Raw genomic sequence first — 143845 nt, forward strand, 5'->3', positions numbered from 1 at the left:
AATACGAAAACGTTAATACAAGAAAAGAAAAGGTACAGCTATCGTATAAAAACAGAAAAAAAAATTTCAAAACTAACGAGATGCAACCGAACAAGGCTAAGCAAAAGGCAAGATAAACAATCCGTCTTCTGGAAGTATGCAGAACGTCTACGTTCGTCTTCGGGGCGAACAACTGGGGTTACACAAAACTAGAACATCGCCATCAGCTGAGCCGTACGGTCGTACGTTGTGTCGGAAACCGATCGATTCAAAACGAAATTGCGCACACAAACAATCGACAGCATGAATGAAACATATTTGTGGTAAGCTAGAACCGCTTCAAAAGAGGCTTCAACTTTTGCTTGAACTCTCGAGAACGTTACTGTGGTTCGCGAGCACGTGTTTCTCCAGATGGTGGGTGGATGCGACCCCCTGGTCGTATCCGGAGCGCATTCGTCGGGAGCGAAAAAGAAGTAATTTAAAAATTCACACAACACCACAAAAACTCCCTCGATGTGGAGAGATTGCGTTTAACGGTCGTACGTCGCGGTGTACCTTTTTTCCCTCCCTCCGTCTGGCGTAAGGCGAGCTCGCGAAGTTCAACTGCTTGTTTTCGCCGGAACATGTGCTTCATTAACAATTCTAATGTCGGTTTGCCGGTAGCGGCCGCACCATGGGCTTGGAACGAACTGCAAACGTCATCGCGAAACCGAGGATGATGTCTAGCGCCATGGCGTCGAGCATTCCCGGCGTACGGGTGTATGTGTACGTATATGTCTCTATTTCATGTACGTGTGTGTGTGTGTGTGTGTGTGTGTGTGGGTAAATATGCGGCCACCATGGACAGGGTCACTGGGTGGAGCGGCACATCCGATATCAGACAATCGGAGGCAATTGCTTCGGCGGTGGCATTAAAATGCATCTCAGTTGAATTCATTAAGGACAATTGAATTTGATGGCTTCCGATTCCTACTGCGACGCGTAGAAGATGGCTGTGGCCGCAACCGAATGGTGCGGGAGTTACAGAGAGAACCCCGTCGTAGCCATAATGTTGTCCGGTGCGACTACGGATTTTTCTACTCCCCATTTCTTCGCCCCTAGAGAAGATGTTTTATGGTACGATTTTATTATCCGTACGCTAAGGCGAGCGACGGTACGGCGCAGGAAGGGGGGCGAATTAAAGCACCACTGACCAATTTGTACGCTTCCAGAAGTTGGTCATGATGGGTGGAAAATCAAATCACGCTCATGAAAGGCTAAACTCGAAGGCTAGCCGCGGTTTTTCACGCCGCCGGAGCAGGGAGTGAGCCACATTGTTTGCTTTGATTTTAATTCATTGCCTGCCCGAACGCCGGGTGGCTTCCTATTGCGGTAGGAGGAATATTTTTGGAAGCAAGTTGTTTGGCAATTCTATCGGTTTGCTCGGATTTTATGTAACCCGTATGAAGTTCACATACGCTTTTGTTTTATTTTGCATCGTACGAAACGTTGCTGTGTGCGGCTGTTGAATTGCAGAATTTAGTTGAATATATTGCCCCAATTTTTCGGCAGTTACGCTTTCCGATGGTGAGTAAGGCTTGATTGAAAATAAAGTTTTAAAATGTATCAACGGCTTTATTTAGCAAACATTTTCTTTAAGTTGGCTGGAAAAATATAGACAGTATCGATATAAAATGATTTCACATATTTCATTTTTATGGCATTTAAATTCCCTCCGACTGATGATCGAGCTAATGCTGACCAACATAAACATAAGGTGAACGACACCGGCTCCACGCTCTCGTTATCGTACCTTATCGAAACATACGACCATAATGAAGCCGAAGATTATCTGCTTCACGCAGCGTAGACGCGACATATTGTAAACATGTGTTCCATTCCGTGCGACATTTATATTGCATGTGTTTTTCGATCATACCAGCAAAACCTGCATCGAAAAAAGGAGAAGAACAAGTCACCCAAACACCTTTCCAAAGCGTGTAAAACATACTCCAGTTGGAGAAGAGATCGTTCTTCCGACAACGGGTTGCAATATGGACTGGACATTCTTCAGATTCTCGTGGTACGATCGATAATGGGAGCTGTTGAACAATGTCATAAAATCGGTATGTTTTGGCAGGATTACGGCTTCATCCTGGCTGTTCTTCTTTCTTATTCTTTTAATATATTTAAATTCTTACTAGCGAGAAGCTTTTCGGGAGCAATTAAAATGGTGTCAAATTTATAACGAGCTGATTACCATAAACACAAAACTATAGTTTTATTAGCATCGATACAGAGCTGGTCTGGTTTGTTGAATCGGAATCTCAGCTCAGGGACGCTTCCAGCTGGCAAATATCGAATCTAGCGAACCGAATGTTCTTTTGCTGACGAATGTTTTATTTTAAAACACTCCTTCTACTTTTCCCTTCTGGGGACGATTCGATCGAACCACTTTGGTTCGATAATTCACACCGGGTGACAACGTGACATCGGTTGAAAGTGTGCGTTAATCCCAATGGTGAGATACAATTTTGACCGATCTGGGAAGCGGATGAAGCGGCAGAGCATCTACACCAGACATGGAGATTCGGATCGTAAATCATCGCTCGTTTTAAACATGAACTCATGGAAACATCGGGAGTCCGCTGGTAAAACACAACCGCCAGCGCACGAGCTGTGTCCACTTTGTCGATTCTGGGGACGAGGATCGAGCGAGCGATTCGACAAACGGTTTGAAACAGTGTCAACATCTTCCGAAAGCCCGGGGATTCGATCGAATCTTTACCTTTTTTTGTGTATTGTACTTTATATTTTCCTGTTTGTTATCGCGCTGCTCTATTTGACAGCTTACGGAAGGCTACAAATTGTACAATCGATAAGCGAACCCTCGGACGCAGCGTCTCACACACTCAAACGCCGCCACCGGGTAAGGGATGGCTTCCGATGGGCAGCAATGTAGAGGCTGATGGCGGCAGATTGTCTGCAATAGAGAACCCGATCCGGACAACAGCCTCCCGAGGGCTCCCGACGGTTTGGGTTTCGTCCGAGGACGTGTCATCAGTTTTGTTTACACAATTTGTCTTTTGTAACGATCGCAGTGGGATGGCTGACCCAGTGCGGGCGGATCTTTTTTACTTTGCATTGGCCAAAGGAAGAAGAAGTGACGAGAAAGTGGATGATGTTGGTAAGAAATCATAAATAATCATGGACGCTTGTTCGATAACAGACTTGGATCAGTTGGAATATATTTATTAATTTTTAATTTTATCTGAAGGTATAAGGAAATATTTCTATATTTTAGGAAATGAAGTAACATTCGAACAATAGTCATCAAAAGACATAAATGAATGTTTACAATATATACAAAATGGAATCCTTTTTAACTCGTTTTATAACATTCTCCTTATAGCAAAGAATAGTTTGTTTGCTTGAGTTATTCTTCCAAAAACAAATCCTGCAAGTCGAGCAAGAACTATTGAGTTCCATGCTTCTAGCCATAAGATTTAATTCCTTCGATTGAAGATTGAATAAAAACTCTTGCTAACGGCACACCGAACAGACGAAGTCCTTGCGCAAACACGGAAGAAAGCTGGCAAAAGAAAACTCCTCTAGCCTAACGAACAACGAAAAAAAAGGTCAGTGGCCGGCGGACATGATTGGAGGGCAAAATTATGAGCACACGACCACAAGAAAGCAGCTTAAATGGCAGCTGAGCGAACAGTTGCGATCGTCACGGAGGTATTGGCACACGGCTGGCGCTATTGTGTCCTAGCGAACGCTTGCTTACGACATCGGAAATCAGGATCGAGGACTCGAGGGTTTTCGTTACGCCAAGAAAAGCATCAGCAGCAGGAAGGCTGACGGAAGGATCAGCGCATCGGTCGGAGGATCGTGGGCGCAAAAGTGTGACAAATGTCGGCGCAACGGCGAAGGTTCGTTGCCTCATTGGCAGCCAGGTAGTGAAATCTTTTGTTGCAACCGGGCCTCGTGCACGCTGTCGAGAGTAAAGAAGGCGTCGGTGAAATCTTCCAAGGTGTAGACTGGGACAGCTACAGTGCACAATTAAATACTGAATTGAAAGTACTTTTTTTGAAAACGTTCTTTTCAAAACCGGCAATGAATTTTTGGGTCTCAAAATAAATACTGACACATGTGTGGAATTGGTTTGCGTGGCTGCATCCTCCGCACGTGCCTTGTCAATGTTTGGGTAGGCTTGATCTAATTTCATTTGAAGGATCGTTTTTTTTTTAAGTTCTGGCTACACAACGAGAATCAAAACTGTAAACAAATAAAGCAGACTTTGTGGAGCGTTTTATGATACATAAAATTATAGCAAACATTATTTCCACATACTCTTAACTTGATTTAAAAAACCGCGTGTTTAGTAAATATTATAATCAAATTTAATGAAAAAAATTGTACCAAAAAGAGTACTAAAAAAGATTGGCAGTCAATCTGTTAAACTGTAGCATCGACCATCCGAATTATTTTCAGCAAATTTGAGCTTTAGTTCATTCGTTTGATACGTAAATCCACAATTATCACGCAAGTTATATTGCTCACTTGCAATCAGGACATTGCGAAAAACTCAGCTGCGCCTTCTGCACTCACTAATGCGTGACGAGAAACCCACAAGAAATTTTCTACTTAACGCGCCGAGCAAAAAGGAAGAATAAAAACCAATCGATTCTAAAAGTTCAAACGGTCTGCCTTGGGATTTTCAATTAGATTCGAAATAATACTTCGAAAAAAGATAAGGTATCCTTCCTACTAGCATTGCTTGAGAAGGCTTACCATCTCTTCTCGTTCCCGATCAGGTAAGTTTACTTTGAGAAAAAGAAGACGCGAATAACAAGATGAACCAACAACGCAATGTTGTCCTTAAGACCCAGAAAGGTAAGAAAAAAACATTTAAAGGGAATCGGTACACTACGCGCGATCCCTAAAAGGTGAAATAAGGGAAACGTGTGTAGAAATAAAATCTCTCTCGCTTCCCCGTGCATCGTCACCATGCAATCGTTGATGCATCAAATGCATTCGTGCTGCAAGCAAAAAAAAAGGAAGAAAATACGACGATCTAAGAAAGGTCATGCAACGCAACGGAACGCATACGGCGAAACAGTCGAGAGACGCAAATCAACGATTAAAAGAGAGAATGAGACAAAAACGGAACACATTATCCAAAATCGTTCACCTCTCCGTTCGGCTTGACCCGGCGAGGAACAGCTGATCGGTGATCGTCGACGTCTTGAGGTCGTTCGCCAGTCTTGCACCGCTTTTCTTGCACCTTGATGAAACGTATTTCCCGCTTCTGAAGTTTCGAAGCTGAAGAAATGTGTTGTTTTGTTTTTTTTTTTGCGACGGGCACAGACTGAACGTCAGCAATGGTTTTGGAAGTTCTCGCCCGATCTAAGCAGACGCTGCGGAAGGCTTCGCAAACGTCAATCCACGGGATTAGGAAATATTAATGCCACCGAAAGCGTACGTATTTAATGCTAACCGGGCCTGCCGGGGACTGCTGCCGCCGCCGCCGCTTATCGTAAGCCAGTCGCCGAAGAAGTATGTCTGCGCAAGACAAACAAACAAAAAGCAAAAAGCAAAAAACGAAAGAAAAGCAAAAACAAATGGAGGAAAGTGAAACAACACCAAGAAATATAAGCAAAACAGAGTGAAGCAAAAGGGGAGGGACGGGAAATACTCCCAATCACATAATCTCGCCTGATCGAGAACCGTATTTGCATATTTTTCATCCCTCCCCGCTTGGGCTTCGACTGTCACAAGGGGGCAAAATGTCGCGCAAGGTGGGAGGGAGGCGTGGGGGCCGGGAGATTTTATGTTCGCGAAATGTGCGCCCCACGGAAACGGGCACCCGCGGCGGGGTCGGCGATTCGGTGGATTGATTGATGGTGCGGAGTCTTTGGCGGCGTGCGGGAACTCGCATATTGAGACGTTAAGCATCATGGCTTTCGGTTCGGTTCGGTTTCTTCCGAATGGCGGGAAGGTTGGTTCATGGGCTGGACGATCCTCAATCTTCATCAGCAATCGACTGTGTGATCGCGTGCGAATGTGTGTGTGTGTGTGTTTCATCGGGATTGATCTTCGTCGATCGCTGGCGAATAAAGTTGTCATGTGTCACCCGGCGGTTCGGTGAGCTCGCCAAAACAACTCCGATCGGTCGTGATTTGCCTCCGAGGAGTGGTTGCAAATTCTGGTGACTTTTCGCCCGAAGGTTGTTGAGGAAAGATTGACACTGAATCGGGCACAGTTTGCAGATGGAGAATGTGGCCAAATTTGGCTTCGTAAAGCAATTGGTGTTCATTGCGGTAATAAAGTTATCGCGAAGGACGAGAACAATTTCTATTTCCATTGCAGTAAATTACCACATCAAGAACGATATGAGCATTCATTTGAGCACGTGGACTTCCATAACTTTAAAAGACTGCACACAGGATTGAATGGAACTTTGCCAAAAGCGGTGTTTATTTTGATAGAAAAACATAAATTCATCTCAAGCCGTACACTTTTCTTACGGCCTTTTGTCGCACGGAGATGTCAAGCCAGCCTTTGAAGAAGCTATTGTCGCCGGTTTACGAGCCTCTGGTCGATCGCCGTTAATTTGAAATTCCATTCCATTCCACCCACGACTCAATTCCAAACCAGATACGAGCTCATCGCACCTGACGGTGAACATAGACGCGGATTCCACCGCGATGTATTTGTTGGGTATTATACAGCTTTTTATTTCTATTTTTCCTCTTCACAAAACCTCAAATGGCGAACACGCGAGACACACTGGCGATGGTGCTCGCTCGGTCGCAATTATGAGCTGAAAGCCGGCGAGCTACGAAAGCCGCAACCTACTGGTATTCGTCCACTTTGGGTGGTTTGACGTAGGCGTCTTCGGTGTCATCGTCGGGACATCGTATCATCTTCGGAAAGGCATCTTTTTCTCACTCTACTCATTCATTCATCCACCCGAAGGCTCCCACCGATGGTTGGAGACATTTGGATTCGCCGCAAGCGCATATTTTTGGCGTTAATTGAGTGTATAAATATTGGAGAGCCAGAGCCTTTTCGAAGCCAAGACCGTTTGAAGATGCCAGCTGGTCTAGCGTTGCCGCCGGGCGGAGGCGTTTTTTCACCCTTCGCCCCGCTTTCCACCCGGCTGGCCGGCCAGTTCCGGGAAAGCTGCTCCTCACCGGCGGGGGTTCCGGGGCACGAAATATTAACCATAATCGATCGCGGGGGTTCCCTCGATCAAGGCGGTTGTTGAAGTGTTTAACATTTATATTTAAATTTGAAAAATTTGACTTTCGGTGTGATCTTGGTCTGGTGGTAGAAAAATGATTTATGAAGCTCATAAAAGTTGGAAATTATGATTCAAACTCGCCGATCAATGGAATAAAAAAGCGATAAAATATGTGTAATATATTCCGATCGGGTGGAGGAGGATGCGAATCGTGTGAACATTTGCGACATTAACAACAATCGACAACATTTGATAAAAATTGATTGGAATTAATAACATCCATGCAACGCACCTGAATAATTGGAAACACTGAAATTGTTTGATTGTTTCATTTAAACATTCATAGAACAATCTTTTTCTATTCAAGCACTGGATGTAAAATATTGTTTCTAACAGCCATGTCGGTTTGTAATATTATGATCATGTTTGTGGCAACAATTAACTACATTGTCTTCAATTTGCAAAAGAAATTTCACTTGCTAATTAGTCTCGAATGTGTGACCATGCTTTCAAATAAGAGTGAAAACTTTTCTTCGTTGTGCAAGTACGTACGATGTGTTGCATTACAAACACCCGTTTTGTGCCGCATGGCGTGAACCCATCCTCTCATCCGCGTTACGACAAAGCCCCAAGAAAGAAGGCAAAGGGTGTGAATTAGTGTACAATGTAAGAAATAAACGACAAATCATTACTCACCCACACGCCACGGAAGATCCCGCGCCGGTCCGCGTGGGCACGAGGCACTTCAGGAATTCGCGCCTACACTCGAGCACATTCTTCGCGCCCATCCCGAGGCCCGACCGCGAGATCTCGACCGTGGACTGCCGGGTGGACTTTCTTTGTCCCACCGTGTCTGCTATCGGCTTCGCGTCTCGCTCGTTCTCGCGCGGGCTGCCAAATAAACATTGGGAAGGCGTTAATTTATTCACCGTCTCCGGATGACAGTTTCGCAGCGCAGGTATTCGGCGAAGGAGTTTGTTTGCGCGTTGCACAACGCGCAGCGCAGGAATCCACATTTTGGACCACCAACGCAGGACGTCTGCGCGCTGAAGACGTTCGTTATCCGTGAAGGACCCGGTCGTGGGCGCTAAGTTTATTGAATCAATAGAACCTTGTGCCTCTCCCGGAACGGGACGCTTGTTCGCGATAATCGAAAGCGTCGTAATAAATTGTTCTTCGCAATCACCGTTTGGTGTTATGAACAATAAGCATGATTGGATTATCTTTGTGAGTAATTTAGTGAAATTATGAGAATTTTTATCTATTTTTTGCTTATTCAGATTATTTATGTTTAAATTCTTATGTCTTTTCTTTATCTACAGAGAAGATTTAAACTTAAACTTAATTTTCAAAAGTGATTTTCTTTACTCTGCTTTATATATAGTTTCAATACGATTCTATCGCCTTCAAAGTGTTTTAAAGATATCTGAAGCATGCTATAAGAATGTGAATCGAAAAAAGCATCTACCAAAAAGCGTTAAAATCAATCTCGATGATTCCCACATCTGCCCACTTTCCCAGGCGTTCGCGAAGAGTCGCGTATAAAACGGGCGAATGCGAGGGGGAAGACATGCAACGAACGGAAGGAACTGTATGCCAGTCTCGGAGGGTCTCACCCGCTGTGCACCAGGAAGAGTCCCCCGACGAAAACAAACGCCCGTAGTCGGTAGTCGATGCCTTGCAGCGCAAGCTTACAAGAAACCGGCGTCATCGGAAGCGAGAAGGGAACGTTTTTGCGATCGGGCAGAGCCTTTCCGGACAGTTTGGGAAAAACTTTCCCACAAGGTGTGCTTCGCAATTCGGTCGTAATCACGACGACGGTTTCCCCGGGGGAAGGGATCGGGCGGATTTGCCACCCCTGGGCGGGTTTTACCTGCGCTTGGTCGTGGCGTTAGCGGGAGGTGGGGTGGCGCACATAGCGTTACACACAAGGACTCTTCTGACGGAAGGGGGAAACTCGGGCGTCGAAGCCCGTGTCTTTTCTTCGTGGAGGGTGAGGGAAAGAAAAGTCCTTCGCAGCCAAGGAAACGGAAAGTCCTACAACGCGCCTGCGCCGAAGGGATCTTCCTTGCGTGCGTGCGTGCGTGAGTGCGCAGCCGCGCTTGAAGGGGGAAAATTGAAAGAAAATCCTCTACCCTCTCGGACCCCTGCCGGAGGTTTGGGAAGTGGAAGTCGTCGAGGAAGACGAATCGCTGCAGACGTTAAGGCTGCGCGAATAAAGGACGACGTAATTAATATTTACAGAGGATCCGGTCCGGGCGAAGGGAAGGAAGGTAAGTGGGCCCCGGAGGGAAAAATGAGTTTCATTTTGCGGAGGGACGACCGCGGCCCACCCTTCGGCCCACTTTTTTCCCCAAGGTGAAGGAAGTTGGCTAGCTTGCTTCCTTTCGGCTGAACGTTGAATGTTTGCGTGTCTTTCGCGCTTTGGACTTCGAGAAGTTGAAAATAAAATTCCACCACTACCTGGAGCGGCTCTTGTCTCCTCGGAGGGAGGAAGACGTTGCTATGCGATGCTAGACTTTCCCGCACCATGTCACCATATTCCTTCGTTGGTTGATAAATCGTAATTGCTTCACGGAAAACTTGATTTCCTTGGATAATGCTCACCAAAAGCCCAACCGATCGTGAAAGGATAATGAAGGAGCGTATTCCCGAATGGTGCATCCCGCCGCATCTGCACACTCGGTGCAGCTGTGTGCTGCAGCCGACCAGGCGTTGGTGATTTTTCATCTCGATGCATCGAGGGTGCAACAAATGCATATGTGTATGCACGAACATCGAAGAGGGGGAGAGATTTATGCAAAGCTATTAAAATTATGCGTCCGTTAGAATCAAGTACAATCAAGGCAGTTCCGAGTGGCATAATGGCAGAAATTACATGTTGAGTGCAATTAACACATTTCGGCCGTGGGTTTTCCGGACGACAATGGAGTTGACGTCGACGGTTGGTGTAAAATATTTTACGTGATTTATGGTTTAAACAGAAGGATCACAGAATAATGCTATTACAAAGTTTGTCGATTAAAGCACGAAAATCGTACCAATCTTTCTTATGTCAGTCAATGCATTAAAATCTGTAGATTTGAAATTTAAACTGTGCCGAGTACGTGTTAAAACAACTTGTTGTAGTGCGAATACAAAAGATATTCCTCGCTGTGCGGCGCATAAAACCATTCCTTCAGCTACGACGCATGATTTCGTGTTCACAAAAATACGAAGCGTATTTTCCAGAGCGATGTGCAAGAACTTTTTTAATCGAAACTCCCCTCGTGCCTCGTGTAACGGTATGTGTCACCACAGCGAGGGGTGCAGCGCATGTTGTGTTTGTCCCTGACCGACACACCTCGTGGAGGCAACATTTATGCTCACGAAGGAACTCACGCACGAGGCGACGTGTTGCAGGGATCAATTTATTGGGGTGGATTGTAGGTTACCGAATGGCGTATCAGAGTGTTTATATGGATTTCCATGTGTGTTTGTGTGTTTGTGTCTGTGATTGTGTTTATTGAATCTCCACTAAGGTGGTAGCTTTGAAGGAAAGCAGTAAAATACCCCTTCGACTTGGGCGGAATCGTGAGAATTTCTAGTTCGCCTGTTCCGGCGGATGAAAAACCGAAACGCCTCAAGCGTCTGAGTCTTGGATTTCTCGACGGGGTTGTGTTTGTGGCGCTACGGAAGAGGGTTGCATTTGTGCAAGGGGATGAAACGGTCGCTAACGGTTGAAGTGGTGTATTGGCGTTGGAGGAATCTTTCGTTCTTGAGTGTTGGGCATTCTCCACATATAGAAAAGTAACTTCAAAGTGAATCAAAAACGTAGCTTAAGATTGAAATATTAACTTCATTTAATCAACCCTTTAGCCAAACATAATCTTGCTAATATGATTCAAATTTTATTGAGCTTTTTTATGTATTAAAACTCTTTTGAACTAATCTTTTAACTTCAGAACGTAGTTTCAAGAAAGTTCTGCAAAAATTGGACTCTGAGTTCAACGAAATCCTTTTTATCTTTTATTGAATAACGAAATCCCCACGTGAGCTAATCCTGTACGTTCCGACGAACTGTGATATGAACACTCCCCCGTACCAAATCTCTGTCACCAGCTGGAGCGGGCTGACCTAAAAAAACGTAGAACCACCGACTAGACAAGTAAATACCAAATCCAAGTCAACGCCAATGCGTTTAAGAAAGCTGAACGCAGAAGGATTTACTTTCGCTTCGCTTCTAGGCGATGCCGCCGTGTTGTTTACTCTGGTGTATCTCGGCCACATGTTGCTGCCTCAAGGCATGCTCACGAAGGGGGTGTTGACAGTCGCTGGGACGAGGATTAAAGGTTTATGCACCCACCCGGTAGGAAAATCCTACCGGTGGATTAGCGAAGCGACAGTGCAAACAGTGTTGAGGGCGGCGAAAGTAAAAGAAACGTTCGCCCGGCCGATCGTGCGGGAGGCGCTGTTTGTCTACTTGCCGATATGCTGTCAATGGAAGGAATAGATAGAGAACGATTTACAAATCTAGTGATTGATGTCTTCAAAAAACGTGAAATAGGTTCGAAGCAGAATTGGAGTTGAAAAACCTCTCTTCAAATTCTTGAAATAAAAAATAAGAAAGCATCCCAATTATTTTCACTTTTTACATCATCTTATAAAAAGAATATTGCGTCAGGCTAATCTGGTCAATCAAACGTGTTTTGAAGAAGAGAAAAGAGCAACATTTTCTACAAAAAAACATTGTATCAAATTCCTTCCGGAAAAGGAAATAAAAACTGTTGCTATTCCTTAGGGCCGTTCCGTTTCCGATTTTAATACTTCGGCCAACGAAAGCATAAAAAAAACCTTAGGCATCTTACGATGTCTTTGATTCGTCGCGCCTTTCCGGAAGATAAATGCCACCGGTTGAGAAAAAAAGGGTTGACAGTAGATTTCCGCGCCTAGCGGAAAGGAAGTGGTGAAATTATCATAATAAAGCACACCTCTGAAAATTATGCGTACGCCAGGAATGCGTCGTAAAGGAAACAGGATGATGAGTCGCGCCTTTCAACTGTTCATTTCTTGTGTAATTTTGTGTATTTGCTATCGGTTGCCCTATAATTACCTTTTTCCTCGTGAAACACATCGAAAGATCTTTATGTTTTTTTAGGGATATTTGCTTAAAAATGTTTGTTGTTAAACCCAGCATGTTTGTCTCTAACCAGCCAATTATTAGTTGTCATCTATTGCTGTATCTTCCCAATGAAATTTTGGTTGGTTTGAGTCGTATAAAAATAAAAAGCTGTAAAGCTCTTAATAAAATCAAAAGAAAACTTATTCAAGTATTCAAGTATTGGTTGTTGCTTACCATCACCACTTGTGAGCTCTTTATGTTCAAATTTATGCTTGATATAATTTTTCATCACTTACTTAATCGCAATCTATAAGATAAAAAAAGATAACTACGGGTCAAAAATTGATTCACAAAAGATAAAAATAGAGACACAAATTGATATGACATGTCAAAAAGTGTCAAATCAATTATGGGCGCATGTCGTAATGCATGTAATGTTATGCGACACGCTTACGATAGTCAGATGGTATATACTGCTAAAGTAAATGATCACTCAACAACCTTCATCGGACAGTACAGATTCTGATCACGCGACTTGGTGTCAAATGGGCATTATTAACATCATTATCATAATCCCAGCGGTGCTACTCGCTTACCCACCGGGTTGTAGTACCTTACGATGATCGTTAATTGCTCCCTGTCCAAACGTGCGAGGTACTTCTTTCCTCAGCGAAGCTAAACGAAGCACACCCACAAATCATCCCCAAGTCACACACTGTTCCGAGTGCTTCCGATAGCAAAATGGCCCGATAGTTGGTCCACAAACACCACCAAAGCGTGGCCCGTCGAAGGTATCGTCCGAGTGGTTGCCAACACTCTCAATTAATGCTCGATCGACGCCCTGGTTCCCGGTCGCATATCGTGGATTGGGTCGGTGCGGGTCATAAATCATACGCGACCGACGAAGGGAAAAAGAAGCAAATGGGAGCTAGCCTTGCGCCGATCCTTGGCTGATGGCGTCATGCGGGGGAAGCGTTGGAGAAAGACCAATGCAAGGCTTCTGTACACCCCAAACCACTCACCTCCCCCTGTATGCCCTTTACTAAAAGGGGTGAGTTTCCATTCCCGTTGGGAAGCCCCGATTGGCCACACCCACATACGACAAATAAATATGCTCGGACTCTATTTATCTTATCTGTTTATAATTTCGCAATTTGCCACAAACGAGCGCAATAACACCGGGCGAAAAATGGAAGAAACCCAAATCGACACGGAAGATACGCCGGTGCGACCGAACTCGCTTCGGGAAGAAACCGAACCCAAGATATCGCCCCTGATACGGGAAAGGATGAGAAGAAAAAAGTATGGCAAAACGCTCCCGGGAGGGCGCCTGCAGTCACGGTGAAATTCGCGAATGTGTCCAGTCCAGTGTTTGCCCGAGACCGGCAAGCATGTCACTCGCAAACGGGAGGCGCAAGCGGCGAGTTTGTGAATTGCAGTGAGCATAAAACGTTGAGTTGCGGAAAAGGGAAAAAATGCTACGAATCCGCAATAGAACCGACGCTGACGCTGACGGTGGAAACCCTTCGTGGCGCAATAGGTTGCGTGGATGCGCCTCGCGATCGTGTTGTGATTATTATTTATTGAATCGTTACTCTATCTTTACAGGCGCGGCCACGCAAGAAACGTACTCCTGCGTCGCGCTCAACTACGTTCGAGAAAGAATAAGACGCGATACCGATCGTACGGACGTACTCATGGAAATACCACGCCGTCATGTGACGTTCTCACCTGCGCCGTCGTCGTCGTTCCTTTCCTTCGCGAGACGATCTTGCCTTCCCCAAGTTCCCCCCGTCTCCCTTACCCAGCCTATTTTTCTTCAACCAAAGCTCAGTGCCCATCAAGAAGTCAACCTCTCAAATTGAAGATTAAGATTAGACGCTGGATATTAATGTTCGTTGACGCGGCCACTGATTGCTCCGATCCGATGATGACTTTGTCGGCAGCTTTTCTCCTTTTCATCCTCCATCCGCGCGAGCCCCCCTCGGCAGCAGGTGGCAGGTAGGAGGCGGAAATTGCGGGAGGGAAATCTTGAAAAATGATTCCATTTCAACGGTTCACCCGTTGGCTCGCCGTTTCGGCTTCGGTCTCTTTCGCTCGCTACTTGTTCACCAGGAGTGTCATTGGTTTCGATTCTCCCCCAGCGAGTCTTTAGATTCCCCTTTCCAACCCCCTCCCCCACCCCTCCCGTGCGGTGACGGAAAGGAAAGCGGGAGACGCGTACATATTTGTTTCCACCAGAGCGGAGACCCGCGGCGGATCCTCTCGGATCTCGGCAAACCGATGGGAACAAATTAAAATCATCGATATCTTGACAGAATCGAACTATTCAATAATGGGTTGGCGATTGCGTTTGACTTGATTTGGTTTGTTTTTGACTTTGACTGAGGCTCAGCATCGGGTGTGTTTGTGTGTGCGTGTTTTTTTTTCTTTTTATTGCCCTCATCTTGCTCTTGTTTCTAACCCCTGGTTTCCCGGTGAGCCGAGCGCCATGATTGAGGGTGTTTTTCGGATTGGAATTTTTAGAGCAAGTGATAAAAAGGGAGCTTTTGTTAATTGAATTTCGTTTACAACTGATCTTGGCTCTGCTGATAAAGAATGTTAGGGTTTAGGACGTGCTGGGTTGGGGACCTTACATATTCTTAGCTATTTCAATTTTATGGTTCTGTTTAAAGGAATTTTTCTATTAATTTTTTATTTAAAATTTTTTGTGATTATTTTTCAAACTCAATTAACTCGTTTTGTCTATTGCTTGACACTTTTGCTTGTTTTATGTACGTTTATATCTTCATCAAATCGCTTACACGTTTGTCGCTTTCAATTGAGCAATTAGTATTCATCCACATCGTCAATTTGATTGCTATAGTTAACTCGACGCTGTTCACGGTTTATCACCCAAATCCATCCTCCCACGATTAATGATCATCGTAAACCCGCGCACCGTCTGCTTGCCTGAAACGAGCCTCGCGCTGTGACTACAAATTGCAGCCCCGATTGTAATTGGACCCCGTGGCACATCTATCATGTTTGCGCTAAAACTGCCGCCACCATAAAAAGGCTTCCCCGACGCCGACGCGATCATGATGAAGATGTCAACGGCGGCCCCGACCGCACACACTATTTGCCCGCGCATTTATTGCTCCCTTAGCGTCGTCCAGCGAACAAATAATCTAAGTCAACCCCCAACATTCGTGGTCGTATCGTGAAGCGAAGGAAAAACAACCCCACCTTCAACGTCCCAAAGCTTGGGCGAAGATGCTCAACACTGACCAATTCTTTTTTTTTTGTGTGTGGTATCTTTACGTCTTCTTTCCGAAGAAGTGCTTCCAACGGAATGCGCACCGGAGCGTGAAAACGGTCGGTTCCGATGCTGGGCGCGCGTGGGCAGAAAGTCGTGGTTCGGATCTGTTCGCGTGTTGCTCGCGTAAATGGTGTAAACAAGCCGCGCCACCCCGATGGTGATGGTGCGGGGGTTCATGGGGAGGATCATGGCGAGCACGTGGCTAGTTCTCACCATTGTACTGAGCGAGTGGCTACGTAAATGTGGAGCGCTGGTGTCTTAAGATGTTCACACCGAAAGCGAGATATACAATCTTGTCTCGAGACCGTTTAGATTATGGCGACGATCGCGTCTTTGACGATCTCGTGATGATCTTAAAATGTATTCAATAATATTTCGTGCGAAGTTGACTGCATTCGGTGCAGTTTTCCATGCGCTTTTAAGTTTTCTCCGAACGAATTGTTTTCTTGGAACAATCTCCATCGAGAAATGGCATCGAATTGTGGGTTCTTCTGATGTCTTTTCAGTCCACCTGGAATTTTTTCGAAGTTCAACAAAATCGCTGTTTTCGGTGTTGCTCCAGGAGAAAACTGTCTGCAAAACGTTAGATAATTTCCTATCATTTCACTAAGCGATATCATTCAAACCAGTTGTCCGTTTTACTCGGCCTCAGGTCCGCGAGACATTGGAAGGAAGTTAGAATATGGCGGACAAAAAAAAACTCCGATGTTCCGTAACTGGTTTGAAGGCAGAAAGATGAAGGTTTAGTTTGGTTTGAATTTGGTTTGGCCAAAAATTTGGTTGCGCCAGGGTGCGGCCAAGCAGTTTGCTCCCTCGGAGCGCACCCCCGGAACCTATCATTACTATAAACGATTCCAATCCGAAAACTACACTTAATTGCATAGCCGGAGCCGCGGTCCACAATTTGAAATCTGCAGAACCGTTCTCTTCTGAGGTTTGGAGTGAAGTTTAAAAAAAAGGCTCCAGTTAGGCTGCAGCGGTACCGATGACGACAGGGTGATGTCTTTCCGTCCCGGGATTCGGATGAGGTGTGGGATGAATCCAGTGCCTATCCGTGTGCCTTCTCTAGTGCTCTGGCTTATGTTTCCTCTTCGATCCAAATCGTCTTACGCGCTTCCAACGTTCTGCATTTCTTCGTGATCGACCATCGACTTTCGAATGTGAGCTGCTAAATATACATAATTCCAAAATGATATCAAATTACACGATATCTCAAATCGGTGTGGCATCACCGCGTGCTGAGCTTTTTCTCAGGAAGTTTGCGTTCGGGGGAGGGCGCTTACCTGCCCAGTCCCAAAAAGTTTCTGCTCGTCCATCGTTGTACTAAAACCCGAACGGGCGGAAGTAAACCTCGGGCGGGATGGGACCGATTTGAAAGCGGGGCAGCAAGGGAAAAGAAGCCACCGATTAGCGGCGGGGCAATTTGGGAGTCTCCGAAAAAAAAAAAACGTAACAGATCCATCCATCATCGTCCGGGCAAATAGCGGACGCGGCGCTTCCATATGCTCGTAACCGCTCGTTTTCGATGACGGCTTCGAGAGCGGTATTCTTTCTCCCCCGGTGTGATAGCGAGTGGGTTGTCTAGTGCTGGAGGGCACGGAAGATGTTTTATGTTGCGGGCAACCTCCGCGCTTTTTCGTTTCGTCGTATTCCGCGGAGCAACTGTGCAGTTTTAATCACACTCCTCGGGCTCAGGATTCCTCGAAAATGGAGGTTTATAGCAACGGGAGAGGGCTTTGTCAAATGATCATCTGTAGAATCGTTTCGCATGATAAACGATGTCAAATTGGAACCACAAAGCACACCCAGAAGCTCGATACAATAATAATTTGCTTCCTTTGAACAGTCGCCTGGAACAATGGATATTTTTGCAACACACAAGGGCATAAAAATGAACTTTGTAAAAACTATCTAAAATATCTAAAACGAAAATCCAAAATCTAAAACCTAAAATGAAACATTAAATAAAACATTCGTTACATCATTAGTATCATCAATTTGAGGTTTTAAATTTCAATCCTTTATTAATCAAAATTTCAACTATCTAAAATGATGTAACAAAAACGGCAAACCTGATGAAATAAACTAAAATGAAATATTAAATATTTAATTCGTTAATTCAATAGCAACATCAACTCCACAAACCAATTTGATGTTTTAAATTTCAATCCTTATTGCCCGGTCCCTCTCGCAATGAAATCACGAAAAAACATTCCGAAACGGATGTCCACAAATACACAACTAAATCTTTTCGTGCACAAAAAGTGCGAAAATCTCGAGAAAGCATGACGAACGCCGAAGACAACGGAACTTCAAAACCCTCACGCACATCGAAAGCAAAAAAGGAGAAAGACTTAAAAACCACCAAAAACCTCATTTGCGGTTCAGATGCGTCGGCTCGAATTCCGAAACTGTATCCACCCCTCCGGGTGGTGGGAGGCACCCAATTGGCCCGCTGGATGATGATGCCGGGGGAGTAGAAGAAGCGGTGGGGCTGGCGATGGGAAATTAAACGTTTCCAATCCAAAAACGCTCATTAGAAATTAGAATAATTGCAGTCAGATTCGAATGATAGTGAAATGAAAATCTGGCCCGGGTTCGGGGTTGGTTTTTTGGGTTTTGTTTCTGTTTTGGGTCTCGATCGACGTCGGGGGACGGAGGATAAACGGTGGTTAGCACTTGGGTTTGTTGCGGGAGACATACAAAAAAAACCTCATCCAAACACACACAGACAAACAATTTAGATGACTGCCATTTGGAAAACGGTGAGTATTTTTTTCTGTCTGTGCTTCGTTTTCAGTTTCGCGAGGAATCGAGACACGACCGACAAAGAAATAACTTCACATTCGAATGCAGTTATGTTGCCTCCGTCCCGTGATGGTGGTGGGTGTTTTTCCTCGGGCGACCGAATAATTCTAGGATTTGACCGCGACTCGACGGAAGGCCGGAGGAATCCGACGCCAAATGGCATTCCGGGTTTGGCGAATTCGGATCGAAAAGCGCTTCGCTTAAGGACCCTCTATAATCTCGGTCGCTTTCGGACATAAATCAATCCGATGGTGTTTATCAATTCATTTTGCTAATGTAAACGTGATGGAATAAATGCTGGTCGTTGAAATTCACCAATCGAAATGATTCCGGAAAATCACTCCAAAAGGGCAGACATATTATTACGAATGAAAGAATTCAAACAATGCCAAGTTCCATTTCATTTGAAGCTGTTTTTATGTCTATGTCGTTTTTCTGTGCATTCAAATAACACAATATATGTTTCCTAAACGCTTTGCTTCGGGTTCTGAGTTCAACATTTTGAAAATAGCTTCTTGAAATTGCGATACATTTTTGCGGCTTCGTGTTTAGTATTATTCATTCATACAAAATATGTATGTCTCTAAAGGAGCGCTGTCGTCTTGTAAATATTGAAAACGATCAATTGATTCAACAAACCCGTGCAACTGTACGGCTTATCTGCGATGAAATCGGTCATACCACTTCTTGTGTAATAACAACGTAGCGCACTTCGCATTGGTCAGCGAAAAATATTTACGTTTTCATTTTCATCCCCCAAGGGGCGGCCAGTTTCGTTCGCGTGAGTAACCCAAGCGCATCGGGCGCGGGCATCAATTTGCGCACCAGTAGGTGTATCTGCCTGCCACGGTTTGATAGTAAACAGTATCAGTTCGAAAAACTTGCCAACCTCCAGCAAATCGGGGGCTTCGTTTAAAGTTTCCTAGGCTTTTTTTCCGCGCATTTGTACCAAGCGCCATCGTCTCGCGGCAGCTTCCGTTCCGGGAAAGGGTTGATCGGGAGCAAAAACAAGTCACTCGAGGGAGTAAACTAACATTCCTCCCCCCCCTCGGCTCACCCCACGCAATTTCCTTGCAGTGGCGGTAATTTACGGCGTGGAAAAACAACAAACTCATCGGGGGTTGGTTTTACGTCAGCCGGGCGAGCATTCTCGCAAATTACTCTTACTGGAAGGCGTGATGAGTGGGATCGGAGGAGGCCGGAGGGAGGCAACAACAACACACCCTCACCCGATTTGCGGCACGTTTCGAACGGGGCGGTACGGGTGCACATCGGCAACAACAACAAGGAGCCACAACCTCATCAATGATTGCGCCGTACCGTATGGCGTTTATTCCGCGTGCGTCTTCCTCGAGCGGGAGGGGCTTTTTAATCAAGTAGCTCGGGTACGTAAAGGGAGGAGGACGGATCCTGGTGGATGGCACATGTGGTCATGTGCTCATGGCGACCTTATCGCCATCGCTCCCGGTGGACGCCCGTCGAATCCCGGAGCACCCGCACCGATTGACGTCAGTCCGCGGGACCCTTACGACGATCGGGCTTGACCCCGGTCGCTTGACCCCCGGGGCGCTCGGATCGGCGCTAGCGGCGGGCTGGTGGCGGGATAATGGCGCGAAATTCGCCTTCCGCACCGTCCAACATTTTTCCATCCGGTCCATCCGCCTTCGCCGGCGGGGTGGCGTTTAACATTGTACGATCTGTCGATCGTTCCGTCGCCGGTGGCAATAGATGAAGCAGCGTCAAAAGAAGAAGAAGAAGCAGCCGTCGTGGCCACCACGGCAACAGAAAAAAAAAAACAAACAAAAAAAGGACCACGAAACAAAGTCGGACTCGCCACTCCGGCGATAACGCGTGACGGCGCGACGATAAGGACCGACCGATCGAATGGCGGTGGGTGACCGCGTGAGGCCGAAAGCATCAATACAAAGCGTAAAGCGAACGATCGGCCGGAAAAATGTACACCCGCTCTCCGGGGCATGTCCTGTGGCAAGCCTTGGGGGGTTGATAAGGTATGTGCGCATCGCTTATCGCCGCTTAGTCGCCTGATGCGTCGATGGCGTCGCTTAGGAGGGGGAGGGCCGTCGATCATGGGGAAGCTACGAGAATACTCCGACAGATGTACATCTTTAATTAGGAATTAAATTAAAAAACGAATCTTTTACTTCTGGATCTGGTGCCGAATACATGATCTGTTTCAAAACCACAGTAATCTTTCTCTATTGAGTATTCACGCTATCGCTTTAATTAAAATAGACATCTATGTGTTTTTATTATCAAATGAAAGGTTTGATTATCATTTACTGTAATTTCGAATGTAAAATACAATCTTATTATAGCATCACTTCAACATGTTTCCCTTGATTTGTTAACAATGAGACAATTCTTCTTTTTAGATAATTTGTTTATCTAGTCACTTACCAAATTTATGGGAGTTAAAATAGATACTTATAATCATTATCGTGAAAGGTGTGAAAGCAGCACCATCTCTTTGGTAAAAGCAACAAAACATTCCTATTCGTTTAAATTATAGCATATAAAATATTCAGTTCCAACGAGCAAAATAGCACAAGCTTTCTATGTTTTGATTGTTTTATCCATAGATTCAGATTCCAGAGTTTTATGTCTACTAAAATGAAATATGTAAACCCAAAAAAACTGAGTGTAGTTGTTAACTTACACAACGATGTAAAGTAATTTGAAATAAAGTAGTTTACATTTTTGGCTGTTCTCATTTCGGCCACTGTTCGATTGTAAACATTATAAAAAAAAGGTTAAAAGCCCGGTATGAAAAGATGATTTCGACTGATGGAAAAACATATAAAAATAACATTTAAATAGTAACCTAAAATATATAAAAGTAAATACGAAATTTAAAAATTTAGAACATACTCTTAAAATAATTACAAAATATTGACAGTCACAAGTAGCTAAAAAGTACTTCAAAAATTTTAAAAAGCACACCCTCATTAACACGGCTTGCTTAACTGTGCCGCATACGTCGGCGGTACTTCCCCTGGAAGAAACTAATCGGTTGGCTAGTCGCTGATAAGCTGCTTAAAGAAGTGAATGCACCGCCATGAAAAAGGAAGGAAAAAGAATACTTCTCTTCTGTGTTTAAGCTGAGATGATCCCGGGTCGACTCGGGCTCCCGACAGCGTTTCCATTCAAGAAAGCCAATCTCGATCGAAAGGAAGACATCGCGCCGAAGGCCACGCCGGCAGAGGTTATCGAGACGATAGTGCGGGTGGATTCGTCGTGGGTTTGCTGCGGGATTCAAAGGCTGACACCGGATCATGATGCGCCGGGACGGACGAACAGGCGGTGCTGATAAGCACTAGACAAACCGCTGTGAAAATTAATGGTGTGACCTTTTTTCATGCACCCGAACAGCAATCGAAGGATCACAATGTTGCGGCGTTTTGTTCCGTTTCACTGATGTTACGGATGGTTATGTTTGAGGATTGAGCAGTTCCATGTCGGTATTCATAGCATTTGAAAGACACACCAACGAAAGGGATGTCAGGATAACCGTAAAATAATCGATAACTACTTATTTGCAAACAAAACCATCCATAAACAACACGGATCGTCGAATACGAACTTTTCTAACAGGTGTTTTTTGAAAAGGAGCACTAAAACAGGAACCTGATCGACGCTAAGCATCCCATAAATTAAAGATCACCATTTTTCGCCCCAAACAAAGTGGGGTCGCTCATTTGCAAAACACAACAACACAACAAGCACGTCACACGCACACGCGGCAGATTGGTTGCCCATGGGCCAGTTTCGCGCCCACCGTTTACAGTTAGATTCCAAGGAATTCAAAAATTTCGCCGTCACCGCAAACAACACAAGCCACAAATAAACGAGTTGATCCTCACGCTACCGGTCCGGGGTCCGATTAAATCCATCAGCATGGAGGAGCATGGGTCCGAAAGGATCGAGAGACATCGGCACACATAGGAAAACCCCCTCGTAGCTGCGTTCCTTCTGGAGAAGCAGAAAAACGGTAAATTCGTCCGGCCGAACGAGACGACCGCCCATTTGCGGAATCAAATCATTTCGGTAAATGTGCTTCCTAGTTTCTCCCGCTCTGGGCGACGGGGAGGCGAATCAGGTGGCCCGGCTGCTGATGGACTCCTTGGAAGTTATTTAAAAAATTGGCGATCACTTGACGCAAAGGTAGGCGAGACGTTCGGGGGCGCAGAAGTGTCCGGAAGGTAGGTGGCACGGCAAAAGATAATACTCCAATGTTCGCAATCTTAATCCCAAACTCTAGGCGATGATCTGGCTCGAGACTTGGATTGGCCGCCCATTTTACTATTGGCACCTCGAGCGAAACCAAGGCTTGACGATCATCAACAGTTTCCTCCTGTCGATCCTGTCTGCGACCCTTACCCCGCGCCGAGCGTACTCCTTCGTGCAAACATATTTATTCATGAATCAAAACAGTTATATTAATTCGGCGCTTAAGTCCAAATAATTGGACTGACCATTCATTTCGCTCCAGTTGGGCAGCATCATTTATCAAACAAATAGGCAAGAAAAGAGATGGAAAGGAAAACACACTATCGACCGAGGGAGGCAAAGGAACCACACGCACACTCACCGCCACGTACCGTCAGAAGCAACCTGTCAAAAATAAAAGAAAAGGCACGCCATAGGGGCATTCCCGAAGGGGTGCACGAAAAACCGCAAAACTACATTAGCATTGTAGCTGGCAAATGATCATCAAGTTGATCGGGCGTCGAACAGTCCGTCGAAGCGGCGAGCTCCCGGAATGTCCGGCCTGTGTCTAAGGAGCGTAGGGGGGAGAAATCTCCCTCCTAGAGCGCCAGACTGAGGACTCCCGGTGGTTTGGGGGAGAGATAGAGACCCAACCCTTTTCCAGCCGGCTTCCGTGGAAATTATCTCCCTAATAATCTTCATCAAATCCGTTCTACACGTAAGCCAGACACAGTTACCTTCGCTGTGACGTTAAATGGTTCGGCTGGTGTTTCCATTTTGTTTTCTTTCTCTCTCTCTTGAGCTAAAACACGCCAACGAAGACGGTAAGATGGGCCAACCATCCCGACCCGACCAAAAGCAACCCACAGTTATCAGGGTTCATAGGCTAATTTGTTGCCCCATTCATTGCGACGGAGAAAAGGGAAATTAAAGCGCCTCGGTCTACTTCAGCCCGTCGAATTACGCCACCACTCTGCACCCACTTCACTTTCCAGGTTCGTGTCTTGCGCGTCGGAAAAAGTTTGAAGAAAAAAACACCTCCAAAATGCTGGCGACAGACGACGATGTACCGCAATGTACCGCGAAGGGCACGCGTGGATCTCGACGGGTTTTGCACGGTACGAAACCCGAAATTAAGACGCTTCGAGCAGAACTTGATCTTGCCGGAGGGGGAGGCGTTGCGGGCGCACCGCATGGAAACAGTTTTGAACTTTCTTTCGGCGTCGTTCGCGCAAACGACTCGTGTCATTAGCAAGCTTGTAAAGCGACCCGAAACGAATGCATCTCGCAAAGTATGTTTTTAAATGTTGTTGTCATCAATGAATGACATTGACAATTCTGTCATATTAAAATTAACACAGTTTTAAACAGTTACAATTTTGCAGTATGAAATTCTTAACTGGCTTCAATATTATTTGTTCATTTAATTATTTTTTTACAAGGGACGGCCTGGCGGTATTGGCTTCAACATTATCAACAAAATGAAAATGTATCTAAACTGGATAAATCGCTTTCGTTAGAACAAATTAAAAAATGTTCCATACCAATTAACAAGCATGAGATGTTCATTTGATCGATTCGAAGGATTGATTGATACATAAAATTGAAATGTCTTTATTTATCAAATCAGAGGGTCATATATGTTAACTTAATTTCCCACACTTCTACCCGGCATAGAATAAAACTTTATCGATTGTTCCATCACCGGGTTGGAGATGGTAAAATAAGAAAAACCGGAGGACTCCAATTATATGGCATTCATCCCCCGAAGCCCCGCTTCCATAATTGTCCCAAGGCGCAAGTGCTTGATCATACCCGGATCGCTGATGGTTGATGGCAGGTCTTCAGACACCTGCTTGCGAGCTGATCCGTCGCTTCTGCTGCCCCGTTGAGCAAGTGGAGGAAAAGTGCCACTGGCAAAGTGCGCGCTCCCCAGTGCGGACGAGTGTGGGATGATATTAAAACAACATCAACAATGACTGGAACGATCGGGTTCCGAATTTATGGCGTCACTACTACGGGCGTAACGGGCGTAATGGAAGGATGCGGACGATGATGAGGAGGTTTGAACGCCGTGTGGAACGTATGGAACGGAAATCGTAAAAACAAACCCCCTGCCAATCGCACCGGAGCGGGTGGAACCGAGAAGGTGCGAGAGAAAATTAGATCAAAATCCCGATTAACCGGCGGAGGGAACATGAAAAATAGACACGATTTTCGTGTGTTTAACATGCGCTCCAATTCCTTCGAACCTCGCTTCGACTGAGGAAAATTCAATGATGAGCGTGCGCTCGTTAAAACGTATGTTCTGTCTCCCCTTCGGGGGTGAAGTTGTTCGCGGGTGCGTCTTTTTTGTTGGTTTTGTGGGAACAAGGCGCAGGTGTAACGGCGAGCGACGTGGCGCCTTCGCCTTCTCAATCAACCACGATCGATACCACGTTTTATGTGCGCTCGCGATTGATTCTTCGCATGCTGCGTCGATTCTGGCACCTCCCGAGTGACAATTCCATGGGAAATTACGGGAAGGCATTCCAAGGCAATTAATTATCCCGCGGTGCGTAAAGCCAAATTCCAAAACCCTTTTGACTAGCTTTTACGACTAGCGTCTTTTTTCGGAAAAAGACGTTCACTCCTCTCAGTTTAACGATAGTAAAATACAGAAACTCATTTAAATCTGAGCAGGCATTGAACCCAGCATTCCCCGATGGCATCCTGTGATTGTTTCACACATTATCCAACGAGCCGGGATCCTGGACATAGTCGCGTCCCCGAGCGTTAATCAGTGAGCAATTCAATTTGATGAGCTTCATTCAATTAAAGATACGGCATAATTCTCACCCCGCATCGGACGTGGGGAGGAATACATTTAATGGTCGGTTCTTAATTAACGGCCCACAATCACACTCACCGGACCGGATGTTTCTATGACAGCGTGCTGGGAAATGGGTGAGCACTTTGCAAAAACGAAAGACTTCAACCAAATAAAGCGACGAACCCCAATGAAGTGATTTATTATCTCAGAGGCTATGTTTCGGGGTTTAGTTTCTTTGTGTAATTTGTATGCACACCGTTTATCGTTTTTTAAAAGGTTATGTGTTTTATTGGAAAATAAAATCTGAGAAAAATCCTACCCCTCTAGATTTATTCGCGCTATGAAATAATGTTGAGTTCATAAACTAACTATCTCATTTATAATTCCTACACCGTGTGTCGTTCGGTTTCATTTCGATAAATTTAAACCTCCTCTAAACTGTCCTCCCATCACCTCCGATCGGGCTAACGAGGGTGCCATTAAATCTAAACTTCTTACTATGCAAATATGTTTGCCCATCCATTCCGGACCGAAGTGGCCAAAGGAAAAGATTTGTTCGTCATTACGCCCACAAGCCGGGTCGGCTATAATCCGGTACGGCCTCCTTGCGACCCTTTCCCTGGGGTGAAGATGGTGAAGGTGGCCGCGTTGGGAAAGTTAATTATTTGAACCAACAAACCAATCACGGCAAATAGAGCTACTTGACTTTCAATTACGCTCGCTCGGCAGGTTTAACGTGAATCGGTGACTGCTCCTCCTACACGCGCACCGTCTTTCGGATGGTCCAGCAGTCTTGGCGTGGGAGTTTAAAGGGGAGTTCGGTGTGTGCGCGCGCGTTAGGATTGCCTTTCTTCACTCCTTCTCCTCCTACCAGTGGAATAACAACAAAGTACACCACCCATACGCATATAAGGAAGCTGCAGCCCGCCGTCCCGGGAAGCCAATGCTTTGGGCCAATATTTGACTATTTAAATGTTTTCCACCTTTTTTTTCTTTTGGGGGTCAGTCGGGGGCGAGGAAGTGATTTTCGAGCCCGGGGTTTTGTCGGACCTCCGTTCATTCTATTTGACAAGATCAATGATGGAGCTACTGAGTGCGATGCATGAGGGATGGGCACCTTTGTTGTCCGGCAATCATTGGCCGCACAGTAGTACTTGTTTGAAAACAGTTTTGTTTTGCCTGCCGTCAACCGATTTTCCTACGAAAGGAGAAGATGCAAGCGCTGAATGTTTTTGTTCGCCGTGGAAAAAACAAACACCGCCAGCGACGGCTACTGTGTGTGTGTCTGTTTTTTTATGCATTCTCCCTGCTGGAGGATGGGTTTTGGAGGGGATTTTCTGGATAAACAAATTACTTTCAAATGCACCGAAAATTGTGAAGAAGAATTGGTATTTGTAGTTAAGTGAGGGAGTTTGCATAATGTTATTTAAATGTAATGGAAAATGTTGGAGCAAGAAAAAGTTAGAAATTATAATTATATGAATTTTTGAGGTTTAATGTAATTTTCAGTAATCGTTCTCAAGATCTTTTAAAGGATTTTTGAAAACAAAATATACTAACCTTAATGAAGGGTGAAAATAATTTTTTGAAACATTACCCGAATAGTTCTGAAATACTTTAATTAGTACATTTTCTAAGCCGGTAACAAACCTTCTCTCATGGTGGATAGATCAATCAATGAGTGAATGAATGGCTCACTGACCGCTTGGCATGCGCTTGCACTCCGTCAACAACACACCCTCATCCGTATTTCACTAGCGCAAATGACACTCCGACTTACGTTATGGGTAATGATTTTCCGAAATCCCCGAAGACCTACTTCTCATCGGCAGTTTTCGTTGGCAAACAGGCAGCGGTGCAGCTAATCAAACAAGCTTCCCCGTTTCGGGATGAAAGACGATAGGAATGGGCTTCCATTGCCGTTGTCGGTGTGGGATTTCCATTTTCCACACTCAAACACTGACGTTGCATCGTGCATCTTTTTAGTTTTGCTTCGAGGTTTCACGGGTTGACGTCGGGTTTCGTGTGGACGATGATAGATTCCTTCCCGTCCGCTGGGAGAGATTAATTAAAATCCCCAAAACCTTTGCCACCTTCTATCCGGTGGAGAACCGATGGCACCTTCACATAGAACGCGGGTGTGGCCGGAAGACGACTGTCCGACGAAAAATCTCTCTAAACGCAGTTTGGTGTTGGCATTGTTTTACCCCTTCTGGTGGCAGGTCGCCTTGCTTTTGACCGATTCGTTTCTTCCCCGAGGCTACGGATGCTGGCTTAAATGGCCCTACTCACAGCTGAAACACAGCATCCCCCCAGGGCAAAACGCTGTCCAGGTTTCGTTCTGTTTTGTTTTGCCCCACAAAAACCATCCCCAAGCCCAACACGGCACGGAACGGTAATGTAGTAGGGAAAACTTATTAAAACCGTCCAGCACCACGAATCAGCACTCAAACGAAGGAAAGGTTGGCTCTTTTTTTTAGGTGTGCAATTTTCGGCAGGATTGATGCGTTTGTGTTGTGCTGCTCTGACCTGCACCGTCCAGTTCTACCCGTTTTTCCCCCCTAAACTTTCGCGTCTGTTTGGAACGTGCAGTGAAAGAAAATGTTTTTACGATCGGCTCCCGTCGAGGACTCGAACCGAAGAATCGGAGTAGACCGAAGATCACGACTGAAGTTTGAAGTTTAATTTTCATTCCTTCCCTCCCCCAAGCGAACGTTGCTCCAACTTGGGTAAAGGAAGGTCCCGATTGCGTGCCACCAGCATGTTTGGACCGGCCGATGGATACAGTAATGGTGGAAAATTATCCACGTTCTTCCGAAGCTGGGCTCTCTCTTTTCCTTTCTTCCTTCTGCGTGCAGGTTGAATACCTTTTTTCGGATGCTACACGCGTGTAGAACTTCATTCACCCTTTTTACCCTAATATCCCGTGCTGGAAGATTCATTCATTCCGATGCAGTTAGGTTGGAGTTGCTTTGGTGGAGTTTTTCTTTTCGCTTTTCGGGAGACGATGTGGCCGCGTGCAGTACGACATTGGGTTTTCATTAATGAATCTGGCCCAGGCCGCTGCAAGAGGTGGGAGACCGTAATGGAACGGATAACTATCCAACCCCCTCATTTAGGGCATAAACGGAATCTGCTCTGGTGTAGCCACAGGGAAACGAAATGGAACACGGTCGATCGCCTGAGGAGGTGCGTTTGTTTTTTTCGCTACCATAAAGACGCCGAAAGGTAGAGTTCGCCCGGGAAAGGAAGAACTAATTGTGTTATATCTTCCTACACCATCCACGATCCTTGGATGTGGTGGAAAAAAAATTAAAACGTTTAAATCATAAACCAACCGATACAAACGCACACACCAAAATACACTCCCGAAAATAGCACTTCCTTCGCTTCGACCGAAGTGCGCCTTATCGCAGCTAATCGAACGATCCAATCGAGTGCAGATTTGTGTTTCCCACGGTTTCCACCACGGTCGCGGGTATGATCGATCTAATCGGAGACCTCCGATTCCTAAATTCCCCTTCCTGCACCTCCATCCTTCTCAGAAAAGGAGTAAAGCACAACCGGAATACAATCCTTCCGTTTGTTCCGTAACCTCGCAAGATTGGGGGAGAACCATCTCCAGCGGGACACTTGCGTGGTCGTCACGATAAAGTCGCGCGAGTTGCGACGAACCGCTTGAGGCACAAGGTGGATGCGTATGCGGCCGTGGCGGCCATGGAACATCGGTGTCGATGCGTTATCGGAAGGGGGCAGCGGGAAGGGACTGGGCGGGACTAAGTCAGTAAGAATCGTGTCTCCGGAGCGCACCTTTCTCGGTGGTGTTTGGCGATAAGGAGTGAAATGTTCTCACCGTCAGCGCGGACCCGCGAGTTTGTTTGTTGGCTTTTTCAATCTTATTTTTATGCCTCCTCAAAATATGCTGTGTTATTCATGACTATTTAGTAAATATTATTGTCCTTAACTATTCCTCGAAAATGACTTGACATTTTCTAAAAGGGATGTTGTTTGATTCATTTACGAAACATATCAATTAATATCAAATAGGTAAACCAAAGCATGTTTTAGTTAAACGATTTAATCTTTTTTTTAATTGATTTAAAAAAATTATCTTTCCTTATTCTAGATGATGTTTTATAGCTTCAGGATTTTTCAAATGGATAATGATGATGAGAATGGGTGCCCAAAGATGCTTTTTTTCAATTTTTAAAAACCAAAAATACGCTTTTAAAGGCAATTAAAAAAAAAAACATATTAATGTATCATTCCGTTTTCAAATCATCAAACATTTTTATCTTCCGCGGGATGATGCTCTTTTTCAACTGTTAGTCATCTTTTGATAAACTTCACTTGGTAATTGATCAAACGTGAAACATTTTGTAAAAATCTCCATCAACCCTTTCGACTTTCATTTCCCACGATTTACACCCTCTCTCATCGATTGCTAGGCGCCTGGCTGAGGTGTTGGTGTTTGCTTCCTTAGAATTCCTCCAGTTTCCCGTAGCCCTCGGGCCGATTCGCGAATCAATACAGAAGCTAACTGATACCATCGAGCCGAAGGCCGATCGATAAGCGAAGAAGTTTACCTTTCTCAGGATCGCGCATCAACCGCTTAATTTCCTTTCGCCTCCAAAAAGGAGGGGGCGGCTGGCGAGATGATGCCGCTCGGGGGATTTTTTCTCACTCCTTTCGCATTCCCGTGAGAAAATTTATGTAACCCCCGCGGGATCCGGCGGCGTAAGAAGCATTCCTTACCCATACGGGTGTCCTTTCGCTTCGTTCCCTGTCGATGACGTGTGTGTTGATAAAAGCGTACTGATAAGACCGACGCCCATCTCCCCGTTTGCTGGAGGTGTGTCGAGGAGTGGAGGAAGCGCCGGCGAGTGTCAAGACCGGGGGGAAAACAGCTCGGAGGGAAGGTAATGGTTGCGCGATCTTGGCCATCGATATCTAAGACCGCTATTGTGTTTCGTGGCAATAGGCAGTGAGATGCGTTCGTGCCACCCACTCCCACCACCCGACCATGCACATCCACGCACACATACTCACACACACATACATAATTTCCCCCGTCTCCCGACACTTGGCTGACGGATGATTGATTTGCTGCCCATTTTATTTTTTCAATTCGAGCGAAGAAGAAAACACATTCCCGTCCTGCAGGAGGAACTTCTCTCGAGCAACCACCGCTTCTTCTTCAGTCTGTTCTTAACGGAACGAGGGTGAAGAACGGCTGACGGGCGCACTCTACTACGATGCCTTTACGTCGGACAAATATTTGCAATCGAACGTATCGTTATCGTTTGGGGCGGCTCGGTTCGGGATCGAATCGTTTCGTTCCGTGCGTCGCCGTGTTATCATCTCTACGGTTCTACCGGTTCCGTTTTGTTGACGGTTCCACATTATGCGCGCAGGAGGGTCCGCGAGCTGGCACCACAAGTGTTGAAATTTGTATTTCCTTCGGTCCATTCCGTTGACCTCCGGACACAAACCGAAAGGAACCGAAGAAAAAAACACATTCTCCCAAGAGATAAATAAACTCCTCGAGTGTGAAGTCCGCGTGCGGTGGGAAATGTCAACCCACCAGCACCACCCTCCCAATTAGTGTGGGATTATCGATTGCATCGGTGAAGGCATTCTCCTGTGGTTTTTTTTTCTTTTCTGTTTGTCAGTCTCGCAGCCCAAAAATATGATGACCAGCAGTGGGTGAGGCAGTAGCACGATCGTTTCCGTTCCATTTCCAGTGCGTTAACCAATAAAAAAATGTTTCTTTATTACCTTCGCTTTCAGGCTTCTTCTGATTGCTTATAGCGGAAAGTGGGAAAAAAAGCAAAAGTGCAATTTAAAAATAATTAAATCATGAAGTGAAGATATGGAGTGAGATCATAATCCACGCTTTCTTCAACTTTGATTGAATAATTTATCTGGTTATTTTACTTATATAAATCATATTTAATCTTAAAGTAAAAGGCGAACATTTCTCAAGAAGACGCTTTAAAGAATGAGCTGACAAATTGATACCAAGAGAAGGGACGATCTTGTTATCCATATAAACCATACAAAGCAATGCGAAAGATCAGTATAAACCATACAAAGAAAGCGATTTGCATAAAAACTGATGGTGTATCAATTAGCTCGCTTAATAAGTTTTGCCTATATACTCAGAAATATTTGCATAAACTACATTGTCAGAGACGAATGTCGCTCGCAAAGTCTGGACGAACCGTTCCAGCAGAGGAGAAGGCTAATGGCTGCACAAGTAAAACTTTCTCGATTGTGAATCACTGGGGAAGAAACAGTCATCAAATTAAAATTAAAATGAAGTTTTGAGTCTACGAAGCATTTGATTATTTGAATGTTCTTTTGATATTTGTGACAATCTAAAAGATGGAAGAAAATTAAATCAGAAAAATTGTACTCATATTATTTGAATGGACCAAATAAAAGAAAAATCCCAATTATGTTTTGTTTTAGGTCTATTTATTGCCTCACCTTACATTATTGTAAACAAATCATTTGGAATTGATCAATAAACAAACTGCAAATCATGCCAACCGTTATCGTTGTCTTTAAACTATTGTTAACAACTCATACTGATAAACATGAATATTCAAGCGTAAAAAAAAAACCCATCGTCCCAGGCTACGTTTTGTCTCATCTTGCAAAATCGCAAAATAAAACTGTTAACTGAGATAATGGAAGCTGAAACCTGCGCGGTCCGGTAGTAACACGTGCTAAAGTGAACAAATTATTGCCGATTTCCAAACATCCGACCGCTTTTCAAAACACATCGCTGCTTTGATGTCGTTGTTGCTGATGGTCGTGTTTGTTGATGGGTTGTTTTAATTTTTAGGTTAGTTTTTTCTTCCTGCCCTTTCGTGCTCCATATGACCACCGGATCGCTGCCGTTATGGTAATGGCTTCAAAACGGAACCGCCAGCCACGTTATCGGCGGTTAGATGTTTTCCGATGCAAACTTTCACCCACAAAAAAGGGGGGTGAAAAATAAAGCCACCTGCCAGGAAGCTGCGGTGATCGGGTCAATACCGAGTATCGACACGATCGAGCACATTTGCATAGAGCATTCCCGACGACAAAATGGACCACCGGTCGGCGAAAACAAAATAAAACAAACCATTCCAAACCCCGGGAAGAAACCACCCGCGTGATATGTGTGGGAAAAGGTTTCTCGCGCTCGCCGCCGAATACATGAAAATGGATTTTTTTCCCTCAACGAAAGTCCAAGCGTGACGTGCGGGAATGCAAATATTGACCGATGCGCGCATCGGGAAAAAATGCTGCCTAGAAAGCTTGGTCCGTTCGTTCAAAAGGCGATGGAAAAGAATATCTTTCGATGTAGAAAAGTGGACGAAGGGGTGGAAAACACGAAATGAAACAGGGAAGTGGTATTATAAAGAGACAAATTTACTATCTTCCTCCCGAGGTTTTGCCTTTTGCCTGCGATGGTCCAGCCAGGTCAGGTGTCCCAAAGCACCTGTTGTTGTACGTTTCGCGTTCAGGTTCGGAACCGTTTTATCTCGTGTTGGAACATTTTCACCCTCTTGCTCTCTTTTTCTATCTCCTTGCCACCCCCAAGTGGATTGGATATCAACGCGCCGAACACAAATGAGGCACGCAAGCGGTTTTTGGATCGGAACGGGAGAAAAATCCGCCATCGAAGAAAATAAAACGCATCGGAACGAACAAGATCAATAAAGTTAGAGATTACTCTAATTCCCCCCGTCCCGGCTCACCAATTCAGGGCCGATTTTTCCGGCGACCCTCGATCCCACCGTCGACACTCTGTGGTCACGTTCGCGTTTAGATAACGTAATAGAATCATCGGAAAACCGGGCGTGAAATAAATTTCGGATTAAATTCCACCCGTGACGAATTTATGATTTCATTTGCCTGCGCCGGTTCGATCGGAGGATGATTTTCTCCACCAGGATCGGAACCATCGGAGCTGCCCACAACGTTTGACTCGTTTTAGTTTCTTTTCCCCGTCCCCGTGCCCGAAAAGCTGGAGACACGAGGCACGCGTTTGACGGCCCGGGCCGCCCCAAAACTATCGGATGTATGGGTTGTTCTCCGATAGCGTCCAAAGCCGGCGACTTAACAACTTTATTAGGTGTCTATCAGTGTTTTTGTGTGTTTTATTTATTTTTTTCCAACATCCCCGGTCATGCTTTATCGGCCGAGTTTATTTTAAACCAAATTGACAGCGGGGACGGAAAAGAAATTATGTCTCTATTTCTCTATCGCATGGCGTACGGAGGCTTCCTCCCTCGGGCTCGACGCAGGTGAAATGTTTGCGTTGGCGGGCAATCCATCGATCGATTCGTGTGCATCGAAATGCGCCGAAAGGTGGGGTAACTGAACTCACCGGCGAAGGAGCGAGATAAGAGCTGGTCCACCGGTCTGTCGGATCTGCCCACCTATCCTGTGGGATACGGAAAATCCGGGGCAACTCCGGATCCACTTTACTTGTCGGCCAGGTACGTACCCACTGGGCGCTCGTCGATGGACCAGTTATGCAACTTAGCATAAATTATTGCACGGATCAACAGACACTCGCGGGACCTAATGGGATTGCGCCGGGCACTGAACACTCTAAAGGTACGAACTATCGTGGAGGAGTTGATGTTTGGTCGCGATCTCCTAAGCGATCGGGTGTCCAAAGTGTGGTCCACTTGGGGATCGGAACTGTCAACGGGCTGAAGTAGAGGCACACTTAGCCCTGATCGGTTTCGAGTGCAGGTAGCAGTACCCACGTGGGTAAATGATGTCTGAGATCACCTGCTTGATGGCCGAAATGGTGAGAGTTTTGACGCCCTCGAACTTTTCGGAGCAAGTTTAAAATTCCCACTCACCGTTGGAGAATTAAAAAATAACCAATAGACACCATGCAGGGGAATAAACCTAACCCATAAAGAGGCTTTGATTAGTTTCTTTGGAATATTCTGCAACCATAATTATGTAACTACCAGAAAATTTCTTGGTATCATTTCCTTCATCAGGTATCATATTAGCATCATGTTTTCGACGAATTTAAAATGTTTTTATTCAAAGTAGAGCACTTTTGATTGTGCACATTTCTCCTGACTCTCAGACCAATTGTGGATTCTTTTCCAAAAATTCAACTATCAATACTATCTAAAAAGATTTGTCAGTTCCAACAACAGGCCATTTTGGATGGATAAATTGCTGTTCTTTAAATGCACATCTATCTTTAAAAATGCAATAAATCTGATGAAACCAAGTAAAGACAATACAGCGGGGGTTATAATGATTGATTGTGCATATGGTAATAGTTTGAGCTAGGGTTTGATTTATAAGTCCTCGATGCTTGTAATTTATTATTGAATTTTATTTGGCCTCAAAATGGCAGACAAAAACAAATAAAAGATAGAAAAAAATAAACAAAAAATGCATTGCTAGGGTTTTGTTGAATTTAGACGTCATATATTGCATTTTGGATTGTATTATAGTCATCGCTATTTGTAGGTGGAAATGTATTAAATGAGTAAGTTTGAGTTATATCTAGATAGGATAAATAAAATGCTGTTGTAGTTCAATGTTCAAAAAAAAAAATAACTAGTAATAAAGACTAATTTAGTATTCTAAAGGATTACTTACATCTGATATTTGTGCAGATTTAGCTATTTTCCACACAGTCTTCGAATGATTGTGAGACTTTGTAGAATTGCATAGACAATTTTGATGATTTTCCATGAATTTTTATTGAGTCCCATCCACGACGGAAGTTATTATCATGACAACTTAGTATTCACCCAGCATCACTATTGATGAAGACATCTTCCCAAAACAAGTCATCAACGTTCTACACATGCCTTGCCGAATCTAAAACGACCGCTATCGCACCGACATTATCTTCGAAACCACCTCATCAACACCGATCGCGATCCAATCTTTACCAGATTTTATCTGCGCTTTCGTATCAAGGCGACGTTGGCGACGACCACCGGCTAACCCGCGTGATCCTTGCCGAGGGAGTGTATGTAGGTGTGGGCGCCATAAAACAGTGTTGTTTATGAAAAAAGAAAACGAAGACGGTGCTCGCCTAATCCACGCCGGCGGTTAGTTGGTGCCCTCTTCTTGGGAACAAAACTTCCTCAACTGCTTCGGATCAGATTGATCTGTCCTCGGCTCGAAACGCGAAGCGGACACATCGACGGCGATCGTAAAACTTTCCGTGCCCACAAAACGTCAACCGGCCAGATAAAAGACATTACTTTGTGTGTTATGATAATTTAATTTAATTTTCCCCATGTGGTTGTTGGTGCTTTCATTTCACTGACAATCAGTTCCCCAGCGGACTGCGACGGCTTGTAGGTGGCAATTTGGGTTTATCGAATTTCATGTCGTGATTTTTCTTTAACGCTAGCGATTTCGAGCCTGCCAATCCTGGTAAGGGGGCTCAGTTATGTGGTCGGAGGATTACAAGTGAGGGGTAATTAGGGCATTGGATTGTGGGCGACCGGGATCGGGTTTCATTGGCTGCATCTCCAGAACATTGATTTTTATGCGATTTTCGATTAAGCAATTTTTATATTCGCTCGATTTTCATGTAATACTTTTGTTCAATAATATTGTCATTAGTTTTTGAATTTTTATTTTAGGACAGATTCATCGATTGCCTATAAAATTATTTAATTCTGATATGTTTCTTAAATTACTTGCTTAATTATAGATTTGATCATCAACTTTTAGATTTAACAGCTCCACAAAAAAAATCCCTACGATGGGATTCCTTTATAGTTTTCAGAAAAATGAGTTATTTTGTTGTGTTTTGTTGATAATTTTCAGACTTGTCTAATAAACTTTTTTTGATATTCTAGAGTGCACTCACTACTATTTTATTTTGGGCTTAAGTGTAGTTTGAAGAGCTACAGTTGGTTTAGCTCTTTTAAAAAATATCCGAAATAATAAAATATACTTTAGAAACCGACTATCATCAAAACCCCTACAAAGTAATAAACAGCAACTACAAGTTTATTTAACATGTCATGACATTTATTACGCGATTCACTTCAAACGAATAAAACATACTTGATCAAAATCACTCCAGAAAAGGATTTCAAAGTGCTTAACATAATCTGTTTGCCAAATATTCCCACGGTTCAGGCCACAGCTTTTTGTTTACTGCTTCTATTCTAGGACTACTTGTTAAACAAGTGTTAATTAATTTGGACCACAGCGGACACCACCAACAAGCATGACAGCTAGCGAACACCACCGTCCTCCAACCACCCTCGGCCGCTGGGCAGATCCCCAATTCAAGCTCGAACCTCAAACGACAAACCAGCGGTGGCATGTGGTTGGATTGTCAGCCCCGAAATGCCACACACGGACCCGGGCAGGTACTTATCGCTCATGTTCACACCGTCGGACGCCATAGTTCCGCCAACGCGAATTTCGACAAATTCACCAACCGTTACGAGCATCTCGAGCTCGTCATCTCGTCGACTCGCTGGTCATGTTCGTCGTTTAGTTTACGGCTTCGCATGATCCTCCCACGCGCCGGAATAATCCTCGCGTGGTTTTGTCTCGTGGGTCCGGCCACTCGGTGGACCTCTTCTGGACGGTCTTCTGGTCCACTTTGGGTGTCAGTGTCAATCAAATAAAATCATAATCCCCACACGCGGCCGGCATCTGAATCGATCGACGAATAAAATGTCGATACCCGATATATTGTCATACGGTGGGAATTTCGGTGAATTAGCATCTCTTCACCCGCCCTGCGTGCCCCAAGCGTTGCTCGGGAAGTCGCTGAGGAGTCCAAATGCAGTATTGTTTTTCCTCCCGCCCGATATGGGCAGATTGAAAACTAGTATTTTTCGTGGGCGGTCAGGGTGCGTGCCACGTTGGATTCGCGTGAGGATTTAGTGTCAGTTTCGTGTTTGGAGCAGACACGGACTCCAACATAAGATTGCACGATTGATGGTCGCGTTTGGCAGGGCAGATGATCCAAGATGATCAGATGAAATCGTCAGGCAGTCTGCGGAATCCGAGTGTCCGAGAGCGGAGAAAAAACCATCTAGAGACCTACCACCAACCCATATTACTGTGCTGTTTCCTCCCAATTCGGCTGACCTGTTTCTGAAGCGTGGCACGGTGGTTCATGAGCATACAAATTGACTCATAAAATTAAAACGTATCGATCGGGCGCGGCGTGTGTGGTTCCTGCCCCGCGTGGGGTGCCCTGTGTGGAGCCCATGGTGGAAAAAAGTTCGGCACAACTTCTCCAGACTAGACCGAGCCCGACTTCTGCCCGCTGCTGCCGGACTTTGATCGAATTCACTGTTTTCACCACATGATCCTTGTTCGGATAACCTCTCGCGGAGGTCCATCGTCAGCTCGCGGTGGTATATTTTATTTTACTTTTATCTTCTACCCCGTCGGGTGTGTGTGTGTGTTTTTGTGAAGAAAATTATAGCAGATAAATTTTGCATTTAATGAGCTGCTTACATTCGGGTAAATTAACTTAATTTTATTTCATATTTATTCCCGTACGGCCCCCGGAAGGAATTGATGCTGCGATTGTTTATTTGTGTTGATTTGCGCTTGTATGATGGGTAATTTTTGTTTTTTGTTGCTCGATCACATATGCACATTTGCAATTGCGGTTCATTACAGGGGGCATCGATTGGCAGGCGTAATTTGGCTGCAGGATGCAAACTGTTCAATATTGCTGGTACGGTGAGTAGAGTGAATCATTACTGTGGGGAGTCACTCGTGAACTCACCCAAATATTCAATTTAAATGCAACTATACGTTCCTACTTGTTCCATAAAACTTCGGTGACTTAGCATTGATGAAAGAGTAGTAACTATTTTTGGGAATAAATATTTCACTCCAGAAACCCCAATAAACCTTGAACCAATTCAGAGCTGTGCCCCCTTTAACTGGTATTAACAAACTACCTAGTTTTATTTAAGATTTTTCATTTTTTTATTGTTTTCGATACTTCCATCTTCGGAGCCACCGAAATTTACCGGTTAGATAACTTTTCAAATTACCGTTTCGACCCGTGTTTTCCAAAGTCGAATTACCGGTTCGAGAAAATCATGCTTTTGCGCCAAAATGTATGCAATCGTTGTCTTGTATACAATATGGTTCAATATTCCAAAATATCCAAAACCGTTTAAATGCAAAAAGAAAACAACGTCAAATGGCGAAAAAATATCCAGTATTTAGACATAAAACTGAGTACAGCAACAATTTCGTACGTTGATTAAGATGCCCCATAATGGGCTAGTTTATTGAAACTTTAAAACTGTAGTATTTACTGTGTTGAAATCGAATCACTCAAGGTGAATTCGCTAAAACTACGTGTCTTATGATTAATCAATCTTACTTGTAATCCTGGGTAGTAAGCGGTCTAAGCCGGTCGTTTCGTTGCAATCTATTATTTTCACTACATGTTGTGTCGTTAAAACTGGTTGAATAAAATACATTTGTTCATCTGTTCAATTGGAAGACAACTTTCCGTAAGTATAGTTTTACAATGCAGATCCAGAGTACTGAGAGGCGTGATAGGTATTCTTTCCCTGTCTTTTGGGTGGTTTATTTTAAATTTTCTACGAAACACTGCTGCCCCTAGTGGCATATTTAGGATTTCATCATGTTGATTTCCCCATTTGATGGTAAAATCGTAAAATTAACATCTTATCTGTCATAGTCATAGAAGTTTGTATATCTACAGAAAAGCAGCTAGCAGTATCGCTTGCACGCGACACTAGGATACTAATGGCAAATCGTTCGCCGACTGCTTAGTCCGCTCAGGAACATTCCTTTATGCACGATACGCCCTTAGGGTGTGTAGGATTTAAATTCGATATAAATATTTTCCTCCGCTCCGTCCCGCTTGCACAACAGAACATGGTACTTAAAAACTAGATGTACAGCACAACATCACAATCCTGCGTGGCTGGCACTCCAGGCACATGACTTTCGTGTGGAACCGGCGGAACTCTTCGGGTGGTTTCTTTCGTCACCCACCCCCGAAGAGCCCCACGGTCCACGTTGCGTTATCGTTAATAGCCTTAAATCATTGCTACAAATGGGTGCACTCGCGTGCACGTCTTTGCGAGAGACAATTTTGTTCTATTTCTACTCAAAGTTTGTTTGCAGTATTGTTGACAAACGTTTTCGTTTCGATCGGTTTGCCTTGCTTAAGCCAAATAACGTTTGATTATTCCTTTTTTATCCTCCAACTTTCTTCTATCTATCGCAGATATGGTGCCCGAATCCGATTCGGGTGGTTTGCACTCCTATCGATAACAAAACTGAGCAAAGCGCTGGGAAAAGTGGTTGTGCCCGCAAGGAGTGGAGAATGGAACGTGGTTTTGGGGGGAGCGCGGGGTGCACGGGGAAGCAGGACAACACTAGGTAGAATAAAGTTAAAACAACGAAACGCGGCATCGGCTACATCTAGCGCGCTAGGAAGACGTCATTGGTTCTACGAGATCCCCTGGTTTTTCGAAGGAGACAAAACCTCTCGGTGCCGGATGCCATCCTGGCAAGGGTTTAGGTCCCCCCATCATCTCCTCGATCATGTCATGTATCCTTGACCGTGGTCACAGGAAGAACACCCGCTCAACTCGGAACCTCGTATCGATGACGTACCGCTCAGCTATGCCGAGCATTCCAAAAGGACTTGCGCAACAACGCCAGGACTCGGGAAGCTCCGGTAGCATTTAGACCTCCTGAAGGTGCTCGGAGAATTCCACAATACTGACGTACGTTCCGGTGACGAAGCCGACCACACCGAACAGGATGAGGAACAGGTTCTTCCACAGGACCCAGTTGAATCGGCCGTAGCCGGGCTTTTCGTAGAAGGTGACGAGCTCGATCACGGCCGGGAACATCAGTCCGAGCGTGCTGAGGCAGACGGCTCCGATGAGGGTGATGAACGGACCAAGGTTCGGCAGAGCAGCAGCGATGATGACCGTGAGAATCTGTAAAAAAAAACGTTTTAAGATCGGTATCTTTAAGAACTTCCTGATCGATGTCTTGCTTACCACAAGTCCAATTCGTAGCGTGTATTCGGCCGCGTTCTGGTGTTCATTGAAGTTACCCTTGATGTTCTTCCAGATGATTTCCATGGGCACGTAGAACTGCAGGGTGTAGGTCAGGAAAATGGCCAGTGCGATCATCAGCTTCACCATCTGAGCCAAACTGTGGGGAGATTCAATAATTAGTTAATAACCACTTCTCATCTCTCAACGGTTCGTTTATGATATACTTACACATCTTCTACTGGAAGATTCAACGTAATGCTACCCTTTGTTTCATCACCATACTTCAGATATCCGAGGAAACCGACGGAAGCATACAGCATCACCACAACCGACATGCCAGTGTTCAGCACTCCCGGGCACCCGATGAAGTTCTGCGGGTTCTTCATGTTGTTCTCGAGCGACATCACTACACCGATGCCTTCCAGTGCGAAGATGACCGTGCCGAAGAACATGGGCAGATGCTGTACCTCAGCCATGGCCTTGCGTTCCGCGATTGGGGGCAGATCGGACAGGATGTAGTACAGGGTGATGCCAACGCCAGAAGCGATCAGAAGGTTTGCGATCATCGAGAACGGCGTCAGATACTTCAGCTTACGGATGAGATTGATCAGAATCAGCGGGCCCAGCAGCAGCAGGATGTAGATGCGCACGTCCCAGTACGATTGAGTGTAGTGGTCGACGACCTGCTTCAGGTTGGTGGCAACAAATACGATGTAGATGCAACAGCATCCGATCAGATCGATTACCAGGAACAAGTTTATGATGAATCGTGCCAGCCGGGAGTACTTCTTCAGCTGTTCCGGCCCAGCCAGGAACGCCACCTCTGCCACATCAGCAAATCCGAGCGAAGGCAGTTGAGCCCGTCGACACAAGATCTGCGAGCAGCGTACTAGGATATGGATACAGTATGTGCAGATGGCACCGATCGCAATCGTGGCCACCAGCCCGAACCACAGACCGGCGTTCACGAACGCTAGCGGCATAGCGAGGATACCCGAGCCGAGCGAACCCTTCAGCAGGTGCACCAGCGTTTCCATATCGGTCGTCGGATGGGTTAGCTTCCGATGCTCGAAGGGGTTGTACGAGCCGGCTTCCTCGTCATCCTTGATCATATCGACCAACGGGAGGGTCGAGCCGGCGGCCGTCTGCACCGGCACCTCATTCTGATCGGACTTCATGCGGCCAAAGATAATCGCTGGGAGGTCTGACTTACTGCTACCGGTAAATTGGGGCCGGATTTGCTGCAATTGACAAAAATGTAAACGTATGTTATTGATACACACAGGAAAGAAAGAAAAACGAAACGAATTTAACCATTACTCAGGTAAAACAATTTGGGCACTTAAAAATTTTGGTAATTGTAAACAAATCCAAAAGGTTGCTTTTAATTTGACAGCAGGTTCATGGCCTACTAAAGACACAATTAACGCTTCACATTATAATTAACGTTCGCCAAGAACTTCCAAGATGCTCTCAGTAATTAATTATACACCCACCACAACTACACGGCATGATCAGCAGCGGTCAAGAGCCTCAGGATCAGGAAGTCATGCTCGATGACAACTACAACGTGAGTGTTCGACCCTGGATAATTTTGGCAAGCGCCACGGCTTCATTACAAACTCTTCTGATTTGTTTCGTAACAACCCGTGCCGCCGGAACCAGCACATACTATGTCTAAAACGTCCCGAATCCGATTGGGGGTGAATGAGCTCGACAATGTTTTTTTTTCGGAAAGAAACCGATTGCGGCGTAGTTGGAATGGCGATAAAATTAGGTTACCACCGCCACTGGCCGTCCTACCTTTGGACTGCAGAAATTAGAGCGTGCATCGGTGGAGATCACTGAACCACGGGTATCAAGGACTAGCATGTAGTATTGCTACATGCGAGCGTGGTACCACACACCCGTCCTTCGACCTCGACCTTCACGTCGTCTAACGAGCGTCTCGGTTGTCCCTTTGCACTTGTTGCACCGCTGCGTGCAGCATTTGGCAGCGGTTCAACACCACTCACCGTCTCGGCACTTTGGCGCAGATTCGTCCCTTCCACATTCACAGACACCCGACACCGAGAGGACGCTCGCTAGTAGTGCCAGAATATTTGAATCTAGGTCAGACACGTTCCCCCGACACTGAGACGATCGGAACATCTCCACCCTAAACCTTTTGCTGGGGCACTTGGGGCCATGTGGTTTGTGAGGCAGCGTGTCACGCACATGCGCATTTTTCGCCGAGGCATACGGCGTACTCCCGTGTTTGTGCACGTGTGCTATGCTTGGGTTTCTTATACAAACCAAGATGTGGCCGATTGTGCACGTGTTTGTTTAGATCGCCGGATCCCATGGATGCCGGATATTTTGGGGATACTACAGTGGTACACAGCTACAACTACATACAGAGCTTCACGATCTAATGACTACCAGATCCAATTCGACAAGAATTATGTTGGCGGAATGTAAACATTTGGATCCAGCGACCTCCATACGCTAGGCATGTCCGATTCTTTCATGGATTCCTCATGTCTATAGCTCTCATTCTCTCTTTCTGACTTAAACGATCACATGATTAAACTGTTTTAGTCGATGAATCGGAATCACGGGATTGTACTGTACACAGATGAGGATCTTTTTCCGCATTGGGTTAAAAAGTAACGAAAACATAAAACAAAACCGTACGGTTTCAACATCTCGCGCGTGCGTACACTTGAAGACGCGTTCGGGATGTTTATTTTTAAAGTTGTTTAAAACAAAAATGCGAACCGTGGGTGAAGCACAAAATCGCAGTCATGCTCCGCGACTTCAATCTGCCGCTGTATCTGGTCCTAGGTTAATTCGTTGTCATCAAGGCGTGTGCGATCCTCTGCAGATCTTGACACTGCGGTGCGTTGTGTCAAGTTTAAAATATAATTGGGGAGACATTGAAAAGTACAGCCCACGGTGATTCTCCCTTTCTCACGCCGGCCATCTTGATCTTGGTATTTAAAGTATTCCCACAATCCCCATTCGAATGCAATCGTCCGAAGAGATTAATTTTCCCCAAGCGAACCCAAGTTCCGGAACATTCTCCTTCATTAGGACGGTCTTCCGAATGGATGCGCTGCATGCATGGTCGGCCGATCGTCATCTCGTGAAGATGTCACGGTTGGTCATCTGACATTCGGCGACAGTGTTTCGCCAATTGTGCGAAACGCGCAACACGCGTTTGCTAACCGCTTCTCCCACTCTAGCGTTTTTGAAGGGGTGATGTGATCTAAATTTGGAAAAATCTCACAACACACAGGTCGACGGTGTGGGCGAACACTCCTACTCGTGCCCCGAACGCCGAAAGGTGGTACGGTGGACGCCATCGGTTGCGATGTCGCTCCGTAAACAGCGTGCTATTTGCGCGATGAGTTGGTTCCCCAAATATTTACGTGTGGCAACCCCTCCAAGCCGGAACGTCCTATGCACCCCTTACCATCCAACGACGGTGCGCTGAAGTAGGAGTTACCTCAAGAAATCTTCAACTTCAACACCACACCGTGAGTCCCTTGCCCATCGAGATGTTTTATTTATCCTTCGCCAACAAATAGAGGGCCATTTATTGCAAATCGCATTGCCAAGAATCGATCAATGAAGATGAATCGAGGTGCGATTATAAATAGCTCCCCCGGTCCCAAAACCACGAGCACAGGAAGTGAACGAGCTGAATGCCGCAAACAGGGAGGCCATTTGTTTGTTCCGTGGGTGTGTATTTAAAATCCTAATTAATCGTCTTATTGTTTTGTCCAAAAATAACTCGCGATACACTCAAGCGGCGATCGTCGAAGGATTGGCAAACTGCGACCGTCACCCAAGAGACTAAGGAAGACGCAGCGTCCTTAAATGGGCAAGTGGGCCGTAGGAAAAAGCAATGAAATGCACTCGTGGAAAACCGACTTCAGAGTGAAAGTATTTTACATCCATGACCCTTTGCTGGTGGTGCTAAAAATATACAAAGTGCTGAACCATTCATCGCAACAACCTCGCAAGAGGACTTGAAGTGCGAATGCGTGGGAAGTCCGACTACGGACATCTGTCGGGTGTTTCCAGTTTGACGGATATAGTCCCCTGCCTACAATGTTGCTGCAAGTCTCACTCCGAACCGCAGGCAGCTATTGTCACCTACACGAACCTGAGCATCGAAGCGACAATTTTCTCCTCTCGTGTGCTCATGCCCACAGACAGTTCCGTCATTCATCATTCCAGTGCATTTCCAGCATCGCAAATTCCCACGTGCATGCCTTGCAACCCGCTTTGCGGCTGACGGGGCACGTTTTGCGTGTGGGCTCGCCCCGGGGAACCTGAGGATGATGTATCAGTTCCCGTCTGACTTTGATTCAATAAACGCTCGTCAGTTCGCATCTTCCGAACACGATACCTCAAGTGCGCTATTAGCGGGAGCACGTGGCTGGCGCATGCGAACGGCAAAACTCGTTCTACATTTCTACCGCAAACCGAAAACACACTACAATTGATGGTATTTATTTTTCCATTTCCCCGCTGAAGCAAAACGGAACGAGATTTTAATGGAAGTAAGTAACCTTCGGAGTGACACATTAATTTACGATGACCAAACTGCCGAACATGAGTGTTCCAACACATGGTTCTCGCTCACAAGTGGCGTCCAGTTATGCGAGGGAACGGTTTATTACCCTCCGGTGGTCGAGACGTGACTTTTGCCGGAAACCATTTCCCCCCGGATTGTACGGTAGAAAAATTCTGCGAGCCTGACTCACCCAGATCGACTCTGGCGTCGGCTCAATTTCAACCGAACGCTCTTGTTTTATCTTAACTCATTTTGGAATCATCATCGCAAAGGGGAGGGCGTGGGGAGGTAAAAATTTAAATCTAATTTTTGCACGCGCCATTAACTTCTTCAAGGATGTTGGCGTGCCGGAGGAGAGAGAAAGAGAGAGGTGATTATGACAAGCGCCACCCGAAGGCAATTGCTGCCCGCAGATCCGGCTTGATCCGGATCGGGTTACGGAGCGGAGAGTTAATTAGCTCCGGCATGTGAGATCATTTTGCACCGAAGTTAGGAGCGCTATCCACCTAGAAGGCGATGTCGGTTGTCATTATTTATTTTTATCATGGAATGAGTACTTGAATTATTCACTTTCATTTATCTGTATCTGTATACTGCAATTAATATCACGAACAAATGGTTTAAACTTATTTTTAGTTACAATACTTTTCCAGTGACACCAAAATGGAATGCTACAGTGATTGATCGTAATGATCGCGGCAATTAAGATAATCGTTTCAGCACATTTTCACCTGCGGCAATCAAATCCAGGCCAACACGTGGCCAAATGCAGCTTTGACTCTACTTTCAAATACCTCTACCTCTACGGTGTCATTTGCTTTTGCTCATCTAATCCACAACAATTGTTCGACGCGTCGTCGAATTCTATTGCGAGCATTTTACATCCCAACACTATGATAACTCCAAGATGTTGAGGTTTTTTACTGGCACTGAGGTTGTGTTAATAGCCGAACCCATGAAAAGCGTAAGTTGATACACTTCTCTTTTTTTTCTCATACACCACCCAGCCATTTCCGTCGGATGTTGGGTTGAGTCTTTTATGTGTGTGGGGTGATCGAAAAACGCTACGACCAGCGCAAAAAGGTGCTGAATTGGAGCGTCACAGTTCGGCATCATATTGCACCCTGTCTGGGCGACTGCGTGGTGACTTGCTGTCGACGCAGGTTCAAGCAGGTCGTCTGCAGTGTAGGCATTATTGTTTCTGTTGGTTTTTTTTCCTCCTCAATCACTCGCGGAAACGTTTCGCTAAAGGGTAGGAGAATTAAAAAACAAATTTCCAATGCGTGAACTTCAAGCAACAGGGTTCGCTAATATTGTGCATGAACAAATACAACGCGTGTCGTCGAAGGGAGGGACGGTTTGTGTCGGTGTACTTCACAAATGTGTTGGCCACACCCGTCATGGTTGAACGTGGAGAATAATGTCTCCATAAGCAGGAACAATGCGATACGCTGTGAGCTTGCATTATTCATCCAAGACGGAGTATTTATTATAAGAACTTGTCTGTTTAACTTTATTAACATTAAAATATTGTTAAACAACCAACAAAGAGCAGTAATGGGTGGTTGTTGTAAGTTTGAGAAAAATACAGCAAATAATTGCTTATTGCATAATATAAGCACTAGAAAAGTGTCACGCAAGCCGCCGTTTAAGTGGCAAGAACCTTCTCAGTGGCCCTTCCTGAAAGCATTAACAATTATTTAATTAAAAACTTGCGCAAGCAGCTTACTACTTCATGCTTCCGTCACCTTCTCGCGTTTGGAAAAAAACCCTTCTCCCTCCTTTCAATACTCGTTTCCCACCGGCAATTACTATTGACCGGTCCCAATAAAAGTGCAACATGTTAACAAAACTCGACTAGGCTATGAGGACCACAATGGGGGAGGGCGAAGGGGAAAGTAAACACGAAGGCTAAATTACAGTTGCCTACACTCATATCGCAATCTGATAACGCGCCCAACCACCCCCCAGAACGTCTCGTCGCTCACGCATTCCGGATGCTCTTCGCCAGCCGGTTTGAAGCGGCTCGTCGGAAATACTGGACTTTGTCGCACGTGTGGCCCTGGTGCGGTTGTAAGAGTGGTTGGGCAACCCCACTGTAATCATTCCCATCGGTAGCCCGCAGGGGCGTCACATTTTACAATCGTGTAACAGATGGCGATGACGCGCTACAGGCACCGATTTGCCGGTACGGATCGGAACTACGGAAGTGTCACTCGCTATCGGACGCGATAAAAAGGTTTAACGTGGATAAATTTTGCATTATGTTAAAAAGATTCACGAGGCACCATGCGCCTCCTTCCCTCGGCGGAAACGGAAGAACTTGGCGGGAAGGTGTGCGACTTGCTGCTCTGTCGCGTGACGTACATACACACACAACCGCACACACACCAGACACGAAACGATGAGAAGAAAATGCGTAGTACGCAGTCTTCGTGCCGGCATTCATGCGTTTTACCTGGAGAGGGAGGTTATCTCACGGGTGTTTGCTTTTCGTCTTTGTGTACCCAATATTATTTGATACCCTTTTCCAAGGTCAAGAGTATCTAATTTTGGTGAAGGACAACATTGTGTGCCCAAACCTCCCACCGAGGCGCGATGGAGGCGCCTGGGTTTAACGGACGGCACGTGCCCGACTTGCGATAGGCAAGTTTAAATTTGGAAGTGTTAATTTGACACCCCGTTTGCATTACCCCCAACACTTGACACTTGTCTTTTCTTCGGGAGAGTGTTGATTTATAAAGTGACAATAAAGTATAACAGTTGGTTATTTGAACATACTTTCCATCATTTTATTCTCCACTTGAAAAAGTTTGTTATTTTCAAAAACTTATCATTGAACAACCAGCACCATAACATGAATCATTCAAGCATTCTTGTAACCCGTCAATTTCGGTTCATGTGTTATCACACTCCTCCTAATGTTGGCGGACGTGAGCATTGGTACGTGCGCTTTCCCGAACCGTTTCACCATTCGCTTTCGATTTCAGGGGGAGGGAAAATGTAATACGCCATAACCGCCGGCGTGACCTTGAGGGAGCCGGCGCACTGGAGTTCCCTTCCCCATCGTTCTCCGCTCGCAGGAATTCACCCCAACAACATCAATCGCAATCAAAACCTTCTCGCTGACTTTGCCACCCCATGCCCGTTTACTGGAGCTGCTTCCTGGAAGCCAACTGCCGGCCGAGGACACGAACACGGACAGCATGTTTGGCACGAGTGCGGATGAAAGGAAAATCCGGGACCTGTCTTGCGTCGCTTTCCCTCGCAGTTGACCGACAAAAGAGCGCCGTTGACCGCCAACAGAATGTGACGGCGTAGTTTACTGGATGGCGCCAGAAAGAAGGAAAAGGGAGAAAAGGTAAAGGAAGAGTCTCGAAGACGTTCATTGCCGATGGCGCGAACTTCGTACTTTGGACGGAACGTAAAGGTTTGATGTAGTGGAAAACTGATTGACCTCTAACAAATACCCGCACACCAGTGGAGGGAACCACAAATGGAACAGTTACTCAATTACTGGTTTTTCGATGAATGAAGAAGCAAATCGATGTGGACAGTGGCACAACAACTCGGTGGCTCGATGCACAGTGGGCCAGATGTTGCTATCGTGCGGTCAACATGGTGCCGTCTTCCGACTAAAAAGTCCCAACTCATTCCAAAGCGAAACTCACGCGGCCCTGGAATGGGAGTTATTTTCAGTCATTAAAAATCCTGCCCTTTGGAAGGTATTTCCTGCCGGTTTTTATCGTCCCAGTGTGCAACATGTGTTTCCAAGTTGGATGGGGATTTTTTCCCTTCTTGGGTATAATTTAAACCACCCTTCAGCGTCTTGCTTCCAACTGTCGCCGGCTAGACAGTATTGTACGAGCTTGATTGGCGGACAGTGCAGTGGATTAGAGGAGCAAGAATTATCACAAATTACTTTGCAATTTGCCACCGCAACCCGGCATTTGTCCCCACCCACGGCTCGGCTCAAGGAAGTCACTCGAGCTGTGGAGATCAACTAAGGAAACTTTGCGAGCCAGCGAGCGGCCATGAGGCCGATTAGAACAACTCGGGCAAGATTTAATTTTCATAGTTCACTGATTCAACAATTAGTTGACCGATCGTTGATCAAGAGCCGGCCGATCCGAGCCTAATTGGGGACTCCCTTTGTCGCAAAGCGACGAACCTTTCGAGTGAGTGATCGAGATGATCTAATGATCCGCTAGAAAGAGCACGCAGAACCCGGTAATCAACGTGCTTATCTCGTGCACGAGAGAACAATGTGACGCACCTTTGGTTATTTTTGATCGGTTTTAACGATTCATAAATTTTGCACCCTGACAGCGGTAACATTTTAATTTCCTATGGAAGCTGCCGGCTTTCCCTTTTGTTTTGTTTTTTGTTATTCAAACATCACTCTTCCGACTGTCAGCTCAACGTTCGTTTTTCCTTACGGAACAAACGACGGGAAATAATTTGCGATGTGCCGGGCAAGGTCGATCGAAGGATTCCGTTCCCTTTTTTCCCCCGCAAATCATTCGGAAGCGGTGCACGCACCGCCATGCTTAAAGTACACTACCGTCAAGAACGAACGATCGCCGCTCGAGAATGAAGGAACTTAGGCAGCGGGGAGAATGGACAAGCAAAGGTAAAGAAAAATGGGGCTCTTTCCCGAGTCGAAGACATCCGTGCGTCATTTTCGGCTGCTGGCGCGCAAAACCTAACTGTCCATCGCGAAAATGGAAAATGTGGCCGCGGCGCTGAAAGAGGCCTGTCATGTACATGAATGCTATTTTTGGCAAAACCGGCATTATTTACGTTGCTCCGTCGAGTTTTCGGACGGGTGCGTCTTTGCGGTTGTTTTTCTTGTTTTCAAACGGTCGGAAAAATCTGCACCCCATTTTGGTGCGGGAGGAGATAATGGGGGGAGGGTTTGAAACGTTTACGTTTACGTTTACAGTATTTTCTTCCCCTTCCATTTCTTCGCACGAGCGAAAATGGTTTAAAATTAAAACAAAAGCAATCATAAATAAACTATTCGCTGTTGTTCGTGCCGACGGATGGACGCGTCGTATCAACAGTAACAAACCGTCTTACATAATACCAATGCACGGTTTTCTCACCGTCCGTGCAAAACCACAGCGAACCGGTTCGAATCGCTTCTCTTAACGGTTAAATTTATTAGTAGCTCGCATTTGCAAATGCACGTGTAAATGTTTGGGGTTTTTCATTCAATGGTGACTGGGTCCGGTTTACTCTATCGGTGCCAAGTAGTTGAGTGAACCGTGACGAAAAGCCGCGTCAAGGCCATGTAATTCAGAGAGTTACGGAAACCTCTAACACTTCACACAAGGAAGTGAGTGCATCGAATTGCAAAATCAAAAAGTGAAATTATCAAAGATGATATCATCAAGCCTTTATCAACGAGCTTCTAATCGCAACCATCTGCGATTCAACGCTTTAAACCGGTCTTCCATCGAGGCTTATCGATATTCAATCAAAATCCCTTCTTCAGCCAGTTGATTGTGCTTCGATAACGGTTTCATTCGTCAACGCCACCTTTATCGATAGACAGGATACCTGACACTTCCTCGCTCCCATTTTATGATGAAAATTATGTCCATTTGCACCATTCAAACATACCGATGGTTGATGACTGGGCCGGAAGTGCCCTTCCTAGGGTGTAATACTATTCCTATTTATCACCGATAAGCAGATTCTTCGACGCTGTTATGGACACCTTTGGCTCGGGGTTGCATTCCTAGGCAGTAAGTTATGGTGTCGAAGGTTTTTATGTTAACATGGTTGACGATCCGATTGTCGATTGGCGATCGATGATCACAGCATTTAGTCATTCAATAAACCATGTATCTACAAACAGTGTATGCCTCATACAAAATGGGAAGTGTTAATTGCATTTTTAAACAATTCCTTAGTGGTATTTTTCCATGACGAGTTAACTAAACAAACAAACGTTCTCCCGGAACCGCACCACTCCACCGAAGTCATCTAGGGCATGCGACTCGTCGGAAGTTTAGTGAATAATCATTCACTTTGCAACCCACCTTCGAAGGGAGCGTCTTCTAGCATGGCACAATTCCTTCTCTGCAAAACTAGCTTTCTTCAACACACAACGAACGTATCGGCTTGCCCAGTGTGTTCGCCAGCCCTTGGAAGGGGCAGCAATGTACAAACAGTTTCGACAAACAAACGACAGCTGGAGCCGGGTGGAAGTACTTCAGCCTGAACACGACACCTTTGCACTTGGCAAACCTCGCTTAAAACCGATCGTTGAAGCTACATTTACGATCGCCCCGTTCAACCACGTTTTGCATTATCAGCTTTAAAATGAAACGAGCGCACACATGCACATGCACTCGTTTTCGAGGGCAAGCAAAATTAGAAAATTGTGTCGTGTTTTATTGCGACGCACCAGAAAACAGTCAGTTCTCACACTCAACGCCTCATCAGCTCGAAACTAATGTACACTTTTGCAGTCCTATAAAACTCTACTTACAGTATATTCCAGATGCTGCACCCGGCCGGGTGTTTTCTTCTTGTAGTTATCCATGTCCGGTCGTTTTGTGAATCCTTTCACTCAAACGATACAGGTGTGACCTTTGCTTTTACTACCACAACCGGTCAACTGTAGCCGTGGACGCTCGAGGGCGAACTGACCGGCTAAAGAATGTTACACGAGCCGAGAAAACAGACGACGATCCGAAGATGTTCTCGAGTCGAAAAAGAAAAATCACAACCGCTAAAAAAAGATCGCTACTAACACTGGTTACAATTCCCGCGTCAACTTCTACCGTTTACGAGCTGTGTTTACGAGTTTGCACTTTCTTTTTTCCTCTCTCGTGTGCTTGTTCGTACGGAGGTCTCTGTTTTTCTTTCACCGTTTGTCGAACAATTTTTTTAAAGACTTTTTTCGAACAAGATTTTCAACGCTGTTTTTTTAGTTTACTACTTTTGCATCACAAATTAACTTTTCCGGTCCTGCAAAGTCGTCCTTACAACATCCGAAAAATCGCACGTGTTATTGCGTCGGCGTTTCAGTTGGAAAATTCCTTCCGTTAGTGGCGCTTTCTAACTCTCTTTTCCGTAGGGCGGAAAATCTTGCGGCCTTCCTCTTCGAATGTTCGTTTCGAAATGAACGCCACGCGCAAGTGCTGCCCGATCCCTACTACCAATTTTGAATGAACTCAGGCCTATCCCCGTGGATCGGAGCGAGACGCAGCGACTGACTTATGCTCCGTCGCATTCGCGCTGCAGGGCCGACAATTTTCGACCCGCCCGCGAGCGTAACTTATATGAAGAGTGAGCAAAACTTGTATGAAGCCTGAGCACGCGTGGATACAAACAAGTGCGAAGGCCTCAAAGAGCGCAATTCGCTCCATACAATTACACGCTCTCCACCGTACGGCAGTGCAGAGAGTGTACGCGAAGACCCCGCGAGAGCCTTAAATGGCCTGCTCTTGGTTGAGGCCTACGCTAGCGATCGCTAACGATGCATGCAAACGCATGTAGCTAGATATATATTGTACATTTAGCGCGCCATTCTCAAGCAAGAGCGCCGGTCTAGTGGTTAGCGTACACAGACCGGAGTTGGAGAGGTTGGGTTCGAATCCCGCTGTGTGCTCGAGGCATGAGAGTGTTGTAGAAGGCAGAAGAGAGAAGGGGGCCCATCAGGGCTCTCCTCTTTTTCGTTTTTGCCGGCTTTGCTCCGAATGAATTATCCCGGTTTAACTGGACGATCGTTGAGAGAACCGTTGACAAAACCGGGACCCATTTTGTATGGAGAAATGTTCATTTTGTGTTGGATGGGATATTAATATCAGCGGTCGGGAGGTTTGCCGTGAAACGATGTCGCGAGCATTTTAAGATGAACGTAGTTCATGGCTCATGTTCGAGAATCAGTTGTAGTGCAACATGCCTGCAACTGCCAAGAGTTGCAAGCACATGGTTTTGGTGATGTGTTTGTGATTTGGCCGACGAATGAACATAAATATTGCAAAATTGAAACGAAAATTATGTTTACAATAAAACTAAAACACTAAAACACTCGCAATAGCATTTGTTTGGTAAATAAAAGTTGAAAGAAAAGGTGGATTATTTGATGAAAAAGAGAACAATACCATTCAGCATCATTCAGAGGATATGCTTAAACATAAAAGCGATCTTCGACTTTCTGGAACATTCCATCAAATCGCTTTATTGTTGTTTCGCCTTCCTTACTCCTTCTTTATTGGTTTTTCTTTTCTTTGGTATACATTAAGCTGTACATCGCTGTGCATAAACCATTTTTTCACCATCTAGCCATTTTTAAAACACGTTTCTCGAAGTAGAATCTGTGGTTGATCCATTTTCCATCCCATTGAATAATTCTGCTCATTTTTCTTTTTTTTCAGAGATCTTTTGTTTTCATTACCTTTCAGATCACGTTTCCTGCAGCTATAATGCTAAGTAAAACCACGTGCGCTACGGTATGGATGTATATCAAATGTTTAAGCAAATAGTATTGTTTTTAGAAAAAATACTAAAGTAGAAAAAAAACCCGGACTTTAATTATTTGCAATTAGTGACCAAGTCACTAGCTCGCTGTTACGCGGCTTTTCAGGGCATGACGCTGCTTTTCAGGGCATCTTCATGATAGAACACCTCAAGATATTTTATCATACCGTTGAAATACATTTTGCACCCCATGGAGATAAGATACCGCAGCGGTTCAATGCTGTGGCTGACAGGTTACAACCACTTTTATCTTCGTCAAATATTGCACCATCTGAAATGAAGAGGGTCAGTAGAATAACTTGCTCCTCACCGCAAGGGAGGAAAAGTTGAACGTCACCGTAAGCTTCTTTAGTGAATCATTCTGCAATCAGTTTAAAGTACTGGGGAGTAACTAACGTAGGCAAGCATTTTATTTCAGTTGAAATCTGTTTAACCAAAGCGTCACCATTGTTTAAATTATTTTCAAGTATTTTCTAGTATTTTTTTACGTATGCTTAACTGGTTTTTGCATCAATGGAAAGCCTTGAAAAATGCTCAATGAACTTTCGCGAAAACGGGATGACAATGCAGAATGGCAGCAATCGTCTCGTGACAATAGACGCGTGGAAGTTTTGACGAGCGGATGTTAAGCTTTCGCGGTCAGGCACGTGAGATTGTATGCGCTCGGTTGTGTGCCGATTCCGGCTTAAACCAGTTTTGAGTCTCAGCACCATTATCGTCATTTCTGTTCCACATTCTTACCTTTCTTAGGTACGTTCGCTAGGCTACAGCGTGGCATCTTCCACGGAGTGCGCGTCTCTTCAAGCGACCTCATCCTTTTGAACTAGGACCAGGTGGGGGAACCGTGGTCAAGGGGGTCGGAGGCAGATCTCATACATGATCATGCCTCATGCACGGCACGGCGAGCTCTTTTTTCACGGTTCCTTTGCAGAAATGGCCTTCTCAGGTTTTTCGGCTAAGATTTGCACAATGAACCAACGGATCGGGACGGACGCAGGTATGCGGCAGTAAAGCAGTGGAAAATTCCCAAAACTCGTGTCGGTGTATGCGTGCAAGGGTGCAGGTTGACCGGACGGTGCGGTGTTGCAGGGTCTCTTCATCCCTTTCTATGTCGCCCTGAGGGCGATTGCAGGTCGCCCGCGAACGTCGACGCACTGGTCTTTCATGTTGCACGGCTCTATTGCGGGACGAACTTCAGAGCCTAAGCCTGACAGCCGTGATCAATTCTAATTGCACCCCTTTCGATCCTCACTTTGGTTCGCGTTGGTTTGTGCTTAGGCAACCGTCTTTCCCGAAATCAGTGCCAATCAACCTCATGCGCCTCGAGTCGTCTCCGCGCCGCGCTGGCGTTCTATTAACGCGATCCACGCGAAGATCAATCACAATTTCGCGATCCAAATTTTTCGACTCAGTAGAAGAAAAAGAAGGCGAATGTGTCTCCCCAGAGTAAGAGGCTCGTGGAGACATTGCCACACACTGCCGTCGTCATCGTTGGTGCCAAAGTTCGATTCTTGGCAGATGCGTGCGGCTTGATTGGCGATCAATTGGTGAGCGAATTTGTTGGGGTTGATACACGTTGCCGGTTTTAGGCGGATGGAATGTTGCCCGAGCGAAGTTGCGATCAATTTATCCAATTGAGAATGCACGAGCGCTTGGGGTATTTTATAAAAAGATCCATGACCAAGACATACAAATGCGGTGCGAAAAAAGAATTCTGTTTGATGTAGGTTCAACCCATCCGTTAGTTAAAAGAATTAATTTAAAAGATAAGCTACATTAGACTCGAATCTAAAAGAAAATACACGAGACTATAATAAAAATGATTAGGCGTACAAATCTATTGATTGAACATAATTATGAATGTAATTTTTAAACATTATAGTCACGTTTGTTAATTAAAATTATAAATGTACATTTTTCTCTAATATTGTTTTTGATTAGTATGAGCATGAACGAAAGAATGGTTTTAACATTATATTATATCTCAAATTTTGAACAATGTTCAAAAGTTTTAAAAAACAAAAACAATGATAAGATCCTTAAATTATTTTTTTACCACTTAACGGTTGATCGTATTCCGTTATGCCCCGTGTGGCGTGTGTGCTACGTTTGCATAAATTCATTCATGTTCGTTCATGCACCCCGTGCACGATCACGCTTCGCGCAGAAGCGCCTTTCAATCCAACCAAACGACAATCCTATCCCTCTCTCTTCCAATGCTGAATGGCGCCAGGCAAGAGTGCTGGTGAAGATCATCAAGTGGCGCCTAGCGCCGCGAAACAGTGTTTGTTGGGAATTTTCCATGACGTCAGATGTAGGCGACGCGAAAAATGGCCCCACCGGTGTGACAACTAGGGGGCTAAAAGTGTTGCACCCCCAAAGAAGGGAGATGGGGACGAGGTGCCAAGGGCTGCCCAGTTCCAGTAACTTTCAATCATTCCCACACTGATACACGTGCACATATTGAAAACCATTGCCAGCGCTGCATTACGAACCATTTTCGGTTTCTAAGATGTTTGGATGAAAATAAAACAACATATTTGACAAAAACAAGAAGGATAAGTAGTACATTCCCTATTTAAATTATTTAAAACCAAATTAAACTGATCTAAAACATGATGCTGTACCTGCATCACAAGATTAATTGTAGGATATAGGAATGCGCCTGAATGTATGCAAAACACACTCCATGTTTCGTATTCGAGCAGATTAAACAGAAACAAAGGGGATGATCGAGCAGACGCTAAAAGCATATTAGAGGCAGCATGCGTCCAATTTGGCAACATGATCGTTGTTGGCCTGAAAGGCGTTAATTTAAATAAACATTTTTCAAAAATGTTACCTCGATTGTTTACCATGCTTTTACTAGCGTTCATACCGTTTTTCTGCTTTGCGAAATAATGCGAAGCAAACAAAATGGCGTGTAATCTTTTTCGCTAATGAGCAACCCAAACACACGTGATCCAACGTTAGTTAAATCAAACAGCCAATTTGGGTCGAATCGAATGTCTTGAGTAGTTAGCTTTATCGGAATGTAACATCATTGGATGTACCACCTGAAAACACTCGGATCTGTTCAGCAAAAACAAATATTTATTCCTTTATTACCCAGTGGCTCCTTTACAATCTTCAACCGTTCCAACGGAACTCGTTTCATCGTTTCGGAAGTCAACCTAATTTCGGTCGGAAATTTCCACTCCACCCGGCATACAACAGCCCTCTCTAACCTTGCCCCGATAACACGGATTCGGCAAACGACTCTAGCACCTTTTCCCCGGCAGCTCGTTAGCAATGAACGCCATTCAGTCTACGGTTGCCTCGTGTGCTTGAAACGTTCAAAGCTCGCTCAAGGTTCAGTTCATGAGCAGCGAGTATCCGCGATCCCCAAGACTTCGCTCGCCGTGGGTCCAGCACCAGTGAGGAATGAATGAATGTCTCCGGGCTGTTGCAAACGGCAGATGGTTTTAGAAACGTGCACCCTTTCTGCATGTTTACTATTCTTCACTGCACTCGACGAACGCCACGTGATTTCTTTCAGCGGTACCATTTTTGCATAGCGCCTCTTGCACACGTACTCGAGAGATGGACAACTTTTCATCTATTTTGGTACCACTTCAAATTTGCATACATTCACGTTACATTTCAGCGTGTACTCACCTTGGAATTTGGTGAACCGCGTCTGCAGTTATTGATTTAATTTCAGCCAACCTTTCACCACACAAGCCACACGCTGAAGGACAAATTTCACTTCGATGACGAGCCTCCAAAAGTAATTTGGAGATTTTCCACACACACATCAACAACGCTGCCGAGGGATCCACTATCCTTCTGCCGAACGGAAATCGATCGCGAACGAAACAACGCAAAAGCGAGACAAAATTCGAACTGGAAATTCACTGAGTGATTGTGTCCGAAACGACGCACAGTCGAGGCTCGACTGATCGCGCACGTTTGGGGTCCGTCCAGTTTTCGTCAACGAGAGTCCATTCTTTGCGCTTCGGAAGGGTTGTGCGAGGGACCATAAATGTATGCGCAGCACGCTACCCCTTCCTTTACTCATACAAACATACCCCATTGAAGCAGCTGTATCCTCCAGGAAGCGGACAGCATGGGACGAGTGGTAATCGGAGCTTGGTGGTGAGATTTTTCAGTGCGTTTGCAAATTGTCTTTTAACCGGGAAATTTGATCACCCGTTGCCACCGGATAGTCGGCACGATCCTCGTCGCCACCGAGTGCGGGGACATATTTATTGTTCCGTTGAATTTCGTTAGCGTATTAGAACGATGACGGGATTCGTTGTTCGAGTTGTGCCATCCCCCGTCCCAGCGAACCACCACCCATTTTTTGTCGGTTGATGATGATCATTCATTTTCAAGAGCAAACAACCTATTAACGTGGGATCGGTTGCAAGGGGGTGGGCAGTGACGGAACCGTCGAAATCACCTCGTTCTGGTGTCGGTTGGAACATACTATTTTTTGTTAGCAGCACGTGTGGGGGTACGAAAGGTGCGGTGTGTAGGTTTTATGAATGAAATCGCATTCTTTCGGTGGAATGGAATTTATTCATCAAGCATCGCGGCTTTCACTCAGAACAATGAATTTCAATTCGGACTAGTTGACATTTATTGCGCCGTTATGTCGTGGTGTTGGCAGGTTGGCAAATTTTGGTGGACCCCGATCGAGATTCGGACTCAATTGAATTAAAGCTAAATTATTGCTTACCACTTCGCTTTGCTTCGGGATGCTCCGGTTTGGAAGGACCATAAACAAATTGAAATTAATTTTAGTTGGATAACTACGAATTTAGAATGAAATAATCTATTTAATCAATATTGTTAATAAATTGAGAGTCGCGGGGGATCCGCGGCAGCCGAACGGTAGCGCCGTTTAGAAAATCGGCCCATTAGAGTCAGGCCTCACCACCTCGATGGCGTCGGTTCGAATCCCAACCGAGACCGGACCTTTCCCTATATGAGAGGACTGACTATCCACGTACTCAAAGGGAAAAAGTCTTGCAAGACCCCTTCAGGGGACAGGCATGACCAACAAGATCGTTACGCCAAGAAGGAGAAGAAATGGACAGTCATCAACGATTGAAGCTTATTAATTCTATTGCACTATGTTGATAGGGTTTGATTTATGTTCAAAATATAACGGATCTTTTATTCAATGTATTGGTTAGTCGTAACTCCACACTGGTTTGTCGTAAATGCAAAACCTGTTGCAGGACCACCTATCTACCCAGAATCAATAACAGTGAAATAATTCCCACCGGACAACATTTAATCGTAGCGACAAATTAATCAAACATGGTAAAGCATATATTTTCGTTCGATCCGGGAGTTGCTAAATGCCACTGAATGGCCATTGATCGTGCAGCCTGGACAACTGACTTCCAGGTACACTGAGCAACAATGATACTAATCTCCATATTGCAAATTGGTGGTTGAAAAGAATTGAATAAATGCACTCCGCAACGCCCTTCGTCCATTGCAAGTCAGCTGTTTTGCGGCTAGGGTGCCTCCAACAACTCTATAACGTTACACCGATGACGTTCACCCGATGATCGGAGTGTGCAAATGCAAATGGACCTCCCGTTTGCTCCCGTGCGACTGTGGCAACCGGGTGGGGTTTACCCGCCGAGCAGGCGGAACCTTTAGAATCTAGTTCTAAACCTACTCGCCCCCGCCAACCACTCTAGACCAGATCCCTCTCTCTGGTTTGGTGGTGATTTGAAATTTGAATTTTAAATTGCCACTCAAAACCCACGGACTCGCATGGACCAAAGTTCTCCCGCGCTTGGTCTATGGGTGGAGTCGACCGGGTGAACCGATTGGAGAGCTGATGGAGCTGTTTCTGTTTATCAACAGGGTGAGATTTGATTGGACCCATTGCAAATGGACGGTGGTGTAGTCTATGGGACCAGGTGCTTTACGGAGTAAGATTGACGAGATAAGGTGTACCTTTTTTCATACACAAAATAACTTCAACCGAGCGCCTAGACGACCATTTGCAGCCTTCAAGCTCACAATAGAAAATCCCGTCCAGCATAATTACAGAACGTTTAACAGCTGGAGTTAGGCATCTCGTATGGCGGGTGGTCCATTGTGCAGATTGTGTACCGTTGTTTCTGAAGTCGTACCGGCAGCACGTGTATCCGGGATGAATAAAGGCGTAAATAGAACCGAATACGCGATCTAGCGAGTGGAACCGGAGTCAACCATATCCGGTTGCAAAGTTCAACACTCGCCTTCACACAATGGCACTGGAATTGAACAATAATCCGGTAAAATGCGAAATTGGCCAGGGATAGTTGTGTTAACGATATAAATTTAGCTCTGTTGACGATAGTCCCATCCTACCAGATCCAAGACAACAGCGTTCCCCCGAGTAAGACAACCCTGAGAGTCTAATCCATTTGTTCCGCCTGAGCTCCAAGGACTTCGTGACGGTAAGGGTACATCTTGCCACGGTTCCCATAAATTGCACAAAATTCATGAGATAAACGGTTTCAATCTTGTTATCTGCACAGAACCACGTCCAGGGTGTAAGCCCACGGGCGCGAAAAGGAAATCCTACTTATCCCCAAATTTTTATGTTCCCACCGCGTCGGAATGGATACAACGTTAAGATTGGCGTACTTATCCTCAATTGACAAGAAACATTTTCGCCCTCAGGGACATTCCGGTCCGAACGCTTGGACGCTGCGCATATTGTGCTGGATATATTTGGAACATAAATGAGGCTTAATTCGATGGGCTTGAGACTTGCCAATTGCGGCGTGCTACATTTTGATGCGCCCGAGTTCACCTACGCGAGTATTCGCTATGCGTTTGACTTACCACTTTTGATGCAAACGCAAAAATTATGCAATTGATGCACTTCGTTCGTTATAAAGAATTTAAACTACACTTGCATTCATTAAATGCTCATTAAGAGAAATTTTAAAGCTAATTTCTAAACAAATCTCCATACTCACCTACATATCCACAGGAAGTTAACAACGTGTGCACGTGCTGTAAGGATGATCTCTGCTAAATGACGACTTCCTCCTGCTCCGATGTGGGTCGTAAAATGAAAATGTCACCTGCCCGCGTTGCCCGATTATAATTGTCCTCCGCCTTGTCGTCATGATGTCATGGAACACGGCTTTGGAAGAGCGAATTGGCAATGCGATCGCCTTCATTACCAAACCACGAGCCGGCAGTTTCCGGACACGCGTGAATCTAAAATGCAAATTCCGATCACGGCACAGATTTGTCATGGGCTTGTTTTTATCTGTTTTTTTTTTTTTTTTAATTTCTACATTTGCCCTTCACGCCGGCCAGAGATAGTCCATCGCATTGACAATGATTTTAGCCAGGGTTGATGGTGCGTTTGATTCACACCGATGTCCTTCGAAAGGCTAACGTTGGTCGTGTCACGCTGCTGAGGTTGGAATTGTGCGTGACCATCACCACTGGAGGAGGAGCATCATGAAAGCTCATTTTTGAGTTATCACACTTACCGTCGAGGAGCATCGACGTTGATGGGTTTCAAGGATGCAGAAGAGATGGACACCCGCTTGTCTTGGGTGCCAACGAAAATAAATTGAATGATTTGAACGAGCGTTCGTGGGGGTCCCGAAAGACCGGTTCCAACATTCCCTTGATCCCATCAAGAAACCTTTCAATTGATCATGACCTATTCACAAGATCCAGAAGGCACACCAAGGACTTCTGGTTAATCCAATAGCTTGATGAAGGATTTTTGAAATTGTTACCATGAAGAAATTGTGCTATCAAGCATACAATTTCCAGCATTGGCATTATAAATTGCATTTGTAATAGTAAATTTAAAAATCTAAAAATTGGAGTTTACAATAAAACTCAATGGCTACGAAATAGAATCATAAATTTTCACTACTTTTAATATCTCTTCAACTTATATCGACAGCGGGTGGAAGTGATTATTGAGACTAATACAAGATTGCAACAATCGTTGATAGTTTATCTCAAGAGCTACACTTCAGAAAATTTCATTTTTTTCCGATAAAGGGATACTGCTGGGGTTATCGGAAGTGATTCTTGATTCCAGCATGATTTTTCCTTATCAATGATTGGTCCTCTAGCCGAGGCAGGATGATTAAATGAACCGACGGGTACTTATGGTGCTGCACAAAGTTTTATCAATTTGAACACACGTTATCAAACTCACCTGTCTACAGCACATCTCTAGATGAGACAGTATCTTATCGCATGCTAGAGAGTGTCAAGGAGAGCGAAAACACTACATCGCTACCCTTTATATCTCACGCCTCACGCAGACACAGACGACACGCGAGGAATCATCAAAATTTGCATCATTTTGGCCCGCTTTCCGCTGCATATTCGCTGATTTTCTGCAACACATGCACTCGACACCGATCCGCGTGCTGGCAGTTTTTCAAACGATCCTCACGGTCGCCATCTGTGTGTGATCAAGAGATTGCTTCCTGCTCACTCGGAACAACGCTCCGTCCCTTTCGAGCCCCCAATCGGCAAGCTCCCCAGGTACGGGCCGGCACCGACAGCTTCCACGGCACGCTAGTATTGGTACCGGGTGGAGGCGCCGCGTCAATGCAACCACGTCCGTCTACTAGCATTCGCGTTTCGGGCGTCGGGTTTTAGTTGAGCGTCTTCCACTGCTCCGATCAGTTGTTGTCGTCGACCGCCTCTGCGTGTACGTAGTTTGCAACAGCCATAGGAGGGCAACTAGGTGCTTTTAGTACACGTCTAGCTTTGGCTGCTGTATGAACGAGTTTCAAGGCTCCCTTGTGTGTAATTTACTGCGAGTTTGCTGAGCTTCTAAAAGGACTCGGCGATTGCGTGTTCTTGTGTTCTTTGTTCGTCGGTGAGAAGTAACGAGTCGTCGATCGCCAGCGTACTAGAAACAATCAACTAGGCGATGTAAACGGTCACCGTGAACCGATCACAGTATCCTGCAACTATTTTGAGCTTGTGTCGGCTACAATTCAAGTGTTAAAGCTTCTATTTTTCGCCTGTAAACCGCCAGGATTCGTCTTTTTCGGTGTCGTGTACCAACCCGGTCACCTGTCAGTGCGTCAGTGTCAATGTCGTTGGCTTCTAAGCGAGGACTATTTTTCGACGATCGCCCACCACCACCACTATCGCCACTCCGACCCACCGCGACCGTCACGCTTCGAACGTGACACAGCTGAGTTGAGCGACTTTTTCGTTACGATACTGTTTTGGATCAAATATTTTATTTTATTTTTCCTGAGCTAACGCGAGCGGAGGGTCAAACTAAGGAAAAACAAACAACAGCCTACACACCGACAAGAAGTCAACTCAAGCCACGCACCACCGACCCGTGTCTCCGACAGGTCTCTAATCGTGTACTATTTTATGGAAAAAATAACGAAGGAAAAATAATAATTTATACGCCCGTAACGGAAGCGAATTCGTGCAGTGAGGTGTATCGGATATTTTACCGGCGCGCAAGTGTGTGTATTTGTGTGGTAGCCTTAGCAATATAAATTTTACTACAAAGTAACCGGCCGCGAAGGTATTTTTTGTGTGTTTTAAATCGACCATTTTTGAAGTCACCCTCTTAACGCCGCACCGAATCGGCCGAAATTTTAAAGAAAAGCTTTCAAGCGTGTGAGTGCACCCGCGGCATCGACACTCTGACAACGGATTGGATCATCACCGGTGGAAACGATTGCCCAGGCTAAGAGAAGGTAAGTGCCGTCAAGAATGGCCGTGATGTGATATGATGTGATGCCACCGAAAATCAAAGGAGGCTATCGATCGACGATCCATGTGATGGTAGGTCGGGAACTGGTTACCAGTAAGGGCGAAAGTGTTTCTAGTTTCGCTTGCTTTGCATGTCAACTCATAGCACCATGAATAGAATTACTAGGTTGTTGATGTCATTTGCAACATCCGACGGTGATGCTTGTCAAACTGTTTGTCAGCGACGGTAACAACATCATGAACCTCAGAGTACAAATTACAGCAGCGTTGTATCAACAAATAATGTTGTTGTCAACAATTGCAGCTAGCGTGTTGTGGTTGGCGTTTGAGGTTCGGATTCCAAATCTTCTTTCCACACACACTAAAATCTATCAAATTGAATCCAGAAAAGTGTGAAATGCTGTCAACTCCTACGATGACACAAAAAGTGATGTTTTCATCAACAACCACCAACGGTGATGAACGTTAATTTCCTCCTTTGTGGTTTTTCCTAACCGTACCGGAAAACACTACTCTATCAAAGCGAATACTATGCCGGAAGTGATCACTTTTATTTTTAGCATTGAGATACAAATGTTCGTGTCAGTTTCCGAAAACAGTTAAGCTTGTTTCTATGAGACTTGTTTTTAAGTTCGTACCATCATTCTAATGGTAGACAGATGACAATTCATTTGAGTCGACGATAGAAAGATAAATATTTGATGTCTTGGAAAGCCTAATACCATAACTCTAGACATTTTTTGTTGGGTACGTAGTCAGCTTGTTGTTTTGTTGTTCTGCACAAAAAAAACGATGAGCTGTTTGTCATTCCCATTTTACAATTTAGAAACGTAACATTCAATAGAATACACATTTCTTGCTAAAAAAGCCACTCGCCAAGTGTTTTGGAAACCAATTCCCGATATTGTATGTTTAAAAATAACTCTCATGTTTCACATTTCGCTCATCACACATTACACATCACCCGAAAAGAGTACGCAAATAACAAAGTGGATCATCCCACTCCAAAGTGCGCCGCGGATCTTGCGATAAATCATTGATGTTTCCACCGTACCGTACAGAACCCGTAAACAAACGATTTTATTTGCCTCCCTCGTTAGACAGTTTCCACAAATTTTCCATCAGCAAGTCGCCGTTCCTGACCGGCGGGTTCCAATTTTGGAAGTAAAATTATTTATAGATCAAGTGAGGTTCAGTTCATTGGTCGCGTTCCTGCGCTATCTTGGCGCGAAAGATGAGAAAGGGGTGGATGGACCAACCGATCCTCGAATGTTACGTGCGGCGGATTGACGTAAATCAGGAATGCAAGAATAACATATTGGTCTGCCAAAAGGCGATCGCGGACGAAAAACCCCGGTAAACCAACAACGACCGGTTCGTCGGTTGGCACCGCTCATTACTGAGGAGTCGTTGTTGAAAGATGGCAAAGGGATATTCCAAAACAACTTCCCAAATAACGAAGCGATCGATAAAAAACAAACCCTGCCAATATCGCATGTTCTTCAACACCGGTTTGATCGCCGGAATGTCCCAGTCAGTCAGTTCCCGGCAGTTCACACTTTTCCAACATCTCAGCATATGCTCCCCCCCACTGCCTCACTTGGGGATCGTAAAAGGGGAGGACAGTTGTAAGAGACCTTGCGGGACGTGATCGCAATGCAAAGATAAACCGTCACCAGCGTCCCTCCACCTCTGAACCGAAAGCTTTCGTTCCGGATCGGGGTCGCCCGGCGGGATTCCCCGGCCACCGCCCGAGGGAGCGTGCTTTGCGTGCTTTGGATCGCCAATAAACACGATCGCACCACGAACTTCTTTGTCAGGTTGTCGCACCCGAACGCTGGGCGCGGACTTGGCCACCCTTTAGCCCCTTTTTGCGACGGTCGAAAATAACAGTCCCAATTTTGGGCGTGTGTTTATAATTAACCTTCAAGCGATCGCACGGGCGGCACATGCCACGGGGGCAGCGCGTGCCAAGTGAGAAATAAGCATTCCTTCCGAACGATTACCCACCCGGCGTACCTCCGCGCCGCTAAGCTAATCGCATCCGACTGGTTCGCAATTCTTCGGGAATTAATCGTTGAATAAAACGCTGGGAATGTCGACCGAAGGTGCTTGCGGTGGCCAAGGAAAGGGGGTGTGAAACTGTGATTGATAGCCGGCCATATGATTTGTTCCCCAAAATTCGTGCCCTTAAGAGGTGTTATTCCTTTATATCTTACACCAGTTACACCGTCAAGGATTATTAAGCGTTCGTGTCAGTCGTTCTGAGACGATGATGGAATGAATTTTTTACGAACTGGTTTTTCAAAGACAAGGACCTCGTTAACGTCAGATATTTGATGAATGTAAGCAGGAGATCTGAAACAAGAACTCCTTGACATCAGCGACAGTTTGCACTGTGCCATAAAAATTTCTAAGTTGAATATCTACGTAAATCTTGACGTAGGTTAGACATCCTAGCACGTTCCAGTTTCGAAGCATTAGGAGTGGGGGACATTCTAACCGGCGCCTTTTGTACTAGACCTAAGACACCGCACCTTCCCCGGTTCTGGGCTACGGAGTGGAAAGACCCCACGAAAAACCAGTTCCGTTCGGTCGACTCTAGCCCAACGGAAACCCGCCCCACTCCGGCGCTGGGAATTACCGACGCAAGGTCGCCATGCATGCTTCGGCTCCCCGTTTGGCAGACTTCCCACGGGCGCACGTTAAGCCTGCGTAACCAGCTGACTGCGACCAGCTCGAGCAGCAAGTGGCAATAATAAAGCCCATATCCGTGTCCCGCCCGAGACGCGAAGAGGACAAAGACGGCCGTGCCAAATAATGCCAAACGAGCGTGGTGGATTAATTTTTGTTTGAAGAAAGTCGGTGGGCGTACGTCCAACTGCCGCCATTCCGGTGCTACTGCCGTTGCATGTTGATTGTAGGTTTGTTTCGTCCTGCCCCTCCCTCCCGTGGGTCCCGTTTCCGCCGAACATACTCATTCCTTCATCCGATTGCATCAACCGTCCGTCCGCGAACTTGGTTTTATGTGTTTCGAGCCTCCTTCAGGCCGCCTTCGAAAACTATAAAGTTTGTTTATTGAAACATTAAGTGCCTTCGTTTTGGGGCCAAAGTAGTTGGTGTAATATAAACACAGTACGGCTTTCCCTTCCAAACCACGAGCGTTGTCGGATATTGCGAAATTATTTCCCAGTACCCGATTATTGATGCAAGAACCTATACGTGAATGGTCCCGAATGCGACGTTACTCAACACCGGTCCACTTTTATCTACCCTCGGTTGCCTTGTAAGGGCATTGGCAAAGGAACTGCATGCAATTTAAATAGAACAACACGTAAAATTAATACAAAAAACATTTTCCAGATAACCCCCTTCGAGGCTTTGGTAAAATCTTCGTCTTCCCCAAAATGACGGTTCAGAAATATCCAATTATGTGCTTTCCTTCGCATTGAACGCTTTCGGGCCGAGTTTTTAACCTCTTGCGTCTTATCAGTGGAAATGAAAGTGCCCCAAGTCAGCTCTCCGAGTGTATGCAATCCACCGCGCGTAGATAATCAAATCCTTTCGTCTTCCTTTTTTCTGCCATTTTACCGTTTTTATGTTTCCTCTCGAGTCGTGTATTATTCGACGGGGGATTTTAAGCTACACAACACAAACAACCGACGACAAGCCCCTGAAAGTTTTTTGCCAAAACGGCAACACAAAACCGAAAAGCTACAACCCCCATTCAGGCGAAAAAACAGCTTATTAGCGTTAATTTCAGTTTTCTTTCACGTTCGATGCGGGACGCTGTGCGATCTCGAACCAAGAATCGAACAGCTTTGTTCCACCGTAAACCAACGTTTATAATCGCAGCTTATTGAGGCGCAGTTGTGCTCTCACTCTGGTTGAAATGTCGATAAAAATGTACGAGCTGGGATTTTCCATGCTCACGGATGGGGTAGCTATGTAAATAAGGAAACAAAACATAGCAAGGAGTTTGAGGTTTCTTCATTGGATAAATAAAGAACTATGATATATCCAAAGCTAGGATGAATAAAACAGAATAATAGTTTCTCTGTAGACCTTTACGTTCATTTACTAAAGCGTCCACAAACACAATAAAAACAACCCATAAAGAATGTCTTCACGGGTTCTACATAAGATCGTGACGTGATTGTTGTTTTCTTCGACAACGACACTCTTCAGGAAGTGAACAACATCGAACCGGCACCGGCAGCCGGATTTTGCAGACGCTGCCAAACTGGTCGATGCCGGTTAACCTTGGGCTTTGGAAAACATTCATCTTCACCCGTGCGTGCTCTTCAGTTTGCAGCCGGTCCGAAGACAGATCTGTCTGTCTCTCTGCCTGCTGGATATCTCCGTCGGTTAACCTTCTGCCTGATTTCTTCGTCTGCATAAAGGAGATCGGAAAAACATACCTAAACGGTCGTCCCAAACGCACGTAGAACGTCTCAAGATACGGTGTGTACCAACGTTTCGGCACGATCGCCGTTTTTTACCTTCAAACCACGTAGAAGTACATAAATCAGGCCGGTTTATTGCCCAGAAGTGAGTCGACTGGGCACTCAAATTAAGCACACGTGAAGATCGTTTCGTGCTGTGCACGCTGGCAAACTCTTGAAGTGCTTTGATCATTCACTTGAGCTTTTCTTATTGATAAAGATAAAGAACTCTTCAAAGATTGATTTATTTCTTCGTAGGGTTCCGCTAAACTGTGAACGCTGTCAGTAATAGTAATGACCAATTTTGAGTTTTTTTTAAATATTTTTTCTGATTTATTGGACAAACAGCGTGGTTAATTTGAAGGCTTTAAATCAAAATTAATACATTTTCATATTTAAAAAAAATATCGAAGCCCTGATGCATCGTCCTGAACTGCAATAAACGCAAATTATTTTTTGGCTCATAAATTATGAAAGAAAAGGACGATGACGGAACAACGCCCAACGGTATACATACACACACGGGAGCGTGTTGAAAGAGTTATCGCTTTCCTCGCCCCTTTTTCGACGTCATACCCTCGGGCGGCGCGTGAACGATGCCAACCAAATTTCTTGCTTGATATCTTGATCTGCAGCATTCGAGCTGCGGTTTCATCCAAACATGTCGAAGACGCTCGTCGTCCGTACGATGCACTTTTCTGCATGCGCCCGTTGAAAACTGACAGCCGACGTCGAAGCCGAACGAAACTTCCTCACCATTGACACCAATTTTCCCACACTGGCAAAAATTGACAAACCGTCATCAACATCATCATCATCACGATCATGATGAGCATCATCGACGAATGAGCAACGACGCAGTAGCAGCAACACTCCGCAAAAGAAAGGAACAAACTTGAAACAGGAGAAGAAAGAAGCATCGCTAAACTCTGCGCTAACCCTCTTTCGTTTCTTGGGTGGTTTTGAGCTCTGTTTTTGCTGCGTAGTCGGCCAAGATAGATGTCGAAATCGGTCCATAATAATCCGTGTCTAGCCAAAGGGGAACCACTTTGCCCCTTGGAGCGTCTCGTGTTGGTTTTTTTTGCTTGTTTTTCTTGCAACTTTCATCGTGTTTTGCAAGGCACCCATTTCAAGGCTCAGGATTAATTTATGGCCCCCGCTCGGTGCGAATCGTTGGTAATATTTGGGAGCTAGCAGGATTTGCAACACACATAAAGACACGAAAGAAGAGAATTTCGCAACAACAAAAACTTTTGAAAAAGGACGCTTAGTGTGTTTAGTTGGTAAATAATTGATCATTTTGTGTATGTTTAAAACAAATGTTGCGGTTTGTTGAGATATTTGTTTATTTATTTAATTTATACTTTAATAAAAATTACACAATTTTATGTATTTTAAATTAAAAATGCTTGAAACTTAAAACTATAAAACATGAACTACAGCAACATAAGTTTAACAAGTGATCGATGTTGTGCCGAAAAAGCTTCATGACATGTCAACCGTGCAAAATAAAAGTAAAACAAACCAAACGAGATCCACCGGCAAACCGTAGTAGACACGGCACAGCATAGCTGTAACACCGGTGGCTAATGGGGCTGACCTCACCACCACCAGACTCCATTAATTGCCGCGGGGCACACTCGAACGGATCGGCAGACTTTTATCAATTTTCATCCGCCGAACTCGTCGATCCGGTTCGAGCCGGTTGGCGATGTTTGGTCGGCTCATGCATATTTATGAGCTGCACGCCTCATCGGCCATCGCGACACCTGCCATTAAAGCGCCCCCCCAATCGGCACCCTCCTCCCCGTAGCGGATACCGACACCCAAACCGTGTTTTTTAGGGTGGTTTTTCTGTTTTGTCTCGTCCGCCCGGCGAAAGTAATGGCGCAGGAGCTTCCCTAAGCCGGCCCGCTTGTTTTTTGTCTTCGTTTTCGTTTTTTCGCACGAGGGATTTCGGTAATTTTGCGTCATTTTATGCTCTTCAAATGACTTGTTCTTTTGCCTTTACGACCCAAACAGGATGCCAAATGAAGAGAATTGCAAAGAAATGCTACGCAAGAACGTTGAGTGGATGTTATGTGTCTGCTCGGCCATCAAACATCATTCACCTTGATTTATCGGAGAAGTAAAGATATCAAATAAAAACATATTACTGCTATTTACTTTGATCACTTCCAAGTGATCAGTTGCCGCTGAACAGTTTATTCTTTCTGCCGCAATCCGTATGGTAATTACTGTATCCTTTTGAACCGCTCTTCGGTTTGCCTTGGTCTGATTGGTGGCCACTTACGAATGATTATTACCCCCTGGGGTTCGCGCAAAGAGATACAAACCGAACTCAAAGCCCCGCTTCGTATGCTCGCAAGCGGCGAAATATTGACTGATTTGGTGTGATGAATTTTGCAGCGAAAAAGCAGAAAAACCAAACCAAACTAAGAAACCGGTTGTCACAAAAAAAAAAGGTAAACACATAACGCTAACCGCGAAGATTGGCACAAGCGTGGTTTCACATGCTGGCGGATGCCGTGGGCTTGACGGATCCTGGGGTGCATATTGGGGACGGCGTTACTTAGTTGCATTTTGCGGTCATGACTTTTCGCGCTTGCAACATGCGGCCAAAACTGGTGACAGATCGGTGTACTTTTACATTCAAACATTCACGTTGAAAACTACCAATAAATAATGGATGACTTGGTAGATTATATCAACTTTTTCATTTCAAGTTTCTAGTTGCATTGTTTAGTTTTATCGTTTTTTTTTATACAAATAAACCACTCAAAATGTAACGTGACTTCTGATGAGCTGAACAAATGTTTATATTTCTTCTGTGAAGCGTGCGCATTGTTTTCTTCTATTGTTTTACAGAAGAAACAAGCCACTTGACGAGTCTTCTGTGCCGGGAACGGAAGTGTTGCCTTTTCCCGATTGCACCACTTCACAGGCCCCACATGTAGGGACACATGTTTGAAGCACATGGCCATTTATTGATTTTTCTTCATTGTACTGCGATGCACTTGGCCGTAAACAATCGTATCGGCAAACATTGCTGCAAGTGTTTACGCTAAAAACTGTCGGCGCTACCGTTTCTTGTAGTTGCAAACATCGGCAACGAGAACATTAAATACGTCCACCCTTCCCAGAAAGGTCACTTTGCCGCAATTGTACCCCTTGATTTGTATTGCAAAATAAATTGCTCTAATTATCATCCGCAGATGAGCAGTAAAGCCCGACGGAATGTCTCATATTAGCATAGAACCTCCTCCCCAGTGCGAGCATCGGCTGATTTATGCTAAAACGTGCAAATCTACCGTTTGGGGACGATCGACAGTGCGCACGCCGTGCATGGTAGTACAAGGTTGCACAGCAGCCATGCTAGAAGATTTGATTATTTTTACATTTGATCCACCCGAGGCCACATTACTACGGAGACAGTGCGGCGCGACCGACTCGGGGCAATGTCAATGTCAGCGTTACAATTGGTTGCAGCGTGCGTTGCATTCTCGTTTGTCAAGCGGTGGGTAATTAGGTGTTTTGTGGAGCTGCTCTTCCGCTTTGCCCACGTATGGTCTGTGGTTCGATGGACACACAGCTGTTTAGAACGTAGGAAACCCCACATTTCCATTTCCCCAGTTCCGGCAGTGCGGAAGATGAACGATCGGTGAGCGCGTCCTACACAAGAACGAAGTCGGGCGTGATTATTCAATTGCTTGTTTAGAAATTCCAAGCACCGTTCGGAGTTGTCTAGTGATCGCTAACCGAAAGAAAAGAAACTCTTTTTCCTCACCCACTGAACCGAGATTATCGAATCAGTGCAGGGTTGGGGACCTTCGTAGAGTTATGAGGTCGTTTCAATTGCACGTTACGTCTCCCAGTGGTGCGCGAAGGTCGGAGAGCGGAGCGGATGCGATGGGTTCCGTGTTAGCACCACCCAGCCACGTGCCCTTCGATCGCTAGCAACCCAAAGTCACCCGATGTTGCTCGGGCGAGGGCGGCCAATCATTAGTATCACGGAAAATTGAGCCGTTTTGCTCTGGCGTTAACGGCTTTAGAAATAGAAAAACCCCCAAACCGGTTTTGGGCGGCGGGTTGATCGTTTCCTATCGATTTAGTCCAGGGGTAGGCAAAGTCCGGCTGGCATGAACATTTGAGTGGAACTTACATATTGAAACAATCTTTCGTTAAATTTTTGGGTTATCTATTTGAATAACATAATTTTCATGCTGCAAGTGAGTACATTACTGACATCCGACTTCTTATATTCTACTTTTAAGTTCTATCGCTAAAATTGGTTTTCATAATAATAGTTGTGGCAAACAATTGAGGCTACCAAAAACAGAGTGAAGTTATTATTAAGAAATTATTTGCAAGTATGTTAATTTAAATGTATGAAAAACATTGTGTTCCAAATGTCTAATATTAATACCATTTAAAAAATGTTATGACAAAAAAGTAGAAAATAGGAGAGATATTAATGAAATAAAACTGGATTTCAATGTATTTTATCAGTATGGTGGGTAAATAAATTCTGTTAACACGTTAAGCGCTATGCCCAAAATGCACTGCTTTCCGTTCTGCCAGCGATTCGTAGAAACGCCGGCCTACCCAACGGGCTCTGTCGGCCCGAGCAGACCGACGCCGGCTTACGGGGAAGAACACTGTCGGCCCCACGGGGCCGACGTAGCGCTTAACGTGTTAAATTAAAAAAAAAGTGGCAGGCTAACGAAACGTACTATCTTACATTGTATATCAATTTGTTAAACTTTATTCTAACTGGAATAACAAATGTTTCAGCATAAAAACATTGAAACATCATTCGTAGTAGCTGGCTCACGGTTGGTATGTATTTACAATCTGGCCCCTGTAGATAAATGTGTGCCAACCCCTGGTCTGATCCATGCAGTCGTAAAAGGCTGTCGACTGAAGTGGTTTAAGTATTTCATATCGTTCGAGCACCAGCACACACTCTTTGCTAACCGGTTCCCATATGAAGTTGCAAGAACAGGTAGACAATTTAACCATCCGGATCGAACTAGCAAAATATCTACCGGTGGAGACCGTTTGTCATATGTTGATGGAAAAGCAAATCGAACCAGAACCCCATGTCATGCTCACCGTTAGCAACGCATTGCCACCCGAACTGGTTGACCTTCAAAAAGGGCCGAGGCCTTATTTAGAGCCCATTATAACAAATCCAATATGTTTTGTCTGATGAGATGGAGTGCGTGATGGGGTTTGCGGGTGTTTTGGTTTTTTTTTAATTCCAACCATATGGATCTACGCAGCATCCATTCAAAAACGACACTCGCACCCCCAAGCGGGCAATCAGATAATGAAGTTTTCGGTTTCGATGATAATGATGGTAGAAACAAAGCGGTAGAAAAAAAAGCTTGGCGTTGTTGTTCGGTTCAATGTCGTTGTTCGAGTGTCGGCTAGATAAAGCTTGACACGATAATTTCTTGCCACCATGAAGCTGCAATTTTCTGATACGATCAGTTCAACACGGCACACCAATATTATTATTAGTTTACATTGATTACATGGGGTTTAATTTAGTTAGATTTAGCACAATGTAACACTTGATCAAAAGAAAAAAATCAATTTAATTCTACATAGTAACACATTTAATATGTACTCGTTGCAGAGTAGATTGTTCCTACGTGATCTCACTCAAATCAGTTTAAAATAGACCAGAAAAATCCAGAAAATTCCGAGATAAATTTATAAAATCGTAATGATAAAGCTTTATTAACGTAATATTTTTTATTGGATGCACAACCGTTTCGAAGGCTGTTTAAATACATCATTTTATTATTTTATCACCGGAGGCTACCTGTTTTACATTTCAGATAAAGGAGATGAGATAAGTCTCTTGATGATCGTTGACAGTTCCCTAGAATTGTGCGTTGTAAAGATACGTTTTATTGGGCCAATGGAGCGCTTACTCACTTTACTCTCAACAACTCAAACTTTACTGTAAAATCTGTATGAGATCTCTCTGTAAGCTCCATCGGAACGGTAGGAGGGTAATGTGTCAACACAGGGACACAAAACATCTCACCAAAGTTTGGGGTTTTACCCAGCATTATGTTTACCTTTTCCATTACGCCCTCAAAAACATCACAAATTCTTTTGTTTGTCCCTGTCTTGAAAATCCCCGAAAACTCCGCAACACACTGCAAAACTCCGCGTCGAAACATTCCTCTTTCATTAGACTCGCAACCGCCCGATAATGGGTGATAATCAACCCGTACCGATGACGCTAATTAGTTTTTGCACTGGTCTACTCATTTTCCACCCAGCCCAACAACCATGACGGCGGACAAGGGCCACACCAACACGGCGTTCGTCGGCGACGAGGGAATCAATGGGTGAGTTGTTTTGTTTCTGACAGCGAAAACGGCCGTTTTGTTGTCGTTGCACAATCGGTCAAGGAGCAAACCTTGGAATGGGACTTACCGTGGGGAGTTTCTCCGCCTTTGTTTGTTTGCAGCAAAAAGCCACCCCAGCCAAAGACGATCGACCCGAACATGTACAGCCTGGAGATCCAGGAGAAGAAACCCGGACTGGAGGCGGACTATGATCCGCATCTGCACCGACAAGTGGAGCACCCGACGAGCAACAACGAGACCCTGATTCACCTGCTGAAGGGATCGCTCGGTACCGGCATCCTGGCCATGCCGAACGCCTTCCATCACGCCGGCTGGACGGTGGGCGTCGTCGGCACGTTGCTGATCGGCATGCTCTGCACCTACTGCATCCACCTGCTGATCAAGGCCGAGTTCGAGCTGTGCAAGCGGAGGCGCGTACCAAGCCTCAACTATCCCGCCGTCACGCAGGCCGCCCTTCTGGAGGGACCGGAAGCACTGAAGCCACTGTCCAAGGTTATCATGTACGTAACATGAAACCCTTAAAATGATTTGAACGTCTTTTGTAACAACGCTTCTCTTACTCTCTCCTTCCCCTGCATTATAGCCACATCGTGAACGTTTTTCTGCTGATCTACCAGCTTGGCACGTGCTGCGTCTACGTCGTGTTCGTGTCCACTAACATTAAAGCCATCGCCGACTACTACACCGAAGTCGACACCGACGTGCGGCTGTACATGCTCATCATACTCTTGCCACTGATCTTGATTAATTGGGTAAGATACATCAACCCCCCACTCACCAACTCCTTCCCTTTCCGCCTGTACTAAAACGAAGTACTAAATTCCTCTTTTCTTGTTCCTTCCCATTTCGCTGCGTTACCCTCTGGCAACCCGGTAGGTGAGAAATCTGAAATTCTTGGCACCCTTCTCGACGATCGCTAATTTCGTCACGCTCGTCTCGTTCGGCATCATCCTGTACTACATCTTCCGCGAGCCGATCTCGTTCGCCGAGCGCGAGAAGGTTGGCACCATGAGCGGCTTTGCGCTCTTCTTCGGCACCGTACTGTTTGCGTTGGAGGCGATCGGTGTGGTAAGTGCGCGGGGGGAAGGGCGGGGGTGCGAAACTGCGCCACCTGCGCGTGCGTTGCGCGATGAAGACATCAGCCGGTCAGCAGTTGACACTTTCCCTTTCAACGGATTCCCGCTGTGTTCCCCTTCCAGATCCTGCCGCTGGAAAACGAGATGAAGACGCCGAAAAAGTTCGGAGGAAACTTCGGCGTGCTGAACAAGGCCATGATACTGATCGTCGCGCTGTACGTCGGTATGGGATTCTTCGGATATCTGAACTATGGGGCGGCCATCAAGGGATCGATTACGCTGAACCTGCCCGAGGAGGAGATGTGAGTATTTTGTGGAATATCTCCTGAAAAGGTTCAATATCTGATCACGTACTCTTTCATCTCGGTTTAGTCTGGCGCAGTGCGTGAAGGGAATGCTGGCCTTTGCCATCTACATTACCCATGGGCTGGCGTGCTACGTAGCGATCGATATTACCTGGAACGACTATCTGAAGAAGAACCTCGGAGACTCTCCCCGGAGTGTGTTCTACGAGTACATTGCTCGGACCGTTCTCGTGTTGATCACATGTAAGTCCCCCGAGCGATTATCTTACCACCTTGAGAATCCATTTGTAACCTGGCTACTTTTTTATGATATAGTCCTGCTTGCCGTTGCCATTCCCAATCTGGAGCTGTTCATTTCCCTGTTCGGAGCTCTCTGCCTGTCCGCGCTTGGTATCGCCTTCCCGGCCCTCATCCAGACCTGCACCTACTGGCACCAGCGACAAGGCTCGGCCAAGCTGTGGATGATCCTGAAGAACAGCGTCATTGGTCTCGTAGCCATACTCGGGCTGTTGATCGGTACCTCGACCAGCATGATCGAAATCGTTCACACCTTCAGCGACGACAACTAGAGCCGGCCCCACGGCTGTGTGCGCTAGCAATCAGCGATATCCCAACATCCGCGTCCAGCGCGAACTGATGATTCGCGCCGTCTCTTCGCCTTTTTACAATAAGTATTATTCGACATGTAAACAGAGCGCACCTGGCGACCAATAGAAAGTGCACTACCGTTCCCAGAGGAAAATCGTTGATGGGTGTATGCCGTGCAGGAGTGCAGGAGTGCGGAAGAGTAAGAAAGCCATAACCATTCCTACGAGAGATGCATAGTTGAAGTTAGATGAAAATGTTAGCTATAGCGAACGATCCTCCATTATATCATACCGATCCGCGATCCGCCACCCGTCAGTGTCTGTTATTATTAGCTAAATGTTATTTACGCGCATGTGTGTCCACCACACTGACATTGGTCTGTGTCATACTTGCCTATGAGTTTTAATAAGAGAAAGAGTTTTCCCATTGAAAATTTTGTGAATGTTTCCTAAGATCGCAACGATCGACTGTGAAGAGGTAGGCTGAGCGAAGTGCGAGGAAGGAGCCCACCTGGACGAATGTTAGAACTGTAAGACTAGCTTGGCTAAGTGATGCTGTTAGTACTGGCCGTACTGCGAAAACGTTGTGTACATAGAGTAAGAGAAAAATGCAATAAACACGTATTTTAAACAATTGATAAACAGTTCTGTGTTGTTGTGTGTAAAATCTAATGTGGGAAAGCATTTAAAATAAATTAAGAAAACTAAAAGAATGTGTTTTTTGGAAAAGTTTGTTTTGTTTCGAAAATATTGTTTTAACAAATACCACACTCTTTATGACTGTTTATTTTAATATTGATTGTTAAAATTTATAGAGATATTTATGGAAAATATCTGAGGGGTTTATTTGAAATAATTATGTAAAAATAAATTAGAAGCATTTCTTGATGCTACATCGAAATATGAAAATGTTGATCATACGCTAATTAAAACAACAATTCTACGAAAACTCCAGAGAAAACAATAGAACACACACATTGCTTTTGTGGTATAAGAATGTAGCCGGATTGGGTACGTTTTCTTCTAAGAACGAAATAAAAATTTTCTTTTTCATTTTCTTCTAAGTACATTTTACATATTACTTGATCATGCTTTACTAACCATGTACTTCTCTTTTATTTATTTGCTTTTCGATGTTATCAAAACAACAAAAAAATCGTTTTAAATTTCTAAAATACAACGTATCGAAACTCTTCTTTAATTTTAAAGAAAGCAATTTTCAGTGCGCAGCTGCACCACTTTTGCCGTCAAAGGCAAGCGCACGTGCACGGTCTCGCGGTATCACCGCTTTCCACCGCTTTTCATACACCGTGGCAGCCCTGGCGTTCTTCGCCGTGCAGTCTGGGATCGTCTCGTGCAGTAAACTGGACCGCTTCGGAATGAATCGAAAAACGTAAACATTCACCAACCCGCGCGAGTATCATGATGAACGCCACACGAAGTAGTATACAGTACATATCAGTGAAGAGTGGAATATCACAAAATGTACAAACATTTTGAATTTAAATAATTGATCTATAGCATGACTACAGGTTAGTTAAATGATTAACAAATTGTCAAAACTGTAGTATTGCAAATTTTTTTGAAAATGACAATCAGTTAAAGTAGTGTCAATTGTGTACAATCCTGCCTTTAAACATGTTATTTGTAGGTACAGTTTTCAAGGTTCAGGTTTTTTTCCTTAAACATTAATAATGGTGACTATACATCAGTTTTTAGTATTTCTCCCAGTAGCGTATACGAAAGATGACAAAAACATTATTTTCTAGTAGATAGAAGGAGTTTGACAGAAGGTTACTGTAGTGAGATGAAGAAATGAACCCGTGAGGAGAGAGAAAAAAGCGCGCGTGCGTCTGCGAGTTCATTCGCGATGGGGCTTGCATTGAGCGTTTACGCTTGTGTACTCACGACAACGTGCGCCAGTCGTCATTGACCAGGCGTCCGCTTTTGGGGCGTTCGCCATCCGGTGTCTAGCGTGTGTAGCCCGTGTTGTTCGTGTTGGTACAGTGCACAGGAAAGGATAATCGCGGAAACAGGACCTCCTCCCCTGGCAGGACACTGCTCCGGTCGTCGCTTTTCACGGCCATCGAACACGGTATATTTATTGCTTGGTGTCGTGGTTTTCTTCACCGTGTACGCGTGCTACGGAAGTAAGCGTCCTTACGCTGCCCGTTCCGTTACTCCTGACGTGGGATGAGAGTAGGAAAAAAATGTCCCTAACGGGTGCCTTATGCGGGTGGCTTGAAGTTGCAATCCTCAGCCAGCTCTGGATAAGGGCAACGGTTAGGCTGGTTACATAAGTTCCAACTGCATTTCCACGGGTGCACTCGAGTGCTTCGACCGTCTGGCCGGTTCTCGTCAACGTACGCCTCCCACCATTCGACGCAGCATGGCATCTTCTAGCACGTGAATGGCTCGGAAGATGGGAACATAAATATAGAATAATCTCCCCGACCTAGATGCGATGGTGAATGAGTCTGCGCTTGGTTTTCGTATGCTGAAATTATGACGAAAGCATCCCGCCATGGGCCATGGGACAAAGTGCAAAACCAGAGGAGATGGATCGAACGTGTGTAGCAATTCCTAGACAAGCGCTCTAGGTCTTGGTGAGGGTGGAAACCTAGCCTGTCTTGTGCATGGGCAAAGGCGAACCGAAGGCGTGATGATTGCAGCACGTGAGGCAAACTCTAGGTCGTGTATTTTCTTCTACACACCCAGATACACAACCACGACGACCAAAACTAAATGAAAGACGACCACCCCCTCCCTTAAAATCCTCTGCTCTCGCCCTTGGTGGAGGCAAACGCTCACCAATACTATCACCACACCTTCCCGGCTCGGAAGAAGATGTCCCTACAGGGATCCGCAAGGAGCGCGCGTAACAGATTGGCACGGCAAGGATAACGAAGGACGCACGAGTTGTATTTGCTGGTGTTTGTGTATGCCCGGGCGGGAAATCAAATACTCATCACGAGGGGACAAACAACGCCGTTTTGGCCGGAACAAATCACGGCACGGCATGTTCGAATGTCCTACACTTCTGTGTACTTGTTGATAAATTAAATTGTCTTTCACCGTTCGCCAATGTTTCACCATTCGTCACGTAGCAAACGGAAGAGGTTCTCTACGCGGGCAATCAATCAAACGAGTTTGCAAAATATGACATGAACGTGAATATTATCATGCAATCAAGTCGACTTCAAACATTTATGGAGGCTGCTCTAATTAAGCGATTGTGGTTTGGGTCGTTTATTTCAATGAAAAGTATCATTATGGACATTAATTATTTATCCTGTAGGTAGAAATATTCATTGAAAAAAGTAATGGAACTTTATTAGTTTATTCGGAAGAAAAACAGAAGTAGGCACGGCAAACTTTGACACAGAGCAATGTAAATATTTTATTTCAAACAAATTGATTAAGTGCTTTAAGGATTGCATTGAAGACCTTTTGGTGGAGATCTAATCGAGGTGAGTTGTTGCGTGTGGGCAAATATCGATTCATTGCCTCATTGTTGTGACCTGCACTTAAAGTAATTTCCACTTCTATTCCTACGAATAAACTTTCCGCCATTAAATCCTCTTGGATCTGTCTTGAAGGCCTCCCTCCAACGTCGAACTTTATTATCATACAATGTACGCCTAATCAGTGTTGCCTTCCGGCCCCTTTCTGCCCCGTCCGCAGGACTCACCATAATTGTTCGTAACACATGTGCCTATCTTGCACGATGTAAGGATCGTGTTGAGGGGCAGGATAAGTTGGCTAAATACAAGGATGTACGAGGCCTGTTGAGTGACGAGGAAGTAATTCTCCTTGGCAGCGACACATTCGATACAGAATCAACAAGTAGGATAAGTATGTCCTGTGGATACTAAAGACGTCGAAGTTTGGGCAGCACAATTCGACGACTACGGTGTAACCGGGGAAAACAAATTCTACCAGGCAACACGGAAAGTAGCGGTAGCTAAGTGCAAACAAGTGTTGAACTATTTATAGTAGTTGCCATCCCTAATTGAACTACTGCCGAGAAGGGACCCACATGGTCTATCAATCATCCATCATGGCAGTAGTGAACTGAAGATTGAATAACGGCTGCAGTTTCATGTACAAGGATCGCAGCTCATAGTCGGGGTGGTCGGAACTTTGCCTTACGCAACGGGGGGACATTTTCCAACGACTGCCTGTATCTTTGATGACGTCAAATCGAGCAAACTAGGGGGAGCAAAGAGTGTCCCACACGCTCTCTCGGTCATGCAGGGCAAGTAATTCAGTCCAATTTACAATCGCCATCAATTTTCCGGTACGAAGGCAGGTACTGGGTGAAGTCCGCTTTGGACTCGTGACGGCTTGTATTTGCAGAAGGAGGCGCGGTCAGTCTTGATCAACGTACAGAGCCAAGTGGAACGTCACTCGTCCGCCAAACAAACGCTAGCAGTCACAAATACTAGGCCACATTCGCCAGGTTCTCCTTGCCGGCAATAGGAATGTTCTGCATCCATGTGCAGACTCGGCTCATCACTCTGGTAGAAGCTTGCTAGCCGTCGTCGCAAGCGGAAGTGTATCGAAATAGTTTCGTGTTAGAAGTCCCCCATAGTTCTCCGGTGTGCTCGAGAGGTGCGTGTTTTGGGGGACACTAAAATTTGTTCGTTTACGCTTAGTCGGGATGGAAGGCAGAACTGGCGTTACTGGCCAGGGATCGCTTAGTTTCAATCATGCCTAATGTAATCGGTGAAGTGGTGAAATGATTAAGCATTATTGTTTACGTGGGCGATGTTGGCACGGTTTATTGCGCATAAACTATGGAACGACACATCTTCAGCGAGCTCCTGCGGACACATTGGCGTGCATCCAGAGGCAGCAAATTAACGCGAAGCGCTGGAATGTAGTTGAATAGTTTTGTGTGTTGCACGCCAGTGCTTGTAATTTATTCGAAGCCAAATTATAAATTTTAATCTTTGATGCATTGCATTTGGAATGGCGCACTTTAAACGGTTCGATGAAATTCAACGAGCCGCGAGTGAATTTTACCTCTTACGTTAAGTGCATCTATCAGGAATGTGGTTTTTCATAAACCACTTGGCAATAAACAATTCAGCGCAACAAATATTTCAATATTGAAATCATAAATAAAAGTAAAAAGTAAAATTTGATGCAGGAATGGCATATAAATGGAAGCCAGCCAAGATATTGCAACAAACTATAGATCAATTTATTTATTTTTTAAAGAAATTTTGAACCTGAATAGGTGAATCTTTTCGATAGCTTCAACTGTTGTGTCATACTCGTATTGGAACAATTTATTGTAACATCTGAATACTTTTTAGAATTTAATTTTTCTATTGTTAATGTGCTTCCACTAATTGAGGTACATTAACAAGCACGGACCACCAACCACATTCATCTATAAAGTGTTCAAAGATTCAATCGACAAAATAATACAATTTACCTCAATGTAACAAAAACCCGGTCGCGCAATGTCCTGGCCCACCGTCCCACTCGCGGCGTCCCCGTTGGACATTGTTGTTGTGGCGTTACTTTGATAAGCCGGTTGTGATGCTCACCGACCTGAAACCGGGCGGGTGAGCCAATCTGACATTGAATCTAATTTTGGCAGCTTAGCCACTGCTCGCGCTCGGATTGCGGCCAACTTTCGCTCGCCCCGCGTTGCGGCTGCACTTAATCTACTTCAATTAGCGTCAATTCGGGCCGGCTTCAAAACTTTTGCCCCGCGCAACCGGAGGCCCACATCCGTCAGTAAGCCGTGGAAACCGTACAACCCGAGCAGCCAAAACGTGTTACTGGGCGTTCCAAGACGTTCGAAAAACTATTAGTGAAATAATTTAAGAAACAAGAATCACCTGATACTGCTGACGTGGGTGGACAGGCTGGATGTTTTCCTTGCCTACGAAAACATGCGGTCCATTACGATCTTAGCACCGATGGACTAATCGAACCCGCCCTCCCATGCAACTGCTATTTGGGTGTATTTTTAGGAAAATTCTGTGACACAAACCCCGTAACATCTTCCTTCGCAAGCCGGTCTGACGGGGGAAGATTATTAAATCAGACGTGTCGTTACGTGGATGGTGCATCGTCATGCACCAATGCACCAGTTAAAGCGGAGCCTAGAGGGAAACATTTAATAGCCGGCAAATGGTTCCTTCTTCCGGTGATTTGATTTCGCCGAAATGTCGCCCACCCAAGATGAATCAACAAATTGGGACGATGTAAGAATGAGCAAAGCAAACAATTTAAGACGGTGTGAGGTGAGAATTTCTCTGCAAGGCTGTCACGCGAGAGGAGAAGATTTATATCAAAGTCAACAGCTTTAACAACTTGTTCACTGTGGCGAAGTTCCATGACCTTCCTACGCGTGGCCATGCGCCTCCATCGAACACGCGCTTGCACCCCGTTTCGCCAACGAGCAGACCGGGTGAAAAGTCACCCTTTAGCTCAATTGGGTTTGTCACGTGAGCAAACTGAACTGACAACGGCATGCCGTCTACATTCACAGACCCCAAGACAAATGCAAGCGCTGGAAAACGAGCTGCAATTGGGTTCACTTAACACTAACTGATTTGAGTTCAATTTCCGCAGCGAACTGCTTTCCCTCATTTCTTAGCACGCGCGCAAAGAGACCGTCCGAGATGAGCAACGCGGGCAACGAGAGCCCCACGCGGAAGGGTAACACCACCAGCGTGGACATGCAAATATTCGCCTCCAACGGGAACACGATCGTCGACGAGAGCTACGATCCCCATCTGCACCGCAACCGGCCGCATCCGACGACGTGAGTTCCCGTCTCGAGTTGAACGTCTTGCAGGTGCATCACCCCGCTTTTCTCCATTTCCCAAACAGCAACTTCGAAACGTTGGTCCACTTGCTGAAGGGTTCGCTGGGGACGGGCATCCTCGCGATGCCGCAAGCGTTCTACAACGCCGGCTACATCTCCGGACTCATCAACACGGTACTGATTGGCATCCTCTGTACGTACTGTCTGCACGTGCTCGTCCAAGCGCAATATATCCTATGCAAGCGACACCGCGTACCCATCCTGACGTACCCCATCTCGATGAAGATTGCGCTCGAGGAAGGCCCTCCGTGTCTGCGACCGTTTGCCCGTTACGCTGTGTAAGTGCCGGTTAATAAACTCTGTGTCCTATGAATCTTTGAACGAGATTCGGTCATATTAATCCTTCATATGGAATTCATTCACATTGTATAATGAAATTTTGAAGATTAGAATCTCTAGACATTGATGATGATCTGATAAAGCTTTTCGTAAATTCGTGTGATTTGCTAATGATTAAAGAATCCCCACAAAGCATTCAGGTTCAGATTAGTAAGTTCAATGCAAAGAGTCATTCATGTTATGATTTTGAGCATGAATTATCAATTGCTAATCTAAACTAACTGGGAATTATCAACTTTACAGTCATGTGATATCCGACAGCGAATAACTTAAAATTTTATGACAATATTTCCAATGAACCTTTGGAATGTACAGTATACTAAAGTATATCCATGGTAAAGATTGACACAATTATTGTGGATCACCCGAATCTGCGGATAATCCACGAATAGTTTTAAAAAACTATTTGGAGAGAGCTATTTAAACTTTTCTGCATAATTTCATTTTCATTACCACCAATCCACTAAAGCGGGAAATCGGGAGTCTACTCAATTCTTTTCAGGTTACTAAAAATTTAAAAAATCTTTGATCTCCTGTTTCAGTGGTAGTGGACGGCATGCCTATACATTTTCCATAATTCTGATTCAAAAAAGATAAAGGCTAAATTATTTTATTTTTGGGACCGTGAGTTAATATCTTAACATACCCTCACATATCCTTTCTTATGATGATAAGTCCTTTCTAATGTGTGAGTTTTCCAAGACTGACAACCACGCTCTCGTTTTTCTTCCTTGCAGTGTTATCGTCGATGGTTTCATGATAGTCTATCAGCTAGGCATCTGTTGCGTGTACATCGTGTTTGTAGCGACCAACGTCAAACAGGTGGGTTGATTTTCACTTCGGGTTTCGCGCCTTAACGACGTGCTGCTCATCTATCCCCCTACTCCCGTTGCAGCTAGTGGACTACTACTGGCTAACGCTGGATGTGAAAATCCATTGTCTCATTCTACTGGTGCCTCTAATAGGCATCAATATGATTCGCAACCTGAAAGTGCTCGCTCCGTTCTCGACGCTTGCTAACATCATCACATTCGTTGGTAAGATTGCCCTTCTCTCACAGTCTGGTGCGGTGTGAGTCCACAAATTTTAATACTCTAACAGGTATTGGATTGATTCTGGCCTATATTCTCGACGACATTCCATCGATCTCGGAGCGCGAACCGTTTGCCGAGGTTGGCAAATTTCCACTGTTCTTTGGTACTGTCCTTTTCGCACTGGAAGCGGTCGGGGTGGTAGGTTCAGCGTCAACAGGCTACACTGTTGACAAGGTACTGATATCATAGCACTGGATCATTGCAGATCATTGCCCTGGAGAACAACATGGCTACCCCGAAATCCTTCGGCGGTACCTGTGGCGTACTTAACGTTGGTATGGTTGTGATCGTCGTGCTGTACGCTGGCATGGGATTCCTGGGATATCTGAAATACGGTGCCGATTCGGAAGGCAGTTTGACTCTAAATCTACCACAGGAAGAAATGTGGGTGACCAAATGTACCTATTTAATAGAATGATCCGGACTAACTTTGGGCTTCTCCTCTCCGCAGTATGTCTCAATCGATAAGAATTCTATTCGCTATAGCGATCTTCATCTCATATGCACTGCAGTGCTACGTGCCGGTGGACATCATTTGGAACGTGTATCTGGTCGAAAAATACCGCGACTCCAATAACAAGCTGGTCTACGAGTTACTGGTCCGGATCGTCGTAGTCATCGTAACCTGTACGTGCGCGGCGTTCTTACGACCTTTCGATACAAAGACCTCTGATAATGACCTTTTGCTTACTGTTCTTCTCCACAGTCCTCTTGGCTGTTGCTATTCCCCGGCTGGGTCTATTCATCTCGCTGTTCGGCGCCTTCTGCCTGTCCGCGCTCGGCATAGCCTTCCCGGCGATCATGGAAATCTGCGTACTCTGGCCGGATAAGCTTGGCCCGGGAAAATTTACGCTCTGGAAAGACATCATTCTGATTCTATTCGGTGTGGTTGGTTTGGTCGCTGGCACGTATACGGCTGTGCGCGATATTATTATAAGTTTTATGTAGATCTACAAACTCCAACAGGCATAAACAAATCAATTTCTCCCGACGCTTGCACTGAAACATCGTTTGCTAACAACGATGAAACTGTAGATGAAATTATTACAGGAAAAGAAACAAAAAAAAAGCTCTCTAATACTCATTTATATAAGACGGTTGTGCGCTAAGCTTCCTAGTTGGACTACGACAACGCAACGGCGAAGCCGGTGGGAGAAGTTTCGCAAAAAAAAAACGTTCCTCCTAATACCTGGCCACGCTGACGAACGTTTGCGCTATGGTAGTGAGAGATTTGTAACATATCATTTGATAGTTCTTACTGACGTAGTGTTGATAAATGTATCCGATTAGAAACTTTCTGTCGACTATCATTTAGTTTTCTAGTATCCCCTAGCATTCGGTTCAACGCAATGATTCCCTTCTGTTCAAACCGCAACGCAACCTCAGAAACAAAACCAATGTTTGGAAATCCTAGGTATTTCCGGACGGTAAAGTAGTATAGCTACGCCAAGCGTTATTCAAGCACTCACAAGTTATTGTATCGAAAGTCGATCGGTCGATTTGTACAATCACTGTTGCACCACTAACTAAATGATTTCATAACGGCGACCAAGAAAAGGAAACAAGGACGTATATTTTATCGCTTTACAAGCCATGAACGCGCGAAAACGAGCAAATGTGTAACCAATAAAGAACAACATTTATCCAATGGAAGACCTATGGCATTATTTTATCCTTTTATGTTAAAGGAGAGCATGAAAAGATACAACTAATTGCATATGTATTTTTATTATAAATAGACTTTTTATTGATTACTCTCTACTTGTCAGCGTCGATAGCTAATGATATGAAAATATAATTTTCTTCTCTTGCATTACATTCTTCTTCGATAATTGGAAATTTGTTACGTTATACCCTAATCCTACTTTCCGGTTATAAATATAGTGTTATTCTGCTTTATCTTGTGTTTTGTTTCAATTGTGATCCAGGATTTCAGGACTTTCTGCTTGGCCTCTGTTGCGCGGTCGTCGAAATTTAAATTTGAATGAAGCTTACATGCGCTTTCAAAGCAACGTGAAAACACACTGAAGTATCATTTTTCCTGTCGCTGAAAATAGTTAAAATATGGCAGAATTCATTTTCTTGTTAAACTTTTTAAAACGAAAATGATTAACGTCAAAATCGACCCGGTTAGGTGTTTGTAGCACGAAAAAAACAAGAACAAAGATAATTGTACACAAAACGCACGTTTCCTAAACCTAGAACCCTATTTCCAGTAGCGTTGTTTGCCTGTGTCTGACACCTTTATGCACTGCATATCTTGCACAATCACAGAAGCTATCACAAAAATTAAACTAAAACCATGCACCCAATTCACCTTTTTACAATCCTTGTAAACGACTCGTGGGTCTGCACGAAAGAAGGCTATAGCGCAGGCATGTTTGAAACCAAATCAGTTGATTTTTTTTAGCATTTTCCTAACAGATCTGAAACCAAATTGTCAGCCTTTCGCGCCTAATGGACCTGTCGACAATCAAGTCTAAGCACTACTTAGTGCGCCTTTAGCTCGTCTGTTTCGTCGTGGAAGCCTTGCTTGTCGATTTCAATTACGTGAGCGGGGCATAGTTGAGTGGCGGTAAATTATAACTGATGGTTCGGTGGTTGTGTACTGCTGGTGGCCACCGTTTGAATGCTTTCCGTCGGAGGTTTCAGCTCGATGTCGCACAACAGCGAAAAGTGATCGGAAGGATACAGGAAGCTTGGCGTCCTATCGACACCGATCTCTTCACCAGAAGGGAACATTAAACAATTTTTCACCTGCAACATACGAAGAAGAAAGGGAAGGGATAAACATTAAACAATTTGCGTAAATTATACTTGATCGTTTATCAACCTACCGTGACCTTATCCTTGGAATAAAATACATAATCGATCGTGTGACAAACTTCTCCCTCCTCGCGAATTTTCCACGTTGTGTAGGCAGGTTCGTATGTGGCCGACAGTTCCGCTTTCGTTTTCACCCCATTGGAAAGGCCACACTCATCGCCGACACTGTGCGCTGAGCCGATACTACCACTTCGACTTCCGGCACTGCTACTGTGTGGCCTGAGATTTGCTGCGTTCTGGTTGTTCTCGTCCTGTGACGATACGTTTGTAAGGCTCCCACCATTGGCCTCCTCTTCGCTGGCCAGTAGGTCCGCGTACGCACTGGCCAACCCGAGCGGTTTGTAGTTCAGTACCGTGCTGTAGATCGGTTCGATCGGTTCCGCGTTAAAATCGCCACACAGTATCACCGGTCGGTTGCCTGCAATGCCATCGATGAAGTATAGCAAGTCCTTGCCCTGCTCGTTGCGCAGCTTCGACAATAGAGCGCCCTTGCGCGCCTTCAAGTGCGTCGTAGTGACACACAGTTCCTGGTTAGTGTCACGTGTTCGCAGGACGGCCGCGATCGCTACCTGATTGCTTTGCACACGCCATACCTCCAGTATCCGCGTGAAGTGGTTTACCATCTCCAAGCGGTCCTTCTTGTAAAATACGGCACAGCCGTCCGGTCCATTGTTACCATTAATGTAAAGACAGGGTGAGTCGGGTTTCGGAAAGAAAACACCTTCGTAACCCTGCGCACTTAGGATCTTCTGTAGAAACTTAAAGTGATCCACCTCCTGTAGCGAAATATGGGAAGATAAAAAGGGATTAATCTCCTTTCTCTATGGCAGACAGATTGCTTCTCTACCTGAAGGCAGATGATGTCAGGGTCGTTTTGTACAATTTCCTCGATCAGTTGATACCGTCGGCAATCCCAAGTTAGTGCTTCCACAGGGCAACGTACGAAGCCATCGTTATGCATGCCAAGTGCTGTGTGTATATAGAAAAGTTAGTTAGCAAAATCGCTATTTGCTATTAATTCGTTAGACTTACTTTGTGAAAGCATGTTCCATTGAAATACTCGAAGCTGTGTAGCAGTCAATGATGGTTCGCTGCATGCTGCAAAAGACAAAATTTAAAAAAATTACTTGTTTGAGCATAAACAAATGCAACGCCTGCTTTGCATACTTTTTGAAATGGAATCCAATTTGAGCATCTTGAACCCATCGGTAAGATCGCTGCCGTTGAGCCGGTCGATCGGTTTGAGGAACTTTCGCTTGACCAGCTGCGGCCGGTCGTCCCCACGCGCTATCCGGCAGTACTCGACGAGATCCGACACCGACATGCCTTCGGTGATTTCCAGCTTGTCATCCTGGTAATCGACGTTCTTGATCTGTGGGGCCGAAGTGAATGAGCCCATTCTGTGTTAAGGGAGAGAAGAAAGAAAGTTTAAAAAATTAATTTAAGTTGGGCACACATTCAGAATACTCTAAAGAAACAACAGCTAAATGAAATCGATTGTGCGAATGAATGAAATCTACCTTTGCAGCATCACCCGCTGCAGATGACTTTTCTTTAGCGCCCCGTTCATTGGGACTCCCCGCGGGGATGGTTTATCCACCAATTTTATTTCACTGCTTGAATCTATCATATTGCCACGTTCTCTCTCACAAGTGGTCACGGTTGAACTTCCTTATCCTGTAACGTACAAAGACGAACTGTTCTCAGCGGACTGATGCCGGATCACTTCATGCCGCAGTCAACGATGTCTAGCATCGAGACGGTTCTGATAGCATCAACACGTGTTTTAAAACGCTTCCAAACGGCCGACGAGTTGAATACCCGCTGCTCGGATAGGAGAGCAACGCTGGGCTATAATTCTCTTGGCCGCTGAGTGCTGATAAACGATCTTCCATAGTTTAAACAACCCTATTCTTTACGACGATACTATTCAAATAAATCTACCGTCTCCGAACGGATGCCCCATAATTCAATTCAGTGACCTCTTTAAACGCGTCCACTACCTTGGATTTCGCACACTAGGAGGGCTGTTTCTATGCCAGACTGGTGGCGCGTATGTTCCTGTGTGCTCTGAATATGCGAATAATAATGCTAACCCATCGAGGTTCTGAGAAGCCAAGAAGGAAAGCAGCTGTCGTCTAGCAGATCTTAGCTTCATCTGCTAAGGTAACAGGTAACATATTGTCATAAACTTTCAACTGAACGTTTGATTTGTTTTATCTAACAATTGGCGAACCATGAATCAAAAGATCATGGAGTGATAATTCAAGCAATTAACGTGAAATCGACAAGAGTTATTCAACGGTATCATTTCTCGCGAAAGTGGCCCCAAGTGAAACAATCAACAAGATGGTAGAAGCATGAGTGGCGGAATGGTTTAAAGATAATTTAAAAAATGGTCGTGTGAAAAATAATAGAATCGTTACAATTTTTCAAGGTGATGAACACAACGAAAAAACTTAATGGCTCAGTGGAAAGAAAGTCACATATGGAAACGGAGTAAAACCACAGAACATGCAGCAAGGAACCGAAAGGTCATAAAACGTTGGCTTGTGAAAAATTGTATCTTTTAACATTTACTGGTCCATGTTAACTTCCATCTGATGCTCCATGTTTGATCGATAAAAAGGATGTTGTTGATCTGAACCCGTCGTGGTTATCACATTTGTGTCCCCCCTCGCAAGGATGGGATGATGGACATTCACAACATTATTGAGGAAATTTTCTAGCCAAGGAAAGTGCAGTTTTCTTTGGAGTTCTCCCACGCAAGGTCGGCAAAGCTGTTATCCTGCGCGTCCTTATAACGTCCGCTAGAGTTACATCGGGGTGGCGTATCAATTGCGTAGCACTCGGGTCTGGTGTAAGCGACAGGCGGCAACAAACACTGAAAGAAAATCGTATTTCTCTACAGCACTAAACCGTTTGCCTTCGAATAACTTTAGATTATTTTGCGTTTTAAGTAAACACGGACGTACGGACGGTTCGTCTTCCTTTCGCACAGTTTCGTTCGCCCGCATTTATTGCCCGCAATTGACCATCAGATAAAGTGGAGGAACAACACAACGAAAAAACACAATAGCCAACCCACGAAAAGCGAAATGATGACGGCACCGTCAACGGATGACGACGATAAGTGAGGGGTTCGTGGTGCTAGTCTGGTATGCTGCAGGATATTTGTGTTATCGAGGGGCCCGGTCTGAATCGAGAACGCGTGTCGGCCCCAACAGCTAGACACCCGAATTTTGGCCACCGATGGACACCGTGCGAGAAAAAAAAACGTAACACGCGGATCTTCGGCGGCGGATATTCGCGGACTGACTCTCTCGCGGGGGAAAACCCAAAACCAAAGTGTTCGTCCGAAGGATGGAATAAAAAAAAATGAAACCTCGCGCAGCAGGTGTAAGAGAGGTAAAGAGAAACGTGCAGAGAGCATGAGAGAGAAGAAATCGTTGAAGATTTCTAATAGTGATGGCCAAATTGGGGCTGCTGCCGGACTCGGATTCATCCCAATCTCCATCACTCATGCTTCACGCATTTGATTTTTGAATCAATCTGTTGATTTTCGGCCCTGGCTAGTGATACTTAAAAATTTTCACCATTATCTCAAGTTATTTTGAAATGTTAATATTAACATTCTGAAGCCCGGATACACGCATAGGTGTAATGAGCCCATATCGGTTTTCATCCGCTCACATAATGTTGGTATGCTGTCAACGCTGTCACCTGGCACGCGCCACCGCTTACAGGATGAAAACAAATATCAAATGGAAAGTACACAAATTGCACAGGGCGCGTTGCTGTTCGTACGTAAATTCTAATAAAGATTGAAAAAGAATGATCAAACAGGGCGGCCAGATACGCAAGAACTGGAGCAAATGCGCCGGCTGTAATGCGTTGCGACAACGTGAATTGTGTGAACGTCAAAGTGTTAACACTATTTAAACCACTTCTTACGTACATAATTAAACACCCTTCTAATATTAACAAAGGCGTCAGGACAGTTGAACGTCAAGTAAGCCCTTAATGAGAAGGACCGAGGACAGTCGTTAGACCAAAGAAGAAGACATTTTCTTCTTTCCGTAAACGACCTTGTTGGTCATACCTGCCCGTTAAGGGTTTACGAGACTATTGCCCTATGTGTACGTGGATAGTCAATCCTCTCGTACAGGGGAGGGTCCGGTCTCAGTTGGGATTCGAACCCACGCCGTCGAGGTGGTGAACCTCAGGGGTCATGGACCGATTTTCTAAGGCGCTACCGCTCGGGTGTCGCGGACCCCGCAAGAAGCCATTTTACAATACCTTTTTGCCTTTGTATTGTAATCTTTCAACTCCATCATCATCTAAGCTCATGCTTTAGCATTTCTGCACCCCATAACTAAAGCTTAAAAACTATTTGGTTTAACAACTGGCACAAAATTCAAGATATGCGACATCCGTTTGGTTGGAACTTCAAACAGAAAGTGATCCATGATAATGGCTTTAAACGGTACTGATGTGTATACCTGGTTGAGAGTTCTTAATTGCTTTATCATGTTAATAAACTACCAGAATCAATTACCTAAAACTATGCAAAATAACTGTAATAGTAACTAGTCGTAAATCTAAAACAAGACCACGAATTAGAATTCTGCATATTTACTCGATGATCCAGCTTATGCAGGTTCAATGTTGTTCTGAAGCAGCCGGATTAGATAGGAGTTGTATACTCGGGGTCCACACTACAGCGCGACGTCGCCTGACAGGAGCTGCACTCCATATGAAAAAAACCTTGCGCGATGTCGCGCGAATCGCGCTAGATTTTTTTTGCATGGAGTTCAGCGCCTGTCAGGCGACGTCGCGTTACGCGACGGTGCAGTCTGGAAAGCGTGTAGGAGTGTAGAATCGGATTTTTTTAAGAGAGGAGGAGTCGGAGGGAATTCGCAAATCCATTCTGAAATGTCCAACACTAGCTTTCACTGTCTCCACCTCCTTGCAGGGAGGAGGTGTTGATTTCCACGCGAGAAAGGTACGAGAGGCGTGTGAGGATGTTGCATAAACAACGTTATATACGCCACCAAAAGTGAATACTACTGCCAAACCAACAAAACGTAACCAATGGTAGCGCGTGCTAGCGCGTTGTTTTTGATGTCGCTATCGAGTTGTTGGGGAAGCCTGCATGGCTTATGTAAAAAAAATCAGAAAAATAGTAAAAAGTTCCAACACCAAGAGGTGCAAAATCCACGACGGAGCTTTGACAGCTGTTGGGAGCGTAGAATGCAGGAAATCCCCCCCGTTGGTAGTGACCGTTTCAGGATGTGGGATTTCTGTGCGTTACTCACGCGGTGAAAGTTAACCATCCCTTCCTCGATTGAACCATCAGCTGACACCCGGGTTATCACCTCATCCGATCGGCTGCGGAAGAGTCCCCTGACGGCGGTGGAGCACGCTGTTTCGTAATCGCTATCGATGTCAGGCGAATTCGCACCACCGACCTGCACTTGGCCAGTAACATTTTGAACACATCCATCTGCTTGGAAATCACCTACGCACTCAACTGCATCACTTTTTGGCGCTATGGACCGTACTGCGCGGGATCTACAAACCGATCAGCATCCCGACGTCCCCTTTTTTCTCGCCATGACCGTGAAGGAGAAATCTTGACACTGGCGACCCGAATGAGGGTCGCTTTTCGGGGAGATAGTGCACGAAAACAAAACTTAACGATGGACTATACGGTGGACACACTACTAAGAACAGCACACCACCACCTGCCACACGAACGGAATCGCGATACTCGCGAACGGAAGGTTACTCCCGCAATTACCTTGGGATGAGCAGTAAATTTTTGAACCGCCTCGTTGTAAACACACAAGTCGTACGAACGAGCAGATCCATCCTGCCGGTGTTCGTGGAAGCGGGGGCTGGCGGTAGACGCGAAGAAGCGGTGGTGATGTTTGTGTTTTTTCTCTCTCGCTCACTTACTCAGCTGGCAAATGACACTTGACGCAAGTGAGCGGATTTGACGTTTCGCGAAGAGCGCGCTGCTGAAAGTAATTCAAATGTTCCGTTACATATTTACCAGCGCATTACTAAATTAAAATTCTTCCAACAATCAGTATCATTGTGAACCATTTGAACATTTACGTTTTGTGCATTTTCATTAACTATGTATCTTTTTTTAACAGCAATGGATTCGTTTTGGAAAATACCGTTTCCCTTAGCGTTTCCAACTTGACTTAAATTTTTACGATTATGAATAATCAAGTGGAGGCCGTTTGTGCAAACTAAAACTTTATTTTATGAATGAGAACATGACCTCTAACGTCGGGCGGCCCAACAATGGCCCTCCTTTGAGTGCTTTCAAGTGCTTATGCCAACCGCAGCTTCCGGACGCTCGTTCCCCAGAGTGTGTTATCGACAGTATACCAGATTTTGGGGTCGACGTTGGGCAACGATTCAGCAGAGTCCCGTGTCATTGCCCTGCCCGGTACAGCTGAACCTTCACATTTTCTCATCGCGTGACACGGCTTGATGTCCACACCGACCACCGTCGTGACATCGATCATTAGAGCTCAGTTGCAAAGGTTACCCCGAAAGTGAACGGTGCTTGAGCCGGATTTGCCAAAACATTTGTGAAAAGGGAAACAACCAACAGCCGGCGACTAATAACACCCAAATACCCGAGTGTACGCTACCGGTCATTAGACGGCGGACCGGTGGTCACCCTACGACAACCTAAATGATCTGCAGTATCTCCGACAGCAGGGATTTCCAACGTTTTTATTGCCACCATCCGATGTGAAGGTTTTGGCAACAATAGTGACGCAGCAAACTGCGTGAGCTCGCCCGGAACCCCGGATATTGCCACCGGTTCTCCACTTGTGCGGCTTATGATTCATGATCCCGATAGCCCTCTGGGGGGTTGCGTCCTAGGTCACGACCTGCAGATAGCGATCGCACAATATGCTGTGATCTGGTGATCGAGATGCTGCTCCGTTCTCGATCTAATGCAACCGTCGGGTGTCGGTGGCGTGTCAGGGTGCCATAAGGAAGGTACGTGGGGTGCAGCGAACCCTTTGAAACTCCTGAGACCGGTTTTAAACCTTCCTTTCGCGTCTAGTTATTCGGTTCGATCTAATCGACAGAGCTGAGCAGTGCTGCAGGGTGATTCGAAGGGATTAATATTTACTGGAATTTTATTGGAAAAGCTTTTAAAGTCTTGGATAATTGTAAATACTTTACTCAAAGTCATCACCCATCTCCGAAGGAGATTAACCAGTACTTGTTAGAGGTTCGCACCGGATTTAATATTCCCGATTTGAGCAATAAAATATATTTAAATTTAATATCTTTCTCTTATCCCCTTTCCAGGTTTATTATCCGTCACCCTGTGCCAACCCACGGCAAAACAGTTTAGTTTGGCGGGCAAGGCTGCTATTTATTTTTATTAACTCGAGCCCCCCGCTCGCTGTTCGACGGAACAGCCGGCGAGTACGTGCTCAGGTTTTATAGATGCGGCCGCTCCTGATGGAGACTGGCCAAGATCTCTCGCCGCACCTCGTCACCGCCTTCGCGTGCCGCTCAAGGTTGTACACGAGCCGGGTCGATCGACCGGCTAACTGTAATTTACATTTTTCGCTTCGCTTCCGTTACTCTGGCGCTTTGGTTCGATCGATGGGAGGCAGTCCTAAGGGGAAGGAAAAGGGGAATCGAAAAGTCGCGTGATGCAGCGGGCGTGTGCAAGTGCAAGTGCAAATGCCGCATGTGTGCCGAACCAGCCGATTGCCGATGCACCTCCCTCTTGGGGGAGAGTTTTATGGTCAAAGGAGGCGCCTTTCGCCATTTGGACCGTTACCGTTACACCGGGAAGTGTTTTCGGGTGCATGCGCGGGGTTTTCTGTAAAGGACAAAACGCTGTAAAGTCGCACCGAACCCTCAATCGACGGTCACGATCGGTGGGAACCGGGAAAACATATTTTACATAACGGCCGTTTGTGATCGCAGGGTTCTATTCTAGCGTACGAAAACCGCCTCCGGCTTATCTACGGAGGCAACTAACACACAAAGCGTAATAAATTTTATTCATCGAACCCTAGCGATCGCGGAAACGATTCTTCGAACCCCGGCAGGGAAAGACGATCGTACTTTTTTTTTTTATTTTGCCCGCTTCTTGATCACCACCATGTTCCGTCGTCAAATGTTTCCTTAATCTTGTTCCTTGTCCGCTCGTGACCCTTCATCCTTTGTGAGACGAAAAAAGGCCCTTTTGCCGGCTGGTGACCTTCGTAACGTTCCCGACTTCTTACGAGATTTGTAAGTGGGAAGACGACGGAATCGTGACAAGAAGTGGACTGCCACGTGTTCACTAAGGTATGGTGGTGTAGAAAAAATATCAAAAAGAATAAAAAAGATCAACCACTTGACCAGGGTGAAGGTATCGAAAAAACGGATTCGAATAATTTGAACGTCCAAACCCGTTCACCATTTCCTCCAGGATGATTTGTGTGTTCGTTACTTTTAAACATTAAAACAAAAACGAAAACTGCATACTCAAGGAACCATGTCCAGCACAAACATTTCGATTGTTACGTTCTGCAGATCGAAAACATATTGCGTCTTGGATTAACCCCGATGGTTCTCCAAGAACCTTTGCGCCAATGGGACGCAATATCGACGGCCTGGACCGTTTGTTTACATGTTCCGGGCGCTGGGCAGCAACGATAAAAAATTAACACCCCACGAGCTACGATGGCTACAGAAGGATAAACAATTTTAAAGGCCAACGCAAACAACAAAATAAATCTATTTTATTTACGGCAAAAACCTCTCAGCAGAATACAAAATTCGACAACGAGCAAATAAATAGTGGAAGCGACGTTTTAATTACACAGTTTGAAATGCGAAGCATGTATTATGTCAGCAAGTATTCTCTATCGGGAGACAAAATTCAAAACAACCCCCTGAAACTTTCACTTCACCCCTTTCCCATTTGAATAAATGCGCATATATCGAACTAGCATAGACTAACGTGCACATTGAAGGTTAATGATCTCGAGAAACGAAAACAATATTAGCATGAACGAAAGAAAACAAGCCCAACCGCTCCATTATTCGGAATCCCTGGACCTAAGACTCATTTGCATAAATCTTTCTTTCACTGTCCCATTTTAGGCTGGATTCTTCGCAAATCTTTAAGGAATGTTTATCCGCCCATTTATCGCGTCCACAAAAGTCGTTGCTGGAAGCAGGTCTCCCAGCCGAGGACATGACGCGCCACAAAACACATCAGGTGGAAGTCAGCAACGTCAACGGGACACAGCACAACAAGCAAACTGGAATTGTCCTCCTCACCCCTTCTGAGGCCAACGGCGCCATGGTGTAAAATGCTAAAGGTTTTATTTTTAACTTTATTATCGATTCCTTTCCACTCGACGAGTTTGGTCCTCATAATTCCGGCCAAACATTAAGGGCAACCAAGGTAGGCGTGCGGACCAAACCAAAGCAGGGAGGGGTTGGCAGGGTGTGGTTTGTTTACAATTTTCGGGAAATATTCAACACGGCGATATTTGGAATGGATAAAGTTCTAGTTGATTCCGTTTGTTTTTGCCTTCCTCCACGAATAAAAGGCACGACGCGAAAACGTAAAACCTTTGGCGCCTTAAAGCTGCTTTTTCGGTTGGAACGAGTGACTAAGTGCTGAGTAGAGGAATTAACGACATCAAGCGTAACGTTTTGAGATAACTAATTTCGTCAGTTTATGTCTCAACAATGCGCAACCGCACCAAGAATGCGTCAGCAACCAAAAAGGAGAAACGGATGGAGTTGAAAAGTTTAAAAAATTCTACACGGTTCGCTTCCTTCGGTTCTACGCGGTGCTGATGTTTGCCAAAACATACGAAACTAAAATGAATAATTTGTACGGACCAGAGAAATAAAAATGAAACAAATGTTGCGAATAATAGGAAAACCAACTAGCAAAAAAACTCAAAAAAGTTTTCAGGGAGGTGGGCTCGTCCGGGATTTGAACCCGGGACCTCTCGCACCCTAAGCGAAAATCATACCCCTAGACCAACGAGCCCGTTGAGAGACTAAGCGCTCAAACGTGTACACGTTCTGCGAGAGACACGGGGATGGAATGTTGAGTACTCGAGTACTCTTTCAACATAAGGACCGGCTTTGTTTGATACCGCGCGATGTGATGTGTGATGAATAACTGTAAACAAAAGAAGCATAATGTTTTCGGAATACAAAATTTCACACTTGTCCGGAAGTGTGTATGTAAATTTGAATAAATGTAAAATATGTTAACTTTTACCATGAAAAATGAATTCTAGAGAAAATTTCCCAACCAGGAATTCATACCAGGTACATCCTTCGTAAAATCACATTAATCATCAAGCAAAACGGCATCCGAGCTGTTACGTATTAATAGTTTCAAGACCCTTGATTCCTACAAGTTGAGTCTTCTTTGTGTAATACTCGTATAGAAAGGTTATTGCCTACAATGGGACGGCTTTTAATCACCCATTCATTTCCAAGCGGATGTCCAATGAGCGACCATGAGTGGAAAACGTGAGCCGCGAAACGTCTTTCCAGAATCAAATAGAAAGCAATCAGAACCTATTCTCTCCTTGTGTTCCATGCTGCACGCGGTCATTCTAATAGAGAATGGGAAAGGAAAGGAACGTTTTATGACTGGCGACTTCCTTTCAGACGACCCAGCGGCGTGGTAGAATTCCATAGTATGTGCTCAATCAATTGACACGGTGATGACTTATCATGGCCACCGTCGTTGGAGTACATTCGGTGTTTACCAGTCTTAGAAAGTACACACGCGACACGTAGCCCTTGGAACAATGTGACACACAACGCTTGTGGAAGGGCTCGGTGAAAGATTGACTGACGCATGTCCCGGTTTTTAGATTCCCACGGAGTCGATGTATCGATGCCCGTGGCAGACGGCCCAATTTCGTGCCAAGCCCTCTTTGTGATTATTCCGAGCTGTGCGTGCGTGTGTGTTTTGTTCCAGACCCGATTGCCCGGTTGCTACCTACCTGACCAGGTACATCAGCAGTTGTTTCGGAGGTACACAGTCCACCTCGTCGACCGGGGCGCCGGAACCGTCCAGCATGCCGACTCCAAGCGACGCGTACTGCTCGCCAAAGCTACTCTCCATCGCCAGCTTCTTCGCCGCCAGCCGCCGATTCGCAGTGGCCGGCGTCATCATGGACGCCTCGAAGATGGCCAACTTTCGCTTGAAGTAAGCGCGCGTGTCTTTCTCGCTGGCGAACCGGCTCAGATCGATTTCGTCCTCTTCCTCGGCCGCTTCACGGTGCGCTTGGACACCGCTGCCCGTCGCACCGTCGCCGGAATGGCGCCTGACGCCTGGTTCGTCATACGGCACCGCTGCCATCAGGGTTGATCCCTGGAACCCGGCCAGGGCCGCCAGTTCGCTGACTTCGGGCATCGAATCTTTCCGACAGGTACCACGGAAGAACCCGGCCGAACCGTCCGGCAGCATGCGCGAAATGGTGCCAATCTTCTCAAGCGCCCTCGGGCCAAACTGCCCCACCGGTCGCAGTTCCATCCTCGTGTAGGAGGTCTCTCGTATCTAATGCCTGGCAGGCTGGCCACTTTCGGATCGTCCAGTGCCGTCCTCGCGCTGTCACTGTCAATCACGTGTGTTCAACGTAAAAAGATCACTAATGATACACGAACCGACAACGTTCAAACAAGTCCGCTTGCCGCGTGCTTGGAAATCTGTATATATATTTTTTACTTTTAGTATGTTTTCCCTGGCGTGTCACTGTGTGTAACAACTGGTTGTAAAATCTTCGCTCTCACCACAAACTAAAGCGATCGGTTTCACTCGGTTAGTTTGCGCGCGTCCTTCTTCCTTAAACCCCTTAAGCTCGGACGTTCACGATGTTCGCTAAACGACAGTCCGCAGGTGACTACGGCTTAAGCGCCGCACGGCTCAGCTTCAAGCACCCCCAAACGTGCATGCACGCGACCGCCACCACCACCATCTCCACCCTTCCCTGTATGCTCAACCGAGAGCGGGTTTATGCTGGTTTTTGCTTCTTTATTTTCGTCCGGCCCCACGCGGCCCACTCCCGCGAGAAGAAAAGAAGTGGAACGCGCGATCGCACTCGGATCGGATCGGACTGGTTGTGTGAACCGTGGCGTGTTTGTGCGGATTACCGGCCCGGCACCGGCGGGGCCAATGATCCACGACGGGACGCCAAACGCGGTGGGCGAGAGAGAGAGAGAGAGAGAGACGGGCCGGGGTAAAGCCGCGTGTGTTCGTTTCGGGCGCAATACTTTCCCAAGATCAAGGTCGTTTCTGGCGGTTGGGCGATCGCACAGACGCCGGCCACGTTTTTCACAACACGCGCGGAATAACGTGAAGTGATTTTATTTTTTACGACCTAGTGTACCTTTTTGAAACCGATTGCGGTTTATTGCTTTCACATTGGGGGAAATTAATGGACCCCGAAATTTTTTCGCCCTTGTAAGTTTAGATTAAAAATAGAACTATGATGCACCGATTGTAAATAAGGTTTGATGCAGAAAGACGAAACGAAACTGCATTGCGAAACATCAATCGAAAAGTTGCGTCAAACGATGCAAATCCATCTTTACGTCACTGGAGATGCTGCTGGACACGATCATGCGACGGCACGATAGATCGATAATCGATGCTGTAACGACAATGTTTTTTTTTAATTTTAACATAGAGCTTAAGCTGTTTGTTTTCCACTGACGACATCAGGTCGTGTCACGAACCGTGAAGATTGTTTTGGTTGTCTTGTACTTTTGGTTTTCTTTTTGCATACCACGTTGAGGACTACACACGACCGAACGCCACTCAATCAGTCATGATAAACGCAATAGAATTATGATTATACAATCCCCCCCTCGGCCGACGGCGTAATGAATGTTATCAAAGAGACGCTAATTGGCAGCTCACTAATTTGCCCGATCGAGTTGCGGTAATAAAGGGTAACACGTTTGATCGGGCTGAACATATGCAAACGGCTCGACATTTGCAACGTTTTTCCTATTTTCTAGTTCGACCCCGGTGGGAACTGTTGTCGCAAGGATTATATCCTTCACTCGGCTCTTTGTTTGACGGCGCGTTGGAGACACCCCATGGGGTTTCGGTACAAAGAAACATCACCCAAACTACGATGGAAAGGAATAAGTAACCGTACGTACAACACACTCCGGAGGTTGACTGCACTCTGATAGCTTGGTACGGAACACACACTTTACTTCCTGCGGCAGCCTCTGTGTAGGACGCCTTCCCGATCGCGAACAACTGTTGGCCCCCAAGTTGGAAGTGGCGCTTCGAACGCAGCTCCAAAAGTGGCAAACGAACAAGTTTCGCGGAGGGCCGTGCAACTCAGGCAGAAAAGCGGAAGAAATTAAAAGGTAAAACGTGCACACGCGTTCTTTTTTTCAACGTACAGCTCGAGTGGGCTGACTGGCGGAGTTCTCTCGTAAGTATTCGTAAGCCTTTTTGCTAGACACCCGGACCGACTAATTGCGGGTAGACGCCGATCGCGATCGAGAACCGAACCGATACTGATCGCTGGCGCGGTACAAGGCGATCATTTTATCCGCAAAACGGCAGGAATCACTCTTCAACAGAGAAGCTGCAGCTGAGGCAATGGGCAAAAAAAAGGGAGGCCAGAGCGAGAACGAGGTTCGAATCGGCTGCTTCGGCCCGGGAAAGGCTGCTGTGTGATTTGCAAGCGCGATCGTGCAAGGATCGTGGAAGCTGTAATATGAATGAGCTTACGGACAAGTTATGAGATAAAGATCTAAGTGTCCTCCGTGAGAACGTTCTGATGAGGATCAGGATGGATCCGCATTTAAATTTTTCAAAAATGTTTCATGCACCTCATTTGTGATTAAATGATCAACATGATCTTACATGATCAATTGCAATGCAATGGTTCTTTTGTTTTAATATATTAAATTTAATTAAAACAAAAAGTTAATACTTATTTAAGATCACGCTAAGAACTTTACAAGCGAAGGAAAGAACAGCACATTTTAAATCCTGTCTACCTAAACCAAAAACATAAGATCGTTCGCAGTAGAACGTATTTTTATCATGCTGTCCTTGGTCCAGACAGCAGGAAACGAAGCAACCTTACCGGTGGCCGATTTGTTTACCGGTACCATGACTCACGGTCGAAGGCGTAAACAAACCTGTTACATGTTACACAACGCGTTGCTATCATTTCAAGGGAGTGTCTATTCCTCATCACCAACAAAAAAAACCCACCAAATAAAAACAACAACACCTTTCATAATCTATCGAGGCGGCCAACGATGTCCTACGAGCGGACAATCATTTACACGATGGCCGCAGGCAAAAGTAATTGAAGTAGCTTTTCAATTACCGACGGTTCTTTGAGCTACAAGTAAACAAGCAAGTGTCCCGGACAGCGTGGGACACAGTGTGCGGCAAAAACTAGAAAAAACTGGCCCAGGCAGTTAGTAGCTGTTGCAGCCAGTCGCCGGCTTATCATGCAGATGGCTATGTCCAAACCGCTGGCCCTCTGGTTGGGTATGAGCTGGCAGTAAACATGCTGATGGCGAATGGGATGGATTACGGATCCTCGCAGCGGATGGGAAAAGTCCCAGTCGCCCCGAAATCGATAAGGTTCAGTGGCCTCGCTGCGTAGAGTGACCTCGTACCGTCCACGCTGTAAGAAGTCACCTCCCACCCGTCTTCATATGAAGAGCATATGGTGGTCGTGTCTTTGTCAAGATGTATCTACTTCGCTCGCTTATCTAACTAGGAAGACTCTTGTGGCAGACATTGTGGTGCTTCATGCTGGTAGGAACGCGCAGGGAACAGCAGTTATCATTTCGCGACTGGTAGGGACCGGTCAACCAGTCGATGCGCCTATGTATGACGGAGGAAATTATAAAACCAGGTCACGTTTTGCTAGTTGCGTCCACACCGTTAGTTACTCACGTTGGGGACGCGGTGGATTTGATAAAAGTGAACGTTCCGTCACGATTATGCTTAATCACCTGCCCACGGTAGCGTGTGGCGCCTAGTATATCTGGAAAGCAAATCGCGGTATGTCGTAGAACATCCACCCTCCTGGCTTCCGGAATAGCCTCTCTGTTGTAGCAACTTTTGGATGAGAACTTAAAACCAAACCAATGGGACAATGCTTCATTAGCTTTTATTTGCATGTTTGCTTATGTTCAGCGCATCTCGACCGTTCCAGAAACATTAGCCCTGCCATTATCGTACTCCTGCATCAGTGAGACCTATCGTACACGATATTTTTTCGTGTACCACGACTCGTTGAATCATTCCCGATATCTCACTGTCTTTCAATTGACCGAACCGTGGCTGATGCGTAATCATTACCACAAAGTAAAGTCACTTTTTACCCCAAGCAAAAAGTTCGATTGTGTCGATTGGGATAAGTATGCAATATCTCATTCATCAGATCATTCCCTTTTTTTTATCTTTAATAGGTTTTTAAATTTTGTTTTTCAATATATTTCCTAAACAAATATGTTTTCAATCCATTTATATAATTCTCCCGGTGAAACTGAAATGGTTCCCAAATTGCAAAACTTTCCCAAACCAGAAGTAAAGATAACATATTTTTTCCAATATACTGTTGATAAAGGCAAAAAACAAGTTGCAACATCATTAACCCTAACTCTTGGACTTTGTGAAGGACTGTTGAGAATCTGCCAGACATCGTTTATGACTCACACATGGTTCGCTCTTTGGTTTTGCACCGTTTGTGAAGATTTTGTTTGTTTGTATTTTTTCTAACTTATTTCAAACGCTTTTTTACGAGAGCCTATTTGTTTGCAAAATAAAGATTTCCACAAAAAACATCTCTGCTCCAGTGCGAATAAACACGCTATAAATTACTACAGAGTAAAAAAACCTTAAGTGGTTCCCTATTTAAGGCTTCCCTATCAGAACGTGCTATTAACACTCCTTCCTAATCAAATAGGACGCCATTTCTTACAACCGGTGCCGTTTAATCCATCGGCCATACATCAAACGTGTGGTGCACCGTAACGATCTTGATCGTGGTGAAACCTGTTCAGAAGAACGGTTAAACGATCGATAAATTGCAGCTGACGCAAAGCAGGCGTTGATCATACCGCGTGCGCTTCTTTCTTTAACCTCTGATGACGGGCTATTGGACGATGTTGATGGATCGTTTTGCCTGCACGAGTGGCAAAAGAGTGTTTACCGATCGGAAGCTGAGACCGACGATGGAACCGTGATTATATGTCGTTCGACTTCCTGGACTATTCGCTGATGGGTGCCAATCGGTTGGTTAATTCTGTTTGTTACTAATTGCTCGAAGGTCGCTTTGTCTCAAGTGTCTTCCTCAAGCTATGGGGAAAGTACCGAGAATGTCTTGGATCCTATTACTTTAACTGGCGGGGGTCATTCGCTCATGTTTGTTTCTCACGGTACAATCTCGGAAGTCTGAGCCACCGTAAGGGATTTAATCAAGTTCCGTTTTGCGAGCACCATAAAGCGGGAACCGGTCGTGGATTGTACTGGGCTCCAATAAACATTTGTTTAAATTTTGCTATAATCCAAACACATGGTCGTACATGTTTGGTCTGTGTGTCGATGTCCGCCTTCCGCTGATAACCCCTGAACTGAAGAGGGAGGTTAGGTAGAGTCCAAAATGTTACCAGCGATAAGGAATTCGTAAAACAATTCGTCCTTGGGAGTAACTTTTAAACGATTTGTTTTGGCAACGGTGTACTTTGCTATTTTCATTCATACCCAAGAAACGTTAACAAATGTTTTCTGCAACATCTTCAATTGCCCCCCGGGAAGCTTATTATTTTCTCCACTAGAACTCATTAAAGTGGTGCCTATAAATTCCGCAGCGACAACGGATTACTGAGCGAACCAGTTCGACTGGCAATAATAACGGAAAATGAAGTTGATACTATTAATCCTCTTAAGGCAAGTTCCGCACCAGATCATCTGCGACATGGAACTCCGAACTTCCAACCGGCTCAACGTGTCCGTCGTCGGATTCCGACTTCGCACAACAAATCGCGCACAAAAGCTACCACCCGTCCGGGGGTTGACTTAATCGAGCGTACGCGATGTTGGCGCTCGAACCGTTCAAATAAGGAAACCTGACCCACAGCACGGCGAAGATGAAGGCGCATGTACAGAACTCAGCTGAGATAGTTTAAGGTCAACGACGCGTGACTGTTCTGATCGATTTATGATGGAATAGCGCTATGTACACAGCAAACCAACTTCGCCAAAAATACGCCAGAGGACAAAGTGACACTTTACACGAAGGGAAACCGGCTAGAGGGCAGGGCGTACACTGAACAATTGACAGATCAATCCGGTTAAATGTCCCATTGGCATCTGGACCGAAATAGGCGACCGATAAACAGTGACGAGCTGAATTTGCAAGCTTATCAGCCGGTTCCGTAATGTTTCAAAAATACTGGACCAGTTTCATCCAGACCAAACTGGTTCTTGCTTTCGATGAACCTTCTACATGGGGCCTATTAAAACGCGCCGATAAGACCCCGTGGGCAGATTCCACTATCAGTTGCTATTTTTTGCCCGTATACAAATGAAATACTTCACCGCTGCTCAAGTGGACCCCTCTGTTGTTGTGGAGAATCGGTGAGATGATGACATATATCCTTCTTTTGCATAAAACGCTGTTTCACGAATGGTTCACATGACACTAATAGCTTGGAATAAGCTTGACTTAAAATAAACATTATTTCTTACCTTGGATGTATTTCATATAAACGCTGATCCTCCCGTCATCGTAGGTGATCGATTGCGATGCTCGACGATTTTTATCAAATTTACCGCCAACCTTTACTAACTGATAGTTGGACTTTGCTCCAGAGTTTTTGGGAGAATGTTTCCTGTTGCTGTAGACGAAGCAACTGAGCTACGTGTTGGAAAGAAAAATGTCCGTTTCACACTTTTAAACCGTCGATCACTTCCAAACACCTTGCACAAAGTCACCGGCACACGGAACGATGGACCGCGGGAACCGCACAACCGCCTAGATCGACGCGTTTGAACGAATTGAAGCGGCCAAACCGGTGCCGCGGCTCACTCGAGACCGGCTCGCTTGGCCTTATCAGTTCCCGGTCTGTGTGTGCGAGCGCGCGCACGAGGTGAAGCCTTCGAAGCTGCCATTATCGCCCGGGGCCACTCTCTGGCTGGCTGGTTTTGCGCGGTTTATCTGCGCGTTCGTGTTCCCGGTTTTGTCTTACCGTGCTTGCGAACATTTACTTTCTCTGCATCGCAGCCCCTGTCCCACCCAAATCACATGGAAAGGGAAAAAGGGTAGCCGGGAAAGTGCAAGTGCAAAACCAATACCGCGCAGACGATGACGGGTTGAATTAGTGGCCACGACAGTTGATAAGATCCCCCCACACACGAACACACTTACGAGGGGGAGGGGGAAGTAAGTCGCAACGCGTGTCGGTAGGAGGCGTTAGTGGGTCACACATGCCCAGGATAGATTACGCCCTGGCTATTGTGCTGTAATCGTGTTTAGACAACTTTGTCCTTGCGAACGCATTCTTAAAGGGTAAGGATGCTTCAGTCACGATGTACATGCATGAGAAAGGTGCCTTTTTGCAGTACTATTTACTACAACTCGATGACGTGTAACGGGAAGATTACTATCAGGAAATGAACCATCAATTAAGAGATAGTACTAGAAATATTCCTACGGTGTGCAGCTGTGCAATATGACGGTGGTTGATCCTCGATAAGGATAAGCCACCAGTACGCTACAAGAATGACTTATAATTTGATTTGAATTGAATGAAGGGTTTGGTGCTTTCAGTTCGCCCACACACGAGCTACACACTCGCTACCCGCTACACTTGTCAGGTTTTCTACTTGATCTGACCTCATGCAGAATAGTCCTTGGACTTGAGTAAAATTTGATAACATTATGACCACCGCGGTTGATGAACTGCTCGACTGTTCTAGTTCCGGGCGATAATTGAAGCTAGTAGAATGATATGATTGATTGAAAGGGACAGTTGGGCCAACTCACTTGCACTATCGGACCGCTATCGATATCGAACACACTGTGCCTTATCGGCACACGAGGACAATACAAATGATTGACAATTTTCCACACAGCCTACGATAAATTATCACCTTTCAGCAAGGTAGGTACACTTTTGCCTTCTTTATTGTTTGCTACATTGGCGAATGAGGTTGCTATGGTCCAGCGCGGTCGATGGTCAGACGGTTGATTGCTTGTTTTACTCCTCTATGTAATCGCTCGGTTTGAAGTGATTTACAACGTTCACAGTCCAATCTGAGTCGACGCCTTTGGTAAACTCCTTGATAAACCGGTAGTTGCAGATGCTTATTTTGTCCCGAAACTCTGGAAGGGCACTGTGAAAACCCAGAGAGACTCATTATTTGGCTGCACATAGTTTTGGGTGGTGCTTTGAATCAATGTCTCACCCAACGTTCAAAGGAACCGATTCGCCACGTTCGATCATTCCCTTCAGACCCCTCAGTACGTGAAAAACCATCGTTATTTCGACGAACCGTTTCTGGTTATCGTCATCCGACTCGTCGAACATCACACCAACTTGGTACGGGAAGGAAAAGTATATGTCCGCCTTATCCACCTGTATGTCGTACCGTTCGGCAACGGACATTTTTGAAAGCGATTGTCTGATGTCGTTAAGCGCTACCCGGTCCACCAGCCCCTCGAGTTGTTTCACTTCACCTCCGGCTAAGGAAGACGATACGATCTGCAATATTGCTTAAAAGGTTATTTTAAAATCCGATTCGCGGTGTCGTATCAAACGTGCCTGCAGTGCCTGTTTCGCTCCCTGCACAAAATCGGGAAGACTAAACTCTCGATCGAAGTACGGTCTTATAATGAAGTGAACCATGATCCAGTTCCGGACTGTTTTGATCACCGAAGGCCACACCAGCTGCGGGAAATCCATCAGCATAGGACGTTTCCGTTTCGGCGGATGTGACGATTGGTGCTCATCGGTCGAAATGCATCGGAGTTGGACTTTGTATTGCCCGCACCGGGCTACGATGGCGTTGCCGGCACCGGATGCTGCCGGAGACCAGAGTGGTGTGCTTATAAATCGCGGTCCGCATAGTGTAGAACTAGCCAATGGCAATTTGTCTGCACCCTGATTTACGGGAAAACGTGCAACACTACCCAAACATCGAGAAAATTGCTTGAATTTCACCGTATTTTTCACTAAAAACATTATCGCAGAGGAAAACAAAACAATCGATGACAGACGTCAAATTCGGTTTTCGCTCCTGTCAAGGTTGTTGAAGCAAAGCTAAGGTTGAATCAGATGCAGAAGTTTAGCTTTGTTTAAGCAAGCTTGCCAGATTTGCTGTTTGAAATCAACAGTTATGAAGCTGTTCAATATCAATAAGGATTACAACAGCATTTTAATATTTTATCATTGGTTTCATCCGTTTGTGTTTGTTTTCTAAAACTGTGTTTTGAGCTCTAATCATTTTATCTCATTCCATCATCGTGTCGTTATCTGGAAATTGTCACCGTCACTCCTTAGAACGGTAAGCACCTTCAATCGTAAGCCGCGATGGAATAATCAGAAAGTTTGTTGTACGTGTTTTGCTTATTTTGTTACATGCTTGTTTCCACCTTCTTCGAGCAGCGTTCACGAAACTTGCTAGCAAAAGAATAGAAACCCAGTCCGACCTTACTCGCACGGACGAAAAGTTCATGGTACCCTCCGTTTGCTCGCCAGTGTATCCAGACGAAGGCATTCCATCGTACTGTTTGCCTCGTTGGCATTCGGTTCCTTTTTATTTTTCGGTGATTTGATTTATTTTGATTTGATTTGTTGAGTTCAAAGTTGCCCCCGGGTTTGCTAGGATTCGGCAAAGCGTGATTGTTCCTTACGCCACCCGAGGACATCTAATGCTAGCAACAGACAGTAGATATCGTTGTGGGGAAAATCGTAAGGACTTCTTGCGCTGAGTGGATTGTGTGCCCGTGTGACGCTGACGGCAGAGTCGGGCGGTAATTCAATCAACATAAATTACAGCTTTGTCAATCGGATGAGTTAAGTTTGGCATTTGTGATGCGGTGGTTGTGGGACATTCGGTAACACGCAAGCCAAGCCCGACGGGAAAGATGGCTGCCACACGAAAAGACCTACCAAGACTGAGCATTCTGCTTCTGCGTTGGAGTCGAACACAAAGGAATATGCTGACCTTTGTTTTATCGGCACGGTGATCAGGAAGGACTTTTTTCCCACCAGGGTTTCCATCGCTCCCTCCCCTACACCCAAGTGGAAGCGGAACGGCACAAATATTGCCGACGGCGATCAGAAACAGAATGCATTCATCAAACTGGCCGTCCCACGCGCAAGTTCCATTTCGCCTCCTTTTTAGCGGCCGGGCGGAGAGGAACAAATTATGATTGAGTTGCAAAAGCGAGAGAAACGAAGAAAGAACTAAAGATGAGGGAAAACGCTGCACTTTTCTGCCACGGACAGGAGACATCGATGTAAGCTGGGACCATTTGGGCCGGGCCGTGCTGTCATAACAGAATCATTCTCCATTTGAATCAATTCCGCAAAAATGGACCACCGGACGATGGAAATCGGTGTCCGTGGAGGTGTTCCGTGGAGTCGGAATCGGTAAGAGAAAGATTGTATTTACTTCACGTTGTTTATTTCTTCGCTACACTATAAGCAAGAAAATCGTTTACATTTCTGTTTTGCATCATTAAATGGTCGCAAGATTTTTTGTGACTTTTGAGAAAAAGAGGAAAATGTCACAGTGGAAAATAAATGATATTTTATTGAATACCAAACGCAACCATCCAATCAAATAAAAGGCCAGTTACTAAATCCGAACATTAAACAATCTTACTTGGCAACACTTTTATGAACATATAACAATGTTAACTTTTTCCGATTTAGACAAAAGTGCTCTTCAACAATAAGAAAAATCCACACATGGATAGTGAGCATGCGTATATAATTTCCATCCCAAAGCTTTTCAATTTATTTCAATGTTTTTCTCGACTCGTCCTAGCATGGCTTTTTCTTTTATTGCGTCTAACAAATCTACCTATGCAGGCGGGAAACCAAAGGATGGCGACCAGAAAGGGGCAAGCACGCCGGGGAAACCTCGCTCGTTATGGCTTTGGGCGAAAATTTGTTGGCATAATAAAATCAGACTATTAATGCTCATAACGGCGTGAATGAAATATAGAAATGATTTCGTCCCGTTGATACGAAACCGCCCATGCGAACGTGCGGCCCTTTTAGCCGGTCGGGAATGCCGGACACGTGGAGGTGGAACAGGCGTTCCTTTACGCGTCAAAACCAGGTACGGAAAAATTTGATGAAATTTATTTCACATTCCGGCCGCCGAAGCTAGTGCATTGCGCAGTGTTTTGCAGGGCCGGCAATCAAAACCACCCGAAACCCAACCGTCCGTGGAAACTGCGGGGCCTGCGGCTGAGATTGACTTGTTGGGATTGATTGACTGAGTGACGGACGGGACCGACTGGTGTGTTTGTTTTTCCGGTTTTTTCCGGTCCACTTGCCTCCGTTACTCGGTGCGCTTCTACGTTCTAGGCGCGTGCAGCCAAATCCGCCCTCCGCCATCGATTTTGACCTTTTCGGGCACTAGGTTTTCCAGTCCACCCTTGGTTTCGGGTCGAAATAGTTGGAACATGATGTAAACATGACAGTAGAGTGCGTCCTCGCGTCGGTAATCGGTAGACAATGCGGCTGAAACTGCAGCGCGAAAGTGTAGCCTCGGGGTCGGAGACACACGCCTGGGCGGAGAATCGAATCTCGGATGAATAAATCGAAACAACCGATTTAGTGGGTTTTACGGCGAGCACGAGGTAATGAGAAAGAGTAAAAAAGGAAAGAAACGCACAACGGTGGGAAAATCGTCGGTAGCTAATCATTTACCCGGCAGTAAAGGTAAACAGCGGATATTCGCTTTGCTCAGTTGGACGAAACGGGAAAACCGGGAAGTTGAATAGTTTAACTACGTCGATCAACGACGAACAAATGTCTTGAGCAAACATTCCGGTAAGTGGCAACAACAGGAATCGGATATGAGCCCCTTAACAATAGCCATTTAAAATGAAGGGAATGATTCGATCACCCTGAAATCGGGTAATGCTCCTGAGAATGGTGGTAGATTTATAACAACACACATAATTGTATATTTACTTTAGGCCAGATCAGCAAACAAATATAAACTTCCTTCAATAATTATCTTATCTGGTTAACCAACAAAATGACTTCTGTTCTACCTATTTAGACTGAAATTACATTTGATAAATTTCTTGAAAATATAAAGCATCGTATGAAAAATATGAATGTCACATAAAGTTAAAGGATGTTTTAGATGAAAAACGACGGTCGGACTTAAAAGTGAATATAGCAACATCGAAAACATTTAATATTCAACATGAATGAGTGTTCCAATAAGAAATTCAATTAAAAGTGTGCCAGTAATAAACAATTTTTCTTCAAATCAAAGGTTCAATATCCCAATATTAACACCCGACTAATACCTATATGGTTGCTCTGGTTTTCAAGACAATAATCATGTTGAGCTGACCGTGAATTATGGTTACATTTACTTAGATATTGCTTATCGATCATTGATCTGAAATCGAATCTTTTGAAATTTATATAAATTAATGAAAGAGTTACTTAAAACAACCAAAGGTAAAAAATGATCATTGTAAAAATATTTAATCTATACGAAGGACGTTCTACTGACTAATGTATGTGCTTTACTATTATCTACTAAACATGTCAAGAATGCTGTAAACATTGTCAATTAATATCGAACAATTACGAATAATTTTAATGCAACAACAGAAAAACCAAAAGACTTAATCACATGTAATATTTGATATAATATTGTGTTTTCTACCCATTCAAAATAACATACAATCTTTCTCAAATGAGTTTTACATTAGTTAGAAAGAGGATAATACGGGAATTGATTCAATCAAATAATTATCGTGCATAACTCTCCATCTGAAAGAAGAGTAAACTTTGTTTGTGCATCAAAATCATCACAAACAAAAAGCAGCAAATTGATTGAACAACTTTCCCCATAGCATTCCATTTTCCAAACGCTCAGCGCTATTTCATTTCGCCATTTTCCTACATAATCTTACGACCGCATTAATGCGAAATACGTACAATACCACTCTAGGAGTGTGAGTCGAAACAGTCTGCACCGTCGACTCTCGGCCACACCTGACGCATCGGGCACAAAATGCCAAGCCTTTTGCCCTATCAATCATAGAGCAATCCGGATTTATTCGATTGCAATCCCCGCACGGTTCGGTGCACGTGAAGCCAACATTCATCTGTATGCAAAACCGCTCCGGTCCCGGCATGAAAAGCCTACACACCAACAGCAAGGCCTACCACACCATTCTGCTCCACTCTTTCGACTGTGTCGATTCAGGGATCCTACGCGAGCCAAGAGGACAACATAACGACGGCAACGTCGAGGACGACGACGGCTATGCAAATGAAGTCAAAAGCTTATACAATATCGGTGAACATTTGGCAAAAGGCAGAGAGAGGGAGGGGCAGGCCAGAGTGGCCCGGGGACACATAGATCGATTCAATAAAACTTCGTCCGTCCTTGCGTTCGTCCCTTGCGTGCAGAGCCATGATTGTGTGTGAGTGCTTTCGACGCTCCTGCAAGTCTTTCATCAGCATCCGTTTCCGAGGCCTGGCACACTTTCAGGACACTTTGTTGACGTTGTCGTGTCATGGTGAAAGTCTCCAACGATGGTGTCCTTGTGTCGGACTGAAACTGCTCTTTCAGCTATGTCTTTTTTAATGTCCATCCAGCGAACAGCCAGCGAGGCCATTCGGGATCCCCGGCGCCACTCAATCAGCGAAAATTATTCTTCTAACGTTATCTTTTATGTATAATTTATATTCTATGGTGCTTATATATTAGATTAAACCGCCGCCATTTAACATCTGTGACAAATTTTCAATATTCCATTATCGTTGGCTTCGGGGCAGCGGAAAGGAGGGACGCGGACGTGGAACGCGCGGGGTGACGATAAAATGAAGGCCTGGTTCAGATTTAAGCCCGGAACAGCTCTCTGATGGCACTTTTGCATCGTATTACCGTTTGGTGCGGGACTTAACTGCCTCCGTCTCGGCGTGGCTCGGATGCCTTATACAGCCATTCCGTATTTTATGATCCTTCCCCCACGTCACTTCGAACTCCTCTTCCCCCCTGTTTGATGGCTTTTTCGCCCCGCATGGCACACCAACGACTGGAGCTGGAAATCGAATTTTCCGAGCTGCTTGGAGCTCGGTGGGGACGATATGATTGGGGGAAAACTTTTCATTTCTCATCTCTTTCTCTCTCCATTTCGTCATGGTGTTTGTTCTCGTTCATTTTGTCACACTTTTGCGTTGGTAGTAGCGTGCCCGTCCTTACACCGGTTCCGGGGACGACGGTTTGACTGATGAGCAGTTGAGGAGGAACCGGTAGAGCTACCACTCGGGATTCGGTACGAACGAAAGTTTGTTTCTTGGTGGGCTTTGGGCGGAGGCTGACGAAGGAAGGGAGCGATTAAGTAGGATTAGGGGTTAGATTTATAATGTTTCGCCGTTCGCCCTTTTCCGACGCCGGTGATTGTTCTCGGCTCACGTACGACAACTGTCGAACTGGAGGCGCACCCTTTTTGTGAGTTGAGTTTTGTGTCCTAATTAGTTGGAAATTTTCCGACGGCACCAGCAGCTTTGAAGCTGGTGATCGAGCAGTATTTCATGAAGGCAACTGAAGAATGTTGATTATGCGTATCAGAGGTGAGCTAATACATCAGAAAGAAGGGTTAGTTTTGAAGCTGGGTCGATTAGAAGAAAAATGAGATAAGTTGATAATAAATTATAAAAGTTTTCTAAACAAGGATAATGTTGCTTCAATTCTAGTTTAAGTATGTATCGAATTGTCTAATTGATCGATATTGGGAACTATTACAAACAATATGAATATTCAAGAAGTTTAGTCCGTACAGATTTTAAACCTTTTCAAAATTTCATGGATTGAAATCTCCACCTTCCACTTCAAATAAACTGACGGCCTTGTTGCTTACCTCGTTATTTGCTTACAGCAGGATCGTCTGGCCCGTACATATGTAAGTTTGGAAGAAGGCAAGGTATCGATAGCTGAACAAACAACATCCACAAAAACACATATATGAACACTACGTGCCCGGAGGAACCTTGCAGAAATAAACTTTTTGTTGGTGAAGATGACTTAACAAAAAAGCATAGCTTCATCTGCCACCGATTTCATTAATTTTCCGCTCCATTTCAGCCTCGTGCGGTATCGTTCCGATGGAGTTGTCGTTCGAGCCCACGGGTGTCCCCGGTAATGGTGCCATCAGTGCGCAAATAAATGTCATTCATGGTGCGAACGGTCCGGAACCACATCCGCGGATACGCCGAAATGGCATCGCGTGCCCTTCTGGCTCTGGATCGACCATCGGAGGCGTCGGGAACGATCGTCCGCCGGTAATCAGTTTACCGTCGGTGCAGCAAATGCAATTATAGCAACCGAAGGCGATGCTAGCCGAGCCCAAGGACAGCGCAACGTCAATTATCAGACGTCTCCCGGTGGCAAATTACACATCTGTGTGTCATCCGGCGCTTATCCCGTTCGCAAAAGGAGCAGCCTTGCAAAACCTCGCCACGCAAAGACAAAAAAAGAATCGCAAACGAATTTGCATGTATGAAGCCGTGCGCAGGGATGCAAGTGCAACACGCTGCCGTATTGGGTCACGTTCTGTGGCCCGGTTTTCGGATGACTTCCGGCCAGTCCGAAGCATGGCTTCGAGGACGACAACAGTCGACCGGTGAATCCCAACAGGTCCGTTTTGATTTTTGCGTCCTCAACTGGCCAGCGGCAAGTGCAAAAACACGAGTACGAAGAGCTTTTCATTTGTGGAAAAACATTGCCAAAAAGAAGGGAAAACTCTGAATTGGTTTGGACGATCGAAAATGTCCGAAATCGATATCTACCGACGGCATCCGTTTAAAAAAACGGAATCTAAGGAAAAATGGAATCAAAAAACGAGCACAGAAAAACGGGAAAGGGTCTGTTTATTTTTAGTTAAAAATCAATATATCAACGCAAAAAGGCAAAACGCTAAATGACCGACCGGGATTTGGTTTTGGCCGGTGCCCATTCCGACCCGGTCCGGTCGATATAGTCTCGAAGTTCTTTTCCGACACGCTGAGTTGCCCTTTCGGAGAACCTCATTTACACTCTTCCGTTCGTTTTGCCGGAAAGCCAAAGCCCTGGCCTACTTAGGTTGACTCTTGTTCGGTGATTGTGAATGTGAGCCCCCCTCTTGCCTTTTACTTCCCCGGTATTAACGATCGAAGGACCTCTCGCTGTCCGGAGGAGTGGTAGTGTTCGTTAGGCCAAAGGATCTCGCCCAAACATCATTACTAACCAACACCAGCTTTCGATTCCTTAAATCCTTGCTTCAGTCGTTCGGTCCGAGGCGAGAGGGGGGAAAGAAAAAGGTCTAAGGGCAAAAGCAAGGGGACAAAAAAAAACTCCACATCGAAACGAACGATCATGCCAAGAGCCACCGCAGAACACCCTTCCGTTACTCTCTCTTCTTCGTCCTCGTTGAATATTTATGTTTTGCTGTTTCGATCTATGTTTAACCTCACTAACCGCTTGGCATGCCGGGCTCCCCGGCAGCCCGCCGAGGACTCTCGACTGCAAAAAGCACAACGATACACCGATGCTCCTTCTTGCTCTCACCTTCTTCGGGTGGCCATGCGTCGACGCCATCGTGAAAACCCGGCCGTCACGGTTTTATATGTGCTCGAAAAGCAACTGTCGTGCGGAATCCCACTTTATGGCTTTGGGCTTTTGGTACATAGGATGACTTTTTGCGTTCGGCTGCGGAAAAGGACATCCCGTGCGCTCTCTTTCGCTCTTCGAAATCGGGACCGACACCATCATTCGCGCGCTTAGCTCCCCCCACTTCGGGAGGCGTGTCGAAGCGCGTTTGTGCTCCATCAGGGGATTGGCAGAAGAAATGGCAAGCTCGGCGAGCTTTTGGCGTACTCTTCTTCTCCAACGTTTTCCGCGACCATCATGCCGCCGATAAGAAAACGCGTAAGTGCAAACGGGATGAAACGAGACCACACACCAGCAGGTTTGCAGCAAGTGGAAATGGTTTTCTTACCTCGCACACACATTCGCACGCGAAAAAGAGGAAAAAGCGCGCGTCAGAGTTCAGCGTGTGACGGAGAGTCGCGGGGATTGAACGACGAAACTGCACAACGAGAACCCTTGGCCAAAGGCTTTTGGTAGGTAACGATTACGAAAATGACAGTGGGTAATGACCGTACACAAAACACAAGGATTGTTAAATGTAACAGTATAAAGTAAGTTGTTTCGCATGATGTAGGGTAATTTTGTGCAACAGACAATTTAATATTAAATTTAAAATTTTAAATAAATTTCTAAATTGATTAGTGTTGCAAATGCAACCACTTCGTCCCTGTGGTGGTAGATAATAAAACAGTGATTTTTACTAAACTGCCGTACTGGCGGCATTTTAAAACTTTGGGTAGGGCACTGAAATATTTTTCCAAATAGGTTTGGTGTTTGAAAGCAACTTTCATTATTTATAATCAAAATTAATATGAATGATACACTTATCCACATCTTATCCTTACATACCAGAGAAACCAACTTAGCTATACTTTTGGATTACGGTTAAATTCTTTAAAACCTGGCTTTATCTGCTTCCATGTTCTAGCACGTAAGCATTCAATTATGATAGTATACCTCGATTAAAATGCTGAATAAAAATAAAAATGTAAAAAAAACGTTGTGATGTAAATTATCCATGTCTTAAATGCTCAACAAAATACCTAAAACTGATATTTATTTTATGGGATATGAAATAAAGCTATTGCATGGCTTCGCTTGCAAATTGTAGTTTTGGTAAAATTTAAAAACAATTTTTCCAATAATTTGTCAACATTTCACAATCATACAAAATATTCGTATTTGATTTAGTGTGATCAATTTGCAAAATTGTGTGTTTCAGATGCTTCAAATGTCCTTCAACATTTGTGTGTGGTTCAAATGTCCTATTTTTATCCACTGCCAACATTGCATAGTTCTCATGTGTTTCTCTCCATAGACAATCATACACAAATATGTCAGATAACTCATACATACCTACGGCATCTCTAAATTTCTAACAACCTTTCGTAACCTGTTCCGGTGGCCCTCACCTCAGCCACCCTCTCGCGCGTACACTTTTTCCAGTGCCAGAGTAGCGAAAAATGGCGACTTCCAACAAAGCAACCTGTGTTGTTGCCATGCCCGTTGCCACAATGTTGCCGTTCCGGCTCGTACCGGCTCGCTCCGGTGCGCTTTCAGGGTATCCAACTGTTCACACAGCAAGTGCGGCTACCAGCTGCCTTCCTGCCGCCGGGAGACGTTCCTTCTTCGCCATCGCAGTGCCGCTGCTGACGCTGATGATTATTGGAGCAGAAGCAAAAAGACATCCCAAAGCTTGGAAAATGATGCCATCGCTCCTGCAGGCGTACATGTGTGTATTCGTGATGCCGCTCCACTATTTCCTTCTGATGGAAAAATCAGCTCGGGGGGTATCCACCATCATAGCGCGAAAGAGCAATTGCGCATGCCATCTCGCCAGATGCACTGTCGGATCGATTGCGGTGCGTTGGAAAGAAAAGGACCCATGAGGGGACAAGAGTGAGAGAGAAGGTAGGGGAAAACCGATGAGGGGGTTGTTTCTAGCTCTGGATGGAGAAGCCTACATCATGCCTTCATAGTCGACGTCGCCGTAGATGTCGCTCGGTTGACACAGTAAGCGATGACGGAGAGGCAGCAGCAGGTGACGTCGGGGGTTGCTGCGATGTTACGCGTGTGTGTGTGTGTGCCTCGTAAGCAAGATGGCAAAATACTCCATTTTCCACAACAGGAGCAGCACCACTAGCGGGTTTGAGGGTGTGCAAGAACGAGCGAAAAAGATAGGGAAAACGACAAAGAGAGAGCAACCAACAAAGAGCAACAGTACTGGTGGAAAAGCGTACCATTTGACGGAGGCATCCTTGGAAAAGTGGTTGGTTGATGGCCTGAGTATGTGTGTAAGGGAGAGAAATAACGCGATGTCAGTGCCGACGTTTGCTTCCCCTCGCAAGCGGGAAAATCGTCGGCAAACTTCCGCTCCTGGCGGGAACCCGCACCGTATCGGCAAAACGCAATAGGGAGGAGTTAGTGGGCTTAGACTGGCGACCGCTTTCCGTGGAAAATGGTTTGAGAGAAGCAAGGGAAAAAACGGCCACCCCGAAAACGGTGTACTTTCGACGTCAAGAGAGGACGAATCAGAGATTTTCGATTGCATGAATTTTCGTCCCTTGCTGTGTCGATCGGCGTGTGTCAGCGTTTGTCTGTTCGCTTGCCAACAACCTTCCTCCTTACTGTCGTCCTCCTCTCCCCTGCCGTCGTCATCGACACAGCCACAGTGAGGCCCACGGCATACGGCAAAGGCCACGCAGCATCGCAGAAGTAGTTTGTTTTTCCACCGAGCAACACACGGCCCCGCGGTTGATGTTCGTCGTTTCGACTGTCGAAACATCGTCGCAGCTCCTCCAGCAGCTATACGGACGTCACACGCCACTCTCCCCACCGATTGGAAACCCAGATCCGGCACTTGTGTCAACGGTTGTGCCGTTCGATGGAGCTGTTTCGAGCTGTGGCGTTATCAAATTATCGGAGTGATTTTTAGTAGATAAACGGACGGGTTGCAGTTAGCAGTTGTGTGTTGTGTTATGCTGTGGTTTAGAAAAGGCCGGCCCGAGCGTTGCTGATCCTTCCGACGGATGCATCTGGGTGAATTGAAAAAGGAAAATCTTGCACTCTTGCGTTGCATGTGGTGTTAAGCCAAGAACAAAAAAGGTCGACCATTTTTTTCTGGTTCGGCAAACGAAACATTTCACCAGAAAAATCTACTGCTGAAGTAGATAAAGCAAAAAAACATTGAAAGTGAGAGTCTAAGGATCTGGTGCAGTGAGAAATAGCAGGACGAAGGTTGTGCAGTTGCAGTTTTTGTGCCAGGTGCAACTTGCATAGACACCCAACGGCATCGACGAGTCGTGTTGTCGGAAGTTAATTCGATTGAAAGTGAAAACTCAGGCGCGTCGTGTCAAGTGGAAAACGTTTCCGTGCGAATTTTCATCTAGTGACTGTAGCTTAGGAAGGAAACACACGAGCTTTCTATAGGTACGAGTTTTTTTTCCGGTAGTGGTTCTACTAGACAAGGCAGGAAAATAAAACCTGTAGACTAATCGTCAGGATCATTCCGCAAAGTTCGCTAGTTTTTCATAACCTATCCACGCGGAAAGGGTTGGTTTCGAATGTGCAATATTCTTCTAGAGCGTGAAAAAGTGCAATTGACGCTACTCTCAACGTTAAGCTTGTGCACAAAGCATAAGTCCTGGTTTCGGTAAAGTCGCGAACCGGGTTAGCTTGAAACCACCGGTCAAAAGTCAATGGGATGCTAATAGTTGCACCTGGCCAGGTTAGCGTCGGTGCAAGTGCTTTTTGATGTTCAGGTTCAGCAAGAAAAACGGTACCAGAATGGAAAGCTCAACGGTACTGCAGGACAACAAAACTGGTAAGCAAGCAACGCAAGGACGTTTTATTTTTTATTATTAAAAATAACTAAATAGAATGAAAGAGTCTACATAGTTTTGAATCAAGCGCGCATGAATGAGGACAATTGATGGAGATCGCTGTACGAAAAGAACTAGTAGTATCCACACATTTCCCAGTAGCTGGGTTCCTTTATGTTCTTGATAGTGGCACCACATTATAAACCAATGGTAATTGCCAATGGGAACTACAAACAGATCAAAAATACACTTTTATATCCCGGAAAGTGGTGCCTCGTAAAACTTGGGGAACTGGGCGATTTACCTTTCGAAGTGATTGCTCGGGATCGTTGTATGCAAGGAACAAGATCAGGACCATTAAGTAGTACAGTAGTAGTAGTTGAACACATTATCAACCATTGATAACTGATGGTGTCAACTCAAACAGTGCGAAAACACTTGCCCTTCTCCGGAATGTGGTCCCCTTTTGCTAGTTGAGAAATCTAAGATGTTCCTCTCCATGCAATTGATGGCAATCGTTGTAGGTATGGAGCAGAGTTCTATGTGAATGTTCTAAAGAGTAAGACCCCAATGCCCCGTCTCGTTTGATGATATACATTTATTATATTAAGACAACTTCGTCCATCTCAAACCTATGTAGGGATAAGAAGTGGGACTTACCATCATATATAGGAAATCGTATTCAGGCGATCGCGTTGGAATGAAGGATTTTATTTAGACTATTTTACCACTAAAACGAGCGTAACCATATTTCAATGATTACCGCTTGTACTTTTCCAACAAAAATGTAAAACAACAGGTAGCATAGCTACAATAACGGATTTGTTGGTGATAGAACTACCTTTACATGCCATATGATTGATAATATTCTAAAGAAGTTCACAAAAGTTTAGTTAAATTTATTTATCTGTGGAATTTACTTTGAAGGTGTAATGCTCACTTAAGTGAGTGTTTTTATTTATTTATATCACATCTTCCAATTGAATATTAAACGTTGTCAAAGTTCCATTAGAGAATGAATTTCGGAAAAAGTGAGTGAATGGTTTTCCTTTACTATGCTCTAGTCATACTTTTGTTATTATTGACAATTGTTTTTAAATCAAGAATAATCAATAATTTGATAAATTTGATTAAAAGCGCTACGTTTTTGTTAAGGGCATTGTTTAATTCAGTGTACTTATATTTTCTAAACTTTGTACTCAACTTTCGGTGATTCTTTAATTTTTATTGCTAAGAAACAAAGTATAGTAATCGATTTCAAAGTATTTGCTTCCTTTTCCTCGAACTGGATGGAGTCGTTTGTAAACAATCTTTTTTCAATCTAAATTAAATTATTCAATTAAAATCAATGTTCTTCTTGCTCATGTGAAAAACAGGATTATTCGAGAAAATTTTTAAGCAGCATCTTAGAAAATATTTATAGACAAAAAACAAAGAAACACAAAGAAGGTTCGCTTAGGCAGCATCCTTAGTAACTGTTTGCCGCCGGAGCTCAAGCCATTGAACCGCCTATTGATTCAGGTGGCAACAGCGAAGGCGCGTGCATACTGTGCTATATTATTTTAAAAATTCCGACTTTCTGTAATTTGGGCCACGTCGGGACGAAAATTTTGCCGAACGGTAGAAGGTGCTCGTTCACCTTTGTTAGCCGTACGCCGTCACGCCAATCGATGGTGGTTTAAAAAGTCTCGGAGCGCAATTCATAAAAACATGTACGACGACGATTCAGACGAGTTTTTCGCTAACTCATCGTCTAACGTTTGCGCCACAAATAGTCGGGGTTGTTGGTACAGTTGGGAAGGTGAAGCAGGAACATCAGCCAACGGTGGCGGGATCCTGCTGGCATGCCTAGACAGCGTGACAAGTTGTGAAATCAAAATGGACGCTTTTCATCGCTAGCGACAAGGGACTGACGAGATGGCGTGATAAAGTAAGGGAATAATTGTCTTCAGATGAGGATAGAAAATTGATTAGCATAAGTACCAGTACTGGTACTTGCTTTATAACGACAGCCACGTCCATGGCCTTAATTCAGTTCTGTAATCCTGGAAGAGGGAAGAAAATATATTTTTCACGACAAAATTACAGGTTCATAAAAATGCTTGATCTATATTTAATCAAATCGAATTTTGACATGAGCAACAAGTTGCTTTCGACTGAGGTACTGAAATGCCTGTGTGCTCGCTTTTGACATTATAATTTCACATCGAACGATTGCAACAAAGTAGCTTGTTTATCTGTTTGACAGCCTCCCTGAGCAGTGAGTCAATAGCAGTTAATTTCTTATTCGTAGCGGAAGACGTTTTGCGGCAGCATTGTTTTACCTTTAGTCAGCACCACCATCGGGTCTTTCCAGCCGCCACGTACGGGTGTCGCTCGAGTGTGCCCTGTTTGCTCGGGCGACCGGGGTCTGTTTGTCGAGGCGCTTTGTTGTGAGACGGCTGTTCTCCGCACGCAAGTAGGTTGCTTTGATGAATGGTTCGAGAAGAAGCGGAACACCGTCTGGGGATGGGAGACAAAGGTTGCTTTCCAGAAGCGACTACTCTGAGCCACACATGATTAAGCTATCTTAGCAACAAAAATTCATTCAGTTCTGAAGCATATACCCCTTATTTCATTTTGGCTCTTTTTAGGATTCAGCAAGGGTTCCATAGCGGATTTCTACGATAAGCTTGAGAAAGAAGATGGAGGCCGCTCGTTTAACATCGAAGACGCTGGGCATGGAGGGCTTTCCCGCGTTGAGAATGGAATGTCCGGAAAAGGAGGTAAGACAACGCTTTTCACAACCCTTGCGAAGCGAGTGTTTTGATGATCACAAATGATGGTTTGCTACTGCCCTCTTCTTGACAGATCATCGAGGATCGCCGATCTCGTGCTACTCACCGCAGAATCGACTCCTCTCCTGGCCTCCGCAGCACGTGAACGAAAGCACGAGTTCGTCCGCCCGAAAGGCTCAGAATCTGGGCCTCATCTGCGTCGTGTGCGGGGACACGAGCTCGGGAAAACATTACGGAATACTGGCGTGCAATGGCTGCTCTGGATTCTTTAAGCGAAGCGTGCGAAGAAAGTTGATCTATCGGTGAGTAAACTAAAATTGTATTCAAATATTGTTTACATGTAAAACCATTTAATTTACTAGCTTTCCAATCATTTATTTATTTGTATAGTCGTCGGATCTCATAGGTCTTCACGACACAACTTAAGTATATATTACAAAAACGGGTTAAAACGCGTGATTACAGAATCGTTATACGAGGCGAAGACGTAGGCGCTCACGAAACACTGACGTGGAAAGATTAAAGTCACATAAGTCTAAGACTGAGTTCAAATTGTTGCACATAACTTGTAGCGGGTCGCATTGCCCATAGTTTGTCCTGGTACGTTCAGTACGGAAATGAAACCTCGTACGAAGTGATCTGCTGGGTGCATAAAAGTTGACCCCACCCAGAAGGGCAGGGGAGTCGATTTCGCCTTTCAGCAGTTTAAATAGAAACGTACACAGCATGTCCTGACGACGCTTGTCAAGAGGATCCAGGCCCAGCAAAAGGCACCGTTGTTTGTAGGAAGGCAGCACCTGATTATTTCGCCACGGAAGAAGACGAACTGCATACCGGGTCAGTTTGCGCTGGATACTCTCGATGCGGGTGATGAAGTGCGCAGATTGTGGAGACCAAACCACACAACAATAGTCAAGAACGGAGCGTACAATTGCACAGTATACAGCTTTGATACACATCGGGTCGCGAAAGTCACGACAAACTCTTAAAACGAGACCCAGCAGTTGATTGGCCTTAGAGATGACGTACTCGTAGTGCTCACGGAACGAAAGCTCCGAGTCAAGCAGGACACCAAGGTCGCGAATGCAGGACGTTCTGGACAGGATATTGTCATTAAGTACGTAATTGTAATGAAGCGGGTGTCGAGATCTACTAAATGAAATAGATGAGCACTTCTCATGAGATAACTGCAGATTGTTATCAGTGCACCAAACTCCTAGTTTCCCGAGCAGGTTTTGAAGCCGCAGACAGTCATCCGTATTTTTTACAGCCGAGAATATCTTGATATCATCTGCATACATCAAGAATGAGCCTGCTGGTAGAATGGACGCCAGATCGTTAATGTAGATCAGGAACAAAACTGGGCCCAGATTACTGCCTTGTGGAACTCCCGAAGAGCTGGCAAAGGTATACGATAGATGTGGTCCAATACCAACTTGATAGGTTCGACCATGAAGGTACGAACGAAGCCAGCCGATAAAAGAAGAAGAAATAAAAAATAAGATAATAAGATAAAAGAAGGCAGCAATCATATGTTTATATTCAACAAGTTGCAGTCTTTTTACAAGGGAAAGATTGCATATTGATCTTATGATTAAACAACCTGCTCGTCCAAATTCTTCGTTTATACCGAGCACGTGTTTGTATAATTTGCTTTGTTGCCAAAAACAATAGACGATAGGCAAACTAACATTTCGTTCAAATATTGTTTACGTGAAAAAGAAAGTCATGCGTTATCCCCATTTAACTAATTTTCTTTTAATATGATCAACATGTGTCGCAAAGGAAAAAGGACATATTGATCTTGTGATCAATTTATTCCTTCGTGAGGGTCAGCCACTTGGATTAAATATCATAATTCGTCAAAGAAACTGTCCTTCCAAATCCCTCCCGTAAGCTGAACACGTGTTTGCATAGTTTTATTTGTTGCAAAATCGAACAGTTCAAGCGCGAGACAACGACGTACATGCACCTCCGGATTCCGGGTGCAAATAAAATAATGGCTTTCCAATCAAAACAATTCCCATTGCCACCGGCAAACAAGAAGTCGAACAATGTGTTTCGTCACCCCGCTTTAGGAGGAAATTTCGAGGAGCGCGACCTGGTAAATATTTACCAATTTTTCCTAGCGCAGTGTTTCCTCCCAAAACCCTCGTTCAGACGCGCGGTCCTGAGGAACCTGTTGGCATTGTTCATTCGGGAGGCTCGGGTTTTCCTCTTCTCCCTCCCTTCCTTCATTTTTCCGCAAGGCATAACGTGGCAGATTTCCAAGTGTGCGATACTACAACTTAATCCCTGTATCAATTTAACGTAAAACCCCCGGAATCAATGGGACAGCTTCCGCCAAGATGCCGTGACTGATGACTGGCCCGGGGTCTAGGCTGGTTTTTCGGCGTGCGGGTCGGGAAAAAGGGGCGATGAGTGAAGAGCGAGAGAACAAAAAAAATATATATTCTGAGCGCGAATCGTTCCGAGGGGTGCGTTTGAGTCTGCGACCCCTCGAAACACGAAGCCTACGGAACCTTCGGTTGTCCGTTTGTGTATGGCTAGAGTGCCACTCAATAAATTAAATTCTAATTAATCAACAATTCCTCCGGCACCCTCCGTGATTCGTGCGTGTGAGCTGGCAGGCTTGATCCCTTTTTCGGAGGTTGGTTTTTTTTACGGCCAAGTTGGTCCTGGCGGACAGATTAGGACGGAAATCTATCAGATGTTACCATTCAATTGTATTCCGCCGGCACCGGCACCGGGCTTCGGTGGTGTATTTAATGCACTTTACTAGCCCGCACCGTTGACAATGACCAGCCCAATCTTCTCTCTGTCCTCCGGTGCATGGAAAACATCACCAGTTGGTGGAGGATTTGGCGCGAGTATCTATTCGAGGCTTTGCGCTGCCTTCTGTCAGGTTTGGGCCAAGGCAGTGAAGCGGGTCCGTGGTTCCGGGGCGTGAAAACGGAACACCGACTCACCCCGGGCGAGGGCGCAGTTTTCCTTGTGCCGAGCGAGAGATCGCTGCTGCGCGATAAATCCCACCACTAAATGGTGTTATGATTAATTGATATTTTATGGTTTCGCATCGGTGCCGTTGCATCAACTCGCCTTGCCAGCGGGAAATCGCAAAGCGCAGGAAAAACCCGCCACCCCGAGGTGCGCTTGGAAATTGAAAAGTTTTCAACATATGCCAGCATGTTTGGACGTGGCTCGGCTCGGCTCGACCGATGGAGCCTTGTGGCCTTTTGGGAGTGGAACCCGTACGAGGTTCGCTCGTGGGTGAACTTTTTGAACTGCCATTATTTCAAAGTTTCCATTTTCGCCCCCGCCCCAAAGCGAATGGCGTCCAGTTGGGAAATGGTACCAACGTTGTTTTCGTGGCTCGTCCCGGGGGCTGATTTATCGACGATCATAAAACCCACCACCCGTACTTCACCTGTTATCATCATGTGCTCCACTTTCGGGCTCGTAGAAAACGGAAAGCATTCTCGGAAGGAATGACACACCGACGACGCCATCAAACGTATAATCTGTTCCATTTCCTGTGTCACATAAACTCAATCGACTTTCTCCACCTGGGAGTCCTTGGATGGATGGGTTTGCAGCAACCTGCCGCCAACGAGGAAGAAAAATCGGGCCTTTCGATGCGCACCGGGCACGTCGTATTCCCGTGTCGTACACCGGTTTCATAAATCATAAAAAGTAATCCTACCTCGTAATCCCACCAGCGCCCGCCCCCATTCTCCCAGGAGAAGGGACATAAATTTTGATTCAATATTTTGATATTTGTACTGTGCGGTTTCGCCTGCGATAAAAGGCAACGGTACGACTTTCCTTGGGAGTTGCCATCCTAGGGATGGATGCAGTCGAAGGCGGTGTGGGACTATGCGCAAAGGCCGTGCATAGTTTCACGCACGCTCGGGGCAGAAAGACCGGAAGACGGTTACTCACTCTATTCCAGCGAGTTTACAGCAAACGTCCGGGAGTCCATGATGGAACCTGTCCGACATGAGCCGGGACCCATTTTGCGCAACGTCCGTAGTTTATCCGTCAGTGTCGGGTTGAATCCGTCGGGGAGCCATTAGTTTTCCATCACTTTCTCCCACCCTACCGTTGAAAAACACGTGGATGGATGATGTTGGAGTGAATAATCGCAGTGGATGCTACATCATAGAATGTGAATATGAAAGTAGATTTATTTTTCATTCTTTTTCCGACCTTCATAAAACGGATTGACTGCGTTTGTGTTGGGGTCCTCTGCGGGAAGGTTTTTTGCCAAAGGGGAGTACATTTTTCCTGTCGGCTCGATGGACTTGACCATGTATATGACCACCGAGACAGGTGTACTACACTCGAGAACTACCCAGTTTGGATTTTCCTGTCTGACCTGGGAAAATTTTTCATACAGCCAAACCGTGGTGTGGTCAGTGAACCGACACACAACGGTCGAGGACCCGACGAACCTTATTTGAATCGAAACGTAGAAAATCACTGCCGGAAAAGGGATCGACTCGACGGCGTTCGGTCGACTACTAGGGTTCAGAGATGAAAACATTTTTTTTTATGCTTCGTGGTTCACCATCCTCTCCGGGGACCGATTGGAATTATGTTAAACGTACACTTGACCAGCTGTGTCCCAAGTGATGCGCAGGTTCGGTGGTTCGCTGGAGGGATTTTTAGGGTCGAATTTATCCCGCCGATGGGAAGAGGAAAATTAAATGCTGCTTACGATAATGTTCGCCGCTTTGAGATCTGACATCACGGACGATTGGGGGAAAGATTAATGTGATAAAGGTATAAATGATTCGAAAGATCTATCAGTAAATGAACGTATTCTTGCGGGTATTCGCGAGTTAAAATAACTTAAATGTAATAAATTAGTTTACTTTATAATAGCCTTTATTTTCCAAAGTTAATGTAAGTTCAAGCACTCAAATATACTATTACTTGGATTTAAAAATGGCAAACACAAACAAAAACATTTAAGAAATAACATGAAATTAAGGAAGATACATAATTGTAAAGTAAAATGAACATAAATTTTTTTTTTTTATATATATTTGGACGGCCAGGCCGTATTGTACACACATAAATTATTGTAGGATGAAAAATGGTACAGCGCTTTATGAAGCACCAAATTAGAATAAAAATGTTCTGACTGGTCCCAGATGGAGATGTTTGAAATTAATCTTTTAAGCTTAGCCAAAATTATCTCCCAAAGCTATATTTACTACATAAGATTCAAAATCTAATTTTTCCCCTAACATACACCATTCTCTTCGGTTCATTTTGCCACAGACATTTTTCAAAGCAAACGAATCAACTGTAATGACATTAGGCGACTGCTCAACAAAATCACGCTGAATGGACTTTTTACTTCTGCCAACAAAAATAAATTGCTTTTCCGTCCTTCGCACCAGACGTTTGTGCGAACGAATGCATCGGAATTGTGTGGATGAAACAGTCTTTTCTCCCTTTGGCCACCGAGCGAACAGCAGTACACCATCAATCGTAGGGATTAAGATCTTTTACTCTCTCCGCATTCTATCCCCACGTCGGAAAATCACCAACAGCCACCATTTTTGTCGAACGTGAACGCGGCAAGGATCGAACATCCCCGTGGCACAAACGACCGGACGCCTCCATCGCCTGCCAAGCCTCCGCCCTTTTGCCCGGTTCTCCCCTCCCGACCGTTCCCGACCGGCCAACGAATCATTCGCCTAATCCGCACTTTTCGAGCCAAACAAATGCGGCGTTCGACTTTGCGAAGGTTTGATTTTATTTCGGGTCATTCCGATCGTTGCTTGGCTGCTGGCGGGGGCCACAAAAGGCTGCGCTCCCCCGATGGCTGAGCGTTTTAGTTGTATTCAATTCATCGGAATGGAAACTGTGCTTTCGCTTTTCCACTTTGGCACATTGAACTTTGCAGCAGCAAAAAGGGCGGCATTTTCAGCAAGCGATAGAGAGGAATGAAATCCTTTGCCATTTATTTTCGCTCCTTCTTGGTTGTTTTCGTTTTTGGTGATCCTTTCTATCCCGGTGAATCGGAGGGTGCAAAAAGGACCGACAACCACTAACGGGACCCAGCTAACACTTCAATTTCAATTAACATCTCCTCTTCGCCGAATTTGCTGACTCGCCTCGCCCTCGGACCCTTCGCGACTTCGGCTGCTTCCCGTTGGATAGCAAATGGGATTTTGAAGACGCCCTTGCCAGCGGGACTCATCCAGTGCTTTGCGGGAGAATGAAGGCGAAAATGTAAAAGGTTCAACATGAAACAGCAAAGCATTCAAGGAGTGACAAAGTGTGAGTGTGTGTGTCTTGTTTTTCCAAGGGTCGCACTAAAGAACAAAATGCCATAGCAAATGTGGGTTTTCCGAGAAGCAAAACGGCAAAAAGATGATCCGGCATTAAATGTCCTCCGATTGAATGGGTTCCGGTGGTTGTGGTTCCTTTGGCGCATGGCGTGTGATTGTGTTCCATTGTGAAAAGATTATACCGCGGGTGCTCGTGTAATACCGCCGGAACGGAACTAAATAGGACGGGAGGAATGGAGAGAAGTAGCGAGAAGACAAATTCGAAAGCGATGCCTTCAATCGGAAGTCCTCGAATCCTTTTGCACGCTGGCTGGCGATGTGTTCTATCATAGCACTCATAGCCTTAACACACTGGGAATTAGGGGCGCATATGTCATGACAAATGTTCAACTTCTGTCATTACCCGTTACGATCAGAGCAGAAATTCATCCTCGGGAAGGATGAAACCCGCCGGTGGGTATGGCCGGATATATTTAATCAGCACAAAGTGTTACCCTAACTGGATTTGGTAGAATCCGGCTGTGTGAGCTTAACCCTGTTAAGATCATAAACCAATCACAACATTGCAAGCTAATGAACTGTGTACTTTTATTTTATTTATGTTTCTTTCGCTTCGTCGGTGGATTAGATGCCAGGCCGGAACCGGAAGCTGCACCGTGGACAAAGCGCATCGAAACCAGTGTCAGGCGTGTCGACTGAAAAAATGCCTTACGATGGGAATGAACAAGGATGGTGAGTATGTTCATTACAATTTTTATCTCTCGCACATGTAAATGACACATTTCATAAATTAAAAAGAAACCTAAAACGTGACAAACTGCGAGAAAGATGGGTTGTGAAACATGGATGCACTGGGCAGAAAGTCCTGTTTTTGTAAGCCTTTTCAGGCTCAAAATATCCGGACATTTTATGCATAACCGCCAACATGTGACAAACAGAATCAAATGAGAACAGAACAAAGCGCAACGGAGCGCGTTTTTGTTTAGAAACTGTTCAAAAATGCGCCGAAATAATTGAGTTTTCAATCGATTAGCTTCATCCGTACGTATACCCATTTTATGTCTTCAATACATGGGACGTTTAGGATTCCGAAACTGAATTGAAAATTGAAATCGTGTTAGGACTCCTTTTGTCCTGAATTTAGGTTCAAATCATGAGAGCCCATTTTGGCACGTTTTGAAGAAAACAGTCCATAATCAATTTATGATTAAATGTTCTCAGTAGTGTCTTTAAAAAAAAACCTTTATGAAACCTCCGTGGTTTAGTTGCTTGCGACAAAGACAACAATTGTTGCAAAACAAAAAAGCACCATAACTGCACACAAATCACATCTACGCCAGAGTTTGGCATTCATCCACAACGCACGGTTATTAGAAAACAATTTGGTAAAATTGTGTTACGCTTTCGTGTTGCAATGGGATGCTAGAACAAAGTTTCCATGTGGCCAGTGGAATAGTTCGCAGCTTGAAGCATCAAAGCACTCTCGAGTGCCGTCCCCGGGGAGAATGTGTTACCACAATTCGAATGGAAAGGGGAGAGAAAAAAAGGACACAAAACATATAAGCTCCAACTAATAATAAAAGAAGGAATCTAAGCCAAGAGATAATAATACAAACAACAACAAAAAAACAGTTCCAGTGATGACAGAAAAAAAATAAACGGAAAAGTTTCGCCAGTGCTGAAAGCGTACACAATAACGAGAGAAACGACACACTTTGACTGATAAACCAACCAACCAACCAAGTTGGAGAACCTAAACTAGATTAGACATTCGTGGGTATTTCCTCGCAGGTTACTCTAGATTTTTTTTTTTGCACAAAATGAATTGTTGCTGCGGGTATGTTGCGGCGTTTGTGGCGACGTTTTATTTGGTAGAAAAAATATCTGGTATGGAAATTTTAGGAAAATTGGTACAGAGCTCGACCGACGAGCAGTAACGAGCAGGTTAGATACAACTGCAGACGTGTGAAATGATTTTCTAGAAAACCCGTCCAGTGTCTTCCGAAGGGGAGAAGGTTGGGAGGTTACGTGGAAGCAAAATATGAAAAATGTAAGCTGCAAGGTGTGCTTAACGAAAAAACAAAAGTTTCTTCATCAGCGAGTGATGAGCGATGATCAAAACCGAACCGTTGTCGAGGTGGTGTGGATGTGGAGTAGCGGATGTGTTTGTTCTACCGGCATGTGTTCCGGTTTGTTGGGAAATGTAATTTTTACATCGCACGTGCACGACCTCCCCGGTTCCCAACGTTCCACGCGTTTCCATTCGACCTTGGTTTCGATGTATCACAAAACCCTTGGCGAGGGGAGGGCACCATTTGTGACAATAGGAGTGAACTTTAGAGCGGTGGGTAAAGGACACCAATGGGGTGGGGGGTATCACGCGGGTGATAGCAGAGACGGATGGGAGGAAATAACAAGTTTGAAGGTGCCTCCGGGAGTCCGTCGTGGGGTTTGCTCATTAATGGCACCCATCAGAGCCGGGCGACAATTTGCGACTGATTGCAAGACCGATACGCAAATGAGGCAAACCGCACGTACAAACACACTTACACACACATCCTGCCTTTTGCCATTTTGTTGACGTTTTCCTTCCCCAGCCAAGGAGATAATACGCCTTGGGAAAGTGTTTGGTTTTTGCGATCATTAAAACACCTTCAAGGCGGCGAACTGTTACCGATTTTCGATCGGTTTCGCTACATGTTGCTTCATGCGCTTTCTTCGGAGAGCAATTTTTAAGAATGAAAGCGAAATCTTATTTAAAACACAAGAAGCTTTGCCTGCGGGCGGAAGGAAGGAAGGACGAAAATCCCAAAATTGGAAGGGAAGACTACAACGGGAAAACAATGGATGGAATGTGAAGGATTCTCCAAGTAAGCGAAGACTGGTTCCGGTTCTTTTTTTCCGAAAGGTGTTTAAAAAGTACTTATGTAAATCGAGTGCCATTTGAAGGATCAAATTGTTTAAGACGTTATGATCGGCTTTTACGAGATTATGTCACCTAAAGCTGTAGAATATACCAACGGAGGAAAATATAATGGTATGGAAAGTATGAATGCTGGTAAAACAATGGGTGCTTTATCATTTGGTTTGAGATTTGAGAGGTTGAGTGGAAATTGAAGTGCAATAAATAGATAATGTAAAATGATAATTTAAAAAAATGAATCTTTATTATATGATTAATTTTTAAACGATACCATGCTTAAGTGAGAATAATTTCAAGAGATGATAATTTTGCCAAAACATGTTGTCAAGTAATTCAATCTTTTAACCACAATCAACCACACTAGAGCAGTTAAGAGAAACTATTTCTACCAGGAAATACACTTCATCAGTAGCATTTGAATCGCTACTTTTTCAGAAATAAATCAAATTCTGCTCTATTTTCAAATTTTCAATTTTCACAAAACAAAGCTGTATGCGCAATGTTTGCAACTTATCGAAAAATATGGAATCACTGCCTACAATATCCCCAAATGTTTTTTTGCTTATAGCTTGAGTTGATTCTTAGAACTGTCCCTTTATTAATTTTATTTTAAAGATACAACAAAAAGTTATTTTGACAAAAATTAATATCACATAAAACTCGTTTTAGAAGCTAAACATTATGAGACAACAGATTAGAGAATGAGATTTTGTGAATGTTACTTTTGTATTGGCATCAGTTTAGTATGAAAGCATTTAAAATTTTCGTTAGAAAAAATCATTTGCTTTGTTTATGATAGCCCAGACTTGTTGAAATCCATAAATCAACTTCTTTTGATGTGATCGTGACTATTACGATTTTTTTTCATTTTATTAATTTTACCTTCATTTTATTAATTTTTGTGAATTGTGATTTTTTGAAATTTAAAAAAACGGCAATAGCTTCCCTGATGATATGGAATCGTTCAATTTCATATCCCTTTACATTTTGCTCAGATTTGCTTGAGTTAGGAAAATGTTACCTTGAAAGGGATTTTCCGCCCACCCTTCTCCTACCACTCTTCTTTCTCTCTATCACTCTCTTTTTACTTCTTTTTCTTATCTCTCAAGCCATCATGCTCCATCACACCATCCGAAGCTTGAAGCAGCAGATGAAGGGAGCTGTTGACACGTTTGGTAATGCCCGTTTTGTCACTTTCTGTATCTGCCCTACATTTCCTTCCTCTGCCACCTCAAACGCCAGTACGAAACCTTCGGTTTGAAAACACTGTGCAGCCACTTGCCGTGTTTGAGAGTGTGAGCGTGTGTGTGTGTGTTTATTCAAATGATCTCATACTTTCGATTTTCAGTGAAGCATCCAAAACCCGGGGGGACGTGCGCTTGTGGCCAAGGCCATGTCGTCAGATCTCATCGGGTCTGGCGGGTGGTTCGGGGGTGGTGGCGGACACCTCGCTGGCACGCGCCATTCGTTGCGGCTGAACAATGTTCTAATTATTTTCCAGTGTTACAAATTGGGTTGAGTTTGTTCTGTTTTTTTTTTCTCCCGGTGGGTGGGAGTTGGGATGGCACGCTATGCTAACAAGACGACTTTGCGTATGAACATTGGCCGCCCGCGACGTGTTCGTTTGTCTTTCGTGGACGATCAGGTCAAAAGATCGGTCGTGGCCTCGACGCTGACGAGGTCACGGGGGTTTCTTTTGCATGAATCGGGTCGGTTGTGTTTTCCGCTCGTTTAAACCGCAAACGTTGCGCGAGGGAAAAACCCACACCGTGTAGAAAAACCCGCCGGCAAACATCTTCGGCACGTGCGCTCGGATGCGTGAGTGGCCACTTTCGGGCATCGTTATCCTTTCCTATTTATGCACGAGGGTGTTAATGAGCGGCGTTTAGGGTTTGGCGGGTCCTTTCCCCGATCCACACATGAAACAAAGGTTAGCCGCTAACATAAACGTGCCATCGCTCCACGCATGCACACACTTTGGCGGGTTTGGCACCGCATGGTGGAATTAATTATGCATAAAAATTTGGGATAAACTCCTTACCGCGAGGAGTTGTCGTTTTTTCCCGAGGATCCTCGAGGGGTTGCTTTCGCGTCCTGCATCCTTTCGAAGCCCACTTTCTCCGTAACGATCGGGAACCCTTTTTGACGGACATCCATTTTCCGGGTCCGTCCTTCTTCTGGTCTTCTACTGTTTTCTTCACTTCCCATTGGCAGTTTTTCATAACGTTTTTTTTCTCACCCTTCCTAACTCTTTCCAGCTGTGCAAAATGAGCGTCAACCACGTAATACGGCAACAATCCGACCGGAAGCGCTGCGGGATATGGAGCAGGGTCGGGCCCTCCGGGAGGCGGCCGTCGCCGTCGGAGTGTTTGGGTGAGTTTTGTGCCGGTGGATGGAAAATTTGTTTTCGAGTGTGCAAACAGTTAGACCCCTTAAGGACAATATGTTTGACGTAATGATCTTTATAGAGATGTGTGAACCCTTTGTGCCTTTTACCGGGGAATTTGATAAATGATGAGAGAAGTATTAGAATCGATGCAGGGTCAAGGAAAATAAATTTTTTTAAAGTAAAGCTTTCTTCCTTCATTCGGAAATTATTTTATTTAATTGAATCCATTTTGCTGGAAACCTGGTTTTTTCAAAAATGAAAACAATTTCGGAAAATAAAATAACGTTTCAAATCGATAGGTCTCTTAGTTTGATATTGTTGCATTTAGTAATCCCTATGTATTTTTTCTGGTTCGTAATACAACAATCTAGTCAAAGCTGTTTGATTTCTTTGAATATTGTGACACAAAAATAAAAAGAACAATTTGTTTAACTTACTGCATTACTGCAAAAATTTATCAAGCGTTCTGTACTTTTCAATCTTGTATTTTTAAAAAGCTATTTATTCTCTTATCAATGATCACTCTCGCTAATAATTGGCTCGAAAGGCTAAACGATTTCCATTTCAACACCAATCCTTCCAGACCGCCCGTCTCGCTGGCACTGCTTTCGCCGTCCCGCTACGGTCCCAGCATCCTGCCAACGCCCGCCCTGCCGACCAGTCAATTCCTTCACCACCACAGCCAGGTGTCCTCGCTGGTGAACAGCCTGCCCCATCATCATCCCCATCATCCGCACCATGCGGCCGCCATGCACGGGCTCGCGAACGGCCTGTCGATGAATCTGAACGGAGTAGGCATGCCGCACAATGGCGCTTCCGGCGGGACCGCTTCGATCGGCGGTGGCGCGGAGCGAGGGGACACGGGAGCCAGCTCGGCGTCGCTGTTGGCCAACATGGTACAGGGTGGTGGTGGAGGTGGCGGTGATAGCAACAACAACAAGAACCCGTCGTCCAGCTCGACGGAGAACCTGAACACGACGTCCTCGTCGAACCATTCAATGGCGGGCGATCAGTCGCCGAGCGGGGGAGGATCACCGACGCACGGGATTGGAGGCGCGGTGAACGGACTCGGGGTGGGGGGCGGCGGCTGTCCGACGGGTGGCTCGAGCGGGGAGGCGGACAAACAACAGCACCATCACAACAACAACAGCTCGTCGTCGTGTGGATCCGCCAGTCCCATCCTCGAGCAGGACAACATGAACGATAACGACGGTAAGGCCACTCATACGAACGCAAACGTAAACGAAACGAAACTCTTTCCATCGGGACCTCATTTTCCGGGAAGGCCAGACGAGGAGTCAATTTGGTTGATGGAACTTTTATCGCTCATGCCGTCGAAGTTATGCAATCGACAATCCCGACGGAAGCTGACAATTCCGAGGGTCGGTGATAAAATGATATAATCATAATTTAATCGATCACTTCTTCATCCGATGCGTTGTAACACATCGAGATTTAGGAATGTTATCCTCAAACAAGCAGATTCTGAGCAAAGAAGAGCTCAACACGGCGGGCACGCAAGTTTTGCCCTCGAGGCAGGACACGAGTTTTGGAAAATTAATTTGACTAATGAAGTATACAATCGTGTGCCGACTCACACACTCCCTCTGTTTTCTTTTCCACCCTTCCCTTTTCCATGGTGCCGAAATGTCCCGAAGGGCATAAAATAACTATTTGTCACTTCTCGGTATTTTAATACCGCATAAATAATTGTTTCCCCGAGACCAGAACCAAAAAGGACGCGGGCCTGGGGGATTGGCGGGTTTTGCGTTATGGTTTCATAAGCAGGTTCTGCTTCCTACGTCACCGCCATCGTGAGGGGTTGAATGTGTGTATATTCCCTCCGAAAGGGTAATTGATCCGGGAGGACCCGAACGAGCCCGTGTCTGCATGGAGTTGTTCTTCCTCGGGTCGAAGGGTGAATAGATGTGGATGCGTGGAAGTTTAGTCGGATCTGGTCGAAAGAAGGGAGAGTTTCTAAATCATTATGTTGTTATGCTAAATGATTCTGCCACCACCACCACCACCTTGGCCATCCGGTGACGGATTACGGTCGGAAATCCGGTTTGCGTATGTTGGCTGGTAGACAAGTCGTGTGTTTTGGGTCATGCCGTGATTTTGTCCGAGTGCATTTGACAATTATGACGATGGTTTATTGTCTCACAAATGGTCCTCTCCGAATGATGTTGGTTTATTGTTTCAGATAATCAACAAAATTACAGAGATAATTTGTGGATTGATATCCAATGCCTGTAGATTGATTTGTTGCGCATCTTTTGAAAAAGAATAAACAAAATTCAATTTTAACACACTCAGAAATTCATAGCAGATTTTATGTGTAAAATATTGAACATCAAATTTGTTTCTTTTAAAACACAAATATGTTTTTTTTAGACAATCAAAAATTGATTCTCAGTCAACAGGAAAAAGGTAATGTGAAGATAACCTGTAGGTTTCAATTGTTAACTGTCGATGCTTTCAATTGATTACCAAATAATCAGTTATTGGTTTATTGGTTATACAATAATCAAGAAATCTTTATTTTACATCAAGAGTACAAACTTGTTTCTTTTAACTGATCAGTGAAGAAGAGCAATTCAAACATCGTTAAGTTTCTCATTTATTAGCTTTGCAATTTATAATAATGATTCGACAATCAGCATTCCTTGTTTATTCATTTCAAAGTGTCAATTTTACTTGGCACGCCAGGAAATTCGCACTCCCTACCGAGCGCAATCGCACAATTAATCAATCATTCCCAGACATTGGCACGTTAAACGTTAAAATCTCAGATGTGCAATTGCAACTCCCGAAAGGCTTATTAATCGTTGTATCATTAAGCCCGGCGGGGTGTCTTTGCCGTGTTGCTCCCTCGCAAGGGTGAGTGAGCAGTTGTTTAAAGCAAATAAATGAAAACTTAAAGTGAACACGGCGGAAATGGTAAAAAATCACTTCGGTAAACACGGTCTCCTTTTGGCAGCTTCCGTCGGGGACCTTTCACATTTCCCCCGAGAGCGGCACGTCTGCGGTTGTTGTGTCTTGGTTGTAAAAATGGTGATAAAAATTAAATTGCCCTCACGTCAAGTGAGGCTTATGGGGTGAGAGTGCCGGCTCCCGGTAACCTTGGCACGGAAAATTGCCCCGCGGAAATCGTTCGTGCGAACTGTGCGAACCAGAGATCGTTTGCGACAGAGGATGATTATTTTATTTTTCTTTTCGCTCAGTGTTTTTGCCATTTTTTAAACAATTTGAACACTTGAAGATTTCGATGGGGCGTTGGAAGTGGCGTTTAATCGTCCCCTTTTTGCGCGTTTGAAAAATTGTAAAAGTTTGTTTGTCACTTTTGAAAACGATTACTGCTAATGGCGCTGGAATTGGCGAGCCAAAAAAAGAGGAACAATCGATTGCGAAATGAAGGATCAGATGGAGTAGACAAGTGTTTGCTTTTTCCACAATTCGTCCACACAGATGCTATTTGGTTTCCTTCTTTGTTTGGTAATTGTAAAAGTAAGAAGCCATAGAATGTTTTCTTGGTATTTTGGGTACTCTCTACTTATTATGTTAAATCACGACGCACGTGTCTTACGTCTGGAAGTTGAACGTAGTTTTCAAACCCGTTTTTTTTTGTCTCCGAGATTGATTATTTTGCATGGATCTCTTGGCGACACAAGTCCTCGCGGTGGTGGAGAGTTTTTTTTCGTCTAAAAATAGCCAAGTGAATCTGGCTGCTGGAAAAAAACCACATCGTCTGGGTAATCTCTCACACCCGTCTGTCATTGAGCAGGGGAGAGCTTTTTATTTGATTGAATTTTTATTTTTCATTTCCACCCTAAAGACCCTAATTTGCATTCCGAACCAGTTGCGACTGGGTTGGTGAAGGTGGAAAGGCATGGGTTGAATGTCCTTTTTTCCCTATCCAACGAATGCACTTTGTATCGAATTTTTGTCCGACGAAGAAGTTTCTCGGGCATACGAAAGAGGCGGACCTGGGTTGGTCTCGGTGTCAGAGGCATTTTGGCCTGGTAGGTAAGCCCATGGATTTAAGGATTGGCCTGGTGAACGGCATAAGGCAACGTAGATAGTGGGATTGTTAGAGACTTCTTTTTAATGGTGATTTCACATGTCACGATTTGCTTCCTGTTTCTTTGGCAGATGATTCCATCGATGTCACGAACGACGAGGACGCAGATCAGGCGCAAAACAATAACAACATTCCTAGTCTGATGAACCATCCTTTTTACGGCCAGGGACCTGTAAGTGTAGCATATTTTTATATCATTTCATTTCTTCATTTCTTAAATGTTTTATTAGGTTCAAAAAACAATCTCATCATTATATTTTCTTATCTTCTATTTTTTGTTAGATGTTCAATTTTCAAGAAACAATCTACGAGACAAGTGCCCGACTACTCTTCATGGCCGTAAAATGGGCGAAAAACCTTCCCAGCTTCGCCAGCCTTACGTTTCGAGATCAGGTACGTTCATTGACGGAGCTCTTTTATGGCGATTTCTAACCTTTCTACTTATATCACACTTTTGTAGGTTATCCTTTTGGAGGAATCATGGGCCGAACTGTTCCTTCTGAACGCCATCCAGTGGTGCATGCCTATCGATACGACCGCCTGTACTTTGTTTTCGCTAAACGAACACTGCAATAGCGTCAACAATTCCGGCTTCTTCAAACCTGGGCAGGTACGATGACAGTCAACTTGAGTCCCTGAAGAAAATGTTGAAGTTTTAACATTAAATTTCTTTCCAGCTGGCGCAAGATCTCCGTATCCTCAACGATACCCTTTGCCGGTTCAAATCGGTGATGGTTGATCCGGCGGAGTTTGCCTGCATGAAGGCCATCGTGCTGTTCCGTTCCGAGGCGCGTGGTCTTAAGGATCCGGTTCAGATTGAAAATCTCCAAGATCAAGCACAGGTACGCGAAGTTTATCATTTGAATTTGACGAGCAACATTCTAAATGTTTTATTTTCTTTTCCCCAGGTTATGTTGTCGCAGCACTCCCGAACGCAATTTCCCGGCCAGATTGCCCGATTCGGACGGCTGCTGCTGATGCTGCCCCTTCTCCGGGCGGTCAACTCGCAAAAGATAGAATCGATCTACTTCCAGAAAACGATCGGCAACACACCGATGGAGAAGGTTCTATGTGATATGTACAAAAACTAGCTTTGCCAGATAGGAAGTGTTTGCGTTCGCGTCATTCAGCGGGAAAGTCGACATCTGGTAGTGTATAAGTAACCATAACGTGTGGTCCGCTCGAGTCAAGCAACAGCTAGGGGAAAGAGGGGGAACTAGATTCTTAGATAAAACTTGCCTAATTTTATATGTCTCTCCGCTGCAAAGTAGACTAATTTTAACGAACTCGCAATTGGATATGCGACCGAATCATGTTTCGGTAGCCATAGGTGTTTAAATCATTTTTTCTTTCCCGGCAATGAGTTCGTGCGTCCCAGGGAACTGATTAGTTTTCCATTGGAACGGGGGCGACCGAGGATGGAAGGCAAATTATGAGAATCGAATTGGTTCGCCGAAACCACGAAATTGTACGTTGATTAATATTCTATTTTCAATTAATGCAGTGCTGCTTAGAACGTGAGTGTGATCGTGAGCGACTCAACCGCAACGTGTTAACATCGCTCGTGGCCAGAAGAATTGAAAAACCACAAATTGTGTTGTGAGCTGTTGCACACGAAATTATCAGTTCATTATTGATAGTCAAGCTTGGCATCACGTACGCTCGTGCCATGGGATGCAAGAGGTGGGGAACAGCAGGGAAAAAGGGAGAAATAAAAATTCACAAATGAAAATTAAACTAGTATAGTTTGTATTTTTTACTTTGGATTCTGCGATGGTGATTAGGCATATTTTAATGAGTAACAATAATGGGAATCGGTTTTCGTAGTTTTTCAGTTTCGTTGCGTTGAGAACATTCTTTTGTTTATTCGATTTGCATATTCAGCCGTGTGGCTTTAATGAACGCGATGGTATGTAATAAAAATGAACAAATAAATGGAATCTATTTCAACAATTTGCCATGAGTTTTTTGTTCAAACATCACTTAATGCATCGTACGCAACTGATTATTGAACAACGTTCCTAAGTAGCTCCTTACCTTCCCCAACATCTGACGTCAACTCCATGGCACATACAAAATAGAACTGAAAATTGAGATCAAAGGTACATGGATTCTCCTCCTTAATGACATAATAAACTTATGTATTGTTGCCAGACGATTGGAATAAATGTTGAAATATCCTAAGCATATGAAGCACTTAAGTGTTATTTTTTGTTTAATTTTACTAGCATTCACTCAACAGATCAATACAACAGTTGTACGATCTATTTTGCGATGTAAAATATTTGGTTTTGGCTTGAATGTGCTGAACGAGTGAGCTTTTAATAAGTTTTCAGGTACCAACTGAATAAATTTAATAAATTTTCAGGTATCAACTGAAAATACGAATTTAATTACAATATTCAATAAAACATAGAAATTAGTTTACCAAATTGTTTCAGTAAAAATGATTTAAACATTATTCAAATTCAACCAAACGGAGGCCTTAAACCCTTCCAATGGTATCAAGGCCCTAAAACGTTTCTTATCAGGTATAAATTATAATAGTGGAATTTCCCAGTCTTCAGGGCACAGTCTATCCAGTTTTCATCGACAGTCAAAGAACGTTTCCAAAGCCTAGCACAGTTAACCGTTTTGGAAGGGAAATGCCCAAATTGATGATAACCTTACTAAAAAACCGACAAAATCAAGAAGATGAGATGAAGTAAAGGCTAATTCGAACGTGGACAAGTGGCAAGTGCAAGTGGAAAATTACAGCGCATCTACCCTGTGCGAATCAGGACCTAGCAAGTAGCAACTTGTCACTTTTTTTGTGTAATTACAAGTACTAATTACTTGCTCATTCACGCGTTTTAAACAGATTTAAATTCAAAGAACGTGTTTCAATCCCTGCTAGTGAAATTACGCGTAGTTTTTAATTTTAAAAATACATAATGATATACCTTTTCGGAAACGCCTTACTGCAATTTATTTCAGATAATCATCAGGTATGGGTAATTCAAGAAACTTTCTTTTGACCTCTGCCATTCAGATTTTTTAAACGTTGCTGATTGTCCTCGTTGATACCGTTGCTTTGCTTCCAATACTATACACTGCTATAGTGAGTTTTTGCTGTCAGGCATATCAAATCATTCTACAATGATAGTGCTTTCTTATCTGAAGAAAATTATATACAGCTAATGCAAAGTTCGGTATGATTGAATGCAAATTTGTGTGAGGAAAAATGATTATTAAAAAAAGTTAAAGTGTGAATCATGATGTACTTGTGAGTTAAGTGCACACAGAAAAGAGCCTGTTTTCATAAATACAACCAATACTACGTTTTAACCCGCAAATCTATTTTGGGAGGAAATGCAGCCCGCGAGGTCAAGCGAGTGTGATTTTTCTGGTCCACAGGGTTGGGCATACTGTGCGGCATATATGAGGTAGTACGGGAAACCAACATATTGCTGTTTACCCCTGCTCAAGGAGTTTTACTCAAGAATTTGACGTAGTTGGACTATAAAACCGTGTGCGCACCCTATACGAATTTATTGATTAATATAAAAAAAAACAAAACAACTGATAACCGTTTCGTCGGGGAACCACCAATTTGTTGATAATACATTTTAAGAACCGACAAGATCAAGTCGTGCTGAGATGAAGTAAGCAGTAATCATTTGCACTCAGTGAAGTAAACATCGTTCTTCGTTAAGTGATCCTACCGGTGAAACCATGGGAAGCAAAGGAAAAGTTCGTGAGCTCCAGCAGCTGTTAGATGTGTCGTATGGTGATGAAATAGTTCTCTTTCCAACCATCGTATCCGGTCAGCAAGTTCTTCTAGTGAAACGCCAACGGTCTGTTCACTGTTTTCGTCTGATCTCAGACGCAACTTCCATCGATCAGTGGGAGAAGCTGTGGTCTCAAGAGAACTTCTTCGATGAAAATGTACGTGACGTCTATGGTTTCTTGTACGTGGAAAGTTCCGGCTGGATGTTGATGAAGAATCGCGATGGCTTGCAAATTTATCGGATGGAAGGAAACGAGCTGAATTTACGCCATTATTCTTCTGATGGACGGTATCGGAACCTCTACGGTTGGAATGACGGGGACACGGTGTTCCTAATGGGTCAGATTTATGCAGAGAGTGGTAAAATCGGTGTTTTGAGCCGTAACAACAGAGGTACCATTAAGTTGGAACAAATGGTAGAAAGTGTCGTGCTAGACGGTGGATCACAAACGCTTTGGGAGTTGTCCAATGGCCCCACCCTTCCTGACAGTTGGAAGCTCAAATCGACATGGCTTGGATTGGCGATCGTCGATGGAGGCACCAGTCAGCAGTCGGCTATCATCGAGCGATCCTCGAATGGAATAATGGTGTACAAGCTCGACGCAAGTTATCAACTGCAAACGATTGCGCACATAGAGGATGTACCTTTCACTGGTGCTGATAACGAGCGTATTTTATTTGGCAGTGTTTTCGGAAATGCAACGTTCAAGGAATTGATTCATTTCAACGAGACTGGTTTGTACTTGTACAAACACGAAGGATCTAATTATCGATCGGTTTATCATGACTCGAGCTTCGGTACGAGCGCGTTCGGATGGCAAGCAGAACATTGGCGTACGGCGAACTTAGTTGATACTACTGGTGATGGACGTGATGAGTTGTGGCTTACTGGGCCCCAAGGAATTTTTGGTTTCCGTTTTACAGAGCAAGGTGTAGAGAAAATCTCCAATATCCCTGTACACGATGAGGACGTTCGTTACGCAAAGTTGATAACTGTGATCACGAAAAGATCGAATCCGATTTTTATTGCAGTTGGCGGACGAAAACTGTACTCCCTGGGATTTCAACCGTCAAAAGAACCAACAACTAATCCTGATGTGGATGGTACTGTTGAAGATGATACTTGCTCAGATATTGAGCCATTGTTTACTCTCCACTCGATTCCTGGCCCAATCGTGGAGGCTTCACTGGCAGAAATGCTCGACACATCCTTGCTTCAGGAGCCAATTGATCCTATGGATGGGAGTTTGAACTTTGCTATCCCGTTGCTGCAAGTGGGACAACTGTTCAACCTTCAGACGTCCAAGTTTATCATCTATCAGGAGAGAGATTTGGATACTTCTATGGGACGAGGTTGGTCCCTTCAGGTGGACTGTGTTTTCATCGATCGGGGAAACAGCATCTTTGCCGAGGATCATCGTTACTATCTTATCAAGGATGGATCTTCTAAGCTCCTCACTGCCAGCCACAGCAATGACTCTTCGGAAGAACAACCAAGATCATCGTTTACAATAGATGGGAATAATCACACAACTATTACGTTCGATCGTGCACTGAATCGGTGGTCAATCGTAGATCAGGATAATGGAGAGACCTTAACCTATGGAACCTATGAAGACAAAAACTTTATCAAAATGGACAACGGTTCAGCTGATTGGCCTTTTCCGATCGACGGAAAGAAGTATCGGAGCCGGCCCGGAACACTTTTGCCATCCGTGTGGTACCTCATCCGTCATACCGATCGTGCTGGCCAATGGATGGAATACTCCTATAAGAGTGAATCTGTTACGGAAGAGTTCCTACTTGAATCGATCATAACAAGCGCAGGTGCATCACTACGGACATCATACACGGAGCAGTTTGGGAAAACTCTGTTCACTGGCTACACCATCCGCACCGGAAGCTACACTCAATCCGTGACGTTCGAGTACATCCAAACTGCTGATGCTGTGCGTTTGAGACGCATCTCTCAGTTACACAAGACTGTTTTGCAGTTCAGCTACAACGGGCCAAGTGGTGAGATGACGGAGATTACATACCCAAACGGCCTGGTGGCTCGGTTTGATTATACGTTACTTCAAATCGAGCGAAATCTGCTTATGAATCGTTTCGAAACCTTCTCTCACCCCCGAGCTGCGTATGGTCCAGGATATATGCTGGTCGCTGACATTACCAAACACCGACAAGTACGTCTTCACCTCAGAGATGTTCTTGGATCAGATACTATTGCGATTGCTGGATCACCCATTCCTCTGCTAGGCAAATTGCCCGTCACCAACTATGAAGTATTTCCGGGAGAAACGTACTTTGCGGTGCTGCTTCACCACGATCAGAGAGCACCGGAGCTGTGCCTATTTCAATCACAAGGCGACATATGGCAGGCCAATCCTACCTACCTAAAACTGCCAAAGGATACGTCAATCCGATCCGGCCAAGATTTTCTACTAGGAGTACAATCTAAACGGGTGACAGTAGTAGAACGGCAGAATGGAAAGTGGATAACACAGAAACCATTCGATAACGAGGAGTCTGCGCTCATGCACTTCTTTTCCCATGGTTTCTTATCGTACACAGACCAACACCTGAAGCTGTACGTTCGACGAACTGGTCAATGGACGC

The 143845-nt window shown here is 45.0% G+C and overlaps 7 protein-coding genes and 1 non-coding gene across 11 annotated transcripts in view; 4 read left to right on the top strand and 4 right to left on the bottom strand.

Moving 5' to 3' along the window:
* Positions 1-38717: 38717 nt before the first annotated feature.
* LOC131262102 (proton-coupled amino acid transporter-like protein CG1139) lies at positions 38718-51629 on the bottom strand. The gene is made up of 4 exons (XM_058264025.1): positions 51576-51629; positions 40735-41747; positions 40507-40663; positions 38718-40443 (listed from the first exon to the last, which is right to left on the bottom strand). The coding sequence occupies exons 1-4, from the start codon at positions 51627-51629 to the stop codon at positions 40183-40185; spliced, it is 1485 nt and encodes a 494-aa protein (XP_058120008.1). The 3' UTR covers positions 38718-40182.
* A 10674-nt stretch (positions 51630-62303) lies between these two features.
* LOC131261888 (proton-coupled amino acid transporter-like protein CG1139) lies at positions 62304-76751 on the top strand. Its single transcript, XM_058263738.1, has 8 exons — positions 62304-63294; positions 74058-74126; positions 74249-74647; positions 74731-74899; positions 75024-75215; positions 75347-75525; positions 75596-75771; positions 75844-76751. Exons 2-8 carry the CDS (start codon positions 74068-74070, stop codon positions 76095-76097), a joined length of 1428 nt encoding a protein of 475 aa, XP_058119721.1. The 5' UTR covers positions 62304-63294; positions 74058-74067; the 3' UTR covers positions 76098-76751.
* A 1423-nt stretch (positions 76752-78174) lies between these two features.
* On the top strand, positions 78175-85913 carry LOC131266605 (proton-coupled amino acid transporter-like protein CG1139). The gene is made up of 9 exons (XM_058269196.1): positions 78175-78210; positions 82713-82905; positions 82974-83246; positions 84045-84129; positions 84203-84344; positions 84409-84539; positions 84607-84785; positions 84853-85028; positions 85108-85913. Exons 2-9 carry the CDS (start codon positions 82763-82765, stop codon positions 85347-85349), a joined length of 1371 nt encoding a protein of 456 aa, XP_058125179.1. The 5' UTR covers positions 78175-78210; positions 82713-82762; the 3' UTR covers positions 85350-85913.
* A 407-nt stretch (positions 85914-86320) lies between these two features.
* Positions 86321-98334, bottom strand: LOC131266604 (nocturnin). Of its 4 annotated transcripts, none has more exons than XM_058269192.1 (7): positions 98261-98334; positions 88395-88627; positions 88260-88325; positions 88075-88196; positions 87508-88003; positions 87239-87348; positions 86321-87158 (listed from the first exon to the last, which is right to left on the bottom strand). In XM_058269192.1, exons 1-7 carry the CDS (start codon positions 98272-98274, stop codon positions 86982-86984), a joined length of 1218 nt encoding a protein of 405 aa, XP_058125175.1. In that variant the 5' UTR covers positions 98275-98334; the 3' UTR covers positions 86321-86981. The 4 variants fall into 4 exon arrangements, with proteins under 4 accessions (XP_058125175.1, XP_058125178.1, XP_058125177.1 ...); XM_058269195.1 differs by lacking the exon at positions 98261-98334 and adding exons at positions 88748-88904; positions 92929-93013 and having other exon boundaries at positions 87239-88003; XM_058269194.1 differs by lacking the exon at positions 98261-98334 and adding exons at positions 88748-88904; positions 90316-90448 and having other exon boundaries at positions 87239-88003.
* Trnap-agg (transfer RNA proline (anticodon AGG)) lies at positions 97213-97284 on the bottom strand. The gene has a single exon. It is a non-coding gene; the product is annotated as a tRNA-Pro (tRNA).
* Positions 98335-106399: 8065 nt separating the features above from the next.
* On the bottom strand, positions 106400-107498 carry LOC131264048 (m-AAA protease-interacting protein 1, mitochondrial). Its single transcript, XM_058266338.1, has 3 exons — positions 107079-107498; positions 106723-107018; positions 106400-106650 (listed from the first exon to the last, which is right to left on the bottom strand). Exons 1-3 carry the CDS (start codon positions 107496-107498, stop codon positions 106515-106517), a joined length of 852 nt encoding a protein of 283 aa, XP_058122321.1. The 3' UTR covers positions 106400-106514.
* An 11413-nt stretch (positions 107499-118911) lies between these two features.
* Positions 118912-138548, top strand: LOC131263815 (photoreceptor-specific nuclear receptor-like). The gene is made up of 12 exons (XM_058266074.1): positions 118912-118981; positions 121613-121744; positions 121830-122058; positions 128693-128796; positions 132097-132162; positions 133246-133360; positions 133960-134588; positions 137529-137629; positions 137740-137850; positions 137918-138067; positions 138135-138299; positions 138366-138548. Exons 1-12 carry the CDS (start codon positions 118912-118914, stop codon positions 138546-138548), a joined length of 2055 nt encoding a protein of 684 aa, XP_058122057.1.
* A 2623-nt stretch (positions 138549-141171) lies between these two features.
* Positions 141172-143845, top strand: part of LOC131264049 (uncharacterized) — a 10002-nt gene continuing 7328 nt past the window's right edge. The window contains exon 1 of the mRNA XM_058266339.1: positions 141172-143845. This exon is cut by the window's right edge and continues 7328 nt beyond it. Within this exon, the coding sequence (XP_058122322.1) occupies positions 141172-143845 (2674 nt within the window).

This window comes from Anopheles coustani, chromosome 2, assembly GCF_943734705.1.
Source record: "Anopheles coustani chromosome 2, idAnoCousDA_361_x.2, whole genome shotgun sequence".
Taxonomy (NCBI): domain Eukaryota; kingdom Metazoa; phylum Arthropoda; class Insecta; order Diptera; family Culicidae; genus Anopheles; species Anopheles coustani.

Excerpts from the sequence above, each read along its gene's own strand:
- LOC131262102 (XM_058264025.1), bottom strand. The coding sequence starts at position 51,629 with ATGGATAACTACAAGAAGAAAACACCCGGCCGGGTGCAGCATCTGGAA. Across the intron at positions 41,748-51,575 it reads TGCAGCATCTGGAATATACT|CAAATCCGGCCCCAATTTAC; the intron begins GTAAGTAGAGTT and ends TGTCAATTGCAG. Across the intron at positions 40,664-40,734 it reads AATCTTCCAGTAGAAGATGT|TTTGGCTCAGATGGTGAAGC; the intron begins GTAAGTATATCA and ends ATCTCCCCACAG.
- LOC131264048 (XM_058266338.1), bottom strand. The coding sequence starts at position 107,498 with ATGTTTTTAGTGAAAAATACGGTGAAATTCAAGCAATTTTCTCGATGT. Across the intron at positions 107,019-107,078 it reads GAGCGAAACAGGCACTGCAG|ATCGTATCGTCTTCCTTAGC; the intron begins GCACGTTTGATA and ends GCAATATTGCAG. Across the intron at positions 106,651-106,722 it reads TCGGTTCCTTTGAACGTTGG|TGCCCTTCCAGAGTTTCGGG; the intron begins GTGAGACATTGA and ends GGGTTTTCACAG.
- LOC131266604 (XM_058269193.1), bottom strand. The coding sequence starts at position 92,733 with ATGGATGTGTTCAAAATGTTACTGGCCAAGTGCAGGTCGGTGGTGCGA. Across the intron at positions 88,004-88,074 it reads CTGACATCATCTGCCTTCAG|GAGGTGGATCACTTTAAGTT; the intron begins GTAGAGAAGCAA and ends ATTTCGCTACAG. Across the intron at positions 87,159-87,238 it reads ATTCCAAGGATAAGGTCACG|GTGAAAAATTGTTTAATGTT; the intron begins GTAGGTTGATAA and ends CGTATGTTGCAG.
- LOC131261888 (XM_058263738.1), top strand. The coding sequence starts at position 74,068 with ATGACGGCGGACAAGGGCCACACCAACACGGCGTTCGTCGGCGACGAG. Across the intron at positions 74,648-74,730 it reads CCACTGTCCAAGGTTATCAT|CCACATCGTGAACGTTTTTC; the intron begins GTACGTAACATG and ends CCTGCATTATAG. Across the intron at positions 75,772-75,843 it reads CGTTCTCGTGTTGATCACAT|TCCTGCTTGCCGTTGCCATT; the intron begins GTAAGTCCCCCG and ends TTTATGATATAG.
- LOC131263815 (XM_058266074.1), top strand. The coding sequence starts at position 118,912 with ATGTTCAGGTTCAGCAAGAAAAACGGTACCAGAATGGAAAGCTCAACG. Across the intron at positions 122,059-128,692 it reads CGAAGAAAGTTGATCTATCG|ATGCCAGGCCGGAACCGGAA; the intron begins GTGAGTAAACTA and ends TCGGTGGATTAG. Across the intron at positions 138,300-138,365 it reads ATCTCCAAGATCAAGCACAG|GTTATGTTGTCGCAGCACTC; the intron begins GTACGCGAAGTT and ends TCTTTTCCCCAG.
- LOC131266605 (XM_058269196.1), top strand. The coding sequence starts at position 82,763 with ATGAGCAACGCGGGCAACGAGAGCCCCACGCGGAAGGGTAACACCACC. Across the intron at positions 84,345-84,408 it reads TAACATCATCACATTCGTTG|GTATTGGATTGATTCTGGCC; the intron begins GTAAGATTGCCC and ends ATACTCTAACAG. Across the intron at positions 84,786-84,852 it reads AATCTACCACAGGAAGAAAT|TATGTCTCAATCGATAAGAA; the intron begins GTGGGTGACCAA and ends TCCTCTCCGCAG.